The 139,795-nt window shown below is 42.3% G+C and overlaps 5 protein-coding genes across 6 annotated transcripts in view; 2 read left to right on the top strand and 3 right to left on the bottom strand.

Annotated features, from left to right (window-relative positions):
- Nucleotides 1–3,393, top strand: part of cabp4 (calcium binding protein 4) — a 10,052-nt gene extending 6,659 nt beyond the window's left edge. Inside the window, exons 4-5 of the mRNA XM_061094025.1 lie at nt 534–681; nt 3,346–3,393. Coding sequence (XP_060950008.1) covers nt 534–681; nt 3,346–3,374 — 177 coding nt within the window. The 3' untranslated portion in view covers nt 3,375–3,393. The remainder of the gene's footprint in view (nt 1–533; nt 682–3,345) is intronic.
- Nucleotides 3,394–6,937: 3,544 nt separating this feature from the next.
- lonrf1l (LON peptidase N-terminal domain and ring finger 1, like) lies at nt 6,938–18,052 on the bottom strand. Its single transcript, XM_061083578.1, has 12 exons — nt 17,329–18,052; nt 15,048–15,166; nt 12,771–12,893; nt 11,068–11,265; nt 10,743–10,947; nt 10,349–10,440; nt 10,148–10,264; nt 9,943–10,064; nt 9,653–9,811; nt 9,349–9,511; nt 9,060–9,212; nt 6,938–7,755 (listed from the first exon to the last, which is right to left on the bottom strand). Exons 1-12 carry the CDS (start codon nt 17,963–17,965, stop codon nt 7,597–7,599), a joined length of 2,247 nt encoding a protein of 748 aa, XP_060939561.1. The 5' UTR covers nt 17,966–18,052; the 3' UTR covers nt 6,938–7,596.
- An 8,194-nt stretch (nt 18,053–26,246) lies between these two features.
- On the bottom strand, nt 26,247–103,130 carry dlc1 (DLC1 Rho GTPase activating protein). Of its 2 annotated transcripts, XM_061083762.1 has the most exons (18): nt 102,576–103,130; nt 99,595–101,603; nt 94,717–94,851; nt 94,313–94,417; nt 79,560–79,593; nt 44,152–44,223; nt 42,535–42,616; nt 41,368–41,431; nt 36,833–38,502; nt 35,850–36,029; nt 34,009–34,168; nt 32,785–32,992; nt 31,988–32,204; nt 31,075–31,189; nt 29,548–29,763; nt 28,498–28,715; nt 28,203–28,376; nt 26,247–28,087 (listed from the first exon to the last, which is right to left on the bottom strand). In XM_061083762.1, the coding sequence occupies exons 2-18, from the start codon at nt 101,596–101,598 to the stop codon at nt 27,988–27,990; spliced, it is 5,754 nt and encodes a 1,917-aa protein (XP_060939745.1). In that variant the 5' UTR covers nt 101,599–101,603; nt 102,576–103,130; the 3' UTR covers nt 26,247–27,987. The 2 variants fall into 2 exon arrangements, with proteins under 2 accessions (XP_060939745.1, XP_060939754.1); XM_061083771.1 differs by lacking the exons at nt 79,560–79,593; nt 94,313–94,417; nt 94,717–94,851; nt 99,595–101,603; nt 102,576–103,130 and adding an exon at nt 50,599–50,852.
- Nucleotides 103,131–111,403: 8,273 nt separating this feature from the next.
- On the top strand, nt 111,404–120,072 carry LOC133020964 (choline transporter-like protein 1). Its single transcript, XM_061087739.1, has 16 exons — nt 111,404–111,673; nt 111,861–111,947; nt 112,824–112,966; nt 114,692–114,828; nt 115,026–115,119; nt 115,844–116,013; nt 116,438–116,527; nt 116,633–116,763; nt 116,879–117,065; nt 117,719–117,887; nt 118,001–118,157; nt 118,571–118,654; nt 118,749–118,886; nt 118,971–119,207; nt 119,290–119,364; nt 119,613–120,072. Exons 1-16 carry the CDS (start codon nt 111,650–111,652, stop codon nt 119,634–119,636), a joined length of 1,947 nt encoding a protein of 648 aa, XP_060943722.1. The 5' UTR covers nt 111,404–111,649; the 3' UTR covers nt 119,637–120,072.
- Nucleotides 120,073–124,628: 4,556 nt separating this feature from the next.
- The window catches only part of spock3 (SPARC (osteonectin), cwcv and kazal like domains proteoglycan 3), a 17,090-nt gene continuing 1,923 nt past the window's right edge, over nt 124,629–139,795 (bottom strand). Inside the window, exons 3-11 of the mRNA XM_061083567.1 lie at nt 131,653–131,692; nt 129,667–129,775; nt 128,838–128,946; nt 128,587–128,695; nt 127,985–128,098; nt 127,675–127,896; nt 126,538–126,600; nt 126,209–126,346; nt 124,629–126,029 (exon numbers count right to left, since the gene is read on the bottom strand). Of these exons, the coding sequence (XP_060939550.1) occupies nt 125,878–126,029; nt 126,209–126,346; nt 126,538–126,600; nt 127,675–127,896; nt 127,985–128,098; nt 128,587–128,695; nt 128,838–128,946; nt 129,667–129,775; nt 131,653–131,692 (1,056 nt within the window). The 3' untranslated portion in view covers nt 124,629–125,877. The remainder of the gene's footprint in view (nt 126,030–126,208; nt 126,347–126,537; nt 126,601–127,674; nt 127,897–127,984; nt 128,099–128,586; nt 128,696–128,837; nt 128,947–129,666; nt 129,776–131,652; nt 131,693–139,795) is intronic.

Here is a 139,795-nt window from a genome sequence, read left to right as displayed (position 1 = left end):
TCTCCTTCACACATGCGTCATCATCATTTCCTGAGTAATGCTGTCGAAGGCCAGAAATGTACCTATTCTGGTGTTTGGATTCTTTTGTGAGGAATAATGAATCACCCTTCAACTTCGCTACTTCTGAAAAGAAACTTCAGAGCTGAAAAAATACAAATATATTTCTCAACTCAGCCTCACAGCCACTTCAAGAGTCTTCCTCTTCAACCTGTGAGCCCCCATATGCAGACTCAGGCGGTTTCAGCCCTCCAGCTTCCTCATGCAACCATGTTAACTACACTGTATGAATGTGAAACTACCATGTGTTTGAAATGTTCTGTCTTCTTCCTTTCCCCCCCTTTTTTTATTCCATCTCCATCATTCTTTCTCCTCCATCATCCTGAATTCAGTGTGTCCGCTCCCTATTAACCCGGAGACGTGTATTGTGTCACGTATCATTTTCTTCACCTTTGATTCCGTTTATTTGAATCTGCCTTGCTCACCACATGTTCCTTGCCCCCCCCCCCCTTGCTCCCGAACCCGACACGTTGCAGTTCGACTGTGACGGCGATGGAAAGATCACGTGTGACGAGCTGAAGGAGGGCATGAAGACGCTGCTGGGGGAGAAGCTGAAGAAAGGTGAGCTGGAGGAGATCCTCGGCGACATTGACCTCAACAAAGACGGCAACATCGATTTTGACGGTGAGTAGTTTGGGACCTGGGGGAGGAAGCGTGTTGGGGGGGTCAACTTTTTCCCTCTGGTGTGTTATGTTTGTTTTTTATATGTGTAAGGTCTGCAAAAAAAAGGCTTTAGTCTGTGATGTCCCTGTTCCTGAAGCAACTCGTCAGTTGTCCAGACGATTCTTCCAGGGAAATATGCACATTTGGATATTATGTAACTTTGCATAATGCAGGTCCAGCGGCTAGTCTGGCCCGCCCCCTAAACAAAGTTAAAGTGACAGGCCGACATTTCTTACATATGCTGGAAGCGGTTGACCAATCACAAGAGAGTAGGCCAGCTGGCCAATCAGAGCAGACTGGGCTTTATAGGAAGGAGGGGCCTTAAAGAAACAGGAGCTAAAACCAAGCGTTTTCCTACAGAGGCTGAAAGGAGGAGCTGCAGCAATGGACAGTTTCAGGGGAGTGAGCATGAGAGCACGTAAACGTTTTCAAGTAATAACACAAATTAAAATCATAAACCTGAATGTGAGTATTATATTTCACCTTTAAACATACTTGTGGTGTTGGTGGTTCGGAACCAATGTTAACCAAAGTAATACCGAGTTAGGTCAGAGAGTAGGGGGAGCAGATCAATCAAGTTGTTGCCAAAGTGAAGACTTGATTTCAGTGTCAGTTCAAGTGTCAATAGGATTAACACAGAAACCATTGATCCTGCACATTTAGGTCTATTCAGCATTTGTGTTTCTGCTGCTGCTGTGTATAGTCATGTACCGATCGCTTCTTCAGTGAACTCACATAATTAACTTTCATTCAACATACGTTCTCTTAACAATATTACATGGCTTGAGTATTGTATAGAAACCCAATCATTTGCTTATGCAAGCAAAGTTACACAGGAACAAAAAGAAATGTAAGCCACCAAAATATGGGTCATTTAAATATTAAGAAAATAAAATTGAAGAAATACTAACCCAGTTTTACGTATTTAACCCTCAGTATAGCACATATACCTCAGCCAAGGCCCAACAATCCTACTTATAATCTAGTTCTTATAATAGAAATATAAAAGGAAAAAGGAAGAGGTATTATTACCTCAATCATTAAGTTGTCAGTTAAAAAATCCTTGTTCCCTTAATCTGCATGTAACAGATTCTTCCCAGACCCAGGTCCCTTCCCTCCACCAAGTTCAATGGAAATCAGTCAAGCCATTTTAACATAATCCAACTATCAAATAAACCAACAAATAATAAAGATGACTTCCTCCATGGACGTTGTTAACAGCATCCAGTACCATACAGTGACATCCAGTTTCCATTCGTATTAGGAACATGTAGAGTGTGGAGTCAAAGGTGACGATAAAGGTTTGTAACCAGCCGTGTAGGAGAGGAGAGAGCAGCCCAGAGGAGGCGAAGAGCAGAAGGGTCAGAGAAACCGTTGATGAGGGCGAGAGCAGGAGGAGCAAATGAGTCAAAATGAGTCAGGCAGAAAGAGAGAGGGTTGAGTCAAGGTGGGCAGGTCGAACGAGCCAATCCAATCTAATCAGCAGTGCATTAAGCCAATCAATGCATATGCCTGGACACCTGTCACGTTATATACACACACACACACATACACACACAGACGTGGCTCACAGACTCTGCAGAAATTATTTTGCCAGATGTACCTCACAATAAACAATACAACAGTGCACAATCAAACACACACTTTCCCCTTAGATGCGGGTGTGCACGTGCACCGTCAACACCACATGGATGTCCCAGAGATTACAGGCTTCCACACACACACACGGCTTAGAGGTGTTATCCTGTTTGTTTCGTCTCAGCAGCCCAATCAATTGCAATTATTGGAAACATATGAATCGGCGTGTCAGTCTCAGAGGGGATCAATAACCAAGTGCTCCTCATTCTCATCAATTATCCCCCAGGGCTGCGCTCGGTGTGTCCGTCCAGTTTCAGCTACACGTGCAGAATAACCTAGAAGGCACCTGGTGAACAAGCATCCATTGCAGGAACTAGAGCGGTGACAAAATATCCCAGTGGCAGGTCAGCCGACGAGGACAGGGCCGCTTCTTTTTATAGAAAAACGGTTAGAGGAGAACCTCCGGAGATAATGTTAGTGGGTTAATCTGGAATTAGGCCGCAGTGCTTTGTGAATCGATGGATTCACACCTACAACAAGAAGTCTTTCAGAGCCAAGTGCCCCAGGAAGACAACGAGAAAAGGGAAGACGTGATTGATTGGATGGATTTAGAGAAAACTACCCTCATCGACAGGACGCATCAATAGGCGTCCTGATTGACAAGTGAATCCATAACAATGCCATCATGAAGCTGAAACAAGCAGTCATCAAAGCGATTACAGATTAACAAGAGGAGTCAAATGGCTTCTGGAACCCGGCAGTTAGCTCGTTGCAGTTGTTGACCTCTGAAATCTCCAAATGGGTTGAATCCATGTCCAGGAAACAAGTCGAAACAAAACTGACACATTTACTTTTTCTACATAGTTAAAATGTTCTCCTTTTTATACCTCCACCATTGCATCACATCGCAAGCTGTGTTTGTTTCCACTTCTGCGTCATGAGGCCTGACAACAGTGGGGCTGCATCCTGTGCTGTCCTTTATGGTATTATTAGAGTGTCATTAGTGCTTATCAGTGTTTCTGCTGCTGTCTCCGATTCCCTCTGCAGAGTTTGTTATGATGCTTTCTGCACAATGAGCCCTGACGAAAGAAGACGGAGAGCACAGAACAGGATTCCCCAGCTGAACCGTCTCCACTGTCTCCTTCCTGCTGCTGCTCCAAAATGTCTGACTGTAAAATATATATATATTTATATGCGTCTGTATATATGTATTATATATGTGTTTATATTGCATCATAAAAGTTGTGGTTGAGTAAGTGCAGAGGGTAAAGGGTGAGTTATGAAACACATCACTGGGAGGAACACTCATGCTGCACTGTCGCCTCCTTGTGGCAGAGACATGTACAGACAGTGAAGATGGATTTTTGTTCCCCATCCACAGGTAGGGTCACGTCATGTCACACCTACATTAATATTGTATATGAATGGAGTTTAAAATCCTGAAAACATAATTTCTCACTCAGCGTGTTAGTGATTGGTGTGATTGACGTTTTCTGGAAGCTGGTGAAAGGAGAACTCTTTGCAGAACTTATGCAGAAGATTTAAATGTAGACTTGATGCATCAAGGAGACCAGAAGGTAAAACAAAAAACAGGGTTACATGAGCAATTGTTACCCCCAAGTCTGAAGATGCGTCACACAGCATCTGCATATATCTCCCTCTACTTGTGTCACCCATTCTAACAGCACATCCACTAAAGGCTAGAATAGCTGTCACTCTCTATGTTACATGTAGGTGTTCGCATCCTATTGGACAGCTGAGCCTAAAAGATGCATAACTAAATCACATTTTGTCCACACGTCTTGCTACTGATGAAATATGCAAAAGAGTTGGTACTTCTCTGTCTGCGGCATTTGAATTATATATGAAAAATCCATGAGCTACAATGTACTGCTGGTTGGTTCTTTATCTAAAACCTGACCTTGGCTATTGCTTGGAAAGAGAAGGTGTCGTCACACAGGTGTAATGTGTGACGATGGTCAAAGGTTCCTTCACAATAGGGTCCTAAATGGGACGCTATTTTCTGCCCCTAGTTACAACTGTTCGGGTTTATTTGAGCTGTAAACATATTATTTGTTTGCTTCTTGATTTATTTGGTGAGATTTTGCTGTGAGGTACAAAAGCTCCAGTGCTCCTCGTTCACACGGTGTAGGGTCCAGTTCTTAGAGTCATTAATTCCACAAGATGTCGGAACCTTTCCTCACGAGGCTCAAGGTTGGACAATGTGGGGGAGCCTCATGAATTTTAGCTTAAGATAAGAGGAAATAAAAAGGAAGTTTTAAAGTAGGAATAAAACACTGTGGCAGCCTCAAGTAAACTGGCTGAGTTCCAGCAGCTTATATCGTGCAGCCGGACCAGGTGAGGTGAGCCCGCTGTCAGAGAGGCTTGTCACAACAAGGCTGCATCACTTCACTTTGGAAGATTTGTCAGCTTCTCTGTGCTGTTGTGCTACAAAGGTTTTCTGCTGGAGGTTGTGTCCCTGGGGAGCAGTGAAGCAACTGACTACTGTCGTGTTTGTGAAACATGACCGGCTCCTTTTGCCTTGTGACATGGTGCATCACAGTGGTGGGATGTAACAGAGTACATTGCTAAATTTTTCAAGTATCAGTACTGAACTGAGGCTATAGGTAGATTCATATTTTCGACTTCATTACATATGTCAGGAAGTATCTTCACTCTCTACTCCACAACACCACACGTTGCATGTTATATGGACAGCTTTGTCTCAGGAGGCAGAGCGAGTCATCCGCTGCGAGAAGGCCGGTGGTTTGATTCTGTGTGCTAGAGTGTCCTTGAGCAAGACACTGAACCCAAATTGCCCCTCACTATCCATTAGATTAACTGTGTGCATTGAGGGATCCACTAAGTCAGCACCAACACTCTGACTGGCAGTGGTGTTCAAACAGTGACTTACCGCCAAGAAAACCTTGTACTCAAATTACCCCAACAGCAGCCTGGACTGTGGACTTGAGGTAATAGGTTCATGCTGTTGTTGCCAAATTCTGATCCAACCACCTGCATCCTCAGCAGAGATCGAGATTCATCAGATCAAGTTACGTTTTATTCCAAGTCTTTTAGCTGTCCAGAACTCGTGACTCTGTGCATTTGCAGCGTCAGATTTCCGATTGAGGGACAGGAGTGGAACCTGAAGTGGTTTTATGCATCCGGCACAATGTTCGGATGTGATGTGTGCTTTGAGATATGAATCCAGATTCACCACAGTTGAAAAGAGTGAAATCAGTTATCCCAGACATTTGTTTTCACAGAACTACTGGATGATTTTTCGCATCATTCTGATTAAAAACTCTGGAGACTGTTGGGCGATCAATTACCAGGAGATCCTGCAGTTTCAGAAATACTCAAACCAGCCTGCATGGAACCATCATTCCATTTTTTTTGCCCTCTCTGATTGTTTGATGTGTACATGAACTGAAACCCCTGACCTGAATCTGCAGGATCCTATGTGTTGCACTGCTGCTAAAAAGCTGATTGAATGAATAAGCAGGTGACCGGTGACTGTACATGGCTCAACAGCTGTAACGATAAAGCTGCACCAAATATTACGCACTCAAAAAAAACGTGTTCCCTAAATGTGCCTGATTGTTTTCGTCAACATCCATGAATCATACTCTGGGAAAACAGGGAAAATGTTGAAAAAAGTGAAAAACATCACAAACTCCAGAATTCACAGCAAGATTTTACAGGTTCTTCCCCCACACATACAGCATCCTTCCACTAAGTTATTTTTTTAGGTATTCTTTTTTACAAACAAAGTCAAGGGGGACGAAACTGCATACTCTTTGGCCAAGGGAACATTAAACACCGAGGCATGCGTTGAAAAAAGAGGTGCATTTATTCTTGAAAATCGATAACTTAAAAACATCGGAGCAAAATAGCAAGTTCTATTCAAAAAGCTGATATACATACAACAGCCTTCATTCTTTTTTCTTTATACACATTGTGAACACATAGTGTCTCAAACTTACGGAGAGGGGGATAAAAAGGAAATGCAATTTAAATATACCATGGCGAAAAGGAATGGTAACCAAGCCAACGGACTGTGTTATTAAAGTCACAATGCAGAATGTTGTAAGGCAAACGCAGTTCCCCCCCGACCGCAGCACTGCAGGTTCTCTGCTCCGGGTGGACAGAGCAGCTTTCAATGAAGAGAAATGTATAACTATTGGTGGTCTACATGCGGTTATTGTCTAATTTTTGTTTTGTTGTGATAGAACTTCTTAAAAACACATGGTACAGATATATTTAAACTTATAAATTAATTCAGTTTAAGTTAATTCAATGGGAAAATAATCTTTGTAATTTTGAGGAGACAAATTATACATGACAGAACGACTAAACTCTGTTAGACTTTCATTGCAATCTCACACACCAGCAGGATCTTTCTAAGGTCCGTGACACACACACATCGTTTGGATCGTGCTGGTTCCTCCAGAAATAACATCAGGAAAGGAGGCGCAAAATGGCCACTCTCCCCATGACAACCCAGAAGAAACTCTAAGTGGAATAACGATGGAGGAAACACAGACTGTGTGGTTCAGAAAGGTCCCCAACCGATTGGTAAAGGCAGCGGTGGATGAATGTGACAGAGGAGTACAAAGAAGAAAAATTGATGCTTGGAAGATTTTGAATAATACTTTTATCTTGTGTTGGGACACATACACCAGCCTGTAGTTTCACTTTGTGTTGTGTAAGTTCTCCCTGGTTCCTCCAAACTCGCTATCACTTTTTGGACTCTCAGCATTTAGGATTTTGTTCCACAGATTCACCTCATTCCTTCTCCATATGAACGTAAAAGACACAAAATAAAAAAAAACATCCTTTATACTGGTCTCACCAGAGATGAATCAACCTCAGTAATTTCCCTTACGGAGCTTCACTCAGGTGATTCTTAGATAAACTACTCTCCTTTATTTTTTATCAGAGCATTTCATTTTGTTCCTGGTTCCTCAAAGGAAAATAACTGAGTAGATAAGTTAAGTTGGTTTCATATACTTCTTTTTTTACTTCTTTTTGACAATTACAGACAAATGGTGTGGGTCCTTTCAAAGTGTCCCTGAGGTAGTTTGGCCATTTCTCTGATCAATGTTCCACAGTTCAAGGATGTCTCAGCTTTGCTCTTAATCTCGTGTGAGATTAATACAAATAAGAGTAAAATGAGGGGGTTACAGCCGCAAACAAAAAGTTTTGAGGGATCAGATGAGCTGTAGAAGTTCCGATTGCTTAAAAGGTTGTAAAATAGTCCAAAGGATGTTTTTCTGGTGGCGAGAAGGGGAAGCCCTAGTTGTTGGGGATGCTCTGTAGATATGTCAGGATGTGCTGGATCTTCACCAGGCGTTCTTTGAGGCTCGTCATGGAGAGGACAGAGAGTTGGTAGCGCGGGTCGATGGGCAGGACGGCCAGCAGCCACCAGCAGCAGGCTGGACCGTTGGGAGTTGCCTTGAAGGGAAGAGGAGAAGTATGAGATTTACGCTTTCACAATAAGGAACCCTTTTTAAGAACTTTTTAAATGTACTGGTGTCAGTTCAGTACTCAGTATCAGCTGATACGCAAAGTCCAGGTATTGTGAAGGGACTATTGAATAGGCATTGAAATATTCTACTTTGAAAGAGTGTTTCACGCTCTCACGACCCCCCAAAATACAAATAGAGCCAAAAACATTAGTATCGGGCAGCACAGGGCGTGCGTCAGTTCCCTGGACTTTTAACGTATTGATCGAATCTAAATGATACTAAGTGCAATCAATACGTGCACAGCTCCTGTGCGGATCTGCCCTATTCTGCTGGAATATTGGAGATTTAATGAAATTCATTTATTCCTGACATTGTTTAAAATTAAATGTACTTTGATCAGGTATCAGGTGAAATGTGACTTTCTTATAATTTCTGCAGTTATCAAAGACCAGGAACAGCTTGTGAGTTCCTTCTTTCAACTGGTATAAAACTAAAGCCCTTCGAGCCACATGATTGATGGTTAAATTAGGTTCTCATTTACTATTCATAGCATTTTTAATATTCAAGTATTACATATATTCTCAGCCCCGCGACACAGTTGAAAACACATCCAGAGCCTGAGCCACTTACAAAATGATCTTAACACTTATAAGGTCGGAAGTGAATAATGTTTATAAAGCTGAGCTACATTTTACTAAGGGAAACATGCACTAGAAGTTTATTTCAGAATTTCTCTCTGGAACAGAAATTACATAACGACACAAAAAATAACACTTGAGGTTCAGTGTTGTGCTTTCCTGTTGCATGTGCACGTGGGAGAGCTAGGGATTCTCCTCATGACACTCTTCTGACGCAATAGGGCCCCGGTGGGATTAGGTATGAAGCACCCATAAAGCTCTTTAGCCTATACTGTCAAAAGACTCTGCTTCGTGGTAGTCCTGGGAGCAGATCTGTAATCCCTTCAGCGCTACAAGCTCGGAGCTGAGTACAGACAACAACTGTACTTGGGTATTAAAATCACTGTGGAATGGGAATCCTTGGTATTAAAGGTTTATCTGAAGAAATCTAAAGAAGGAAAACTCATACAGTGCCTGGTATCAGGACAAAGTCCCTGAAACAGGCGTTCAAGATGTATTCTATTTGTTAAACTAAGCTCAAATATCAGCACAAATATTTGCTCCAGAGCTTCTCAAGACCTGTTACAGTAGAATTTAGAAGCTCCATTCAGCTAATCTTAACAGGGATTGGTTCAAAATCGACATGATTGAAATAGATAGCCACTGCTTTTACCTGGATATCAGCTTCTCGCTCTGGCATGGGTCCAAAGTGCTGCAGGATCTGGTTGTGGAAGTGGACCTTGAGGTTCTGGAACCAGACGCGGGCCTGCTCATACACTGCATCATGCAGCTCAACAAGCTTCCTAAGCACATCACTCTCCTCCACCTGACAGACCAAAGTAAGTATTCATTAATAAATACAGTTTGATGTGATAGGAGAACCGTAGGACTTGAGTGGATAAATATTTTTCAAACAACAATATAATATAGATAATACAAGAACAAGTCGCTGTGGTTCTTACCCTTATGTCTTCCAAATGTTCAATGTCCGCGGTGCTGTAGCCATCCTTCATTCCTCGGGACAGGACACGGAAGCGTTTTCCTCCGATTGTATCTACTACTGATCGCCCGTCAGGCAGGAAGTGGACGCTCCTGATCATCAGCATGCAACCATGATCTACAAAGCTACAGCAATGAACACAGTTTTGAGTTTTGGCAGTTCTTACATAAACCATGTGTACAATATTGATGTGGTGTCTAACTGTGATAAACAAGCAGTAGATTATTTATATGTTTTTAAAGGTTCGTGAATGCCTGCGTGCTTACCCTTTCTGGGGATCATTAATACACATCCCGAACTGCTGCGTGCCCGTTTCCATGCAGCGGCGAATCATGAGGCGGTAACGTGGCTCAAAGACATGCAGGGGACAAGGCACGGTGGGGTACGCCATGGTGCACACAAAGATAGGCACATTCTTGGTCAGGCTGCACAGAGTAAGAGAAGTAGATACACACACTGAGTTCCTTAGAATCTTCTCTACAGACACAAATGTAACACTGAACACTTCATCAGGTCTGAGTAGACAAATATGGAGGTGAATGGAAAAGCTGCTTACTCAGAAAGCTCTTTGGCTTCCTCCAGATGAGTCTTGGATCTCTCTGCATACTCCTGACTCAAATACTGTTTGATCGACTTGTCAAGGACCGTTGTCACAATGTACTTCCTACCTGCTAGATACTGGAGAGGACAGGATGCACGTTAATGATTTGCTACAGAGAACTGACATTTCCTCTAGTATTTAAAAAATGATGATCATTTACCTCTTTTAAACTCTCTTTGCAGAGAGGACACTGAGGTGTGTGGTCCAAGCAGCGTTCAACACAGTTTTTACAGAAGGTGTGGCCGCAGGGCGTCGTCACAGGCTCGTAAAACAACCTGTATACACACGGATACAATAATCAACTGAATGTTCGGTCATTGTAAGCTGGTATTAAAGTGTGATGGTGAATGTTTTCTTTCCTCATGCAGAGAGAACACTCTAAGTCATTGGGGTCCAGCAGATCCTCAGGAACACTTCTGCAGGTTTTAGATTTGGCAGAAAGTTGTTTGGAACCTAAAATCAAAGAGGAAAATGCATTTTACAGTTTATTTTATGGACAAAAGACATTGATGTGGTGATAACATCAGTATTTATTATTTTAATCAAAATTAATGATTTAGCGTAATGGAATATACACAGCTGAATGTGCATTAAACGCTTAAAAGTTTTCGTGCAAAAAGTTGAGATTTAAATGTTCAGTAAAGCTTAACGTACACCATTAAAAAAAAAGTCAAGCTCAGATGCGATTGATTTTTTGGGGAAATTGAGATATCCTCCACCAGGAAGACAGTGCAGTAAAAGGCTCAGCAACTGACCTTGTTTTTTATGCTTGCTACTTCCACTGTCCACAAAATGAGGTTCAATGTCTGACACTGAGAACTTCCTCTTCAGCAGGCTCCCCTTGTCCTGGTCCCCGAGCTGAGGAGCGGAACAAACTCTCTTCAGACCCTCTTCACCACAGCTGTCACCGTGCACTCGGAGTGATTGAGCTCGGCTCAGGCTCAGACTTTCCCAGCGTTTCTAGATGACACAAAACCCAAATTACGACGATGACGATGCTGTGTCAAACGATGTAGTTTGCAGTTGAATGAATCAATCCATCCATGCAATCTTTAGAATTATTATCCAGTGTTTCAATACCTCCTGGTGGGCCCTGTGGTGGTCTAGATGTGCAGAGGCAGCGCGGACCTGGTCTAGTCTTTGGACTGGGCTCTGTGGCTGAGCTTGAGCATCAGACATGAGGGTTTTACTTCGCAGATGAGGCAAAGTGTTGTGCGTGGTCTCCCTCAGACCAACCTTGACGTTCTCATCAGCCGGGGAGAGAAGATCACACAAGATCTGTAAGAACAAAAAACAAACAACACCTCAGTAAGTGAAAGCAGAGCTGCCGAACCATATTTACTTTAACACTCATAGAGCTCTGTGGTTATCTTATGGATACGGTGCAGAGCACATAGCTGCAACACTTTATGATGAAATGCTACTGCCTTGTACAAACACCTCCTGTTTTCACATATTCATGTTTGTTTTAGAGACACAACACATATTTTGTTTAATGAAAATATATAAAGGCTTTCACACAGGTCTCTCTTCACTCTTAAGTTTATTGTATGTTTTAATCTCTCAGTGCAGGCAACGAGAGTGGAGGCATTTCATCCTCATTAATTACCTGCTCTCATTGCATTTCATTTTCATGGGTACAGGGGAGTTCTTCAAGTGTGATTAGAGGCTGCACAAACTTGATTTGATGTTTGATTGATGAACGCCGTCTAGCTCCCACAGAGTAATGTCTGAGCTGTGTCACTCTCTAATAACTAATAACTACAATTATCACCTTGAGGTCGGATGCTTCTAATCACCGCTCTCCGTCTAGACTTGTATACGGTGCAGTGAAGACTTAGAGGAATTTACACTAAAAACATGTATATTTTGTTATTGTTAGCATATGAATGTTAGAGTTAGATTCAAGGCAGCGCTGAACTTGACCTTTGATCAACTAATTCCATTTCTCAGTTAATTTGAGCAAAGTGGACAATTGTGCTCAATGTAATGAAATTCCCACCAGGCATTTCTGATAGATCCCAATCACAAGATTGTGAATCTGATCAGTTCAACTAAACTTTTGTGCCAAATCTTGAGAAACTCCCTCCAGGCATTCCTGAGAAAATTATGTTTCTGTATTTGTGAGAATGAGAAAAGGGATTTTAGCTAGATTTTGATAATGTGACCTTAAAAATCGAAGGGAAATACCATCAATTTCAGACAGACAGACAATACTAAAAATGACTAATATAATTATGAAATATTCACAGTCACATTGGTCATCTCCTTAATCAATGATGTCTCAGAGATAAGCTGCATTGGAAATGGATACAAAACATTGTGTTTTTCTGAGAGAGTATTTAGTATGGCAGACCTGGGTCGACTGCAAATAACTGAAGTTGTTGTCACTGCGATGCTTCAGTCTGTCTTTCCAACGGTGCTAATGTCATTACAGGAAGTCACAGGACTGAACCAGCTGACAGCTTATGAAATTCCATGACAGATCTGATGGAAAGAACGGACATTATGTACCTTCTTAAATGTAGCAAAGAGCATGACTAATTTACAATAAATTAAAGGTCTTTGTAAAATTGTTAAATGCTCGTCCAATTTGATCAGAACCCAACACAATTCCCTGAGCTCCACTTTAGTCTTCGCCTCTCACTGTTTTTTAGTCTAGCTCCTCCGGGATGCGTACGGGAACACTGTGTACCACAGCTCAACTGACTGCCATTCTTGAGAACGACAACATATTTTGTCTGTTTCCCATCGCAAACTGATCACATCATCAGTTCTCTCACCTTCTCCACTTGTATTTTAGCACCGGGGAAGTCCTCGTCCACAGACAGGCAGTGGAGGAAGACTTGGAGAGACTCGTCCACTTGGCCCATCTCATGCAGCACCATGGCTTTTCTAAACAGAGCCTGTCAGGGCAGAAAACAGCAACAGCAAAAGATTAATTATACTTTTGTATTATATTATGCTCCTTTGAAACAGCAGCACAGAACCCATATTGGTAAATGGTAAATGTTTTTGTATGTATATAGTGCTTTTCTAGTCTTGATGACCACTCAAAGCGCTTTACAGTACAGTTTAACATTCACCCATTCACACACACATTCATACAGTGCATCTAATCACAGCAATTAGTTATTCTATGGGGGGCCAACTTCTTAAACATATGTGGAAGTTGCATCCTTTTCTGAATGCAACATCACTATGCTTGTTTATAAATAACAATGAAATGAAAAGTTATGAAAATGACTTCCATGAAATACTTTGCACAATAGACAAAAAAATATCCATGGCCTCAACCCAGACATTTGGTCATCTGTTACTGATGCAATAGTCATTAATAGTTTTGACCTAAATCATTGCCTTCTAAGTTGTTGTCAAGAAACCGTTCTTAAATCATGATACTCTCTCACAACGAGAAGTCAACTCTGTCAGCATAACATCCCACATATTATAGTAATAACAAAGAGAATAAGTTGACTAAATATTGCCAAATAACTTATCACTAATGCAATGAACTGCTGTGAAGCTGTTGGCACAGATTGCTGATGTAGGTTACTTTTTAATCTGATCTCTCAAAGTGTTGGTCCAGTCCAACTGGTTAATGTTCCCACACCCAACACTGACAAAACCAGAAATAAACTCCACCAGAACACAATCAAACAGGATCACCACAATAAATGAACCCTGTCCGAGGCTTTGAGGGAAGCGGTCCTTAAATACCACAGCTGGACCACAGTGGAGACAGAACAGGTAAAACAATTGTACACACTTTTAATCAAGAGAAACTACAGACGTCTGATGCGATTATACACTTTAATATAAAACGATGATTCAGAGATTATAACAAAAAACTTGAGCAATTGAATCCGACATGGTCTTCTCAGTGTTATTGCAGGCAGTCACAGGACAGTCTGCTGACAGCTTATGTAAATCGATGACGGGTCGCCCTGATGGAAAGAATGGACCATGTTCATGTCTGAGAAAGTGAATTTTTAAATTCTGATTTACTTACTTTATTTCTCCAATGTAATATATGTATTTGTAGCATAGTAGGGGTCTACTATTATTATTACTATCATAATATGTTTTAGGAATTTAATTATTATTGTTTTTATTACATAAAATTTGTTCAAATTCCACTTAGATTTGGTTTACAGTCTTGAGTCTGGCCCCTCTGGCCCTAACACTGTGACCTCAGCTCAACTGACTACCAGTCTTCAGGAACATATTTCTCCTAAATCTCACAATGCCATAGCACTTATCACAGCTCCTTCACTAAATCCCCCTGTCCGCTTGTCTTTTAGCAGAAGGAGGTCCTCATCCAGCGGATCCATACACCAGCACAGACAGACAAGATAAGACACACCCCAGACTCCAGCAGGTTTAGGCTTACTAACCTTGGATACTTTTGTGGCATCAACCAAAGTGCATAGAAAGTATTTAAAAAGGCCTTGTCATGCAGTATCACATTTTTTTTACTCAGCAGTTTAACAAATCAGGGTCAGTGAGCCAATAAGCATAGAGCATTGCTTATACCAAGATCTAATAACACAGATGAGTGGCTCTTTGGCATACATCACATTTACGAGCCTATCCGAACAACAGCCGGACATAAACTGGGCTCAAACTGCAGAAACTTGGGGCCAAAATAACCCTTATTCTGCCTCAAGTGGAGGAGAAATCTAGTCTGGAACCTTGTTCGGTACTGATGTTTGGACCCTATCCCCTGGTAGGGTGAGGGGTTATAGAGACATTCCCTAACTTCCCTCAGAATTATCAGGGTTAAATATGTAGGATTTAAAATCTCAGCTGCTGATGGTGCTGCCAAGCAACAATTTACATTCCGAGTCTAACGTCAGCTAGTGTGCTACTGTTGACAGATATCATAAACAACAGTTGAACTCCCACTGGAAAAGTAGATAACCATCGCTGACCGTGTCTCTCTGACCACTTTCTCATCCACTCTTTTAAACACATTAGAGTGAGTTTTCATTTACATTGTTCACATTTTTCCCTTTTTACAAATGGTGTATTTAATAACTGCAATATCAGTGACTTACTTCAGCAGAACAGCTGGTCTCCTGACAAAATTCTGTGTCCTCCAAAGCCAGACGATACTGTTTGAGAGCCATGTAAGCCTCCGCTCGAGACAATCGTGCCCCCACTGTTGAATCTGGATCTGCAAAAGCCAAGGGTAAGAAAAAAATCTATAATTTAACGTGATTTGTTGCAAAATACCTATGAGTGTGTGACTATAAACATGACCATATATTCCTGGAGTTGCAGGCTGCAGTACTGATATTAAGTATTCACCTAAATACCCAGCCTTCTGAAGCAGATTGTACTACAAACATCGCCGACTGATGACTTTTGTTTGTGCACGAGGTTTGTCTGCATTTCATCATAAGTTAGTCTTCTTCATAAACTGAGTTTCAATATTTCTGCACATAACAAGCCACCAATCCCAGTAATGCCTTTCTTTTCATTGAGACACATGGAATTCAGCTAACTTTTCTGATATATGGCAGATGTTAATATGCACGGGACCACAGGTAGCTGGTCTTGTCATTGTAACAAATCAATTAAGTGCCTCTCATCATCTGGTCATTTCTGTATAGATTCTTTAAAGATGACCTGCGCTGTGCTTCACTTCCACAGGGGAATCAGTCGAGTGACCCCTTCTCTGAAATTGACCAAACCAGTTATCTGCATATGTGTGTGTTGATGAAGGAAAACAGGATATTGTGTATACATATCGATATATATATATATTTGTATATATATAGTCACATTGACAACTAAGAGGTTGTAAGCATTACAACTTTGACGTTAACCCTGAAATAGATAACTTGTGATTTCATTATCAAAACTCTCGTAACACAGTGCTTACGTCTGTAAGTCTTTCACTTACTGTCCCAGGAGACTATGTTTGTGTACCAGAGTTCAGCATTATATCACTTGACCTAAATACAATGGGTGTTTCCATAAGCTCTCATAACCAGGTTGAAGGTCCACATCCTACTGTCACGCTTTGTGGCCAGATCCGGGTCTGACTTATGATTCTTTTTTTTTTTTTTAATAACCGTTTTACGAAGAGAATCTCACTCAACAGGATAAATTAAAAAGGCATTTAAAGATAAGGATAAGGAAAATCCTAATGGCTTTATCCTGTGTAGTAAAGTGCTATTTCGGATTTTATGGTTTTCAAATTCGATAAAAAAATGTATGACTTCTCTTGCAGGGCAGGGCTTTACCCATAATGTATCACACGTTTTAGTTTGTGTTAAGAATGGATTATTCCATGAGGGCTTTTTAAAAGAAAAAAAGTAAACACAACTGCCATTCCAAACTCCTCAGGATTTACAGATATCATGAGATTATTTACTTTATCTTGCAAAACATCAAAAATACAAAGAAATTAAGTTTAAACATAGAGGCAACTGACTTATAACTGCTTTCTTTATCATTAATGGATTATTACCATACAAGTATTTTTATTCCTGCCATAACATATGACAGATATACAACAAATATTCACAGCCGAGATGATAAGATCTCCTACTGTGTGACAAGTTGCCTTCGTAATTCAATAGAATTTCAAAAAATTTGACCTATGGTAGTTTTTCAACTGTGAAATCGACTGTCATGATAAACTATTTGATTTCTATCTGTCTTAATTCACTTCACCAATGCAAACTTTCTCAATGTTGTTATTGGAATGGAGTCAGTCGCCTCTTCCATGAAACTACATTCCTGAAAGCAAGATGATTATCAAACTATGTTCCTCCACAGTAGAGGTTCAGTGTTCTTCTTGCATAATATAAGGTCTGGTTTTGGGCCTGTAGCAGGTTCATGTAGACCACCATCACCCCTCTGGCCTCCCACTGACCCACGACCACTGCACCCACTCCCGGTTTCCATACTTATCAAAGTCATAGCTGCAATAACAATGACAACATACAGCCCCCCCACTTCAACTTGTTATAACACGGATAGAATTTGTGTCACGACCTGCCTTATGCAATTTGCATGGACCGCGCATGCGCAACCGATTAACTTTCGTAAACTGGAGTGTTATGCCACCGTCGGTGGGCGGAGCCTGACACCTGAGCAGCATGTGCTGTTTGTGAGACACTTTTCAAAATGTCTTGTTCGTGGAGCTCGAACTCCACCCACAAGAAAAAACACACAAGAAAACACACACACCCCCGTGATGAAGCGTGTTCACGTTGTTTAAACCATAGACTGTATATATAAACACAGAGGGGGAGGGGGTGTAACAGCCGGCTACCCTCCCGCTGCAGCAGCGCTAGTAAACACAACATGGATGTAAACACTCACCTCGCTGGATCACCTCGCTCGCTAACACCGCGGCCTCCTGGAAGCGCTTGCCCCGGCACAGCTCGTCCACCTCGGCCTGGGCCTTGGCCCTCCTCGCCTCGGAGGGGAACCACTTCTCCAGGAGTCCGCACAGGACCACGTTAGCTCGCTCCTCGCCGCTCACATCCTCGCTGCACAGCCGGCACCTGGAGAGCAGCCGCCGCTGGAGACACCTCTTGCAGTACGAGTGTCCGCAGGCCAGGGTGAGCGGCTCCCCCAGGAAGCCGAGGCAGCTCGGGCAGTCGAACGCCAGCACGTCGGGGTCGGGGTCGGGGACCGGACCGGAAGCAGCCTCCGGCCCGGCTCCTTTCCTCCTGAAGCTCCGGAGGATGCAGTCCACTAAGGTGCTCAGCGTCCCGGCTCGCACGGGCCCGCAGCGCAGGGCCGCGGAGAACCAGTCGATGGCTTCTTTCAGGTTGTTCTCCGCCGCCAGCAGGTTGGCTTTCTGGAGAATAAGTTGATGGTGGTCCTCCTCCTCATCCTCCTCCTCCTCCTCTTCTTCATCCTCCTCCGCCGCCGACACGGGGTCCGGCTCCGCGCCGATGAAGAAGGCGCTCCGCTCCTCCGCCGGCTCCTCCACCTGCGGCTGGATCGACATCACAAAAGCGTCGATATAAAATAAATAAACCTAAAGGCTCGTGTGTTCAGAGCCTTGGGGACGCATGTCTCCAGCCACCGGGTCCATCGCAGCGACGCGACCGAACAGGAGATTGCATAAAAAGCTCGGTCACATGAGCAGCAGAGTCGCGCTGTGATTGGTCAGAGCAGCTCGGTTACAAAACATCCTTTGCAAAGTTTCATAACTACGGAAAGGACGTAGTGAAGTTCACTCTGCAGAGAACCAGGCTCCTGCTGATTTAACCCTGAGTGGAGTGACTGGAATATAAAGCAATGCAATGAACCAAAACCACATTATACAACTCAATGTGGGATTTAATAATATATATATATGAATATCTTTGTACAAAAACCTACAAGGGAAACTCTCCCTCATAACAGGTTGTGTAATGGGATTTTATGTCACCTTCTACGTTGCTGTTGTACGTTCTTGACTTCAACCTGTCTGTGTGGAACATTGTGTACAATCTACTGCCAGAGCAATCTCAGACAACATACAGAGGCAGCGTATCTGTCCTTCCTGTGGCACGGAGCCTTAAAGGTCCAGTGTGTTAGACCTAGGTGAAAGGGATCTATTGGCAGAAACTGAATATAAAATATTCCTAGTGATGTTTTCACAAGTGTTTAATCATCTAAATTTATTTTTTTGTTTTTTTCTTTACCCTAGAATGGGCCCTTATATTTAAATTATTTATATTCACATCAGCAGCCATGTTTTTCACAGTAGCCCAAACTGGACAAACTAAAAACCTTTTTTTTTATGTTTTTATGACAACTGAAGGCCACCACAGGTTCTCTTCCATGTTTGGAAGGGGAGGGTGAGGTGAGGTGAAAGGTATTCAGCTGCAACATGCAGATTCTCCTCTAGGTGTCACTAAACTCTTCACACTGAACCTTTAAGTAGCCTCCTTCCCCAGACAAATGTGGGCATTTTTTAGGATGGTGTAATGTGAAGCTAAAGCGACCCATGAGGTACAAGTGGAAAATAGCACAAAATCAAAAGGTGTTTAGTTTGTCCAGTCTGGGCTACTGTAGTGAAATCATGACGGGCTCCGTAGAGAGGACCCGCTCCTGTAATATACAGTATTTAAATATAAAGGTCCCATTCTAGGGTAAAGTACAATTTTGATGAAACACACTAGTGCCAATGGATCATTTCCCCCTCAAAATCTTACACATTGGAATGGGTTAATAGCAAAACTGTATTGTGGAGCGCTTTGTGGTCAAGAACAGACAAACTTTATGTAATCACTCATTAAACAGCTGATAAATTGAGTGGATGAATCTGGAACTTTTCTTTCAAATCAAATTTGCTGTGGTGTGTTAAGTGCACATTTCTATTTCTTTATGCTCCTTCATCCAAGTACTGCATGCTACTCATGTTTTGTCATCTGCCGCTGTAACATTGCAAATTTCCCCATTGCGGGACTAATAAAGGAGTTCTTATCTTAAATTAAAAAATGGGTTAGGGTTGTATGGTTAAACATTTGAGACTTATAAATGTGTTTAAATGTGAAGTACTAGGAGGAGTCTTCATTTGTGTGCGTGTGATTTTGTTTCCTGATGAATAACCCTGTTTCCAATTGTACTGTTCAAGGTTGAATTCATCAGAAACCGATGAAATCATTCTCGTTCACTTGTTTAATCTCATAAATCAAGCTTCAATAAATGCCTCAAATACGTCTCGATTTCCCCCTGAGCTTCTTTCATCAGCTCACAAGATGCCCACTACATAACCAAGATGCCCTTTTCCTTCTCTCTGATGAATATCAGGTCAATGACATTTTAACAGAAATTATTTTTGCTTTTTAGATCAGGACAGAACCTTGTGTTCTCAATTATGATCAGCTGAGAGGCTCACGCAAGAGCTATTTATAAACTGAACCCTCCTCTTGCCTGTGTGGGAATATAAGTCCAGCACACTCACCTTTTCAAACCCACAACTCAATAGACACTTCCTGCACATGGGCTGTTACATGTTCCCCTGAGTGTCGCCTCCCGCCTCTATCATCTGTCATCTCCTGAGGCCAAGCTTTAGCTAACTTCTTCAAATGATCCACTAGCAGGTCGAGGACATAAATGCATTGAAAAAAATCAAATTTATAAAAGAAAATATGTTTATTTTAGCTGAATTGTGCTTGTATTAAACAAACTTGAATAAACAAACAGATCTTATGATCTAAATCGCACTATTACTTTTATATAACAATGAAATAGATGATTGTATTATCAGACCATAGGAGCCATCAAACTGTATTTACTCAATGCATCTTGAACATAGTGTGAAGTCTAAAAAGTGTTGTTGTGACATCACACAGGACAAAAGTCCGACCACACATCCTTTCTGTAAACAAATTGTAGATCTGATTTGTCAGGTTGGTTTGGGCCTTCGTGAATATCTGGACAGAGACTTTATGCTGAAGTTGTTTTTGTTGGAAACCTTTGAATCGGTCAAATAGACAATTATGTCATTTTGTGAAGTCAGACCGAAAAAAATTATCATTATTTGTCCATTCATCTTTTCATTGGTGCGTGGAGAGCAAGAAATATTAATAACCCATCAGCTTGAGGTTGTGTGAGGCCAAACGGGGCGTGGCCACGAAGGAGTGTTGTGGAGCGACGCCTCCCTCTAGTGGTCTATTAGAAGGATTACTCAAAGAATGCGAGGAAAAATACACGTTGGAATTGAAAAGTACAATTAATGAAAACACCTATTTTATGGCATTTAAATGAAATAACAGAAAAGAGAAGACATGAATATATATAAATAGACTATATAAATGTAGAATGTGCATATAGTGATGTTACGGTTATGTATTTCTGTGTTTTATACACAAAAACAAACAATAGACAAGGATAAACTTCAAAACGGGAATAAAATGATAAGTTATATAATTCTCAATCTAAAAAAATACTAAATCTGTCAAGACCCTAGCTTGGAAAATTCTTTATTACCAACATGTTAATGGCACAGGACTATTTAAAAAACACCTGACTGTGAATTTAAGGTAATGTTTTTGATAGCTTAGTAATATATATAGGGAAAGTCCAGTGTGGGCCAAGTGAAGGCCCTTAATGCTACCAGCCTCAGACACAGTGTGACTGTAAATAAGATAATCATCCCTTAGATTAGAACCCTCAGGCTCAGAGACCTCTGGTCGAGGACCTGAACCTGAAAAGGGGAAACATAAGAATATCTATACATATTTTTTTCAAAAGATTGAAGATCCATTGAACTAAGAGGCTCAGAATGCAGAGAAGTCTGATTTATAGAAGAGCAACTAATCGTTATCCATACAACCACTAGAGGGCAGTGCTGTACTGTGTCAGACTTTGTGACGTGCAGCAGGTTCCACGATCCCTCCAGTTTGTTCTGAGACATCTTCGTGAGGAATCAGCCGGAAGTGTTCAGCACCTTCAACATTTCAGAATGATGACGGATGAATATCTTCAACTTGACTCAGAGAAAAGTCTCATGATTCGACCGATGATGTAAAGCTTGCCCATTACAATCATATGAGAAAAACACACTGTTCTACTAAAAATTGTGTTTGGTCAAATGAGTTCCAGTTTTCATGTATTCAACTAACCCAGGCATGCATGTTTATATACTGGTTTATTTTCACCACTGCTTACCTGCTTGAGTTAGTGACCATGCTGATTGTGTCTATATTGTTATGTTGTGGCAGGACAAGGAAAGGCAGAGACGCAGGTACTGCTTACTGTTGTTTATTCAGTAGTCAGGAAGAACAGGCACATGTTCCCCATACGGGAAGTATATATAGCTACAGACTTTACATTTCCCATCGACCCACTGGGTGAGAGGACACACCCATGAGTGCACGCCACACAGCCCCCCCCCCTAACACCCAGAGGGAAAAATACAAAATGGGACAAAAGTCAGTACCTCTCAGGGGGTTTAACGAGGCGACCATAACGGCTACGCCGATCCCCGTCCGCAAACGCAGGGGTGAAACAAGCAGAACTGACATCATTTACAACAGACACAGGATCAGGAGGCACAACTGGAGACAACAACACAGGGGTCTTAGAAGTGGGGCGACCACGACGGGGAACCCGGGCCGGTAGCACCTCTTCGCCGGCCAACAGATGAGCTGGCTTAAGTCTGTCCAACGAAACACGCTACCTGCGCCCGCCCATGTCCAGAATGAAACTTTTAGAACCCGCCTCTAACACCCTAAACGGGCCGTCATACGGGGGCTGGAGGGGAAACCGGTGAGCATCGTGACGCACGAAAACAAACCGAGCGGTCGCGAGATCCGTTGGCACGAAAGACCGAGGAGAAAAATGATGCACGGGCACCGGTGCACAAGCGGACTGTGACGCAGGACGCGGAAAGGGGGCCGAGCTGTGAGGCAGAAACTCCCCTGGGATGCGGAGCGGCTGACCGAGCACCAACTCTGCAGGCGAGGCATCCAGGTCAGCCTTAGGAGCCGAGCGCAACCCGAGCATCACCCACGGCAACCGATCCAAACAGTTTGCAACTGAGAGCGCAGCCCGCAATGACGCCTTAAGCGACCGGTGAAAACGTTCACACAAACCGTTAGCCTGGGTTTGGTAGGCAGTGGTACGGTGAACCTGTGTGCCCAAAGACTTTGCTAGCGCCGACCAGAGCTCCGAGATGAACTGCGGGCCTCTGTCAGAGGTGATATCAGACAGTGCACCAAAACGTGAGACCCAAGCTGAAAGAAAAGCGCGTGCCACGTCCGCAGATGTCATGGAAGACAGAGGAACCGCCTCTGGCCACCTAGTGGTCCGATCTACCATGGTAAGGAGATGTGTAAAACCCTGGGAAGGGGGAAGAGGCCCCACAAGGTCGATATGCACATGATCAAAACGCCTGGCTGGAATCAAAAATGGCTCGAGGGGCGCCCTAGTGTGCTGGTGAACTTTAGCTCGCTGACACGCCACACATGTGGCCGCCCACTCCTTGACCTCTTTGCGAAGGCCAGGCCACACAAACTTCGAAGACACCAACTTCACCGACGCCCGTACACCCGGATGAGAAAGAGAGTGCACCATATCAAAGACCCGACGGCGCCAAGCAACCGGCACCACCGGGCGGGGGCGGCCCGTGGAGACGTCGCAAAGGAGGGCAGGCCCACCATTCTGCACAACTGCCTCCTCCAGCTCCAGACCGGTACTCGCAGCTCTCAGTGCAACGATACCCGGGTCCCCAGGTTGATCGGCAGCCAGTGCGGAAAAATCAACCCCAAGATGCACAGGGCACACCAGCACCCGCGACAGGCAGTCTGCAACCGGGTTCGCTTTACCCGCCACATGTTGGATGTCTGTTGTGAATTCGGAGATCGCCGCTAGATGGCGCTGCTGGCGAGCAGACCATGGCTCTGTCAACTTTGCCATAGCAAACGTCAATGGTTTGTGCTCAACATAGGCTGTGAAAGGGCGGCCTTCCAGCAGGAAACGGAAATGACGCGTAGCCAGGTACAACGCTAACAGTTCCGGGTCAAACACACTGTATTTTCGCTCACTGTCTCGCAAACCGCGGCTGACAAGCTGTAGCGTCGGAGGAGAAGCTGCCTGATGGCGGCGTACTTCCCTCGCAGCGGCGGGGCCCGCAGGAGCTGCATCACGCGCCGGGTGGATTGCTGGTCCAAAGCCGCGACCACCAAAAAATACCTGGAGTCGTCTGCCGTTACTCCCCGCAGATGGAAGAGAGCCTCGATGTGCTGAAACCACGGCGCGGGGTCGTTCTGCCAAAACTCCGGGAGCTTAACGTGCTCCGCGGAGCTGTTCGATCCTGGAAGCTGCTGCGCCATGGTCGTCGTGGAGACACGGTCCACGGGAGCCGGGGAAGAAAAAACGTCTTCCCCCGATGAGGAAGGGACACTATCCTCCTTCACCTCGAACATGTTCAAAAAACGGGGTCACCAATGTGGCAGGACAAGGAAAGGCAGAGACGCAGGTACTGCTTACTGTTGTTTATTCAGTAGTCAGGAAGAACAGGCACATGTTCCCCATACGGGAAGTATATATAGCTACAGACTTTACATTTCCCATCGACCCACTGGGTGAGAGGACACACCCATGAGTGCACGCCACAATGTATCCATTGATCTAATAAATCTAAAGCAAAGTAAATCTATTTCTCTTCCACATTCACAGTCCACATTAATCTACTGTGTCAGGACACCTGCTTTGTGGGATGTGATTTGAACCATGGGGGAAACATACAGTTTATTCACCTGCCTCGTGTTTTGGAGGACAGACCATAAACAACCTTCACTTTACTTAACCACTGAAATATGTACACATGCTCAGTAGTGATATGAAGTCAGTTGTAAATATCCTGTGACTAAATCCTCTTTCATCGTTTACGTTGACTGGTAAAATACGATGTTATCACGACGACATACCGCTTCTGTTGCCACAGCAGGGCCACGAGTGACCCATCAGAACACCCAGACATGTGACCCACGGTTCCCCTCAGATATTTGCCAGGCCTGTGGGATTTCTTTTGAGCAAACACGATGACTCACTGATCCTGCCGCTGCAGATGCTGGTTAGAAAGTCAGTTTAAATGATGTGATTCAATAAATATCTGTGGTGATTGGGTTGGTTTGTGACCTGTTCTCTGCATGCGGCAGGCTCCTCAGATTTGCAATGACCACCAATGGTCATGTGCAAGTAGAACATTTTATTTCTTGCATTGTTACACATGTATATATTATTTCATATATATATATGATATATATATATATTTCCATAGATCCACTGATTCTTTATCATGAACCTTCTGACTTCACGCTTTGCATGTTTATTGAGAACGAGAAAGCGCAGTACCAATTGTGATGCCATTTGAATATGAGACACCTTCAGTATTAATACAAATTTAATAATAGACTAAAAAAAGACCAGGTAGGATGAGCACGACGTTTTGTAACTTCATTCTGCACAATGGACTGTTTATCAATGTGGGAAACGTTGTGCGCTTGATTCTCAAACAACAGAGCAGGAATGCGGCGGTTGCTGACTCTTGGGCGGCCTTATCGGGCCCTGCTTAATCTCTCCGAGGTGTTTGCATTCCAAGCACAAACACATACACACGTACAGTACATACAAAAAAAACATAGCAGTGTTTGAAGTGATCTCACACAGACACACACAAACACACACGAGAGGAAAAACAGAAAGCAGGAGAGAAATAGAAACTTGTGACAGATCTATATAAGGTCAATGTCAAGTTTAAAGGCAGATACACACATACTGTATGTATATGGTCACTTGTGTGTGTGTGTGTGTGTGTGTGTGTGTGTGTGTGTGTGTGTGTGTGTGTGTGTGTTAGAGGCTCTGGTTAATCTCCAGCTCCTCACTCACACCCAGGAGCAGAGCACAGGAAGCGTCTCTGTACCACCAGGAGAAAGAGTGAGTGAATACTCCAGCACAGAATGTAAATGCGTGTGTCGTCTGATCTACGTCATGGCTTGCTCTCAAAGTCACAAGAGTCCTTGAGCTGCATAAACACGTTTATGGATCATAGTAATTCCTCTGTTTGGATAAAAGCAAAGCTGGAACACAACAAGTACGGCATGTGACACCTCGGTACAGTGCGTTCATGTGCAAGAGGTTTTTCCTGTAGGTACCCTCTCGCTTTGGGAGGCAATTACAACAATACAGGGGAACATCAGCCCCCCCACTCTGACCCTTATACCCCTCTAAATTTGCCCCCCCCTCGCTGACACCACCAGCTGTGGCACAACTCACTGCAATTTCTCCTGCTATATGAAACTGTTATGTAAGAAATTAGACAAGAAGTGAGATCACCCTCCACCAGGCCAGTTGATATCCGCCTGCGTGCAGCTCATGCCTTTCTGCCCCGATCACGGCTTTATCGGGGTGGAATGACGGCAGGAGTGAGGTGGAAGTAGGTGGCGAGGCGGGGGGGACGTTAGGGGGGGGAATCCAGAGTCAGTCTGAGCTCTGGATGTGACAAGGTGTAAGCGCTCGGAATAAACTGCAGTGTAAACAAACGACCAGTGAGATTACAGAGGGATTTAAAGAGCAGAACCAGAACGACTTTTCTTTTTTTTTGTTGTGTGGTCCCACGGTTACATAACTCTCAAGACACAGTTATTATTTTAATATATTTAATAGTGCACTTTGATTAACCTGTACAGAAATAATATTAATAAAAAAGATAAAACATTTGTTCATTTCTGTAACACGACAGCTTAACATTTACAATAAAATAAAATAAAATGATACAAAACAAACATATATCTGAGGTATAAATATATTTGTTTTAAATTAACTGTCATTGTCATGCGTTATTATTTGGCAGGGACACAGTTAGGAAACATTTACAACAGAACAATGGCTTAGTGAATTAATCAGACGACTCCACGAGAGGAAAAGCGAGCCCTCAGATTGAAGCGTGAATGTTAGGAGTGAAGGTCAACTTTGTTGTGAGGACCCCACATCTCTTACTTCCTTTTAAAAAAAAAAACACTGACAGTACAGAGAAAGAAGCATTAACACAGATATTTTTCCTTCCTTTGAAATCACACAAACATTCAATCTGCTCTCTTCTTTACAGTAAAACCTGTAAAATCTCCACCTTTATAAAAGGACCATTTTTCCCCCTGTTTGCTTCTCGTCTTCTCGCATTGGGCTAACCAGAGGTTCCTGTTGCAGTTCTCTGTCCTCGTGTACATCAAAAGTACTCGTGAAATGACTATTTGACAAGTGGTGTTCAGACGACAACATCGAAAACTGTGAAATGTGCTGTGCTTTTAAAAAAAGAAACATCTAACACTTAAATTTGGTCCATTAAGTCTGTTGATCCTAACTTTTAGTTGTGTGAGTGATCCTGCAAAAATGCAATGTGGGTTGGTTTGTAAATTTGTGAGAACAGTTATGCAAAAACGACTGTGTGTATTTCCAAGAAACTGCATTTTGTTTTGGATCCAGATCAGGAGCTGGATCCAGGAACGTTGCAAGTCATATTTACTGATAAACCATCATTTATGGATATTGATAAAATGAAGGGACTGATCTCTACGTGTGTGTAATTTTGTGCTTGTTGAATTTAAGTGGACTGTTTGGCCCTGGCAGAGGTTTGTGCTCTTCTTTTTGCGCCATGCAGCTTTCGCATCAAATTAACAACACCCTCAGCCTGACTGAGTTCAATTCCTTATTGAGGGAACAACTGTTTCCATATTAATAAATGAGCCTTTATTCTTTGATCGCGTCTTTCCTTTTGGTGAGCCAGCCACCGCCCTCATCTGTCCCTGCTGCGACATAAAACCTCTCTGTGCTATCGGCCACCTGTTACCTCACCATATCCTGCCTATTGTCTCCACTCACTCTGCATATTACCAGCACATTCGCATCTTTCTTCACCCATGGATTCATCAGTCAACTGACTATAATATTGTCTGCTATTCCCCCTGTGCTTTACTGTGACAGGGAACGTGAAAGAGGTAACACAAGACAAACACCGACTGTGGACACAATACTGTATGTACACATTATGCTGCGACTGGAAACCAGCGCAAGGAATATGTATTTTTGTAAATCACGTTAACTTGCACGCACACACACACTCGCACTGAATCCCCCCTTGCTTCTCAGAAGCAATAGCACCCTTTGGATAAACTTTTGAACCTCGCATCCTTTCATCAGCGGGATCAAGTCCTTTGGCCCGGCTAAATGTTTGTGTGACATGAGTCCTCTTGGCAGCTGAGCTCTCGGCTGACAGCGCCAATCAAACAGTCCAAAACTTTAGCATCGTCTGCTGTGACATGATCAGAGCAAAAAAAAAACAAAAAAAAACATCCTTCACTCAAAGATCCAGGGTTTGTCCTTTACATGTGAGTATAAAGAGGTTCGGACCCCATCTCCCTCTCTGCTAGAACGGCTGGAATGAGTCACGCCGAGTCCCAGTAGGATCCAAATTATGGTCCAACAGGCCAAGGTTAAAAAAAGGCTGTTGAGGCAGTAGTTGCCCGAACTGCTCTCTCATTTGTCCATGGGCGCCGTCAAAGAGTCACGTATCCGCGCCAATTCAGCAGCACACAAGTGTCCATACAGTTTATTGTACCACTCTGGAAAACGACCCCTGAAGAGAAAAGAAAAAGGGGAAAGTTAGATCAATGTGTCATCTACATAACCATAAAAATAGGGCTTAATAAATACCCAAATTTACTTTCTACTACTGTCAATCTTCCACTAACCTGCAGTCGATTCTGGAAATATGCGTGAGTCTGGATTTGTTGGTTCCGATGGGCTCGACGAAGTACCGTGAGGTGAGGACATTGGCCCGAACGCCAACAACAGGCGCCCCCTCATGGTCCACAGATGTACACACAAGTGCACACGCTCCCTTTGGTAGGTCTGTTACCCACGTTCTGGTAGAAAGAGGAGAGAACAGTTCATTTAAAAACAAGACATGAATCAGAGCAGAGATACGGCAAGGTGAGTATTGGGGACAGGCGGAGAGGAGGAGGAGGAGGAGGAGGAGGAACATACCTGAGCACCACGTGGTCTCTGGTGGGATGTGGAGCCATGGTGTTCTTGACGTACTGGAAAACCTCTGTCTTCTCGTCCAGGGTCTCCACCACTCGACTCTCGACCAGGTCCTCGTCCCAGTGGCCCTGTTCCCGCAGCAGCCGCGTGAGCACCTCCTCCGGACTTGCCGGCACCTCCACGGTCACCTTCCACAGCCGCAATGGAAACCCATCATGCACCTGGAAGAAGAGATTGAGGCTCGGTTAATTTACATAGACTGTGATTAATTTACAGGGAGAACGAAACAGAATGTAAGAGAGTGAAAACCTAACATTCAACAAAAAGTAATTTGACTCAATAGGACGAATGTAATGATTTTAAATTATAACAACGTACTTATTTGAATACAATGCTTTTAACCTATTGCAATTTTCAGTTTCAGTTCATGTGCTAAACTGTCTTGTGCAAGCGTTGGGAAAATTCCTGTTGGGCATCTAATCTCATCAGTCATATTCACAGAAATTAGATATCAGAATCATGCTATAATTTTAATGCAGAACAGTCAGACTGTGTTTCTTAACCTCTCTTTGCCCTTTGGCCAAGTCAGCTGCTTCATTCTTCTGTCAGATGATAAAGTACACAGTCACTCTCTTTGCCTTGTGACTCTCAAACTGGAGGGCAGATAACCTTCCAGACCAGACACAGGAAATGTAGGCCTGGGATAATAGTGAGGTTGCGTATGGATGTGTGTGTGTGTTTCTGTGTAAGTCTATGTCAGGCTGATGTCATTCTGGGATGGAGTCCAGTACAGGGATGGGAATGAGAGGCCAAGGGGCCAGGCCAGTTTCACACGGATGTGTTTCTGAACAGGAAACCCTAACTGCTGGTTTTCCACTGGATATTTAGAGAAACAGGAGAGAGAGAGAGAGAGGGAGAGGCAAACACGAAGGAGAGCGAAGGAGAGGACAGGAAACAGCCGGAAAGAGAGTGTGTGCTTCACGACAGCTTGTTTACACACTAACGACAGATTGATGATCGGATTTTCCACTGAAGACTAAAAGCTGTGCGTACCTTTCTGTAGGCCAGCTCGGCGTGTTCAGGCGTGGAGCAGCTGTCGTAACCTCTGAACTTGTCCTTGGCCTCTTTGAGGAGCGCGTCTAGGCCGTCTCGCAGGTAACCCCGGCAGCTGGCCTGCCCGGCCTCTCCGCTGGCAAGGTCCTCCAGGCGGCGAGGCAGCAGCGCCTGCTCCACGTAGGAGTTCCTGCAGCGATTCATCTCCTCTGGGATCTGTGGGAAGTAGGAGAGGGAGGAAGATGACGATCAGAAACATTTGTCATCATTACTTTGTCATTATGTGGAGGGAGGCCATTAGCAGATTAAGTACAAGATGGACAGTTTGATTTAGTTCTATTGTCTCATTTATGAGGCCGTAAGCAGCGGTGAGCTTTCAATATAAGTTGTTTTCAAATTTTACAATGTTAATTTCTTTCCACATAATATATCCGGGTGTGGGGCGCCAGCCAAATGGATGTGAATGGGGGTCCTGAAAGTTTTGGCAACAACCGGACCTGAAGCAGCTCTCTGCGCCCCGGACACTCCCACTTTTATTTACAGCCAATAGGGGCTAGGATTATCACATTTTAAATCTAATGTGATAGGTTGACGTAGTCTCAGGTGGTCAACAAGTTACACGTTCTTTTGAGGAAAACTGCATCAGATTAATATATAAATTACACAGATTGAGGCCTAAAGCAAAGGCTTCCTATTATAAAACATGTCTGTGGGCGATGAATACATTTTCTTTTCTAATAATGAAAAAGCGGAGGAAAACTATTTGAAAATGAAACGAACAACCTATTTTCATCTCCTCGTTTGACAAACTAATTTTCAATCCCTTCGTCTTATTTGTAGCTGGAAACCTTGGGGTTCAATTGAATCCTGACAATATTTACTGTCTGAGAAAATGATTCTATAATTACATAAGAAATAGATGGTTCACATTGAAGTTGATTACATTTCATCGGTCAGCTTCCATTTATTAAGCTCAACAAGCAAATCATAATCTAATCAGAGGGAATAAGTGAGTTTCCTTTTCGTCTGACTTGACAATAATAACAACAGGAAGCCAGGAAGCTCGCACAGGATCTAATAACGTTTTGAACAGTAATCACACAGTATGCAGCCTTTCAGAAATTACTATTGCATGTCAGAGAAAACGGAACTGAGCAGAGAGCACCTCAGGTTGAATGCCATTGATTGAATTAGTTATAGTGTAGTTAGCTGATTATTTCCTGTTTATCCCATCAAGTGCTCTCCTTGAGGACACAGTTAACCACTGGAAGAGGTGGATTCATGGGTTTGTGACTTCGGTGGGACTGTGCTGTATTTCTGTTTCTACACAACGTGAAGTTAAGTTCTGTTCTGTCTACGGAGGTGACGATTAATCTCTCAGCAATAACAAATTCATGTACTGAAATCTGTATCAATAAACCCACTGATCTCATTTGCTTTTACAGTTCAAGCTCACTTTAACCTTCGATGTGAGGACTTTGCTGCGTCAGAATACACATTCCATTACTTTGCTTTTTATCCACTTACCCGGAAGAGTTTCCTGCACTCCTGGATCATGTGTGCCAGACCGTGCGTGGCGGCCAGGTTCTCGTTTAGGTCTCTCTGGTCCGGCTTTCCCAGCATTTGCTTCCGGTTCATCACCCTTTGCCCAGAGAGGAGAGAAAGAAGATTAGCAGGCGGATCCATCATAGAGACAGTGGGTGGAAGAAAAAGCTGATTGGGGTTGAGGATGGAAAGTAAAGGTGTTTTGTGGTTTGAACCTGATGAACCCTGCTCCTGCTGCGCCAAATGTGGAACAATACACATTTCTTAATTAGCTTAAGATGTTGATGTAACCTCTCTATTTGTATTCTGTCTCTCCCCCTTCCTCTCTTCATGCACTTTGTTCTCTTCCTTTTCTTCTCTGTCCTTTATTTATAGAATCCTGCTCTTTTGTTTCTTTGGAGCGGCTCTTTCCTGTTTTCAGAATGTACAGTATATCACATGTTATGTAAGCTGCTAACACGGTAACTGTGTAAGGGAAGGTATTGAAAACAAAGTAACTCCAATGGCCCTCCCACCAAGGCCCAACAGTCTCCATAAATTCAATTAAATAAAAGCTGCACAAAATCTCACACACTCATAGATTTCTGATTTCAGTTCAGATTTCTTTCAGCTCCTGAATTTTTTTATCAAGATCCACGAATTATTTCCCTGCGCAATAAGTGGAAGTGTCAGAACACACCCTCATCTCCCAACATTAAAGAAGGTGAAAATAAATCCTGGATCTGCCACCAAAAAATCTTCCCTGACCCTCTCCCTACACTACGTTTTGTGGAAATCGTTTTTTTTGTGTGATCTTGCTTTGAAACAAATGGACAGGGATGGAAACACAACCTCATTGGCGGAGGTAATAATATAAAATTGAGCTGGTAACAGCGGCGCACAGTCCGACACTCACCTTGGCGAGGAGCTCTCCTTGCGGCGCAGGGTGTTGAGGTGGAAGAGGGACGGCGCCAGACAAACAGCCAGGTTGGTGGGAGTCATCTGGTTCTCGGACACGCTGGCTGTCACGTCGCTCAGCAGACAGAGCAGAGTCCGGAGCGCCTCGCGGTTCTCGTCAGGCAGCAACAGCACGGCGGCACGAGCTGCCTGCAGACGGAGCTCTTTGGGCATGTCTGCAGAGGAGAAGAGAGGATGTTAGAATATTTAATGCAGAAAAAGAGTAATTACAGCTGTCATGCTACATCACATCATCAGTTTTAAGGTCCGCTGGTTAAATCAGGAATGAGTTTGAGTATGGTCTCCCCTCACCTGCCAGGAATGAGTTATTATACGATCTGTGTCAAACTAAGAGCGTTATATAAGCCTACGTGTGTGTGTGTGTGTGTGTGTGTGTGTGTGTGTGTGTGTGTGTAATGCATGCTTCATACTTCATGCACAGGCCTGGTTTTTGTTTTACCTTATATAAACAGTTACGGCTGCAGCTATATTACAATCATCATATACCAGAACCTGTGAGTGTGCCTATGCAGGCAGTGACACAGAGCAATGAGCCAATAGTAGGGCTTATACATCCCATCATACCACAGGTATTTCCTGCACTCATCTTGTTTGTTTTCTTTCTACTGTTTCACAAATTCTTGCTCCATGACAGACAAGCATCTGCAGCTCGAAAACAATACACCCAGATTCATCCCTGAGCCCAGGCCTCTTAGAGATGTGGCTGTGTGTGCTTTTCTATGTCTGGATTCTTACACTGATAGATCTGGAGGAAGGTCTCTGATAGCTTGCTCGTGAGCAGGGGTTCTGGCAAATCTCTGAAGTACTGTTTCAGCATGTCTGCCACATCGTAAGCCGACTGGCCCTCGTAGCTGACTCCTCCCCCGTCCGCTCCACTCGCCTCGTTCATTTGGCGCAGAGCTTGGATTCGAGATTTGACCCCCGATTTCCTGAAAAGACCCACCTGGACAAAGAGAGACAAGGACAAAGAGTTACTTCACAAATACATAAAAAGATGCTCGATAAGTGGGCTATGAATTTTAATTTCCTTATCAGTCTCTGTTGTATCAAGAATCTCTGATCTCATCACTAAGGGATATCAAATTAGATTCATGTGCCTGTCTTCTAAAGCTGCAGGTTGTTATCGCCGAAAAATAATAGTCTGGTCTTATCCCCAAATCCTGTGCTTATAGTCAATATGGTTACATCACAGCAGATCGTGTTGACAGTTTTTATGAGAAGCTCCCATGACACCCAGTGAACAATATTGTGCTGAGCGTTGTGTGGGACCTCATCAGTGGCCTTTTAAGGCTCTATGAAAGGGCACTGTTGGGGAGGAAAAGAGAAAAAGGTCACTGGCTTGTTCCGCCTGAATATTTTCCATGAGCTTTCACCACTTCCAAACAGAGGCGCCTTGTCCTGCCCCGAAACGAACACCATCACTCTCTCTACTGTTTTGCCCTCCATTAATAGATATTTTCTGCCGGTTCCCCCTTTCGCTCCCTTGCGTATATACACACACGCCGTGAGATAAATCTTCCGCACAGTCTGTGGATTAAACAGACAGACACAGGTGACCTAACAGCTGCACACGTTGACTCTCCACAGGCCTCCATACTTCAGCTTATGTGTGACAGCGAGGAGAGAAAAGGGGGGAAAGAGAGAAACCGTATACACACACTGACTAAGTAGGTATCAGGCTTTTTCTAACCAGCTGCACCATCACATGTAATAAAAAAAATTCAATCGTGGATCAATATTTGGCTGATTGCAGATATCCTTAAATACAGATGTTATGCAACAGCGGCACCTTGAAGAAAAACATCTTTCTGTTGAACTTTGGAAATTGAAAACAGTGCTTTCAGCTAAATTACAGCCTGGCAGCCATTTTTTTTTTCATTATGTACACATGCAATTAGAGTATAAGCAGAGGTTTATGTGAACATGTGTCCAAATGGGTGCATCTGATTTGAGTCTTACCTGATCCAGACACTGGCTGCGCAAATAGCGCATGGCCTGCTGGATCCCCTGAGGGAGGGGCTGGCCTGTCCGCTGGACGATGACTTGCAGTGGTACACCAAACACATTCCTGTCTTTGTAGTCGCGCACCTTGATCCGCTTCATAAACTTTGGCACAGCCCTACAACAAACACACACACATACACAAGTATCTCATTAGTATATGCAATACAGGATATTGACATGAGTCTTGATGTGTCAATTGATTTGATTGAATACTGATTACTGATGTGGATCAATAAGACGAAGAAGTGATGGAAGCTTTGAATGGTACAAGGGAGAATTTGATTTGAGTCTGTAAACACTCATTTAAACTTTGGACTCACAACCTCAGACATGTTTCAAATACAGTAGTTGTTAGTTCAGATGTCAAAACGTCTGTGGCACAAATTAAATTACAACTAGTTAGACTGTGTGTGTTTGTGTAAGTGTGTGTTTTATGAAACCAGGCGGCTGCAGAAGACTGTCTCCGGGTTTATGAGAGGGGTTGGATAAACAGGGTGAGAGGAAAGGAGAGGAGGGGTGGGATGCATGTTTGGCTTCGAAAGGGGCGGATCCCACCGCTTTACACATCCGCACCAAGTATCTGCCTCACTATTTGTCACCCTGTGTGTGTGTGTGTGTGGGGATGCGCACGTCGGGTGCGAGTAAACAGCAAGTCTATTACCACAAACCCAGAGTTGAAACATGCAACTCGGACTGTTTCACAAGAATGCACCCACAGATTTATGGCTGTGGTTCTATGTGCATGGGTGCGAGTGTGTTTAGCAGAGAGACGCTATGTGCGACACCGGACAAGCTCGTCTTTGTGCGAGCCGTTCACAAGACTCACACAGCTCCTCAGAACCACAGTTTGGGAAAAATGGAACATATTATGATCCCGGAATTCTGATTATGTGTGGGCCTCCAGTGGCCAACAAGCGGCCTCTGTATTTCAATCAACCACCGCCTGTTATAAGTTAGGATAAATTCTATTCCTGTCTTGAGACGACCTCAGCTAGCAATGATCTGATTTTTGACTTTGACTTTGTCCCGTCTGACATTTTAAAACGGTGTACAAATTCAGATTCTGGGTCACTGTTTTTCACAAACTGTTTAACACTGACATTTTAAATGAAGAATGTCCTGTTATACGGTTGCAAGGATATTTGCTCTGCTTTTTGTTCTGTGGTTCTTCAATAAATGACCTATATAAGGGAATTTTAGCCAGTATTTGAGTTATAAATGCAGGAATCCAGATAAAAAGCGAAAGTAGAAATGTCTGGAGCAAATACAAAATCTCTAAAAGATACAGAAAAGAAGGATATTGTTGTTCATTACATAATGCCGAGCATCATATAAAATATGAGGCGAGACTAATACTAAATAAGTGGTAGAGAGACGATATTGGTGAAGTGATAATTGCCGAGAGCAGATCTTTGCAGCCTCCAGCTCTTGTAACGCAATGCGTGTGAACTGCCATTATTGCCCCGTTGAGAAAAAGACAATGTACGCCCCTTCCCAGCAATTACTGGGCTGGGAAAAGAATGTGAAACCCAACCTCTGTGGACAGCCTTCACCACACTATACAACAACCTGCAGATGGAAGGGATTGGTGGTATGGAGGGGTAGTAATTGGCTTACTGAATGGATCAATTCAAGGGCGTCAAGGGCATCAAGGGCATTACTTATGAGGAACAATTGCCGAAGTTCAAATGTATTAAAAAACAATCTTGGAAATCAGAGTATGTGCAAAGGAATCTCAGAATATGTAGTGTTTATTTCCCTTATATTAGCCTTCCATTTTCCTCCGGTCCACTCACCAGCTGAAGCCGTGTTTGTTTGTCGGGGTGTGTTTCTCCAGCAGAGCGGTGAGCTGCAGTAGGGAGAGCTTCTGGAGCAGGTTCATCTGTAACACAGACTGGCAGGTAATCTGGAGCTGGGCGGAGGCCAGACTGGGCCGATGGGAGTTCTGGAAGCTCGGCCAGCGGAGTTTCTGAGGCCTGGAGATCGAAGAAAGAGAAGGAGATCGCACAAATTGAGACTTAAAGAAGAGGAATGTTGATCGAAGAAGAGCAGTGTAACTCCTGGGATCTGCATCATCAGCTTAAGTGTACACATAAATTCAGAGAATAACACATGGCCAGACAAAGTATTTGTAGTTGTATGTGCCAAGAGATCAGTTTAGGGATTAGAGGGATTTATGTACACATCAATCAAGAGATTGTCTAAAAGACCAAAAACCCACACACCCCCCGTGAATGTAATTCGGTCTGTGGATTCCTGAAGGAACAGAAACAGTTCCCGTGGAGACGAAGCGGCATTCCAAAGTATTTCAGCAACATTACGTAAGGAAAGCCATCTCAGCGTGTCCCCCTGTTTATCTTTGGCTGTCACTTTCTATGGAAAACGCCTCTTGTTGGTATTTCTATTGTTTTGTTGAGCTTTTATTGCACTAAGGTGAAGTAACAGGAACAGTGGCAGGAACTTTAACAGACAGACGGAGAGCAGCTGTCTGGGTGACTCTCGTAAAGAATCAGTTAATCTAAATAACAGAGCTAGATACAAAAGTTTTTATTGGATCTACTTTCTACAAAATAAATAGTTCCTATGACACAAATGGATTATTATTTTGCAATGCTATGAGCACCATGATTAAAATTGTGTAATGCCCCAGGCAAAAGTTGCAGAGAGTAATACAATAAACCAGAACAGGCATTGGTGGATTCTATTAGATTTATGTGATAAAATATTATTTTGAGCAAACTGCCTTGATTACTAGAGAGTTTTAATTTTCTTCACTGACCTGCTGCTTCGAGTTAGAGATGCTCCAACACCAGAATCTCTTCTTTCTCTCAACCCTTCCTCTCCATCGCCCAGCGGGTTTCCTGTGCTGTCTTGGTCGCTTCCATTCTCCGTCTCTTCCAGTCGGTTTTGCAAAGGAGAAGACGGGCATGGGGAGGCAGAGTCTAGTGCTGAGTCTGAGTCTCCTTCCTCCTCTTCATCTTCCTCCTCTTCCTCCTCTTCCCCGGCCACAGCCTCTGACCAGGCGTTAAAGCGCTGCAGGCCGCTGGCATGTTGTAGCGCCTCCACCAGTTTCTGTTCATCCCCTTCTTCCTCCTCTCCCTCCTCTCTCTCAGTGTTGGGAACGTTGTCGTAAAAACTGAGCCGGCTGTCGACAGAGCCCAAAGAGCCACGATGATGGCGCCTACTTTGTCGTCCCCTGAGGACCACAGAGTTCCCATTATCATTCCCATTGTTATTGCGTGAACTCCCGTCTTGCAGGGCTTTGGGGAATGTCCCAGGCTTGTGACCTTCTGGTAAGTAGAAGAAGATCATGCTCTCTTCCTCCTCCTCCTCCTCTTCCTCCACTTGTCTGATATTTCCGCGAACACTGCAGTTGTTCCTGCGGTTCTGCTCATCAACTGTGATCCCATTGCTAGCTTGGCATTGGATGGGTGTGGTAGATTTGGATGGGGGTGTCGGCTGGTGATCTGAAGCTGGTTGGTGATTGCTGAAAGGATCGAACCCCTCCAAATACATCCCTCCTCTCTTACTGGAGCCTGCTGCTGTGCTGTGGCTGCGAGCGCGAGTCACAGGGCTCGGCGTGCTCACTGCACTGCCACTGCTGGCTTCTGATTGGCTGCTCCCTGTACTCCCAGTGCTGCCGTTGCTGGTCTGAGTGGAGTAGGAGACAGAGCGATTCCGGTTAAGTGTCATCGTCTGAGTGGGACTGCGGTGGTGATTGAGGTTCTGGTTGAGGTTGATACTGGAGATGTCCACACAGTTGAGCCTCCTCAACTTGTCATCATCTAGACCCTCTTTGATGACAGGGCCACTGATCTCAATCTTCCCTCCACCGGTGCTCGTCTTCTTCTTCCTCTTGGACGAGCTGCCGCTGCGCAGGCGTAGACTCTCCATCCTCTTTAGGAAGCTCTTAGCTCGTGAGCGTGTGCTTTTGTCACTTCCTCCTCCTCTGTCCAGACTCCCTCCGAGTCCTGCCATCCCCGTTTTCATATCAAACGTGAAATTTCCCAGTGTCTCCAGGGGCGATGGGGGCAACCCATCAGACAAAGAGTCTTCATTGACGCATCCTGACCCGCCTGTGCCTGAGGAAGAGCACATGCTGGCAACAGAGCTGGCACGAGTGGCACCAGCAGGTACAGCCTCATTCACCAAGGTGGGGCCCTGGCCTTTCTCTTCTCCTCTTCCTCCACTCCCGCTACTGTGGATGGAGCCCACTTCAGGCTGCTCACTGAGGTCGGTCAGCACACTCTCCGAACTGTTGCCTTCACGTAGGGCCAGCTTGCCCTTCTGGGATTCCTGGGCCATAGGGAATGATGGTGCCTGTGTGGCATCTGTGGACAGTGATGAGAAAACCTCCAGCTCCTCCATGCGGGACCAGCGCTTGCTGTCCCTCTGGAAGGTCCAGCGACCACTGATGGCACACGGTTCGTCCTCATCAGAGTCCTCACTCTGGAAAAGGGAAAAAGGAGGGGAGAAAGAGGACGGAGAAAAAGAAATAGCAAGAAGAAGAGGAAAAAAGAGAGGGGATGGGAGGGAAAGGAGAATATTATGCACTGCTATGTTTTCCATTTATTTTTCCACATTCCTCACCTTGATCCAGGAAACTTTCTGGAGTTATGGAATAGTTTTAATTGTAAAATCACTGAAATATGTTGATACGGAAATGGTTGTCAAATGCCGTCACATCTAAGGAACCGTTGCACAAGATAACTTGAATAAGGACTTTTGTTTTGCATGACATGATTTTAAACTGGGGTTAAGCATACGACTTGATCGTGGCCAGTTCGTAGACACGTCTCAGTCACTTCCTGACAACAGAGACAACACATACAAAAAACAAAAGAGAAAAGTAGCCACTACCGCGTCACACAAAGCACACATGCACCTTCCCAAAATGTACACACCTCCCCCCGTTTGGTTAATCTGTCTCAGGCCCTGGAGGGTGTTCAGGAAATTCCATTATGACCCCCATAGCTCTCAATGCAGCCGGCCAGACTGGGGTCACTCCCCCACCACCACCCTGCCACAGTCTTTAAACCCCATCTCTGTATGTATATATCCACACATTGAGTGTGATGCATTGTCACTGACAGAGAGCTACAGTCTAATCCATGATAGTGATATCCAACCTCTGTCTCACACAGACAGACACACACAGACACACATGTTTGTACTTCTATCTTAGTGAGGGCACTCGTTGCCATAATTAATTCACTAGCCCCTAACCTCAACCATCCAAACTAAATACTTAACCCTTTCCTAAACCTAATTCTAACCCTTATACTAAAACCAAGTCTTAACCCTCAAACAGCCCAAATGTGAGGACCGGTCAAAACCTCCTCACATTCCAAAAATGTCCTCACTGTGTAGGGTCTTAAAACGGTCCTCACAAAGATATAGGAACACACACACTGGGCTGTTAGCCTCCTGAAGAGGCTTCTTCACAGTTACTGATCACACTGGAGAACTGGAGCTCATAAAACCCGACCACAGGCCACATTTTAACCACCCCCTCTCTCCACCTTTCTAAATCTCTACCTACTACTCACAAAACTTTCTTCTATCTTTCAAAATACAAACTGAATTCAGAGAGGTTGTTGAGCAAGCATCATAGGACAGGAAATTAGCACTTTGAGCGAAGAGTTCCAATTGAAAATATGATCATCCACAAAATCCGTGTTCCTATCTTTGTGTGCCAAAGTTCCATTTCCACTGATATGTTTTGTGGTGGAAAATTATGTAATTTTTACAAAGAAGCAAACAGTGTGATCTAACCCTGCTACACACAGGGCTTTTGTTGAAGGCAACGATTTAATGAGGCCAATTGTATTTAGCTGACATTTTGGACACCAGTGGGGCTCTTTTCTCCAGTTATGCCAGTTGGAATGTGAGATAACTATCTTTTCTTGTTGTTCTGGGTTTGTACCCTCTGGGTTGAATGCACTTATTGTAAGTCGCTTTGGATAAAAGCGTCAGCTAAATGAAATGTAATGTAATGTAATAATGATACTTTGCTTTTTGTTGCTCATTGAGATGACCTACATTTATCAACTTATCTTATCCTCAAACCATCAAACCACCATTTAACATTCACTGCAACGGTTTGAACGTCACAAGGAGTCTGCAGAATGAAAACTATTTATAAACACAATAAGACAGATAGAACCGAAAGAATGACAGACAGGGAAATTGAGATCTGAGAGAGAGGGAATGTTAAGACACGAGGAGATCAATGCATTCCTGAGCTGTCTAAGGGTGAAGGGGAGGGGTGATAGTGGCAAAAAAAACTCTTCGACTGCTCTACTCTTCTGTTGACTCCTGAAATGAAAGGTGACACAGAGAGGGTCATCCTAATGAATACCACCACACAAGGAACAAGGATGTGACTATGTAGCGCTTCGGTCAATTAGACAATTAAGGTTATTTTGTGAGAAAAAGAGCATTTTTTGTACAAAGTGACAGTGTATTAACGATAGACAGATTAATCAGTTGATCGATTAATGGGCCAATATCTGGCATTGAGTGCAGATCTATTAAACCGAAAGAAACTATTCACAGTTTTTTCTACTATTTTGTTTTGCATTCAGATGACTAATACATCAGTGTTAAGCAAATGTTGAATTAGGTTTTGCAATTTAGGTAAAAGCAATATTTTTTTATCAGATGTAAAAATAAATACAACATAATATCTGCATTATACAATGGCATTTGGGGCGTCTGCTATTTAAATGTCGGCCACTGAAAAACCCAAATTGGTCGCTGACACAGGAGTATATGTTTCAGTTTACCAGAAACATGTGTAAAACTGGAATTTCCAAGAATTAACTGTTTTTCAAGATGATAAACAGCTGCTGTCCTTATGAGAGAAATCTAAGAGTGTAATTTTGGGGAGAGGCAACTGCACACACTCACAAACCATGACAAACCTGATCATAGATATAAGGTGGTTTATTCTGCAAAAGTGCTACAAACGCAGCTCACGGATTCCCTTTATGGTGAGCCACAAGTATGAGGGAGTATTTGAGAAAGAAGGGGAGCATGCAACGAGTAGGGGGAGGTCCTAGTGAATGCAAGCCCTTCATTTAGACATTAAAGCTATCCTCCTTCCCCCTAGGCTCTGCACAGCCCACTTGATACAGAAATAAACCCAACAGGTGCCTTCTCATTAAACTAGATGAGAGAAAACACAGGTTTGCCCTGTGGCCAAGTGTGAACTGACAGTTGAGGTGAGGCAATGCAATTGTGGTTAAGGAGAGGTGCAAAAAGGGGCTTCTCAGGAAGGAGTAGAGGTCATGTGTATGTATGTGCACTTACTCGTTTTCGTTGGGGCGATATCTCCAGTCTCATCAGAGCACACTTGTTGAGGGTGTTCAGCCTCCTGTGCAAACACATAAAAGAGGTTACATTTAAACCAGGCTTTAAAATAATCATGCTCCCTGTTTTTCCTTGAAAAACAATCCTCTCATCGACAAGAGGATGTGGAATCGAATAAAGGATGAAACAAGATGAGAATGAGGGGAGGAGAGAGACAGAGGGGGAGTTTGAGTGCAGCCAGGCTGGCTAATGAGCTGCTGAAGGATAATCCGCACATGAGCGGGAAGAGAATGAGAGGGACGCGGAAAAGGAGAGAGAGCACGGAGAATTAAATCTGCCGGAGTGGCAACGAAAGCTTTGGGAGGGGGCCAAAAAGCTTTTCCCCCCAGCCACCTGGAGAAGGGGCGCGAGGGTGGTGGGGTCCACCCTCTGGAGAGCTGTTAGAGCAGATCATGTAACAATGGAGAGATGAAGGGATGGGAGCCGATGGGAGTGTTGGGGAAGTGGGGAGGGGGTGAGAGGCTGCCAAGAGAGGAGACACTGAGATGATAGCTTCCAGATGTATGGAGGGACACCTGCTGTGGTTTATTACTCAGACTTGGAATTTGATGATGGAGCCAACTCCATTAAGACGCCATTAACATCCTCCTCACATGCTAATTATTATGCTGAAAGCACCAACTACAATGCAAATCTAGTCTTCTCCAGTGTTCCTTTACTTTTCTTGCCCTTAAACTCTTTTTCCTAAAACATCACACAAATAAACCTTGAGACAATTTACTCCCTAGTTGTGGTTATAGTTGAGCATTGCGTGACTGTAAGATCTCGCGGCGCAAAGTAGAACTGAGTTATTGCGCTTGCAGGGATGCGTGAGAAACCGTAGTGATTGAAGTAAACCCTATCAGCCACAGAGAAAGAACAAAATAAAGAGAGACGGTATGGTCACAGAAAAGGAACAGATACAGCGCATGGCTCCAGGGTTCTTATCGTGTCATTCTTTTATCTCATCGCCAACTTCTCAAAAGTATGTGTCCTTTTGAAGTCGGGCCCTCATGGCTTAATTTGGAGGAGAACGAGATAGTGAAGAAAGGAAGGAGGGGGGAAGAATCAGAATGAGGGTGCACGAGAAAGAGAAAGTTAATTGTGAAAAAGTTTGGTGGGTCTCACCTGCAGAGAGCCTCAATCGCATCCCGATCGAGGAAGTCATGGTCTTTCGTGACAGAGGAGATGTCAATGGGGAACAGGGCATCTGAAAAGAAGAGAGAGAGAGAGAGAGAGAGAGTCAGACTAGTGTCGGCAGCCAGGGTGCTCAGATAGAACTTAAGATACAACCCCTATAGCCTCAGAAAACACCCACCCACCCACTCGTACGCCCACCAGGACCTTCCGTCCCACCTATTGCCCCCCTCCATACAGCCGTGATGAAAAGCTAAAAGAGGAAGTAGCATCTTAGCTGACCAAACAAACACAGCTGCAGCTTTCAGAGCTGGCAGGCAGGGGGGATGTGGAGCACAGAGGGAAAGAACAGGGGATTGATTGAAGAATAACAATAGGTGCTCCACCACCGCTCAGCGGTCCCACTTCCTTTTCTACTTCTCCTTCTTTCTCTCTAGTCCACCTCATTAACAGGATCACCTATTGACTGGGTCGCATTATTACTGAAGTGTCGCTTATCCTGTTAAGAGCCGTATTCTGGTGGAGAGATGGACAGACAGATACTACAATATTGTCAGGAATGTGACGGCCCAACCCAAAGCAGGATTCTTCTTCATTTAAATCCTCAGGGGAACTTTGATGATAACGAAACACTGCTCAGGGGAGACCAGCAACTTTACTCTACTGTACTGATTCAGGCCTATCAGTCTGCTTATCTTTAGTGGGGCAATCACGTTGACAACAGAGACAATTGAGATTATCCCACGGATACAAGGGAAGGAAAAATGTGTCATGCAACGGGACAAGTTCCTTCTCGATTGGAGACTGCCGCAAGATGCTGTAAAATCTGCACAGTGATTGATCGTGGTTTGCACTTTTGTGTTACTGAAAAACAGCCTCATCACCTGTGCAGAGACACAATGGACTTCCTGTTCGAATAGGAAACCTTTCACAGTTAAGTGGCAACAAGCAATGAGCTGTTGACAATGGTAGCTTAGTCCTGCTGTCATCGTCCTGTAGTTATGTAAGGGCAGCTGGTATGCTCATGGTATGCCTAAGTATCTATATGGAGTGTAAAGAATGCTTGATGTTTTCTGGTGAGTGAGTATTTAAAACTCAAAGGTCGGGCAGAGCGTTCTTTCTCCACCATTTGCCATTGTAACTTGATTTATGTTTGTTTTAACAAGCTAGTTAAGACCTTTGGTCCCAATAGAGTTACTAAATAAGTTACATTATCGTTAATGTTTGGAATATACCAATGTGATATTCAGTTTGCTTTGGCTTTAGTTCAGAGTAGAGTAAAACGACAGTGTTGAGAAATAACACACCAATTACTCCTCTGGAATGTATGTGATGTGTGTGCATGCACAGGCACAAGTGTGAATTAAATACGTTGTGTGCCTGACAAAGGAGACAGTGTTTTTGTAAGCTAAACATTATCAGCTGTTGAATACAAAAGGGGTGTGGATTCACAATTAAGTTTTTTTTTAATTGCGAAAGTTGGTGCGGCAAAGTAGTAACCTGAAGTCACAGCATGTAAGCTGGAAAATCTGTCTGATTATGCCATGATTCTCCATCTAACTGGTTTTCCCATAGCGAATGAGCTCTGTTCCTAATAGGGGGTCTTACCTTCGTAAAGCTGGGCGTACTGTGGGAACCCTGCGGCCCGGAGCCAGGTACAAGCCTCTTTGGCTTCGATCTCTGCGGATGAGACAAAGTGGAGCATAACAAAGGTGTTTAGAAGCTGTGGGAAACACGTCAACCCTTCAGACATAGAATAAAGTACATGTTTACTACACACACATTGAAGCCTACAGAAAAAAAATCCCAACTATACACACATTAACCAAACCTAAGTAAGATTAATGACATACTCTGATGCAAAGGCCTCTTCTCACCTTTTAAAGACCCATCATTTGAGGTTGTTCTCTAAAACTCTGCCAGCAGCTTATCAAATGCAAACCCTTTGACCCTTTTAGCTATCTCACACTTGGTCACTCTCCCCTCACATGCTTCGAAAGCTTGAGCTCAAACCATCATTCGTGCAATTGTGTTAACCCCCTCACACACCCCGTGTGTGTGCCACTTAAGCTCTTTATCGATGTACGGCCCAGATTTTCGTTGTTCACACAGAGCTCTCCAGCAGAAAATGTCAGCTTTTTTCCATATGACACAACAGTTCCCATAAGAAATAATGTGTTACTGTTCAACTGATTGTAAACATATTTTTTTGTATTTGTCTTTTCCTCTCACATTTATTTAATAGATTTTCTTTTAGCTACATAGGATATTTTATGGTTTAGTGTTATCAAACAGCCTATATTCTTCATGAAGACAATTAAGATGAAAAGCTAATCCAATGTAATTACCTTCTCTTAGTGTTTGAATGCAGGGATGTGTTTCATGGGAAGGTCATCTCAGACTTTTTGTCCACAAGTGCTTTTGCCAAAGTCGAACATGTTCACAACGCTTCACCAACACAACAAAGTCTTCCATGTCCCTCTTTAAACACAGGGTGTGACATTTTGACTTGTTATGCTAAGTACTTCGCCTGAATGTTGGGGTCCGCTGTGTGTCCGAGGAGCCATGCGGATGTCGCCCAATTATCTGTGAAAGCCCTTTAGATGACATATGCCAAATGGTCACCCACACCCCAGCGTCCTCAATTGCTCCATCACCCCAAGAGCCAGCAGTCTGACGACAGAAGACAGACAGAAGCATGTCTCCAGGCCTGGGGGCGCTGACTTTACAATGTCTTCTTCAACAGAATGACACCAAGGACAAATGTTGCACAGGCTTGAGAAAAACTTGTAAACAAAACCAGTTGAACAAAGGCAGGAAAGGACACTGGTAAACCATGGACGGTAGTGACAACATGTAGGCCGACTGCAAAATACCAGCCGAGAGGTTTGTGAAGGCCTAAGTTTAGATAAGACAGTAAACTTTTCAAATACTACAATCCTTGCAATCAGACATTATGACTCTTACATTTGAATAAAGGTGCTATATTTGGTTAAATTATATATATATATATATATATAGTGTGTGTGATAGGCCAATAGTAACTACCAGTAAAGTGAAGCAGAGTAGTTTATATTGGAAGGCCCAGTTTTGCAGTTCCAACTCATTTCAAGGCTGAATTACATCAATGAATTGCTTCTTTGTATTTAAGCTGAAGCTCAAGAACACAAGCATGAAAGAAAAACAGAACTCAACTTAACTGGACAGCTGAAGGCTTTATAGTATTTCTATCCATGTGGAAGTAATACAGAGATAAATGGGTTATAAATAAATCTGACATTACCAACGTGAAATTGACTTCATATGGGCAAAAGATAAAGTACTGCCAGACAGGTCAGAAAAGACGACCGCAGAAAAGGTTGTGGGCTCAACACAGTATATGAGCATTTACATACTGACAACAAGCCTAGACGGCAGACAAACCCACTAACAACAAGGTGTGACACAACCAAGCAAGGGTCTCCCCTCTGCTACTTCAGGGGGATAAGGACCTGCTGAAAGAACTAGCGACAGCAGCGTGAACCCAAGTGTAAAATAACACATTAACGTGGATGTTTTAACACAAAAGTTGGTTCTATTTTTACACATGGATAAGAACTGACACGTCTCCGACACCAAGTCTGTGTATTGAGCCTTGTAGTTCTGGAGGGCACCCAGAGGAAAGTAGAAACAGAGGGCTTATTAAAACAACATTCGTGAAAGCATCCAGGCGCTGTGTGAGTCTTGTGTTTGCTTGTGTGTGTGCACAAGCAAGTCTGTGTGTACTTGCAACCAACCTCATGTTTAAAGACAAACCATTCAGAAGACAGTAAAGCTATTGAAATGCAAAGTAGACATACAAACACATGGTCAGCTTTCCACCCCCAACACCATCACGCAAAAAAGGGCAAGGCGATCCAATAAGTGCATTTAGGTGGAAGATATCCAGTGACACAGCCCACAGGTCAAAGCTACTTTAAAGTGACATAAAGTGGACACTGTGCCGAGGGAATCAAATGATGACGAAAGAATTCAACACAAAGGTGAATCAGATTAGAAAAAATGTCTATCTTTTGTTTGGCTGTAGGAAGTGGACAGAGGCAAGAGGGACAAACATCCCAACAACAGAGACACAACACATATACATCTGGAATCTAAAACAGTTGGCTCAACAATGCAATAAAATAATATCCCAGGCATTCCGGTCATAAAAATGTCCTCCGACAACACTCCGCCCAATCCTTAGTTTCTTTTTGTTTACTTCCATAACTTGAGATTCATGAGTGCCTTTAATTTTTTTCTCCTCTCCACTGTCCACCCTCATTCCTCAGCCCTCGCCAGGGAACTACCTCACTTCCTCTTCCTGCTTCCCTTGCAGGAAGAGAGCCGAGCGGTGGCTGCCGACCACCCTGCTGTAAGGCCCTGCCTTCGTTTGTTCCTGGCCAGATAATCGGCGGGGGAGGCAGCCAAGACAAACATTGGCTCTTGTGATTGTGTGTACTTACCAAAGGTCCTCAAAGCCACACCACACCGATGACTTACAGCAAACACTTATCACTTAAATATGACTTTTCTTTTTCTAACAGTTACCCTCGAGCAGAAAAGGGAAGTCGAACACCTTGATAAACGTCTACATGTGGCGGGTTCTCTGAAGTACAACAGATAACAACATGACTTCAAGGTCAACTACAGCACTGAAAATACTAAATGTCTCAGCAAACTAAATATACTGCATTTGACCACATATTCCCTTATGTGCAGGATAATTTCTGGAACAACACACTCTGGACACATTACTCTTCGTGTTTAGATTTCACGTAGAGGCAATATGATAATAATTACAATAAGTTCAGATATATGTAGGTAGTCTAAAACAAACAGTCTTAACTCAAGTCAGCCTTTTGTCATTTCAACCCCAGTGACAGGAAAACCATACGCTAACATTTCCATTACCTAACTGCAAATGGTGACCTTCTGTCGGGAAATCAACCAAACCTTTTTCCTACTCGGTCATCACAAGTTTCTGGCTAGGAGACGTCCAGATAGACAAACAAACAGGTGGGTAGATCATTAAGTGAATCAGACCAGACCATAATTCCTGGTCCTGCTTTGGGAGCCACACAGGATGTCTGAAACATGTCCGTCTGGCGGTATAAGGGTGAACCTCAGCAGCACAATTTAATCTTAATGTATTACTTTTAAATGGACATAAGTGCAGAGGAATCCACGGTTTGAGTGAAAAAGTTGTGTATAAGCTCTGGCTGGTATGAATGAAAAAAGTCAACACATTGAGACACACGGCTTCTCGTGGGAAGGAAAGATGAGAGCAACTATGTAGTTAACATGACTAATAAGAGCCAAGCTGATGCTAATAAACATTTCACATGGATCACGAGTGGCTTCTCTCCTAACCTCTGTCCAAAGATGAACTGGTGAGTCGCCAATCAGGGTTAGGCATCACCAACTTGCGGGCGGTTTTTGACTTCTCAAATTATCCATGATGGCTGTTCTTTGCTTTCCCTTCTCCTGCCCTCACCCTCGCCTCCTCTGATCTCTCTGCTTATTTCAACTGCTCGCCCCTTCTCCTCTCTCCTTTCCTGTGGCAGGAAATTCTCACAATTGCCTGCCAGAGTTTCCCTCCATCGCAGGAGGCAGCGGGGTCTAGCTTGGCTGAGTCTGAATGCTGAGCTCCACTGGGAGTTTGTCAGCAGCTATAGCAAACAAAGGACGCTGCAACCCACCTCAAAGGCTGTGCTCCCTACATGGCAAACTGGAGGTCAAGAGTCTGAATACAGTTATCACTGGAGCTGGGTCTTTGAAGTAGGCAGATTAAGAAGAATGCTTGACTAACAACTGTTGTGAATTGAGGTGGCTTATCTGGAATTACCCGATCGTCGCTGAGTCCCAAGAGTGCCGACTGCAAAACCTCCCAAAAGGCAGGCAGAGGATTCTTATCAACTCCAGGTCTGAGTGGGTCATTCTGAAGGAGCTGCAAAGTGGGTCTAGATAGGTGATGTGATAAACCAGGCCAGACGCCGCGGCTCAATTGTAATCTACAACAAGCAACGCTAGGAGTCTGGATGCTGCCAGTGTTTGTCCTTCACCTTGGATGTGACCGGGACAAGCTGTATGAGTTGCCCAACTTGAAGAACATGTTTACCAATTGGTTCATGATCTAATACTTTGGGAAACAATTTCACGAATGATCACGATGTCTTTAACAGCTTGTGTCTGTATGATAGCATCGAGAACAACTGGAGATAACAGTTTTTTTTAATGTGTCCAATGTAGAATCCCTCTCGTACTCTACTGGAATGCACAGACAGACGATAACAGATTTTTTTCCCTGATGGGTATCATATTTTGTGATTTCACGGCTGAGACAGCTGGCTGTTCGCTGAGAAGGCCTGGCTGTTGGCTAACTGAGACGCTGCCAGGAATATCACCATCTGGCTGGCCTCAAGCTATGCCCCCTTGACACACACACACACATAATGAGGTTACAACCGTGACCCATTCCAGCTATCTACCACCAGCCGGTGGAGGCACGCATGCACGGACACATATGCATGCAACCACACAGCTGGCCCAGATGGATCATCGAAGAGCTAACCCCAGAGTCCCCTCTGCTCCCTGATGTCATATTTATTCTCACACAGAAGGCCCTGGCTGAGGATCAGGTGACCAGGCCCATTCAAAGCCCCTGATAAGCTTTCCATGGCCAGACAACGGCATACCTGCCAGGACCTTCCCCCCCTCTTGATAGTTATCTTTTCTACAGCAGATCCCAGCACAGCTCGGTTCCTTCAACACAGGGAAGGTACATGTGAAAATGAACATATGTTTCTCCTCACAGGACATGAAGAAACTGTGTGCCACTGCCAGCTGGATGTAAACCTTTCAGATAAGGCAGCAGCTCACTTCCTGCCTCAAAAAAAAAAGCAGATGAATCACTCTTGTTTGTTCACCTCTGCCCCAGCTCTACAAATCAACTATATCTATCCTGGACCGAAAGATATAGAGAGAAGTCTAGGTAACCCCTGTATGGGACTTTGTGGAAGTATGGCCACAGTGGGATATCTCTACAATAGCACAATTGACCTTACAGCATGGTGGCTGGACATCTGAATGTCTTTGGGCCTGTTGTTAATGGTTATATGGCTCAACTGAACCCCACTGCAGCTCCTATCTGTGTCAGACCTCAGGCAGCTGATAAGGAACCATGTGTTGGTTTAAACAGTTGAAACAGTTAAGACAAAGAGCCAACAGCCACAAATCAACCTAAGTCTACCACTGCAGGACAAGTACTGACTTTTATACAGCCACAACACACATCCCCTAACACATTCCCTGTTGGCAAAAGGTCGGAAGTTAAGCAAAAGGCTCAGACAGTTAAAACAAACTGTCACTGAAATGGCCTGCAAAGGGTCACAGACTGGTACAATACCTCGTGTTAATCTTAAAAGACACTAAATACGACTTAGGGAGAACATTACGGTTCACGACCCTGTTTCCACACACCGACCAAAGTTTCATTTAATCCTGTTGAAACCTTCGAGGGGAATTGAGGTCCGCTGCAAGACTTTCCTGAGTCTGTGCGTAAAAGGATTTTCTCTACGCGAAGAATTGTCTTTAAATCAGGAAAACATTATACATAGGGTCGGTTGTAACTTGTGTAATAGACAATCAATATTTAAATAGGATAATCAGTGAGTTTGGATGAGGGCTGGGGACATCTGGAGACGAGGAGATCTGCGTAAAGCTGGGGAGATGTCTTATCTGACAGCCCGCAGCGTTGCGCGATAAAGACGATTTAAAGAATGTTTTACTCGAGGGTAAAATTCAAGCAAACCTCCATACTCTTAAACACGTAAAGTAACTTAGAATAAGCACACGGTAAAGTACATATTATCTCTAGGAGTAAGCTATGTTTTCCTGGACAAACAGGAAACCGCTTGATTATATGGTCACGATTTGGCTAGATTTTACGCAGGAAATCACCGTCCCATCACCAGCCACTGGTCATTTTCATTGATTTATTTTCTCGTGGTATTGATATTTTTGTATAGGACTTACGTGTTAATATCATTTTCAATGTGTCGGGTCTCCAGCCTCCTGCTGTCCAGGCAGCTCTACTCCGCTGCTGGGGACGGAGCGCGCATGATAAATCCAGAGCAAAAAGAAAAACTCAAAACTGTACAGTCGGCTGTGCGTGTCGTCTGATCGTTGCACGACACAGTAAATCCATGGTTAGAATGTGATTTGCAATAAAACAGGATTCCGGGACTTCCGACTGACTCCAGCTCGGTGCGCCTCTGAATGGAGCGCTCCTCCGCGGCAGCAGGAATGTGAATGGAGAGTTGTGTGATTCAGGCTTTAGGAATGGGCAGCTCTGCGCTGACTCCACCCCCCAGCCCCTACGCTGCTTCAACCCCCCTCCTCCTGATAAGGACCTGGAGACACCCAGGTCCACGCAGGGCAAACCTCAGCAGTCAATAATGTGCAGGAAAAAGTTTTTAAAGACTCAAAGACTCATATTTAGCCTTTGTTGATCATGACTCAAAGCTGCTGTATTTAAATGGTGGTCTGGTGCCTCCTGTTCCTCTCATTTGTCTTGTTTCACCCACATAAAATCGAAGGTTAACCTCTGGCTCCCTGCGATTCCCCCTTTATTCATTTCATCCCCTGGCTCGTCTTGAGCCTCAACCACCTCCCATATAATAGGCTGCGATCGACTCGGATCTTGGGGCCGCGTTTGCATATCATTAGAAAACAGTGGAGACAACTGAGAGACGCTCCTTTGTGGGCCTAGATTAAGTCTGAAAAGCGCAAGTGGCACGGTGAATAGAGAGCTGCTGCAGGTATGGTAATGCCTCTGGCTTTGGCTTTGCCAAATGCTCCTGACGCTCAGGTCGACTCTGCAATAACAACTCATTTTCAGAGGGGGTTGGGAGGGCAGGTTCTAGGAAGTCATGATGATAATCAATTCGTTGGAAAAACACTCTGATAACCTTGTTAAACATCTAGAAAAAAGTGTCAATGTAAGGATTTTAGGCAGCAATTACAATAACAAAAGGAGAAACCTATACCTCAAGGCTATGAATTTGTATTTTCTTCTTTTTAAAGCTTTTTCTTAAAATCCAAGCTGTGGTTTTGGATACATGATTCAAAATCTCATTAAAATAAAGGCTTGATGGTAAAAGACCTAATATAGTTTTCCTGTTCCCCCCTTTCCTCTTCTAGGAAATGTTTCATCCACAGTTTTTCCTTCTCAGTGACCGTCAGTAATTGGCATGAGTTGACTGTGTTATTGTCATGGCAACACACAGGTGGTAACAGTGAAAGAGAGAAGTCACCACGTGGCAGGGACACACATGCAATCCAAAGCTTGAAGTGGTGGAGTGGGGGAGAGGATGATGCAGAAAACCCTGGCTGATGTGCCGTCTGGCTTTTGGCTGTGGTGCACCCAGCTGACAGAGGAGTCACATGTGATTCACCCAGAAGAGATGCTGTACGCTGCCAACTTTCAAAGAGCGCAACATCACGAGTCTTTACAGAGCAGGCGTTCATAAGAGGAGCCACTTATCATTTCCTATTTTTGCATGCAATTCTGCTGTGTCATCAAACCGATTCTTCACTATTTAACCCAATTATCTGACCATTGATAACAAATATGGTTTGATTCTGATGCCATGTTTTAGAGGTCCAGAAAAGAGATACAAGACACAGGATTTTCATCTGTGTTCTGTATCTATAATTTATGTGGCAGTACTTAAACATATGGCATCACAAAACCCAAACCATGAATTTATTTTAGTTATTAGTGCAACATATGACACATTGTTTAATGGGTTTAACAGTAGGGTAAACATCATCGGCATCTGACCCAAACTTAACTCATGGCACTTTATACTTGTGTGTATAGCGTTTAGCAAATAAATACGTAGACATAGAGCCTAGCATATTTCTTTAGTTGTAAATTTTGTCTGTTTCATATTTTAAGTAAAGTTATTTGATTTCCCCAAGCCTCTTATTTTCACACATACTTCACATCTGGAGGGACACAGACCGAAAACAAAGCCAACGACAACAACAATTTCAACACAGCAGCTTGACAAATTTACAGTCAATTGTTGAGGTTAAGTAAAGCACACTGTAAGTACTATGTAAACAGATAAACACCAAGATCGGTGCATACACAGGTTAACAGAAAACGTAACCTTGTGCTCATGTGTGCTCATGAAATTGAGGAAAACATTTAAATCCTAACCTGACAGAAGAACCAGATTATGAAAGGCTGTCCGTGTGTGTGAGAAAGATATGGAGGACTCAGAGAGGAAAAAAAAGCAAAGACAAGGAGAGATGAAGAGAGATTACCAAACAAGACCAAATCCCTGAGCCACAATATCCGACCACCCAGAGGTTGCATCCAAAACCCCAACCTACCCTCGCCAGAGATGAGTCAGCCAGTCTCCGCACAGACAAGGTGGGGATGTCACGCTCTTAAGTTGTTTTGTGGAGATGAGTACAAAATGATGCCAGCGGTTGTTGCTAATGGTGTGTGGTAAAATGTGAGAGATCAGACTGCCTGAATGAATGTGCCTCTACAATTTTCCTTCATCAGATCTTGTCAAGAGTTGCTTGTTTGGCTCGTGATACGCATACGGATTAAATACCCACATATAATAAGGGCTTTGGACAAAAGAGAGGAAATGCAGAGATGCATCAGTGTTACCACAGACAGACACAAGGGATTAGAGCTGGTATTAAACATAAGGAAAATTTTGGAAGGGGAAGTTTTAGTGGATTATCGCATGATTCATATAGTCAGTTTTACTCATGTCTCAAGCTGTTCTAAATGATCACATATTACATATATTGAAATAAAAGTCCAGGTGTAAAAGCAAAACCAGCCACAAACATTTTTTGTCAATAAAACGGGCCTTGTTAAGGTGTTGCTGCTGGGTTTGTTGGGTGAAGCTACTGTTGTAGGTTGTAAACTTTACAGTGTCACCTCTGACCCCCAAACACAGAAGGAGGGACCAGAGGAGAGAAATGGAGAAAGTGAGAAAGATAAATAATTAAAATAATTTATAATTTCATGAAGACACAGATGAAATGAAGAGAAGACATTGAAAAAGACAAAAAAAAGGACAGAAAATAGAGAAGTAGGAGGATGAAGATGAAAGATTCGACCCCCTGCGACAGAGAGACCTCCTCTGGGTTCGCCTTGGGGTTTACGCTCCCCTCTCCAACCATTCCTAACCCCAAACAGCGGGGCCAGGTGAGGGTCAGCGGACGGACGTGTCAGTCCACCACACACACAGACACCCAAGGCAATGTCAACAGAGACTTGAGACAAAGGAGATAACCAAATTATGAGTCTGCAAAGGTCACAGTGGCCGTCCTATAAAACAGATGAACATGTTAGGTGTGGTTGTGTGTAAATGTCTGCAGATGCCTAGACTCTGATTTCTTTATGGTTGACATAGTTGGCACCACTGGCAGGTAATAAAAAACAAGGAGGAGAAGAACATTGATGTATTAATGACATACTTTTCATTGTTTACTACATTCCTTGGTGCATGTGCTTGTAGCTTATTCAGAGGCAGGGTATAGAGGGATAGCAACTTTTATTCTGCATCTAATTGTCAAAACTTGGATCTAAAGCCTCCCGTGATAAGCTTGTGTCCTCTCCACTGATGCAGTCTGAGATAACGACTTTAACTGCTGTGTGAGTGTGTGTGTGAGTGTGTGTAAGCAAAAGCAAGTGGGTGAGTGAGAGGGGGGACTTAATCTTTTCATAACAGGAATCTCTAGAAATAGCTCATCCATGGTCTTGGGGATCAGCCCAATAAGACACTGATTCTAGAGAAAGAAAAAGAATGAGAGAGAGCATGTGCCTCCACACACACAATGGTTAGGAGGAAAGGCAGGGTGACAGAGGCCTGGACCAGCACACACACAAACACACACACAAACAAAGGAAGTGTGAGGCAGACAGCGGGCCGAATGCCTCGCCGACACCCTCTCCGGGCTTTGATGGACTGGCCACGATCACAATAGGGACAGGAGCCTAATAACACACACACTTAAACAAACAATGAGTCACCGCTGTACCGCCATTTACTTTTCATCCATGATGCTGTAGTTCTTTATGTTGGATCTTCTGCTTATCATTGAAGTTTCTCTCGTCCAACACATGCAGCACTGATGGTCTTTTTAGACCGTGCACGAGTACAAAAACAAAAACAAACTCTAAAGCAAGAGAAATTAACCACTGGACGTCTGCTGTGTGCAGGGTTAATGGGTCCTTAAGAGTCTTGAGTGTGGTTTTGTCTGCTTGTCCACTAACATGTAGACTTCACAGCTGTTTTAAATTAATGGGACTTAACTGAATAACAAGGGCAACTTTTAATTTCAGTGACACTAAGTAGGTTTAAGCATACAGTTGTAACTTCGGCCCAGTTTTCACAACCATATGTGGCTCCTGCTTAACCTTGGTTCTAAGACAATGGAGTGGAGAATTACTGGCCAACACTAATGTGCAAATGCTAAAGCAAACAGTGTGTAAGTTAGCTCATACACCAACATCTGTACACTTACACACACAGTATGCACGTGTTTGCAGAAACAGTCACTGGTTGTAGACTTACAGAACACAGATTGTATAATTCTCTAGCAGATTATATTTGCACCTTAACAGCCATGCTGCATGCAAAGTAAATTAAGAGATACAAATCATAATATAGAATTCCTTCTCTTGCAAAGGAAATTCAGTGAGAAGGTGAAAGTTTGTGGATTTTCTTTACAAAAGAAGCTCTAGATCTCGAGGAAATTCACTCATCTCTTGACTTGAACAAGATAAAGGGGCACTTAAAAAGAACACTAACATTCACACCGCTCCAAATTAGTGCTCATATTTTTCTTATTAGACATGCTTGAGGGAAAGTAGCTTGGTGAAGGTTTCGCTTGAGGCAGCGGGAAGGATTGAAGAGGTATCGCAGAACCCGGGGGCAATTGTTAGAGATTTTTAAAAAGGAAAACAACCCTGACATTTTAAATTGTATTTATAGGATAAAAAGAGGGAAGAGTAAACAGGTTGCCCACTTAAGTTGGTGAGATGATTGTGGAGAATAGGATAATGCAAAGAAAAAAGGGGAAACATCTATTCCAACTTTAGAAAGTTGTAAAAACTAAAGTGTTTTTTCTTCTGGTTGACATTAATCTCACTGCTAAAAGTCTCAACAACATTAACAGTACAGTCGTTATTTAGTTAAAGTGAACGAAAGAAGTTGGTCTTATTTATTTTTACAGGATCCAACACCGAAGAGCGTTTCAGCACATAAAACGTCACTGTGTGTGTGTGTGTGTGTGTGTGTGTGTGTGTGTGTGTGTGTGTGTGTGTGTGTGTGTGTGTGTGTGTGTGTGTGTGTGTGTGTGTGTGTGTGTGTGTGTGTCCACATTTTTCTAAGAATTACAAGAGGCGGAGGTCTGGTTGGGAAACCAACATGGATACTAGGAAAGTGGCTAATGATGCCAACCACCTGGCTGTGAAATAAGAAACACAGCAACATTTTGAACTGTGCCGTACTGCCTGGAAAGTGAGGTGTAATAATTATAGTTTAGAATTAATCTGCGCTTCACGCTCCCTGACTGTCTATACTAAACACACTGGTTTGTTGACTACAATTCAAACACTTTAACGTCTTATTTGAACTATATGACTTTGAAGGTCACAAAACCACCAAGGAACCATTCCTTACTTTCATCACTCAAATACTAACCTTAGTTAGCAAATACAAAGAGGAAAATTCAATCCCGATCCCTTGAATAACCATTTAAAAACTGGATTAGCACCCAGCAGAGCACATACATTCACAGAGGCCCCTTAAACAGTCCCCTTAAATTCAATCAGGCTTTACTATGGCAAAAGTAAAAGCACCATCCCCTTTATAAAGCAAACATGGAGAACAAATTTGAACATCTACAAATCCTTCCACTGATACAGATCATGATACTTCCAAAGGCTTCAGAACAGTAACTAAATGGCTCTTCTGGTGAGACTATTTTGTCAATGACTTTGCTCTTCTGCTTTGATTGCTCCCGTCTGTGTACCTATACAAATAAATAGACTCAAAACAGACGATACGCATTTTGAAATAGTCTCAGGTCTAAATAAATAGGTTCATATAAAGTAAATAAGTGTGGAAATGGTGCATTTATCAGACAGGATTTGTTTTACCTATGGGTACAAATAAAGTAACCTTACCTAAGCCAACCTAACCCAGTAGGCTGTTGGGTAGATTAAACAGATGACTGGTTTAAAATAATTATACTTGAACACAAATGTAACGACATGAACCCATGACAATGTATGGTCTGTTGTTTTTAACTGACATAATGATGAACTGCTGTGGATTTGGACGGAGTTGGCATAGAGTCGGAGGAGCAGGCATGGGTGTCAAACGTATGCCAGCAACCTTTCAGCAGCAGTGACTGATGGGCCCTCGGGTGCGAGATTTAAGTTGCATCGAGATGACGAGCCCTGCAGGGTTACGGGTGCATGAATGAGGAACAAGGTGGGGATGGATAAATGTTCAATGTGCAGGGAGAATGAAGATATATGACATCAGGGTGAAATAAGTGGGTGGGTGCAGCAGATGCCTGTTTTATTCTGTTTGTGTGAGTGGTATGTTATTATCCTGTGCCGGTGTCCTGCTTGTGCATCACCATACGGAGGTGTCCAATAACAAGCTTGACAATTTAAAGTGCACAGTTCTCTTTCCCCTTTTGTACGTTCTTTCCTGTTTTTGACTTCTGTCACGGACTCCTGGACGTATGAAGACCAAATTCCAATGTCACACATGTCCATTCTATCCCTCTGTCTGCAGAATCAGCCAGTGAGTAATGCAGGAAGTTCACGCTTTAGTCTTCCCTGTCCTGACCCATGACCTCCTTTGAACCTCGACCCCTCGCAAGCCACATGACAAACCGTGCAGACATCTGGGCTGTCATGACAAACACAAACCAGGTTCATCCGGGGCGATTATCGCTGATCCAGAGGCTCCTTTGGCAGAAGAGCACGGAGCAGGTTTGAGTTTCAGAGTGATTTCTACCAGCTCCCAACTTCATACGGCGTCTGAGATCTTGTGCTATTTCTCAGCAGATAAGAGGAGAGAGAGCACAGCCGCAGATGAAAGAGAGATGGAATGAATGTCAGACACACCATCTCAAATCCTATTCCAGAACTGAAAGAAGAAAAGAGATCAATGCCTGAAATAAATTTCAAAATCCTTTTCATCATTGTTGAATATATTACTTTTATAAACCTGATATAGTGATTGAAATGTTTCTACTGTTTTGATACTAAACCAACAATCTACTTACAGTAACTTAAAATATATGATTTCTTATATTCTGATTCATCCTTTAGATTAAAGGGCTTTTTGCTTTGTGTGTTGGTAATTTTCTGCCCTTCACTTCTAGCCTGACCAATCCCAGCAGGAAGGCGAACATCAGGCCGTAAATATTAACTCATTCCTCATGTGACAACCCTGACCTACTAAACTGGAGATGGACATGAGACTCATGCACTCCCGTGCGAACCTACGTATTAAAGTAGCTTTTGTAAGCGCTGACCAACAAGGAAGGTTTTTGATTATTATTATGAAGAGCATTAGTTGAGTTGGAAAAATCGAAATGTTTGTCTTTGAGTAAAGCTGACCCATATCCAGCGAATAAGAATCTAAGGAATTTGACGTATTAAGCCAAATACAAATAAGCAGAAGGGAGTGTGTTTGTATGTTTAGGTGCGTTGGGAGAAAGTGGCATCTTTGGCAGTGGACACAAACTCACTGTGAACGCCCTGATATCCTGGTTTTCTTCGTAAAAAAGAGGGCATCCTAGAAAAGTAGGACACAGGGTCAAGCAGTTTATTAGCCAAATCAAAAAGATTAATTGATAATATTGAGGAACTAAATAGCTTGGGATTCAATTCAGATTTTGGATCATTTTTACTGGTCTCTTAAACACTTTATGTGATTAGCCCTGATGCCCTGAGTCCTGCTTCAGCGACTGACTGTCTCTCCGACACTGAGACATAGCTGGTTTATTTACTTTAGGGGCTAATTGACAACACTGATGGCCTTTGTGGATGGGGGTAGGGGTGGGGTGGCTGCTTAACAGGAGCTTCAGTCAGACCTGTGTCCCCCCCCCCTCCCTCCCTCCCTCCCTCCCTCCCTCCCTCCCTCCCTCCCTCCCTCATCCCACTGCTCCTCATCGGCCCCAGTGGGATGATAGCTAAGCTCCTGAGCAGGGAGGGGGACTAATACTCTCCAGCTGGAGGTTGGCCACAGTGACAGGACCTCCATATGCCAAACAGATTGAGCTGTGGCTCTCATCGCTGACCCCTCTCTTTCCAAGACTGATGGGAGTGGACAGGAAACTTGAAACTGCAATACAGGAGAGACAGGGGCAGAAAGGCAGGATAAGATTCTGAATGACGATGTCATTAAAGGTCTAATCGGCCAAATCCACACAGAAGATGAACGCGAATAAAATATAATTATAGTAGAAGTAGTAGTAGTAGTAGTCTAGTAGAAGGTGTGATGAAAAGGAGTAGGCCAGGGAATGAAAGTGTACTGGTAGTACCTGTGATAGTTTTAGGCTTAAGCTGGTTGAAAATGTTACCACTAAAAGGAATTAAGATACATCAGCAGGGATCCTTGAATGACGCAACACAATTTCGTACCAATCGATCCATATGGTGAGACGGGAATAACCCAAATCATTATAACTCATCTTTTTAATGGAAGCATAGATATGTGCACATAAGGGAGCATTAAAAAACACTCATGGTAGTGCTATACAATTTCAGCGGATCATTAATGTATATTCAGACCTTAATTGCAATTCATGAAATTGTTATTGGGGGTATTACAAACCAGGCTAAAGAAGACAAGCAACCATTCAATCAACCAATGCACCAACCAACCAACCAAACCAACCAACCAACCAACCAACCAACCAACCAACCAACCAACCATGGTATGAGCCACACCACTAGCATGGCTAAAAATGGACTTTGGAGAAGAAACTACTTAGTTCATGCTGGGATAGTTTCCAGTCTTCCCAATATATGGACTGGAAACTGACTTAAGGTATCTTTAATGAAGTAATTTGTTAATTCTCTTAATGACAATAAAGAAAAAACATCGTCATTCCTATGTTAATTGTTTTCTCAGAGGACAACAGAGTTCTTATTATACTTGTGTTGAGATGATGTGGCCAGAGAGAGATCAAACGACATCATTGTCTAAAGACAAAAAATAATGTCTACGGCCTTTAAGAACCATACAAACAAGACAAGCTTCCTCACATTAAGTGCTGCTGGCTTAAAGGCAATGAAGCCAGAAGAGGCTGCTGGGTTACTGAGTTCGGCCTTTATTCAGCCGCAGGTCGAGGTTTTGAACTCCATCCTTAAAACGGTCATGCTCACAAAGCTTCAGACAGCCGGGCTTTTCTAGCTCACATTTCAGTGCAAGCAAACTGTTGAGAGCCTCTCACATCTTAACAGGTGGTTAAGATGACAGCTATATTGACCCTGCAGAAAGACAGGCCAAGAGAATAAAGGACCCAACATGTTTACCACTCATTATGTTTCAACAGAAAGCTATTTGTGGAAGGGAGAGACACAAGAAAAAAGAAAGGTCTAATGTCAATCAAACAAACCCTCATTTTCAAAACATTTTCAGTATGCCTTGTTCATATTATTACAGACTTTCTGCTTTATTTAATAGCCAGCGAATGATCAGGGAATTCGTTCAGAGGGAATGTTTGTGACCAGTTACGGTTTTTAGCCCATGAAATGTTGGGCAGACATTAAGTTCACTGGCCCTGACCTAAACCACACACACACACACACACACACAAAAGACATTAAGTTGTCAAAGTGTCACTTAGCCAACATGCTAATGCTATGCGCTCCAGTGCTTGTATTATACCAGCTGTAAGGAGCTAAAGTGGAGGTTGGCCTGAGCACAGAGGGTGACAACACTCAGCATGTGGCCCTGTGTTCACCCATTCAGGGTGGCAAAGGGGTTACGATCCCCGAGTGACAATAAGGTGAAAGGTCACTGGCAACAACTCTCGATCAGAAGGAGAAAGGGACATTAAATGGCTACTCAGTCTCGAGAGAGATTATGTTGAGCATGTTGGGGATCTGTGTTGAAGCTGGAAACATAAGTTTTGGCCACATCTCTCTTTGAGGTACAGAGACAGATCTATTAAAGCTCACAAAACGCTGGATGAATATGATACTACTTGGTGATTGTCCAGAGAAGAACTTGTGATGTTGCCCTCAACAATCTTTTCCTTTGAGATTCTCAGAAAATATTTTTAAAAGCCCAACAGTGGCCTAAGGGCATCCATAACTCCTTCCCCAGATGCTCACAAGAACAGCTGATGTTTGGTGCTGTTCAGCTCCAGGCTTCTAATCCAAATCCTACTGACTGATAATCAGACGATTCTCAAAATGACTCAGACATGACATTTAGGTAAATATCCCGTGTAGTCGCCAGAGGTGTTTTGTCATGGCCTAGTCATAACATTTAAGACATGCTTTAACAGATCTAACAAACTGCTTCGAAGACAGTGCAGGTGAAGGGGATATTTTGAAAATGGTCATCTTGATGGTTCCGTTTTTGTCTGTGATATGTTCTCAGCTGTCAGGGTCTTGAAGTCCTTACTAACGGAATGATAAATGCAGAATGGAAAGCATGTGGGGATGGAAAAAAATAAAATACTAAACCCAATGATCCAAAGGGGCTCTTGACCTCCTCATAAATAAGAACACCAGCCTGTTTCCTGCCTAGAGAAAATTAAAGGTCACGGGACAGGTTGCACATGAGGTGGAGGTGGGATGTCAGCCAAGTTTCCTCAAATGCCATTCCGGAGACCAATGAGTTACCTTCACAATTTCCTTCAGCAGCTAATAATGTAATAAATATTTGGAATCTGCTAAGCAAATGGCTGATCATGAGGGCTGGGCTGTGTGGACACGTCGTAAGGTCGGTGGCTACACGCAATCAACACATGGACTCTTGTGTCTGATCATTTATAGGTAAACTGCATTTAATGGCACATATTTAGGTATGCATTTATTGTGTCCTGACCCCCCCCCCCCAAACACACACACACACACACACACACACACACACACACACAGGAATATCCGGCTGTGTTTATGAATGACGCTTCACTATGTTTAACTATATCAAATATCAAGGTTAATATTTCCTTACTGTCTGTTATCAAATCTGTGTTGGGTCATCCCTATATTTCTCATGAACTTTTTGTCTCTTTACAATATACACGCTAAATAATTAACTGTGACGAACTGCTTCAAATCCAATCTCAATTTGACGGGTCAAAAATACCAACAAGATTAACTTAAAATCTCCTGTGCATTGACTGAGTAAATACAAATGGCGAAACCACTGAAACCCAGAGGCAGACACTCAGGAAATGAAGGCCCTCTGGAGAGTAAACAAACAACATACCATGAGATCAGGGACCCCAAGAGGCAGTTAAATCTCCAGAGATGAGACCGTCTTAATGGGGCAACAAAACTTGTTCTAAGTACCCATCTGGGATAAATCCTCCTGGAATGTAGCTGTTTTACAACAAATGACCAGTGACATGTCATCATGCCATCTTCCTATATCGTCTCACATCTCAGGTACTAAAACTGACGACCTTGGGCACCAAGTATTAAAGACAGCTTTGTCCTTCCAAAAATTGTGGGAACATCTTCAACATCTCCATATGGACATAAACTTCAGTTCACTGTTATTCTGACCTCTGTTTACCATCTCCCCTCAGATGGTTGTGCCGTCTGTGTGTGCATTAAGAATGCCCATACCTCCACTGTGCACACACAGGTGGTCAAACTCTCAAAGTTATACTTCTTTTTTTAAACTAGAGATCTGCATTTACATTTATGATAGTGATATACATGAATTCACCCCCCAACCTTTATTCCATGTTTTTGGAGAACTTTAGTCAATTCAGTCTCAGGCATTGAGCAAACCACAAATCACCAAACCCCCAAAGCACACATGGTCACACACCTTTAAGACCTCAACTATGTACACTGACAATGTGCTGCTGATGAAGTTACTGTCCTCTATGGGACCCAATTGTGCAAAAATAATATATCATTATTTCCTCCTCAACTCTCTTCCCTCATCTGTTTTCTCTATCCCTTGCTTTTTTAATTTCAGCACTACCAATAAACACTGCTTACAGCAGCACTCACACCAGTTCTGCTGAGAGAGGGAGGAAAGGTGTAGGAGAGGACCGGCCTGAATGTCTGCAGTGTGAAATCAGACATTCTCGAAGGGCCGAGGCAGGAGTGAATTCCACAGTGTGTGCAAATATTTGTGCACACCACTTTGGGAATCCCAGGCTTTGCCAAATCAGGAGTTCTGTGAGTGGCGGCTCAGTAAGGATCTGCGCCCCATCGCTGTCTGATGTCAATGGACACTTGAAATAGCCAGCTCATTGTTCCAGCTCAGTTATACATGGATGTTTGGGTCTGTCAAGGAGCCAAATGTTTGCCCAGGTTCTGCTCTGCAACAATCACACTACCTTCCAGCTGCATGAGCGATACACGTGGGAACTGAAATGGACAATGAGAAGTCAAGAGCGTTCCTCGAGTGGGCTACTTGTGGTATTGCTGAGAAGTTCAAGATGTCTCACTTCAGTGATGATTAGGGGAAGAGAATCAGAAATCAAAGAATGAGCTGATCAGCATTCTGCTCACAAATCAGCAGACTGGGACTGCAGCTACACACTCATAGTGCTGATGGCTCCGGGTGTATGCTGTGTATTACTCTCTCTTCTCTCTTCTGATGGGTTTAGACATTGTCCAGAGTTAATAAAAAACAAACACTGAAATGAGATGATGCTGAATGGTCTGAATGGCATTTAAGTTGGAAGCTCAAGAGCTGCTCCCAGGATCAAACATCTGTTCATGGTTCAGACTTCTGCTAAAGACAGACAGACAGACAGGCAGACAAGACAGAAATTGCCAGATCAATAAGACAGAGAGGAGTCTTATGATGAGCGAGTCAAAAGAGGCATTGAGTGAGTTCATGTGTTAAAAGGAGAAAGTGAGAAAAGTCTGAAGGACAGGGAGCGCGGTAGAACAAGCAAAGTAAACAGGTTTGGCGTGAGCTTTCTGGAGTCACTGGGTTTAGCAAAACATTCCAGAGTCTTTGAAACAAGCGGCCTTGTGAGTGCACAGGGGCAGAAACAAGGGGGCTTTAAATCACTGAACAGGAACAGTGTTGAAGGACTCTAATTCAATCATAAATATCTCCCTCACACCCACATGTCAGGTTAAATGACTACCAGTCATGTAAATAACAGCAGGATGAACAGTCAGTATTACCTGGACAAAACAGGACAAGGACAATAAGGTTCACTTACATTAATGAACTGGAGCAGACATTATATAGTGTGTTAGTAGAGTGGTTTCTCCATTTGAGATAGGTTTTTGTAAATATAAAGTCTAGTTAAATTTTGGAATATTTGAAACTGAGAAAAACCATCATTACATAAACCCGCTTAAATCATACACTGACGCATCCAATACTGCAAATGAAAAACAAGTTGATTCTGAAATTTGACAAAACATAGCATGACTATCTAGAGAACCCTTTTGGTGATGTAAAGACATGTTCTATTTTCATTATTAACTCATGAATGTGCTAAAAATATATTTATATATGTTACACCAATTAAGACATCAAAGTCCACCAAAAATACAGCTACTGGGCTTGCTTGTCACTATATCAATTCGATGTTGCTTATGTGTGTGACACTGCTGAAATATTTGGAAAAAAGGTGGAAGTGTACGAGAGTTTTATTTCCAAGGTACGGAATTAACCCTCACACCTAGATACACTGGTTCCACATGAAGTAGTTATTGAAATTCTGACTTTTAATTTATAGAATATGTTATACATTTATAATTTCCATATCATCCTTCCTGATAAACAATATTTTTTACTAACAACTCAAGTGCTAGGTTAAAAAATGCTAAATATACAGTGAAAAAAAACACAGTTGGGAAAAGACGGATGACGAGACAGAGAAAATACAGTACTGTATGTCCCTGGCATGTGTCCCACAGTCATGTCTGGTCGAGCTTGACTGTAATCTTATAGTGCACACGCATGCTAACACAGTAAAAGAGTCTGTGCAAGCTTTTAGGTATGCCCTGAATAACACACACTTACACACCCACCACACACACAGGCGCTGTGTTTTTATGACTATTTTCAGTAGGGCCACACTTCACTCGGGAGACGCTCATGGACTTCAATAACATCTCAAGCACAAACAGAGATGAGAGGAAAACTGTTCTTGGCCTACTTTTTGATATCCTCATGACAGGATGGGATTTGGGCATGAAAGTAAGACAGTGGTGCAGTTCATCTGCCTTGATAAAATAATAAGGAGGTGGTATTTATAGACACACAAACTGAGCAGCATGACCTATATGTGAAGGCATACTGAAACGTGACGTGCCTAGAGGGAACATAGCAGGCACCTTAAGCTCAAGTGACAGAATAGGCTTAATTTGCCCAAATTACGCCAATGCCATGACTACATGATAAAGTATCATAAGCAGATCTGTTATACAAAATAAAAGACACCAAAAAAGATTCAGCCATTACTGTTGGGGTCTTAAAACACTTTGCCATTAAGATGTAGATGGAAAATATCTGTTTTTAAGAGATGGAAATGTGCTGTGAGAACTTACAAGATCTCACAGGAGCTAAACCACAGTATGTGCCACAACCCAGCAAACGGCTAAGGATAATGAGTTGAAAAACAGCAAAGAAAGCCAGCCAGAGTGTTAAAAAGGGGGTTACAATAAATGAGCACAAGTATAGTTTGATTCCCAGCAGTTAAAATGCTCTTTACCCAGACCTAAATCAATCATAGACACAGTCATTACCTTCTCCAAGGAGGTCCTGCTTTCATTGCTGTTTGTCTGCCTGTTAGCAGGGATATGCAAAAACTACTCAACCTATTTTATTTAAACTTGATCGAAGGATGGGGGTATTGGCCAAGGAAGAACCAATTACTTTTGGAGTGGATTCGATCAAGAGGACAGACTTTAACGTTGCGTGATAACCGACATGTGCAGTGTATTATTTTAATTTTTTAGAGAATTTCTCAAGAAATACCTGAGAGATCCCGATGAGAAAAAGAAGGCACACTTGGATGAGTGATATATGAGTATGTGCAGTTTGGTGCAGCTTGGCTGAATTTCAGGGGACTTGGCGGAGGTATGCACTCTACTGAGTTCCATCATGTTTGTGTACATCTGCAGTTAATTCTTTCACTTTCAGTCTTAATAACTGATTAAGCGTCGGACACACCTTCCCTTCTTTGTGTGAAAGTATCTTGTTGAAGCTAATTTGTTACATGGTTGCCTGCTGCATTTTTATTCAGAGATCTCTACTGATGTCACAGTGGTGCTCCCTTTCTGACTTCCTCTTTGGGCATCCCTGAGGCGTGAAATGGCCCCGCTGGGTCCCTGAAGAGTCCTATAGGGCCACAATAGGCCCAGGACATCTGTGTGGTTGAACAGTAGGCAGTGCCCTGAGTACACCGGAACATGTCTCTGGACCTCCCACTGGCCTACCCTTAAGCCCCAAACAAAGGCCTGGTCGCCACTTAACAATAACACATTCATGCACAAGCAGGGGAACAAAGAAACAAATACACACTTGAATGCTGCCATGTAGGGATACCAAATATGTTTTTGTAAATCCAAGCATTTTATGTATTGTACTCACATGTGTTTGGGCAACACAGTGTTATGACCTTCATGTTTGACCAAACCAATACATTGAGTCCTGTTTTAAAACTCCTCATTAGGAGCACACAGGCTCTATAGATGGAGGTCATCTGGTCCACACCAATTTAGCTAAGGTGGTTACCTGTTGCCAATTTCAATTGGTACAAGGCAGGTTGTTGTCTGCCTGTGCTTGGGTAGTCATTATGTGGTCTTAAAGGCCACACCTGTGCCAACCAAGATTGGTGGAGTGGCATAGTTGAGGGTGTGGTGATGCAGATTTGGTAGTACAGTGCAATGTTGGTATTCATTTTGGCATTGCATCGTGGAACCACTCAGACTTAGCACAATGCAGGCAGTGTGTGCGCTTTTAGACAAATTCTTAATAAAAATGAGTGCAGTGTGTATATATGTTAAACCATTGAGATCTTTCACAATGTAAGAAAATTTCTAATGCTGAAGGACACAACGAAAAACAGCATGGAAGAGAAAAGTGCAAATCCCGAACCCAACGAACATTTCTGTCCCTGCAAAACAATTAGCTTTGTTTACAGTTTTACCGACAGATGATTTACCCTGAGAGAAGTTTATTGAAACATTATAGACTGTATCAAATAAAAAAAAACATAAAGCAAAAGCTTGCACATATTACGCAACATCCCAATTTTTTCCCAAACATGCTGAGCAAAGATTAAATCGACCAACCGTTCCTATTACCTTCCTTCACAAGACTTTGGAAACCAGACTGATTGACAAAGCTCTGGCTGTTATGCAATAGCTTTAGCTCGGTAGCATGATGATTGGACTAATCAACTAATTAAGCCTCTAGGTAACCAGCCAAAAAGTGGTGTAAAATGAGAACAGAAATAACCACAGCTGGAGGCAATCAATTATTACATCACACTACAATCTCAAAGTGGCCCTTCATAATAAATGAAACTCGACACAAAATGATTTTTTTCTATAAACATGACATTTAGAAAGACTGTTACACAATATCCAGGTCATGCAAAGCAAGTAAGTGCAAGGCAAGAGGGTGAGCACGTATGCGAGTGTCAGCTGAAAAAAAAAAGAAAGAACATGTCGTGCAGAAGAAGAATAATTCATGTGCTGAGAGCAGTTGATACGATTTGCTGAGCAGCTCCTGTGCGCTCGCTGCTGAGCACCGGTGGGATACGTCTACTGAATTGTGAAGTATTATGACGGAAGATGGCATTGGGGGATGGGTAACTAAGCTCCAATCATAATAACCAGTAGCCAAACTCCTGCGTAGGGAAATTATGGGGATTCATTGTATCGGCTGTAAATGAATGATTTGACAAGAGGCTTAAATTAAAGTTTAAATAGTTTGTCAGAGAAAATCCATCACTCTGTAAATCAACATGAACAACTACAAGTAAACTGAGTGTTCATGCAGCTCCAAAAAATCCAACGGAGTGAGACGTCTCAGCGTTTTGTGTCATGATTGTGGCGTTTTCCAAACTGAACTTTCATTCTGGACAGCTCAAAAAACAAGGTGTATGAGGGGAACTTCCAAAAATTATATTAATTCAATATGTTTATGATTAATGTAAGTAAGTAAGGATCGGAATCATTCTTGGCAGATACCCAATATTAAAGACCCAGATCTGGGACACAAAAACTTGATCAGGACATGACTTGTAATGAATACAAAGTAATGAATATGTTTTTCTGTAATAGAAAATATGTGTTTTTCTAAAAAGAGAGACATTGGATTGCTGGTGTGTGTGTGTGTGTGTGTATGTGGCAGCTGCATTATACTAACCAATATTTTTTTTATTTACTTTATTTTGTGTACAGAACGTCCAAAAGAATAGCCTACAGGTAAAATAATGGTTATATTTTTGTGGCGCAAGTTACCTCATCATCATAGTGTAAGCTGATCCCAAATCCGTATATGACAAACTTGAGGACTTGATTGGAGTGATTAATGAATGAGTAAATATTTACCTGAAAGATAAGATGACAGATTATGTCGTTACTCTCTTGCTCTTGTTTTATCTGCACTGATTCCAGATAACCTTTGACCCTTTTGATCCTATAGCGCAAAGCGTTTAAAACAGAGCAGAAGACATGCCACTCATTCCAGGTTCTGCTCTGTTCTAATGAGTATTTGCTGACTCAAAATATCAGTATTAGAAATATACGTTCTATAAATCACTTGGCCAAATTGTGATTCTTGAAGCAACGAACCAAGCAGCATAAGAGGAATCAGGGGACAAGTCATCAAAAGGCGTTGATGTTTGCAGGAAGAGAGAATCCTTTACCTCTGGTAAACTGATTATTCTCCAAATTTTTAATCATGAGTTGATGAAAAGCCTGGACATCACTGCCTCAATGGTAAAGTATATGTTACTGTTGGAAATTCATAACTTTGGCCTAAAGCAGGAGATCAGGAAAAAAGGTTGTCTGCTGAAAGCTTGGGCCTCTTAACTTCCATTCATACACCTTCACTGGGTGTATGAATGGAAGTTAAGATCACTTCAAGAACAGCAAGAAACTCTGTGCTGAAATAGGGGAGTGGATTCAAGGGGGCTTCCAAGACAATAGCCGGACGATGTAGTGATCTATTTGATGACGTCTCCAGTGGACACTGAGCACAAAGACTGGGAGTGACATCTGTTTTTTGTCAGTGGATAATCTCAGTGTTAGGTGACCCATGTTTTCCCCTTCAGCTGTAAACATGCTTAAGTAAATATGTGATGTGCTCATAGGTACGACAAGGTACCTTCAGGTTGTGTGATGCTGCACTGAAGGGACGTGAAGTCTGAGAGCATGGTGTGTGACATTAGCCAATGTCATGTGCCCCGAAGGATCACATATACTCAAACTCTGTTTTCCTCACAAGTTAGCTCAAGACCATGACGTCATATTTAATTGCTGTCGTCTCCAATGACGTAAGGTGGAATCATATGTAAAATACAGCTTAAAATGTTGCTTAACAAGTCTGCATGGTGACAAACACCCTGACTGAGAACATCTTCAAGTATCTTGGTACAGTGCAATGTGTTCAAGCACTTCATGGCCAAGAACACGGATTGAATTTATGTACATTAACCGGAATGGCACTCAGTGGAGTGCATATCTCCCCAAAGTCCTGACGTCCCTTTATGAAACCACATTTAAACTCACTAGATTTGGATTTTTATTTGGATCTGCACCAAAACATGCAACCTCATAAATATCAGTCCTCTAAACATGCCTGTTTTTTCATCGAAACCCATGAATTATAGTAATTAGATCCTGTGATAATTCTTTGACCCACATTTCGACTCTTTCATGTGGGACAGTGAGCTATGTGGCAACAGCCTGAAACATCCTGGACAGTGTTTGTTGCTGGTTATTTATCACTTGGCTCTCTATACTTCAATAGAAGAGGTTAGGCCACAGGGCATTGACCTTTGGATTCAGTGAAATAACTGTGTTACCTCCTTTGAAACAAGCAACCAGCACCTGTACCGACTTGGAAGGTGTCAGGATTTCAAAGAGCCAAATGTCATCTCCATCTTAATCCTTCAAAATGATCATAACTCTTTAAAAATGGCTTGAGCCTGTAGATCTGTGAGCAACGTTCTTCAAGACCATGCAATCCATTTACTTTGCTACTGCTTTTATAAGATAGAGAACTATCTGTATTATTTAGAGACAAGCTGCTGGAGCAGTTATAGCCAGGGAGTTGGAAGTGTATTCTAATGGATTCAGTCCTGCGTGTGGACGACCAGCTCATTAGTAATACATGGGGCCAAACTAGTAAGCAACTGTGGTGGAGGCAGGTAAGAGGGACAACTGAATTTTCAAGATCTGATATACTTAGAGAAATGCATCTATGTAACCACAGATCCACTAAAAACAACTGAGGTCAGATGCAGACTATCCCTGCACCCATCAGCTGCGGCATCAACACATCCATTAAATCCTATCTATTGATCTGCCATGTCAGAGACACAGTTCACTTTACTAATGCCTTGCTGTGTGTTCTGTATTCTCTCTGAGGCCATGACGGTGCACTTTTATCCACCAGCTCTGCATCTTGCTCAGGAAATCTGAGAACTGACATGCTTGTCGCACATTGTAACTTCATGTTCTAGAAGGAAACATGGACACATGCACACATTGACAACATTGGCAAACACACATGCACACACTGCCATTGCTATGGTCACTCACCTGCCAGTCGACCCTCTTGAGTGGTCTTGCTGAGCATGTCTAGGGCTTTGGAGGTAGAGGACCTGATGTGGTCATTGAAGGACCTCTGCAGCAGCAGCAGCCTCATAGAACGAGACATGCCGATGAGCATCAACTATAACGTCCCTACGTCAGACTCCTACCTTCTCCCCACAATTGTTCAATTGTTCTGCTTTTGTGCCTTGTCAATCTAACCTCTTCCCCCTGCTCATATGTTCAGCAATTGAATCACAATCCGACTAGTTTCTGCATCTATCCGCTTCTGTTCAGTCCCCTGCACTGCTCTGGTTCCTGCCTCCCTCTCTTCCTCGCTCTGTTCTGCTCCTGTCGAGAGCGTACACTCCCGTGTGCTGCAGCAAGCATCAGTGCGGTAACTGCTGGGACACATCCAGCCAGTGCTGCAATGCTCTCATATTCTATCCCCCCAGTGTATGTGTGCGTATGTGTGTGTATGTTAGTGTGAGTAAGTGCTTTCTGACACAAGCTCGAGTGCTCTCTGTGTGAATATCTGAGTGGTTCAAAGTCACGACTCACTTCTCTCCCCTGCAACCTTTTTTTCTTATTATCACATATTGTTTACGCTTCTCTTCTCTGTCACCTTCTTCAACTCATCCACTCTATTTACACCTGCCCTTGTCTGTCTAGACACAGAGAGCATCAGTGCCAGTTATATAACCCAGTGCTCAGACAGCCTCCTTGTTATGAAGCTCCACCTGTCCTTGTGCACTGGCAGCTAAAGATAAACTCACACAGGAGGACTGAAACTGAAAGACAGGAAATTAGGTGATAAAGGGTCCAGGATGAAACCTGATTAATTCAAACAGTTGCAAGAAAATAAAATGATTCCCAGAAATGGTTGAAAGTGAAGGTTTAGTGAAATTTCCCAAAAGGACATGGAGATAACAGCCATGAAGAAATTATTGAAACAATGACACGACTTTACTGTGAATATATTATGGTAGGAGGAGAATGTGCAATACACACAAAATACAAACCCAAGACAAACAAGTAGCCATTGAGAAATACTGTACTGGAAACCTTATGTAACAATGTTCACGCTTCAGATGGACAAAAACAACACAATGGAATCCATTACTTAGACTGCTGTTGATCGGATAATGCCGATTTAGCCCCTATTAAGCAAACACACAACTCTCTGGGGTCTGTGAAGAAGCTTAGCATAACTGCTACACTCACATCTATAGCTGATGTGACTTCTAAACTGTTCGTTTTTCAGAGGATAAAATAATTATTACCCCTGAAATTCCAAAAAGAAGAGTCCAAGATTACTAATACTCCTTCAAATACTATATCCTATCTGGCCATGAGCAGGACCAACACAATCTTTTCTGTTTGAAACATTTTAAATAGCATTACCTAACCCTGTGTTTGGTCACAAACAAACCCACTACACAACACCTGCTCAACGCCCAGCAGCACACAGACAAGTAAGCTACTACCTGGTGAACATAGTGGAGTGATACGCAGCTAAAGAGCCTGACATTTTTCTCAAGGGTTTGTGGAAAGCAATGACAGAGAATGCTGAGCAGCACCACCTCCAAATTAAATGCAGAGGAGGGGCCATTCAGACTGGCCAATTATAGCACAGTCAGAAATCCAACCTGCATCTGTTAAACCCTTTGCACCAAAGTGAACCGAGTGCTGGTGCTGGTGAAGAACTGGTTCAACCTTTTAAGAACCAGTTTGATTTTCCATGGGCTAGAACCACGACTGTCGACGTCTCGACGCCTCAACTGAATAAATGAACCCACGAAATGTTACTTATTATATTTTACAATATACTATATATATCCATTTATTCTTCATAGCTGCACATTGATTCGATTATTGAAAATTCTAGATGCAAATTATTTTATGTTTATGTTTGTGCATTGGTTACTCCTTGAGTGTGTGTCTTTATTTGTAGAGTGTAGTTGTGAGCAACATGTGCGATTCAGGTTTCCTTTAACACATTCCACACTAAGCTTACACTTTAGAAAAATCAGCCAAACGCGCTGATTGCTCCAGCAAGTGAAGGTAATGTACTCAACATTGGCTTATTGCAGCCTGCTGATAGGATTGTTCTTATCGTGGTCAATTGACTTTATGGTCTCCTAAAGTTTGCTGAGACTGATAAGGCTGGATTCCCGTGTCTTTGCTTGTTTTTCACAACCCTTTCGCCTGTGCCTGTGTGATTGTGGACTGACCTCTTTAACATTGTTGTAAAGGAGGATGCTGAAAAACAAACATCCTAGAAAAATATCACATTTTTACGATCCTACATCACCTGGTTGACTCGCATAACATCTGAGTCAAATTAGAAATCAAAACACGCACAAATCTAGACCAGTATTAGCATAACAACAACATATCAGTGTACTTTCCCTTTCTGTGTATCTGGTACAATATACCTGTGATAAGGGGGCTATACACAGACTGTAACCTGGATATGAGTGAAAATGTCATGAAAGGGGGATGAGGGGGGGTTTCGACGAAGGAAAAGAATGGATATCTCATACCTCAGGAAGGGAAGTCTTGCCAAATGGCCCCTCAGTCAAACAAGAGTAGAGGGTGCCAGTAGAGTGTACCTACATCTGATGGAGGTACCTGCCAACACACTGACCCAGATATGGAGACAGGGGAGGTGAAATATGAGGGCAGGGGGGTTTCTGGGAGGACTTCAAACAGTGTATATAAACAGTATGCAAGAGTCTATCATCAAAACGTCTGTGAAAAACAATGCACTGTACTCCATTCTTTACAGAACGGCCAGAAATGTGTCGGTATGTCGAAGCATGTATGTGTGGGCGTGTCCGAGTGGGACTGTAATTGTGTGGGAGTCTCTTTGAAGTGACCATCTGCTTGAAGTCTTCTTCGAAGTGCTGTCCCAATTCATAGGGAAGATTTCAACCATGAACCCCTGTAAATCCGTTTCAAGGGGAAAGATAACACTTGAAAACAAGGGTTAGGGAGAAGAGGTGAAATGGGTTTGGGCCTCTGTCTGCTATCAAACTTACACTCCTTCACGCTTACCGTCTGCCCTACTTTCATACAACTCCAATCTGACTACATGATACCTTCAGGCTCTTGTGTCTCTGCAGCAGTTAATCAAAGTGATAAAAACATTATGCTCGCAGCAAGCTATAAGACGGCCAGACGACTTAAATTATAGAAACACAAAATATCCCATGTATAGAATTACAAAACAGGCTATATCATAGTCTCCTCTGTGTTCTAGACGATCCCTCCCCCTAACCTCCAGACAAGGGGTGTAAACCAGCCACGGAGTGACAGAGCCTGCTGAGCCGGGGCTGATTCATTAGCCTGGGGACTGCTTAGGCAGCTCACACCATCAACACTGAAAGATTTACAGTCCCCTGGTTATGAATGGGAGTTCTTGATGGGTCATTTCAGACGAAGCCTGGGCTTGGTGCAGAAATAAACTTTGGTTAAAATTATAATCACGAGAGAAGAGATGGACCGCTACAGAAAAACACTGCATATTGACCTAGTTGCCTCCCTCTTCTTTCTTTTTTGGGAGGATCTGAGGCTTAAAGTAGCTGTATGCATTTGAAAAATCATAAAAAGTTATAAAACATCATAGATGAAAAACAAACCAATCTGCCGCAAAATAAAGCTAAAGTAAGAATAATGGTATAATTGTTCTTAAGCCTTTTGTCTTGGGTTAAGGGACTTTTGTTGTTGTTCAGCACATTGACTTCCTGTTGTAAATTCCCCTCCATGCAGAGGTTTCCTGTTCAGAGTACCACAACTAGAGAGATAGATTCTCAAAGACAGAGCTCTCAAAATTTACACTGAATGGGGTTTTAAGCTTTAACAAATAAATTAGTTAACCTACAGTTAAGAAATGTGTCTGAAAATTACACATTCTCTACTTTTAGAAAATATATACATTGAATTTAAGATCTTTCAAGACAAAGCCTGAATATACCTCAGTCCGTCTTAAAATACTAAAATAATTATCCAATAATTCTATAAAAAATATGAAAGTCTAATTATTTGCTTGCAAGAGGAGGGTGTAAATGTGTTCACCACTGATGTGGAAGATTGAAATATAAATGGAAGAGTACAGTATGTTAAGTGCCAGCCTCACACAGGAAGCAAGGGAGCGAGTGTGTCAAAAGGGAGGAGAGAGGAGAAGCTGTTCGGAGGGGAGGTGTTGAGGCTGGCATATACTGACGGGGGAGGCCAGGAATGTGACCTTGCACAAACACAACAACTCCATTTACTGTGTACAGGGGGGTGGCAAAAAAGGAAAGAATAAGGAAAACTAAAATTACTGTCTCTACCAAGTTACAGTTTACACCTGAAAAGAGTCACTGACATATGTAGGACCATACGGACGGAGAACCTGCCTGTCGTCTGTGCGGAGGCACAAAGCTTGACTCAGTTAAGGAGCAGGAACAATCATCAGAAAAACCAACATCAGTCATGGGCTACTATTGACTTTGCTCCACGCTCAGGAAGCTTCATTACTTCTGTCAATGTACTTTGTCAGATGAGAGCAAAGGGCTTCATTCACCAACTGTTCTTAAGAAGAGTTTTCCACTGAGCAGGACCTGAACCCGAACATGATTCAAAACATTTGATCTGAACCTGTCCTGGTATGCCCGGTGGGTCCCATTAGGGTCAGGTGGAGTATCCACTGATGCTCAGCTGAGGGTTCACCTGCAGTGTTGTATTTACAATGATGCACAGCTCCATCTCAGATAACTCTGTCTTTCTTCTGAGTTTAACAATATTTATTTTTACATCAATCTGAGATCAAACCATTTCTTTAATTGAATTATCCAACTTTTTCCTGCTACAACTTTCACTGAACGGGGCGTTTACCAATGCTGATTAGGAAAAATTGGCACGCGCTCTCAACATACAATACCATGGCATTAGTCAATATAGGAACACAGATGCAACAATTCTGCAGTTTAAGAGCGCGTCATGAAAACTCTTAAGAAGATATTGATGAATGAGGCCCATTGTCCGCGAAGGGAAACCAGCTGCAGGGTACAAACAAGAGGAAAGCAGCACAGGTCACACATGAGGAAAGACACTGGAGCAGAACGAAAGATGACTTATTTCACTGTGACTTTCTCCAAATTAATTGGAAACTTGTATGGAAATTTTGAAGCCTAGAGATATTGTGCGTTGGAGCCAAGCAGCCAGTCACAAGATCTGCAGAAAAACAGACTCGATCTGTGTGTGACGGTTTTTTATAAAAGGAATAGTTCAACATTTTAGGGAAAATGCATATTGACATGACACTGGTCTTGTTTCTGTTTGCTTACTATAAAACTATAACCAGCGGGTTATTAGCTGTAAGCATTAATACTGGATCTGTTCAAAGTCAAATGAAAAACAAACTGTCTGAAACTGCAATATGTCAATGTTTCACTAATTTCTAATTTCTGGTATGAACCCACCCTGAGGCCCATCAGGCTCTGGTTGGGTATCCAAACTCTAATGTGTATGTGTCTATCCTCGAAGTATGAAGTTATGCTAAATCCGTCTTCCTGATAGTATGTATTCATGATTTAAAATAGGCTATGGAAATTAGTTATCCTTATTATTAAAAAAATATTGAGAGTGGCGTTTTCACAGCAAGAAAATGAATAAGCAAATTAGCCTTATAGCCTTAGCCAAATGTTCAACACACACATACATATGTAAATATACACATATAAATTACCACTGGTCATGGAGAAAAGCACAATGGTCAGATAGATGGACCAACAAAGGGGAGTTTTCAAATTGCGTAACAATATGATGAGTAAAAATGGGATCTCCAGAGATCAGTGTCCAGGTCTAATATCACTTTGTGAATCATAATGGAAAATAAAAAACAGCTGCATTTAAAATTAACTTACCAGTACCAGTAATATGAATTTGTCACTGGAATTCCAAGAATTGAAGAATAGTGACTATAAGGGAAACTACGGAAAAAGAAGAAAGGGAAACTAAAAGGGAGCCAGACAGACAGACAGACAGAAATGATGAGACACGTTATTCTCAGGAAGTACTGCATAATGCCAGAGGGTCCCTCCCATACCGGACCCTACTGAGGGTGCTAAACCATTTCCTCTTCCCTCAGGTTTCCTTTCCTCCACCTACAACCATAGAAAGTGTCTTAGACCATGCGGCTACGAGTCTAGGGGAAAGGTCAGGCTTTAACTCTGTTGTTGGTTGGATGCCCATCATTGTGTTCTGTATATATATATTCCCAGTGGTTTATATTTAGATTAGGAACTCCCAGCATGGTGCCTCCAAGCACAGCTACGATGGAGAAAAAAAGGGTGGATCATTCTTAGGAGGATTTGTTGCTGTTGTGAATGCGTCTGAGCAGAAAACCTCCTGCTGTGTTGTGCATGTGTGGAAGGTAAACTCTGGGTAAACTCCAGACTCAATTCTCCGCACTTTACCCCCAGGTCACGGCTGAAAACGGCTTGAGAGACACTGTTACACTTTGAGTTGTCTACAATCCTCTGTTGAATAAAAATGTTGGATACAAGGTTGAAAAGTTGATTAGTTGAAGAAGGTTGTGCAAAACCAGTGCCAAGTGCTAACATGATCACATTTGTACTCACAAGGTCAACAAGAACGGTTCATATTATAGCCCAATGCTTTGTGGTCTAGTTTCCATAATTCAATCAGGCTGCACAAAATTTTTCAAAATCAAGAGCCATTAATTATTTCCTGGGAAAACTGTGAAAGAATCATAAATGCCATAACTCACAATGTTAAAGAAAGTTAGAAAAAGTTCCTGGATCCGCCCCCCTAATCTCAGTTGTTTTTGGATATCCTGCTTTAAAACAGACAAACAAAAAAAGAAACAAGGGTGGCAGCAGTAATGAGGACTACTGTAGCTTATGTATATGAAATGTAAATGTCATAATAGAGAAAGAACGTTTTTTTTGAATTTCTCATATTACATCAATGCTGCAGATAGGGTTTTCCCTTAAATGTATTAATTGGGATGGCTGTTGCATGAAAATGAAGGTAATCAGTGGCTAGACGGTATTAAAAGTGATTTGTTTTATTCATTCTTTACCCTTTTAGTACATCTTGAGTTTTATTTGAGTGATATAACATCACAACTTACATCACATCACATGTGTCATCTCCTAGACCATTCAGTGATAAGGACATTCATGAAAACGTGATGCATGACGTCCTTATCATCTTCAAATGGTATGTTGTTCTTTCATGCCATCCCAGTGCATTAGCCATGTGAAGATCAGGCTTTAACCAGCGTCACAGGAGACTCATAAACAACGCATCTTAACGGCAGGTTGTCAGTAGTAATTCTGCAGCATATAGACACATCCTCTTTGTGCACAGGAAAGCCGTGACACTGGCCGCTCACAAGGTGCAGCCGGCGCCGCGGGGAGGCCATCAACTGTGCCATTACAGAGCGCGGGCTGTGGAAACTTTGTGTTGATCACTGGTGTGCTTCTGTTTGTCACAGAGATAGTAAAAATGAGCCCTCAATGAGCTGTCTTTCATTGGGGGGGCAGCGGGAGCCTTCGGGGCACGGTGTGTGATGTAACACTGTCACAAATGTGTCATTCCCAAGGGCTTGGTGGAGATACAGAGGGGGCTTTGAAGTGTCACAATGAACACTGGGCTTTGTGCTCCATCAAGTCCCCCCAAAACTCCTATCTTAACCCCACCCCCCTTCCAGAGTCATGGGTTCCATCACACAGACCCAGAGATGGAGGTTACATAACTTGCCTACAGCAAGTAAACCAGATTTAAATGAAGAAAAATTACCAAGAATGTTCCTTTAGAAGCTGGCACTGAGCATTTTTGCAAGTTTTTTGGCTCCTTGTAAAAAAAAAAGTTTTAAAGTGGGCCTTTCGCCAAAAGGTAGGGCTGACACACACACATACACACAAGCAAACATACTGACAGCTCCTGCACATTTCCCATGAAAGGTTTACAGCAAGTGGCGGTAATTAGAAGGAGAGACAGAGTGAGAGTGAGTAAGGACTCCCAGCAGGCTCTGGGACAGTGGGGGTCAATATGAAAGCCTCGTCCCCACGTCAAGCCACCTCTCTGGTATTGTTTACCAGCGGACTGACGACACAGGGGGGTGTTTAATGAACACTGCTCCCCTGCCGGCTGTCTGAAAGTGGGTCTGTCCATCTGTAGTTTCCTGATGACCCCGTGCACTGCTGGCAGACAGCTGACGGAGAGGTCAGAGCCAGAATGGAGGTACGAGTCACTACAGATTGAGTTTGTTGTTTTTTTCAGAGTCGAATAATAATAAAGCTTGCCAAGAAGATGACAGGAAGCAATAACATAACAAGTCAGTACTGAAAAGGTTGTGGCATCAGGAGGAAGTAATTATAACTGGGAACTCTGGGCCGAGCTGACAAGTACTAATAAAATCAGGTCACAAAAATGCTTGTGCCTGAGGGTGTGTGTAGGGATAGAGTTGCATATTTGGGGTATTTATCTGTTTATTCTACAGCTATTCTATCGCTGTTTATGTTTGATCACCGCAGTAATGTATGAAGTTGAGTAGGAAGTGAGAGAAAAGGCAAATAAACAAGCGTCCATTTTTTTTTTGCGCTTGAAATTCAGTCTAGCTCTTATCTAGGAGAGGCAACAGACTTGATGGTTGAGTAGATGCGTCGAGGATCTTATCTCGACTGGCATCGAGTGTCTCATCGAAGTGGAGTCTGTCTCCCTCCTCCTCCTCTTCTACTCCTTCCTGTCTTGCCCCATGTTGTGAACACCAGACAGGGCTATCAATCAGATATTGTGTTGCAGAACCACTTCACATTACAGCAGACAACGGACACACCCGATCAACTGCAGACAAACGCTTTAGCTATCACTTTGACCATCAACATCCTCATCTATCCAGCCACGATCTGTTACTGAACGGAGCATGTGAGACTGAAAAGGAAAAAATAGAGTCAAGACTCACCATCTTTTTCTTTCTCAGGAATGGCAGAGGTGCTCTGGGAAAGAGAGGAGAAACAAAGAGATACATTTGTTATAATGCATTTTCAAGATATTTAATGCCATTCAACTAGTCAAATTCAAAAGTGCTTCTTAACAAATGTTAACTTCCCTATAAACATACCAACATTAACCAGAGAGTTTCTGTGATGAAGTGTAACCAAGGAAAAACCGAAGCACCAAATAACAGAATGTATCCAGTGTCACGATGTTGTTGGAGCTACATATTTAAACCCTTTGCGTGTTCTCTGTCATTTCTCCTGCATTCTCTGATTTATGGTTCAGAATGTGCACAAGAAAAAAAAAGAGAATAAAGCAGGGTCTTTGTGTGTCCTGTTCAGTCGGCCTGTGTGTGTGACTACAGTGATCCTCGCATGTCATTGCACACAAAGATGCGTTTGTGCACAGTGATCAACAACATCACCACAATCTGTTCGGGCCTTTAAACAACACTGGGCTTAATTAGAGCCAGTATAGACATTTAGGGGCCGATGCTTATACTGATAATAAGGTTTCAAACATTACTGATACCAATATATAGTAAAGCAATTGAAATGATTACTAAGATGTTCTAATCAAAACCATGTGACAAAGAAATGGAATTTTGGCTTGATATTTTTCACTTGATCCATAGTTCAGGAATAACTATAAATATAAGGAAAACACAAATACAACCAAATGTGTAGAAGTTGAATCAAGAAAAAACATTTTTACATAACCTGTAAACATAAATGCACAAATCTTCTGCATCATTTATTCATAATGCTCATAAATAAAGAATTACCGATACTGATATGTTGTTGCAATTGTATCTGCCAACCGATAAATCAGCCATGCTTTAGTTTTAAATTGAGGAAAATAAAGTGCACAGCTACAACACCAATAAGACAATCAGACACACACGCATGCCTGCACTAAGAATGTTATTGCTAAGACAGCATATGAATAGTTTTCTGATGATTATTAGAAAACGTCACACCAGATAATAATCTCACCACAGACTTCTGAACAAATATCACATCACTCTCCTCTGATTCATTGTTGGTGTAGCCCATGTGTAGGTAGTCTGGAAATCCCGATAAAATCACACATTCTGTAGCTATAATAGATTCTCATCGTTCTGCTCACGTAATATTTCCTTCTTTGGCTTTGTTGTGGGTTTTAGATAAATATGACTGCGTCAACTCAGGCTTTCCTTAAAGAATAGAGCTGTGTGTGGGTATGTGTGTGTGCGCTTGTGTGTGGGCAGCAGTCAGTTGGAATGCAGAGGTCTCTCTTGCCTCTGACTTTTGACCTCAGGTTCCTCGGCTGACCTCTATACTCTGACCTGTTTTAATCCACACTCCCCTGGAACAGATCAGCCGGAGCGGGAGGGACATGGTACCTTCACAATACAGTTTATCTACTTAGTGCACATTGTGCTTAGTGTGGCTCAAATTGTAAATATCAACTTTTCCTTAATACTTTATACCAGCTTTATTTTGGAGTCCTTTAGCTGTATGGTGCTGTGTTTAATTTAAAGCCAGTTTACCCATTGACAGCTACTTAAACAGCAGTTTCAGCACAATAATAAGCATTTTGAATAGCATCATGGAATAATCATTTAACCTTTTTTTATTTGTCAAGTGTTAGATAATATAAATATCATTCTAAAATTATAAATGGTAATACAAGGCTACATCCTTGGAACACAAGAAACACAGGGCAACCTGGCTCTGTGCAAAAATAAAATCTGCTGTCATGTTTCTTTAATTAGTTCGGAGGGTTATGTGCCGCATTATTTTCTGTGTCTGAGAAGATCCTTAAGTCCCTTACAAGCTTTAGTTCTTTTTTTTATGCACTGGTCACCATTTTGAACCTGTACTTGGGCCAGGTTGTAGTTTGTACAGCATGTTGTCTGAGCAACTCAGATATCAGAATTGTTTATAAACTGTCCTGAACGTCCACAAAGGACGAAAGCTGGCCTAAATGGGGATAACCCCTCTAGTTTCTCAACAGTCTCCTAAGGAACACATTCATTGTGTTGGGCTCAGCTGTGTAACACATTTTAAAAGAGCATTTTTGCACTTTCAATTTAGCAAAGTTACAGAAAATATATTGTTATATCTTATAAGTTTATATTAAAGAAGCTCTAAAAATGATTTACCTGACACAAAATAACAAAACAGAAAAAAACCTTGATCAACACATTTCATTGTATTTCCTCAACAAACTTGCTTTAATTGTTGTTTTTAAATATGTTTGTTCTACATTCATTGGTTTCTTTGTTGGGATTATTCCATAAACTGATTCCTTTCACTGTAATGAAACGTTCCTCTGATTTAGCATCATGACTAAAATCAGTTTTACCCAAAAAGTGAAAACTTTTCTGTTCACCTTTGCATCGGAACATGATTTTGACAGCTAGTAATCCTCCAATGTGTTATAAACACACTACTGTGGCATTTCTTAATGACTCCCTAATAGTCCAATGGGACCACACACTAAATTTAACAAATCTGATTAACGCAAACTTCTGCATGGCCTCGAATTTTGATTAATTTTCTGTGGATGAGAACCGAGAGAGAATTTAAGATAAGAGCATGATTAGTATTTATTTTGACTACAGACTACAGAACATGCAAGAATCGAACATGACAAAGAAGAAGAATGAATAACTTTGCTATAATTAGTGTCACGGCTTCTTTTGCTTTTTGAAAGTCAATGGAGTTCTATATTTTATGATGAACCACTGCAGATGTGACACCGTCTGCTGAGAGTGAACACAATGCCTGCTCTCATAGGTGAGCTTGTTTTTGTTAACGTGTTGGCTGATTCACGCTGGATTAAGTGTTGTCTTGGTCTCCATCTGCCTTACTCAGACTTTTTGGAAGCCAGCGGGGGAGCAATCTGCGAATACGTTATCTGAGAGTCCAGCGATTATTCTGCGGTGTTCTTTTTGTCTGTGTGCATATATGTGTTTGAACGTGTCTCTGTGGTTATGCATGTGGTTCTACATGATGTGAGGGCAAAACCAGTATTAATCACTTCATGGGTCACGTTTCAGACCCATAGTGGGTGAAATTCCCTCTGTGGACAAATTGCTAAACAATTTATTGCTGATTAATGACCAAAAAGAAGACACAGGGAAGAAACCACAGCCTCCCACTCAGTCCACTGACTCTAAATCATCGGCACAAACAGAACAACAACAGTGAGGTGAAATCAGAGAGAGATTTATATTCGGTGTTGGTTCAGCTGTTGGACTCAACTTTTTTCAGTCGTACCAGTGAGTTATGTGCACAAAACACTGAGTGGTGTGAGACTCAGCTAAGACAACAGTGATAAACACTTGCTGTTTTGCTTTTATAATCAGTTGAATATAAAACATGGCCAACAAGCAAGATATGAGGTATTTTATCAACTTTCTCCCACAGTGCACATTAAACGTACAATGTGTAACTTGGGCTGATAGCGGTCTCTCAAACAACACAATAACAGTGAAGCAGCACGTGATTATGGGATATTGTTGATGAAAATCTATCAGATGTGACTCAGGTGCAAATCATGTTCATGTATCAGGTAATTGTATTAAATACAGTATTTAAGTGTTATTCACGTTACAAGCAAACAACGAATAAGCCTGATCATCTATAAGTGACAAACACAACCAACCTGTATCGTTGTTTTCAAGGCCAAAATACTGGAGGACACTAAGGCGCACAACTGAGGTTGTGTCCCTAACATCCGCTGGTGGCCGCTAACACCTGCTAACATCTAATGATAGTTAACTTATATTGTGCAAAAGACCTTCAAACGTAAAAGAGATAATCACCATCTTGTCCTACATTCTAAAATATCCTGATCCGGACTGAAATTGGGGGAATACTCTGGGTCTGAACATTGTTTGAAAACATTTTGGATAAAGTATATATATGTCTAGTAATTTTTCGAAATTTTAATTAAAGATTGTTACATATTATATATTTAAAAGACTTGGGTTTTAAGCATTGTTATTGTAAACAAATCATAAAGGACATAGAAACAATTAATGGATCTCGTTGACAAGTACAGATTATATTCCTGAGCTTATTTCTGTCCAATGCTGTTGTTGTTCCTTTAGTTTCCTTTGGTTAATACCATATACACAGCCTGTTGTATTATATTCAATAACTCACCAGACATATTTTTACTCACAGGTGAAAATAACCCCTGAACAAATGCACAATTTACTCCCACTGAGCAACATTTGTTTTTCCCTGGTTTCTCTCCAGGAGTGAGTGGTTGGGACGGCTGCTTGCCAAAAGCTTCAGCCATGGCTGGGTTTACACGACAAAAGGTTATAATGTGCCTTCTGGGCAGCTAGTCAGGTCAGACTGGACACTACAGTGATTTGCTATCGGGCCATCTGGGGATAGCTGGGTAGAAGGCTAACTTCTGTAGAAGCAAGCAAATTACAGAAATGGAAGCAATGACAAAGCCCACATTGGCTCAGTTTTCAGCTACTGTGGACAGCTCTTAGCAAGTAAAGGCAACATTTCCGCTAGATTGGTTGACTAACTACCTAGAGAGCCCAGCTGTTTTAGTGAATTACTCAGCCTATTAAAATGATTTAAAAACAAATCTTTATGTGACTAATTTTTAAAGATTTACAAATGGGTGTGGGGCTGAGAGCCAAACGAAGATTAGGAAAAGTATTACGATTTTTAATAGGATTAATCCAAAACATGAAAATAGACAAGGACACCAGCCTCATTATTTAATTGTGCTGTGATACATTAAAACATGGCATCACATGAAGGTTCCTTGCTTCATTCTGAACTACAGAGGTGTTTAAAAAAAGGAAAACCTTAAAATAACTTTCGGTATTTACTTGCAGAAAGAATGGCCTTGAATAATGGAGTCAGTATGGGAGGTCTGTGGGGCTCCTCTGCTCAGCACCAACAAGACATTTCAGGTCGCCCTTCCTATTGTGTAAACACCACACCACAGGTTCCTGTCAGTGACCCATGAAGTCACTTACACAGTGCAAGTCTCACCTTCACACAATGCGGTGTTTTCCTTCATAATAGCAAGTACAGTTGAATAAATGCGGGTGAGAGACCACAGAGCCGGACAAGAATGTGAATGAATGGGTACCAGTAAGTACCAGTGTTTTCATAGCACCATGACCACATATTTTCTCGATGTTTGCCTGTGCTCCCCCTTGCATGCCACAGTGCAGGTTGTCCCAGTGTGGGGTTGTCTGGCCGTGTCAGGTGTCCACTGGAGAGCTGTAAGCTGCAGAGCACACAAGCGTCAGCTGCCTCATTTACTGCCACTAATTTACTGGAAGTGGCTTGTGTGGGGGCACAGGGGGTATGGTATGTGTTTACTTTACACGTGTGTATGTGTGTGTGTGTGTGTGTGTGTGTGTGTTTACTTTACACGTGTGTACGTGTGTACGTGTGTGTGTGTGTGTGTGTGTGTGTGTGTGTGTGTGTGTGTGTGTGTGTGTGTGTGCCTACAAGCATGTGCGCCTGCCTGATTAACCACTGCAGGGTCATTATTGTGGCCAGAAGCTTAGTAAAGTCAGTTTTCCAACAAATCATTTCAGTTTAGTGAAATTTTTATTGTTACCAGAGTTAGTTGTCTGGTGAGAAATAGTTATTTCTGGGTGAAAATACTGCAGCTTACTAAAGCATATGGTGTTTTTTAACAAAGGACAATAATGACAGAACCTGGTAATTCAGTTCCCTTATTGGGATTACTGATTAGTGTTAAATAAACAAGTAGGGCCTGGGTATCTTTTTAAAGATTTACTACATCTGTCAAAATGGGCAACCGATTTCCTGCAATACAGTTTTTAGTATGTTATTTTTTACTGTTATTAGTTATTTCTAATACTTTTTATCGACTATAAATGTCTTAGTTCTGTCTCTTCCCTCGTTTCCTTGTAATTGCTACCTCTGCCAAAGAAGTTTTGTTTACACCCCGGTCCAAAAATCACTGGACAGATTACCAGGAAACTTGGAGAAAGGGCGAAGTTTGGGTCAGAGAAGAACTTTTGTTATGGATCTGGATCAGGAGTCGGATCCATGGATTTTTTTTCACTTACTTTAACAATGACAGATGAAGCATTTTTTTATATTTCCCCAAAAAAATCAGTACAATCTGGTGCATCTTAATTTAATTTAAGGGACGTAAGTTCTCTACTGAGTGCTAAAGCCATCTCTGTCTGACACCATCAAATACAGAGTAATTCCAGCTCCTCATTATTGATATATAGAGCGTAAACTGAGGGTAAGATCAAGACCAAGACCATGTTGTTTACATAGTCATCCTCTCAACACACGGAAATATTCATCAATTCGTAGACATAATTTTGCCCCAAAATCAGTTCAACATATTTGGTATCTGTGGATATTTTAGCTGGACAACCCACTAGTAGCCTACTGTTTTAATTTAGGAACTATTTGAGCATTTGGTCCAACTATGGATGTATTTGAACATTTTTGGGCAGTGAAACATTGACTCAGTAACAAATGACAGTTTGTTTTTTTACTAATGGACCCTGCTTGCATGTGGCTGTTTGCACAAGCTTTTCTGTGTGAGTGAATTAGTAAGAGATGTTAAGCAAGCCATTGGCATGTAGCTCTTGCACAACAAACCTGAGAAGTCCACCATGCGTCCCTCATCCCCACTACCACTCTCTCAGAGTCAGCCCCCCCTCCTGCACTGCAGCTGCACTATGTGAGTGTGTGACCACCCATGGTCTATGCTGGCCAAGGATTAGGGGGCTCAGACTAACCCAAACCTTTTTCTCCACCACTTAACGCAAATGGCTAAATTGGTGCAGATGGCTTATGGTCAGGTAAGGTGCCGGCTCCAGCGCTAGTAGGGAAGGTAACTGTGTGTGATGGAGGGGAGACAGACAGTGTGAGTGTTTGTGAGTGCACGCGGCCGCCTGTCCAAGACCTTTGGAGATGTTATCTGGAGCACATTTCTGTTCTTTGACTGGCATGAATGTGCTCTTTCTGCCCTGCACTTATAAAGGAATTTATTCTCCATGCTCCATCGACCCCTGGGCGCACGTGTGCAGGGAAACGTGGGAAACAATTTCATTTTTAGCCTTCTCCTTGAGTGTAACCCCCGCTTCCCCTCATATGTTCTCCCCCGCATCCCCCCTCCCCTCATTTTAATAGTTTCCATATGTCACACTTGGAGTGTGTCAACAGGAAGTGATGTGAGGACTTGGTGTAATGATGCGTTGGAACATTTCCTGCAGAGGCGGTACATTAGTGTCCAGATGTGGGATTTAAAAAGCTATTCGAAAAGATAACAGCTGAACAACTCAGAACAAAACTTGGTGACACATTGAAAACGTCTCAGAAAGACCCACAGACACTTGTATAACACTTAATGCTAAGGTGAGTGGGTAGGTATTTGGTCTTTGATTTTGTTAGGAAGTTAATGATTCATCCACACACACGGTTCACTCTCTCAGACACAAACCTGTATGCATTCACCGCTAGTTGTGGCCTTGTTCTCTCCTTCGGCCTTGAGCCGTGACTTATGCTCTGTTTGGAGTGATGTTGACTGAAAGAGAGTGAGAAAAGTGGATATGCACACACCGAGACAGAAATACACACATCTGCCTTTGTTTACACGAGTGAGTCAAAGCAACAGGCTTCTGGTTTCAGGCAGTGTCTTGTGGGATTTAGTGCTGGGCCCCTGGAGCATAAACTATGAACTGTCGACTGGACCTTGGAATCCATCAGCAGACGAGACAGTAACTCTTAACTTGTCTGACCATAAGGCTTCTTTCCAAATGGCAGACTAAATGCTCACCAAACTCCACTTCTTAGGTCTTTCTTACAAGTGAACAGTCCTGATACTTAATAGTTTGTATCTAGAAACCACGAGCCTCTATAAACCCAGTCCGGTACAGTTTTAAAAAGGAATTTTCCTACTTGTTAGTAGTGTTGGTTTGGTAATCTGTGCTCAAAGCCAAAAGGGATCCTCATATAAATAAATTAGGCAATCTGCAAACTTTCATGAAGGTGCCAGCATCTGGAGGTAACACTTATAATCTACACTCACACCTCACACATGCACCACAAGAGTGAGAATACCTGCAGCGAAATCTAATGTTAAAGATCAAAGTAATAGCTCTAACACCGGTGCTGTCATGAATATATCATCCTGTGGGAAATGTTCCCCACTGTGGCTTCCGGACTTGTTAGAAACATGACTCATCCCAATTTAACATTTTGTTTTGATAGTTCTAAATGTGCAGTACTTTGGTCAATCAATGACAAACCAATTACAGTAAGTCCCAGCAGACTGGTAAATTTAGCAAACAAGATAATAAAGTGTCAAACACGTGGTGTTTGTTGTTTTCATTTAGCATCAAAAGAAGAGGAAAATAACAGCAGAGGCACTGTCTCCTCTTTCTGTTTTCTTTGTACACAAACATAATAAGAAAGAAAAACATTAAACATCCTGATCTACTCATCAATACTTTATCCATTAAAGGCCAGGTTTTTCTTCATAAGGTCATCAAATACCTCCACAAGTGGCTTATTAATCATATGAAAGAAGTGAGAGAGAGTTTGACGTTTGGAAACAAATGACGAAAATACAGGAGGCTGTTTTATTCCCATTATTCTGCTGCCCACTTATTACACTTTAAGAAAATATGTTGCCTGTCCGCTCACTAGTTCAAATTTAAGTTAAAAGGGATAAGCACTAGGATCTCGACTGCATCAACAATGCCAGCCCAATAGGCGATGCCATTTTTGGTAGAGAGCAGAGGGATTAGACTGTCCTCTGCAGCAGTTCTGTGGCAGACATCAGGCTTGTTGACAGAAGGACCAGTGGGGGAACCAAGGCTGGGTCATATTTTGAATTTATGTTGCGCCCTTCAAGAGAAGCCGGGACGCTTTACATGTGTCAGTAGGGACAACAAGAAAAAAGATATGCTGAGGAATGCAAAGTCTTGACTATCTACTTTAGTGGGTATTGTTTTGCCTTAACCACAAATTCTATTTTTATCCTTCCTTATAAATTCAAACTGAGGGCAAATAATATTTATTGGCAAAGACACAAAGAGGTGTGTCTTGGCTGAGGAAATATAACTTCAAACATGGATGCAAACACATTCAAAACAAAAATGTGAACACATGCTCAAGCCCAATGTTCCAATTAAAACCCTGAACCCACAAGCCTCAATGTCTAAATCGCACCTGGTTTTTCAATGCATTCCTGTGTACATGTTTCAGCATCTGTGAATCTATGTGCGTGTGCGTTTCTGAGAGTGCATTCAGTTTGTTTGTTCATTCTGAGATTTATGGCGCTTCATTATCAGCGGGCTGCAGGGGTGTTTCCAGATGTCTGTATTTTCCAGTCATCCCCTAAGATTTACTGTCAACAAGGAGCGTCATCCTGCAACTATTCCCCCCGATGTGTGTCGTCTCCTTTACGTAATAGTTGTGTGTTTTACTTCATTGACTCAGAGGTTGTCTTCCACTACCAACCAGTACTCATCAGTTACAAACATGTTGGATTGATATTGTCAAGCTGAATGAAAAAGTGTGATGTGTTAAACTGCAAAAGCACCAAAAACCATATGTGAGTCACTAAATCACAAGGGTGATAAAGTTGATGTATTTTCGGCGGCGTGCCACAGAATGTCATAAAAACAAACAGGCTGCCATTGAGCACAGGCTGTCTGAAGAATGTATTCATTCAACATCAGATGCTAAAACAAAAAAAGTATGCACTATGCAACATCAGTCAGGCTGATACATGTGGACGATGTCAACTAATTCCATGATAGCATGTGTGCTTTGCTTTTCGATTTGGTTTTCTTGAGATATATTTTTACTCAACATATCCTCTCTCTCCTGTTCCTGGAGTGCTTCATGCTAAGACTGTAGCCTTGAATCGACAGGAAAAACAAGATTTCCTTGTGGGGGTGGAGGAGAGGTTCACCCTCCACATCCTGTTCCAAACACAAGTCTTTTCTTTTTTTCTCCTCACCCTCTTTTTTATAAATCACAGCGGGCCGGTGTTTGTCTCCGTGTTACAGCTGTGCTCAGCAGGCGAGTGACCTTGGGGACAATGACACCACACAAAGCAGCCAGCGTGGCCGTGACCAGAGCCACTACTGGCACCCCATGTCAGACGGAATGGGGGCTGGTTTCATTGCTCTCTGACTCATTGTGGCCGACTACAATCTTTAAGCCAAATATGTTGTTGGGACGTATTTGTAGGCAAACTTAATTACATATACTGCACATGGTGTTGACTATTGTCCAGTGATGGGAAATAGAGAGTGGGAGCAAATGGAGAAAGCAAAAAAAAAAGGCAGTGAAAGTAGCAAAAATATTGTGTCTTCTGTCTAAGTGGGACATTGAGAAGGTGTGGTTTGGATAGAGGATGTTTGGGGACTGTGAGGCTGCCAAAGCGGAAGACAGAGGAAGACCAGAGCAGAGATCTGCTAGTGACCTTAGCACGCAAACCACATCGCTTCTATTGTCCAGCTAAGCATAGACAGATAAAGAGCTATGCACATACATAACCAAGTGACAGCAAGTCCTCTTTCTGTACTTTTAAAAACTAAAAATATCTCTCAATCAATCATCGCCAGATAATTCCCTTGATTCCTGACATGGAAAATTGAGAGATGTATTTTCTGAAATCTGTGTCAAACAGCAGCATAACCACTGAAGGAGATGACAGGAGTTGTGTTTGGAGTGCTGTTGCCCTGGAGACAGAATACAGATCCAAACACAGGGTTAAAGGTTGCCCTGTTGTGGAATGTTTACCAAAGACGGAGGGGATAAGGGCAGCACCCTCCATGTCTCCATATGCAATGCCCCTATGCTAAATATAACAGACCGCCGTGCTCTGCGGCGGGTCCAGCACCTGAGGCCTCAAGGGGATTCTGAGTCTATGTCCTGCTGGTGGGAACACTAAGCACTGAAGGTGACTGATATGTTGTTTCCGACTGTAACATTCAGAGGAAGGTGGTCAGGGGTCAGCAGCCTCCACCCACCTCTGCGGCTTGGCACATCCTCTGCAGCCACAAAGCCCTAAGAATAGAGCCGCATAACAAATGCTTCTCGCGCCAAGCATAACCCAAGTATGTCACCACAGGTTGTGCTTATAAATCTGAATCAACAGTTGCAAACGTAAGACATAATGCAAATTAAATCACAATTTATGTGCCCAAAAATACCAAAAATGTATTGGTTTGATCCTCAGATGTGAATGTTTTCAACTGTTCTATGGTTTGACAAAACAACTCGTTTTTATTTTTATAGTCTGCATTTTTTAACAATTACCTGATAAATTAATTGCATAGCTACATATAATATAAACCCAAACAAAAGTTCATAACAACAAAATAAGACACACCTGTTGCAACACAACAATGCAAAGCCAAACAACATTGTAAGACACCTGTTTCACTAAGCAAATAATAGAAACCTGCCAACAACAACACTCTGGGCAAAGAATAGCAGTTGCACCATGAGAAAAAGCACCTGCTGTGGCACAACATCCGCGAGATGTTAGCCCCACATTCGATGCAAGAATAACAGCCACCTGCTGAAGGCTAACAATAGCCACCAGCTAAGTTATTGAGGAGTTAAAAAAAAAAAATCTGTTCACTTGAACCCAATGCCTTATCCACAGCTGTGGGTGAACGGTACTGTACATGCCAAGTGAATGGCCCTTTCATCACCAACGTACACGGCCACATACCATCGTTTATCATGGTTACATAAAAGGACGGTGCGAGTATGTGCTTGGAACTGTCACACCACAGTGTTACACTAAACCCCAGGAGGTGTCAGGAGGACAGTAACAACAGTGACTTCTTGCATAATCCAGCTTAAGATGGAAGGAATTCAAAGGCACGATGATAAACATGACAAACGCCCATGTACACACACACACAACCATCCAGAAGACATGAGATAAGACTTTCACACACCCCCCCCACCAAACTTTCCACACTGATTTAATTTTTACAGCTGATTGATGCCTGGATACACATCTGGCAGCCATTCCGATTTTATAGAGTTGCATATGTAACCTTTTAATCGAGGTTTCAGAAAGTACTCAGACCAATTTTTCTACACTTTATGGACAAATGCATTTTGCCCGTCAATCTACTCCCAATAAACAATACTCACTAAGTAAAAAAAGTGTCTAGAGATCTTGGCAAATAATATAAACTTGTACTTTACTTTGTAAATGCCTGGTTGACAGCTTTTACATTGTAAATTGACAAATGTGTCTCTGGTCTCTATTGGCTTTGTACTTCATGGCAAATCCTATCGAGCTTCCTCAGATTGGACAGCAAGTATCCGTGAACTGCCATCTTCAGGGCTCAAAGACAATCAGACACCATATACAGTATATCTTTGTATACAGTATCAAAGTTATATTGTTTTGCTTTACTGCAAGGCAACTAGTTAATAATGGGAGTGTTTACTGCAGCAATTTTTGTGTTGCTGCAACTTCAAAATAAAGCCACTTAAAATTTGTCTATAATATATAAACGTACATGTTATGTAGCAGAGTCTGTGATTTAGCTTCTTTTATTAATAACGTTGCTTGGATTTTGGCTGTGTTTATCATCTCAATATTTTCTTTTCCTATTTTATTTACTATTTTAATTATATTTTGTTCTTTACACCTTGAATTGACTGCTGCTGTAACACGTGTCCTTTCTGTCGGATTAATTAAGTCTTATCTCATTTTATTGTCTTATCTTAAAAATTTACACAGTACAAGATTTGTTTTAACTGTATGTATTGATCTAATCACTGTATATGAAGGGAAAAAATGTATATGATCCGACAGCAGTCAAAATAATCGTATTATTCTGAAGCTTGTCCTGTTACATCATTGTCGACACTAATCAAAAACAATCTGACACAAACGTGATAGTTATTTCGGAGGCTGAAGTTTGAAATTGGGGTTTTTGTTGCACTGTAATCAGTTCTGGTTATTCAGTCACTATGTAATCTATAATAATAAAGGACATGAACAATAAGGTGAACAGCATGATGACTAATGCCTGGAGAGAGGATGTGTTATTTCACATTACACTGTGAGATTACGTTCACGTCGAAGGTCACATATTCCCCTCCGGGAAGATTTTATAGTGAAATCCTGGCACGACACACAGCCTTCCCTGTTATTTAGAATTTAGTAGATATTTATTATAAATTATATAATCAAATTACAGTAATTATTCTGTGCTTGAATAACCTCTTACATCCAGGTTTAATTTTTATTATCAACTAAACACAACTGTGATTTCAGATTGAATTAAAGCCGTAACCTCCACCGTTCTTCCTCATGTTGACATCATTGAAAGAATTTGTATTGTGTGGCTAGAAAGATTAAGTGGGCGTCACAAAACTTAAACTCTGAAAGGACTCAAAAGACCCCTACAACTATTAACCAGTGAGAATCCCCTTCATGAAGTCATCATCTGTTTGGCCTCAATCAATCACCCCACAGGGCCTCCACTGTAAAAAAGCCTCCTATTAGGCGCAGTGAAAGCAGTGTTTACCCAAGCTTAGTGAGTTACCTTGGGTTACTGCAGGAATGGAGGCCGCGGAGACAGTTGGCCACAGACACAATACAGCTCACATTATAGAATATGTTGATACGCGCATCTTGAATAAATATTTCTCTTTTGTGTGACAGCAGAAAAGTTGTGACAAGACAAAGCAAAGTCGGGAAGGAATTGCAAGAGATATGAAGAATTTCTGACTTTTCCACGGGTTGCAGGTTTTTGTTCTGGGGGTATAAGAGGACTGTTTAGCAACAGAAACATCCTGCCCTACGTTTAACTCGTATGCAATTATGCATCGCTTCATCAGGAGATAAAGTGTCCTTTTTACATTTCCTTTCTAACAATCACTTGCTTGAGTGCCCAGTCCGCCGGCCCTGTTCACTTTACACTCGCTCTGAAAGCAATGCCAAAGCAAGGCTGACAAAGTCATTAAGTGAGCAAGCAAGGGGTTTGAAGACCAGCGTCTCACTTGAAGTGTTCCCCCCTTCCTCCCCCTTTCCTTGGCTTTTCACCTCCCTGAGCCCACCTTCTGACCCTTTTGTTGGGGCGAAGGGGTGTACATCTTTGGAAGCAGGCTAATTATAGAGTTTTAACGTCTGCTTGGCTAAGCCTTAAGTGCTGGGGGACATTCCTACAATTAGGAAAGTCAGTATGAGTGTGTGCGTGTGTTGACAAATTCTGGTTCAAAATCGTTCTTTTGAGGATATTTTAGCCAGTCGTCACAACTTCAATGGGCTGTTCCAGGTTGAAGACTTGTTTTCTAAGGTTAGAATTAGATTTGAGTACAGGACTAGGGAATCAGGCACTCCTCCCCAATATACAGAGAAAGAACAACATGTTAACGTTTGCCGTTTTAAATAATGTATCATATAAGACACACATAAAGCTGTGGCTTATCTAAAAGTCATGAAAACTATTTTAATTTTAAGGATAAGAAGACAAAAGTAAAGTAAAGACTGTAGGCAGAGTGTGTGTGTGTTTGTGTGTGTGTGTGTGTGTGTGTGTGTGTGTGTGTGTGTGTGTGTGTGTGTGTGTGTGTGTGTGGATGTGTAAGGGGTAGTCATTAAACAACTCACACCCAAGATATTTTTGAATGACCTCATGTCTTTTTCATTATGGTGCAGATTTTCTGATACAGCACGTAGCTCCTGACTTACCCCACTCTTGGGTTTCGCTCCGAGGGCAGGTACAGGTCCTGAGGAGGAGGCAGCAGGACTGTTTGCATGAGGAGGGTTTTGTGACGCACTTACAGACTCCGACTCCTGCACACGAAAAAGGAAAAAAAGATGGTAATGCAAAATTAACATTGTTGCACTAAATGTAAATATCTACTTGTAATGTTTCTGTTTTTCCTTATTTATAACAAAAATCCTTTTTACAAGGTAGATGAGTGATGATCCTTCAGTCTTATCCCATTGCTATGGCTACAGTGGCCACTATGGGACAAACAAGTGTATTACATCTGAAGGAAAATTAGTGAGTTTTTAATCATAAGATGCAGCTCATAAAATCCTGTGGCTCAGTGCAGGTTGATTTAACATGATACATAAAAGGTGTGTACCAGGAGTGGTCGCCTGTTGAGGGTGGGGGTGCTGTCCATGGAGGAAGTGGCACTGAGGGCGTTCTCAATCTCCTGATCCAACTGGTCCAGCTTCATCAGCAGCAGCACCATCGAATCCAGTCGAGCATGATCACGCTGAGCACGGAGACAAATAAGATAAAACAGTTTTAACCTGATCTGAACAAGGGACATTTAAAGTTCTTATCTTGATGATGTCATGTTTTGTTTGTTGCAGTCATCTGACCACTAATAAATTAGATAGATCAGGAATTAAGATTGCATCTATTTACAGTTATTCAAGATCAGGTTATGTTTGATTTAAACATTAGAAATAGCTGCTTTGCTAGTTTACTTTTCTCACATTTGTTTTTTGTGACTACTCAGTGATAAATACAGGAGGACTATAGCTGGCAGGTCATAGATCGATCAGCTTGTCTCCTGCTTGCACGAGCAATGCACAAGAATTATATCATTGGAATCTCATCCAAATCACAGTAAGATATACATTTTCACATCAGTCAATAACTATAATTGTCATGATAAAAGTCACTATTTTTATTATTTTAAGTTTAAAGAGTGACTCATGCTCCTGAGTGAAGGTTATGGTTTTAAACACGTCTTAGACAAATGAAAAGAATAATCAACAAAACATTTTACAAATGTGAACAATTATGTGTTATACCTCATCACTGTGTTAGCACAATGCTTAAGCAATATATTGATATGTATTGAACCTCGGTTATGAAAACTTTACTGCGATAATTATTGAAATGATCTTATTACCCATCCCCACTGTTGATCATATCAAATATACAACTACTTGTGATGTCTAAGCCAATAAATACCTGACTACATTCTGACAACTCAACATTGGCTTCTGTCCCTTCATGACAAAAAGAAAAGTTCAGGCTCCTTTCTTTTCTCCTCTTGCTTTCCAACCTCTGACAAGTCTCCTGACTCCTCCACCCCCTGCTCTTGCTGTAGCCTTCTCCACCATGTGCTTATCTTTTTATAACATCTCTGGTCCATTTCTTAATATCCTATGAGTTCAAGGTACCGAGTATTTCGCCCATAGTCCTCTAAAGCTCTATGCACTAATGCAATCCATCAACACACTGCGATTACAAGTCTCACACTGACCTCAGGTGGTGTGTCTCCAGTAAAACAAGCGAAATGAGACACACATACCACTCTGTCTTTTACTGCACCTCTTTCCTGTTTTATTTGAAGCACTATAAGCCCTTGTTAAAATATATAAAATCTCACTCTACTCGGCTCTAAACATTTTCATTTCCTTGTGTTCTCCATGTTCTTTATCCTGGCTCTGGGTGTGGCTCTCTGTCTGAGCTTCTCCACCGAGATGACCCCCCCTTCCCCAGAGAAATTACATCACACGGCTGGACTCATTAGTCCCAAACAAACCATGTTACAATATGGTCCAACAGACCCTGTAAAACACTTTATGAGGGTGAGCTCATGGGACAAAGCCACTGTGACTGCATGTTTGTGCAAAGGTACAGAATCACGTCAACATGTAATTGGAAGCCTTGTTTTCACGAGTTGCATCTGTTCCTAAATGTGAAACACTTCAGAGACATCTCATCCAAGTTGTGTAGGATGAATTCAATCCTTCATACATTTCAAGCATGTCCTCAGAAGTGGCTACTGTGGCTGGAAATTGTTTACAATGGGTGTGCACGCATGACAACATTCATATGAACCGAGTTGTGACTAATGCTAATGGGTGGGCTGTTGACAGGCTCATGGATCTGCATCACAACACAAGGCTCCTCGCTCCCTAATAGCGTCTTATGACTTTCGCTTACATTTATTGTCCAGTTAGTGCCTAATTAGCCCGTCAAGAGCAGTTCCTGTTGGGTTTGCTGAGAGAGAAAATAAGACATGAGGGGCCGTGTGTGTCATAGTCACAGGTTGATGCCGTCGCTGGCATTCCTCGCTAGCATGTTGTCCCATATTGTCTCCTTGGCAGACTTTACACAATGCAACATTGTATGGGGGTAAAACAATGACATCTGTACGAGGCCTCGCTGAATGAACAAAAGCATCTGGCTCGAGATGGCAACAACAACCACAAAAAGTACAAAACAAGTGCAGCGCCATGTCAGGCGCCTCCGAGAGGCAAGGTTTTTTCGGGGGCATTCTGGTGGTTTGGTTGTTCTCAGACGGTCTCTTTTCTCCCTTTCCTATCTTTTGAGGTTTGTGTTACATTCCTCCCCACTTCCTGTTTTTTCGAGATGGGAGACAGTTCCCACACTGTTTGAACTCACAGACCCCTCCTTCCCCATTTCCCTGCTCTCTTTTTTCAAACCCCCTCTTACATTTGGTGGCCAGCATCCCATTTCTCAGACCTGTCCATTAAACTGAGGGTCTCTTTTCTGCACTGTGCTAAACATAGAGTGCAGAGAATCTTGAATCAAAACACTACACGGACACTCATAATGTCGGTATTTTCATTCATAAACAGTGACCAGAAGTCAATAAATAAAGACAGTAAAACAGAAAATAAAAGAGCAAGCAGAGAGAGGGCGACGTTGCCAAGTTGTCTTTTGTTGGATAAATGACTGTTGAGCCAGTTTAGCCCTGAGGTCAGGATAAGGACTTGTTGCTAAAACAAATAAACACAGTAACAAAGCCCAATATCAGGCTAATCTCGAGCCATTATGCAAACCAGATGGGTTCATTTTACAAACTGAATCCTCAACAATAACATGGTTTACTGGAAACACTACCATTACTTCAATATGTTGTCAGGGACAATTCCTGCTGCAAATGTCAATTTATTAGAGGACATGACTTCAGTGATTTTCTTGATAATATTCAAGATCTTTTTCATTTTCTACATATTCCCTCCCTTGGTGATATAATCATGTTAAATTTTACTGTAATTTTTCTGTTTTGTCCTCATGATCTTGCCTTGAGCACGTTTAAAAGGTAAACTGCCTTAGTACAGAATGTAAATACAGCCTGTGGTGAAAGCCCTGTTGTCAAAGAGAAGACAAGCTATTACCATATGCTCGATGGATTGCACTGGCGCCTTCCACCTTTATGGCTGAAGGGGGGGCATTTATTCCAGGGACTTGAAGTCATCCTAAAACTGAAATTGGATCCAATGGAAATAAAATGTGGCACTGGTTTTCCATGTCCCTACACTGGACTGCTCTCCCATTTAAGGCAGCTGGGGGAGTGACATCAACAAGACAAGAAATGTGAAATAATGTATAATAATAATAATTATATTAAATTCTTTGGAATTACACAACTCATTTGCTTCTCAGGAACACAGATCATCATAGCTAATTTAAAGAAAAGCCTAAGAGAAATCTGTTTTATATTATTTTAGGGGGGGTTTTGAGTCTGCATTAGCCTTAGCAACAGAATGACAACACGCACATACACTATCTGTTTAGATCCAGATGTAGCAGACTGAAAATAGATTTGACCAAGTCAAAAATCATCTGAATATGACCAAACACTACCACAAAGCACCATAATGCAGCACAGTGAGCACACTGTCACTTAATAAAAACCATGGCCATGAAAATAACATATAATGCCATTATCCATCTCATAGCGCGCTTCTGTGTAACAGGCTGTTCAAGCTAAAAAAACACAGAAATTTCTGTTTGTTTTAAACTCATATAAAAGCAGTTGTTAATGATTAACAGACCTAATCCTATATGTGCACAGTCAGGCCTTTTTTGAGGTAGTACTTGTGTAGAAATACTCATTTCAATGTTCGTTGTAAAATTACTATTATTTGACAAACACATTTCAGCAACACTTTAATTCAACTATCATATTTAAATGCAGGATATTTAATTTAATAAATGATTTATTACACACTCATGTAGTTGTAAGTGTTGGTGTTTTTGTCAATAACTGTTATTAACATAAGAAGTCTGGTGTATAAAAGGATAATGAATTACATTGGAGTAAAGAACAATTGTCGTAAATTCTCCAAAAGAGTCACAACAGTTGGAAAATAAAACACGTTGATAAACACTTCAAATGTCCTTGAAGCTGTTAACAACTACACATTCATTAAATTATATTGAATAGAGCTATTTAAACGTTACCCCAATTTTTAGTCTTGGGATGACCCTGTTGTAATCCTGTACAAAGATACAACTCTGAAATCAACTCAGGCACATGACTTCACATTGAACTCAGTCAGATTTGCTGTTTACAAGAGGGCGGTCGTCTTCGACTAGAACATATCACAAGAATCTGACACTCCACAATATGGTACTTGTCTAAACAACATGCCTGTTTAATGCGTGATGAGTCGTAACTAAAGGATTTCTTGTTGTCATTCCAAAAGGCCCGACGCTGCAACTTCACATAGTTAATAAATACCATGTCAGTTTCCTGGCTTTTGCTTTTTGTTCCAATGAGCTCAAAATCATGAAGTGTTCATTGGGTTTGGCTCTTACAAGCTGACTGGCCAGCAGTGTGTAAATAGAACAACGTGCACAATCTGCTGGAGAAAGCCGTTTCAGCCTTTCTCCCCTGAAATGACTCGAGCCTCCGACTCCCTCTACATTCAAAGTCCTCATGCCCTTATAGGACCTTGTTTTGCAATGCGTGGTTGAGAGAGTAAAACATTTCACAGATCCCCCCACTCACAGATCTGTAAGCATGTGAGAGTGAAGTCATTGTTTTCCTTGATGCTTGCCAGAGTGTGGGACAAAAATGATTTGCAGGCCGTTTATGCCCAGTAAGTGTCAGCTCGTGTCAAGAAAGAACTTAATCCGAGCTGCTGAAAGGCCAGAGCCACAGTAACTAATCAGAAACAAACACAAAAGTAATATTTACAACAGTAATAAAGTCACACGTCTATATAATATAAATCCTTACCTTTCTCATGCGCACTTTGACCACGTTGTCCTCTGTCAGATCCACACACGCGTTTGTTCCATCTGAAAGTGGACTGGAAAGGTGTGTGTCGCTGTTAGTAACTGCATGATCGGTCTCATCTGCTTCCTCCATGCTAGACACTGTGGCTCCTGGCCTGTGGTGTTCCCTCTGACCATCTGCCACCTCAGAGGCAGGTGACTCACTGGAGTAACGTCCAGAGGCTTGGTTGCCATGGATTCCTTCTGGTGAATGCTCATCGTTGACCTCTGTGGAGCATGATGGCAGGTTTCGGGCAAGCTGCTCGGTAGCCGTATGTTCATCATTTATATGAGACGGTTGAACATCTGGATTTTGGGCCATATTCGAGTTAATGTTCTTTTGAAGATCCAGTGCCGGGGCGTCCTCTGGCTCAATGCAGCTAACTTCTAGGATAGTGTCCAGTTTTGAAGAACTATTTTCCAACAACTGATCAATGGTTTGATCCTCAGATAAAAACAACTCCTTGGACACTGAGCTCGCATCCACGTCTTCTGTTGGTTGACTTCTTGAGGTCATCGTTTCCACATACTGGTCAGCACATTGAGTAATGCTTGTCGGCCCGGGGTCTTTTTCTGAATCTCCAGTGTCCCCTTGTCCAGAGGGCATGTTGCTGGTAACTGTCACAGAGCAACACTGGCCTTTGAAACAAATATCAGATGACGTGATTGGCCCATACCTGACTTGTGCTGTTTTCTCTCCGCTTCCTGCTTGTGCCCACTCCTCTCCCTGAGGCCTATTCATCCCTGTTATTTTAATATTACTTTTTTCCAATGAAGTCTGGTAGGATATTTCACATCCACGAGCCTGATCCAATGCCCCAGTGCAGTCAAGATGATCTCGCTCTCCTCCTCCTCCTCCTCCAATGTCTCTTGAGTGACGTGCAAGTCCTGTTTTTTCATTTAAGGTTTCTAGGTCATTTAATTTATCCAGCTCGTCAGCAGAGTCTGCGCTCCAGCTTTCCCTTACCCCATGGTCCCTTTCTCCATCTACCACTGAAGTCACAACTTGGTCGGCAGCAACAATTTTGTTAGCCGGTGACCTGGCATCACTGCCCTCCATCTTATCATCTGAACTGCAAAACACAAAACTAGTTGAAATCACATTTGCACCAGCGTGCTCAGATGTCGAAAGAGTCTCTTCCTCAACATCTGGGAGGTCAGTTTGAGGTTCCAGTTCAGCAGCAATGGACCCGTTTCGCGTGGCCCCAGAGATTTCAGGAGGTCTGCTGTAACCCTCTGTGTGGCTCTCCTTTGTGTCCTGATGATTTGGATGTTTGCCAGACTGGTCACCAGCAGATTCAGACAGTGGAAGCCCATTGTTAGAAGGGATAGAGATGCTTTGTTGCGTTTCACGAGAGATATGTGGCCTTTTTAAGACACTATCGTCATTGCAGATGTTGAGTCTCTGGCTAATCTCTGTGCCTATTTCACCTTCACCGTTGATGGTTTTCTCAGTGTGACTGCTGCTGCTATCAGCTGCACAAGACAGATTTGCAGTCAACAACCCACTGTTACAATGACAGTCTCCAGAACTCCCCATGTTTGCGGTTTGTAGAAGCACGGATTCAGAGTCCCTTTGGGGAATATTGTCGACATCCACCAACTCAGGAGGTCCGTGAATTGACTCCTCCTGCAAACCCACTGGAATTTTGTCATTGTTTCCCATTAGCTTCAACTGCTCAATGTCAGTATCGTCATCCCCAATGGAAGCAGGCACTTCACGTGTCGGAGCCAGGTCCTCTGTGGGCAGTTGATGAGACCCCTCGGGCATAGAGGCACACCTCGTCCGGCGACCTTGTTTGGAGGCCCCTGCTCCCATCCGAGGCCCCTTGCTGTCCACTCCGTGACAGCAGACCAGATCCAGATCGTCATAGCTGTACTGTAATCCTGAAGGGTGGGTCACATGCTCCTCCCAACTTCGTTTCCGTATGGCTACTGGCATGGTGTTCAGCCTGCGCTGTCCCATAAGAGCTGCAAGAAAAGAGGGTAAAGAAACAGCCAAGCCGAGTTAACAGTAATTCAATGTGTAGATGATAATATGGTAAATAACATTACACTTCTAAAGAAAAGAGACAAGGAGAAGTGCGTGGTGGGTTAAGAGGGAGGTAATTACATTGCATTCAGTTTCTTGGAAAGTAGAAACTCAGCTGGTTCTGTATGAAATGAGACCAGCCCCCTGTTATTCTCATCTAACATGGGAAACTGATACGTTCACATGGCAGCGTGCCAGCGACTCTGAGTGAAAACAACAGAGCAGCCGGGATTCTACAACATGAAGAGAACTGTCCAGATAAATGCAGATGCAGTGGTTACTTTTTAACATCTTCACAAGGTGACACCCCATTGATCAACTTAACAGTGCAAACATTCAAACTGGCTGACTATCATTCCACACACGTCCATGCTCCCACAGATGAGAGTGATGCAACTAAAAGAAACTAAAAGTGAAACGTTACTCAGGGTCCCTGAAAAGCCGCTTCTCTGGAATCAAAAGTTAAATATCATGGGTTCGATCAGAGGATTAGAACCAAGCTCAGTGCCGTGTATTTTTTTATTATTATTCTAGGCCAGAATGTACAGAAGTGAGGGAACAAAAGGACTCAGCAGCACTAAATCAAACCTTAACATCTGCTATATAAAACAAAAAAGCTTTCATGATCGAAGCATAAGTACAAAGATGTACAATTGGCAATCCTGCTGCTCTTTTATAGTAAGTGAGTGGAAACTACAAAACCGTTTTTTTATATAAATATATAATAATAATATAATTTCAATACAATATAAACATTTCTTTTCATATATAATTACACTTAAGTTGTTGCAAATGAACATTTATAAAATAAAGCATTTTCTACATTGTCACAGTTCCTTCTTAAAAGTTTCCTAAAATTCAAAATTAAAGAAATGAAACATATTTAAAAGCAGGTGTTTCTGCCTTTTCACCTTTTGTTTCCTCAAAAGTGGAGCTGGATCACACCAACTGCCATCTGCGCCCCTTCTGGCATGAACCTGCACCTGGTTATTGGTGAAGTAAGGGAGGTCTCAAAAAACGTCCGAAAGCTGTTGCTCCTTCCACTTCCCCTCGTGCCAACAGCAGAACTGACAGCTCAATACAGTTGAGATATTTCATGCTAGTACCAACGGTTACTACTTGTAAATTATCCAGTGTTGACAGGTTATTTTGTTACGATCCAGTAGACGTGTATTTGGTAAATATGAGGTTTCAGTTGAAGGATTTGCTGTGAGCCCAGTTATCCAGAGGTGTTTTCCTTTTCATTCATCCGCTGAAAAAAAAATTGTCCACAATTGAGTGAAGTAAATCCATCGCTTTCCAAGTGACTTGACAAATGCTATATTTTGTCAGCAGTCCTTAGTCCAGGTTTCTGGAATCCATTCTGTGGACTGCAGTCTGTATCCTCACAGTAAAACTGCCGGACAGGCACTGAAGCCCCATAAGGCAGGCAGAGAGTCGAGGAGCAGCGAAAAGTCCATAGACAACTTCCATCTTGATCACATTAAGGTTTTTGCTGACGCTGAATGCCAAACAGTCGGGGTGGTGTAAGAGGGGCCGGGTTTTCTTTTCCCCCACTCCACCCCTCGGCTCTCTCCTGCTCTATCCCTTTTCTCATCATGTCCCCTCCCCGCTGGTTTTGACAGGGAGTCTGAGTCACATCCTTGGAGCCCCATCCCCCGTCTCACCCAACATATTATAGGCATTTATTCACCCCACCCTCCTTCAATATATTTTCTCTCCTCGCTCTGCTTTTGAAAAACATACTCTTGACTTCTTCTCTCAAAACTTGTGTCCTTCCTCTTTCACATAGGACTTCATTCTGCCTTAGATTGCTATTTCACTAAGCTGGGTAAGGCTCCCTCCACTTGGTTTTGATTAGGACCAGACACGCTGCCTCGTAAGACCGCTGGCTGTGAGCCAAGAGAGATTGCTCCTATGTTTTGGAAGTTATATCTGAGGCATGTTTTTTTAGCTTTTTTTAAAATGTCATGTTGTTACTCTACAAGCATTCTTAACCAAACACACAGGCTCTAATGAAATAAATACAAGATATCTTTAAAGATATGGTTTAAGAAACATTCTTTTCTTTCAACTATCCTTTAAAAAAAAATAGATATAAAACATTATATGACAATATCTTTCTTTTAAATGAAACCAAAGCAAAGAAATGCATTTAAGGACCCAAATGCCAGCAATACGTTTCCAAATATAGTCATTTGTCAGACGCACTTAGTAGAGCAAAAAAGCAAAGCCAGAGATATTTACACATGATGTCACTGAGACCATTTCAGATAAATGTTAATCAGTCAACTAAAATAAACTAAATATTTCCACAGATTTCCATGTGCCAGTGAAAGACCTCCAGACCCACCAATACAAAGTACACTTCATAAACGAACTAGAATGGCAGTCAGTAGAGCGCATAGCGCTGCCAAGCCCCAACAACAATCTCCTTAAAAACCTAATCAAATTGAACCAAATTGCACACACTCATAGAAATCTCTCCCCTGAACGTGCCTCAAGATCTGAGATGTTGCAAAACGCAATCATCTTGCAATGCTAAAAAGAGTGGGAAAGAAAATCTTGGCTCTGCATCAACATTTAATTGGATATTTCCCTGACACATAGAACATCCTTCTACCAACTTTGATGGAGGTTCCTTAGTTTTTTTGTAGTCCTGCTCACAAACAAACGCTGATGAAATAACAAAACCTCCTCGGTGGAGGTAACAGCACCCTGGCAATAACACCTCTTCCTGTTCCCTCTACTAAAAACAAATCAAGTTGTGACCATATCTATCATGAAACCTTTTAGTCAACAAAACCAGCTGCGCAAAAACAGCAATGCGTCAAAGCAATGGGGACAATCCAAACACAAGGGAAAACTGGAATGAATCCCCCTCCGACTGCTGCCGCATCCCTGGCCTCTAACCTCTGGGTCATCCAGATGTGAGGTGAGGCTCTGGATGAGTCTTTTCTTAGGGGCCTTGCTGGGAAAAACTGTGCACTGCCATCAGTGTTAGCTCACCAGGGACACAGATGGTCATACTCAAAGGGGGAAGGATCCAAGGACAACAAGACTCCTCTGTAACATGTCACATGATGCGCTCTGCGGTTATGCCAAGCGCAGTGTAAATGAAATACAGATTTCTTTCGGTCACAGCAGCTTGCATGTGGATATGGATGATGATTGAAGTGCAGAGGCCGACACAGAGCACGACTCGAGTTATCCACTCATTACCTCCTGTGGACATCCAACACAGGCATATAATTTAATAGACCAGGCCTCCCCCTGTCAATCACACCATCCTCTACGGCTACAGGGCAACTGGTCTACGTCACAATCTGATCCATCAGCGATGTTGTGCAAACACATTCAGTCAACGCAGGTGAGACTAGAACACCGGGCGTGTGTGGTTTCGTATGAACGACAATGTGCTGAAGCATTAAACTGAAGGATTTAAAAAGGGCAGTTTGAACAAGAGTTTACAGGAATGTTACGTGATGGATGCAATAGAGAAAAAATAAGGGGATCACCATACCATTAATCCTGAGGCGACCTCAATTTGTTTAAATGTCACTGCAATCCACGATTGCTACCTCCACCAAGGAGGTTACATTTCCACCCCTGTCGATTTGTATGTAAGGAAGATTAAGTCAAATCTTGGATTACTGCATAATGTGGTGGAACGATGTGGTATGGATCAGTAAAGAAACTGGCGGACCCAGGAATTTGTCATTACTCTCCTTACAATGTGATATTTAGGGGACACATTTCTCAGTGTGTCAAATTGGGTGCAGCTTGATTGAATTTAAGGAGACTGTTGGGCGTTGGTGGATGTATCCACACGACTGAGTGTCATACTGGTGGAGATATTGCATCCTGGTTCTTCTGACTGACAGACCAACCAATATGTTGTTCCCTGGATTCATCTGGATACAAATGATTAACTCTTATTATAACGTCCCTCTTATTACAGTCATATGACTAAACCTCATCTTTTTATGGTTATCTGTGTGGATATGTTGGCAGTGCAGTCTATTCTCGACTGTGTAAATCCTTTTGTATACAGATATTTTTTAGTATGCGAAACATTTATTTAGCCTTGAGAGTCATCATTACAGGCCACACTGTCACAGTCCCACATCACAGAGGAAGAGCATGAACATTCTCATCAGCGCCCAGCATCATAGGTCACATGTCTGGAGTGGTTACATACATGGTTAAGAAAGACCTATTCATGATTCACCCTATAATCCCCCACTGTTCGAGCTTCTTAAGTGGAGCAGTGAGGGCCCAAAGGAAACAGCCTCACATTCCTCACTGATATAGTTTATTATTGGAAAAATAAGCCAGTCTAAATCATGGGCATTGAAGAACACAGAGTGTTTGCCCATGTCGGAAAATGTAGGTGACGCTTTTGGAGAAAAAAAAAAAGAAAAAAACACTTTCCCTCCCATAACTGAGTCATTTTGAGACCTTGCATATACAAAGGCTGCTTTGAGAAAAAAAGTTGCTCCCTTTTTTAAGACTTCTTTAAATAACTTGTTTCTAATGTACTTGCAGTTATATGAAATTAGAAAAACGAATCTTGGGTTCATTTATACTAAAAGGAAAACTAAACAAAATGCAAGAATCTCATCTGAGGCTCCAAAAATAACATCAGCAGACCACACCAAGATCCTTGCAGTCCTTTCCTGTGACTTGCTTTGCCCTGTGGTTAACGACTGCTTCTCAAAAGGCCAGAGTCATGCCGGCCTAAATAACAGGGTTTGATGCCTGGGTGGGAACTTGAGCAATCGCAATATTCTTGAATGAAACATCCCAGTGTAGATGATGCAACTAAATTGCATGTGAAAAAAAATTGGTTCCGAGCTGCTTCGCTGTTTTAATTAAAAGCTCGTCCTCAATCATCTGTTGATTTTAACTTGTTTTTTCTTGTTAGAGGCTAAGCGAAGGAGTCGTCGTGGGAGACAACAAGGGGGTCCTTGGACACTGATCGTGGTTTATGATGTGACTGCTACCGTGGGAACAGGAAGTACAAGTTATTAAGGGGACAGACCATAACAGGCTAAAATAATCTATCTAATCTTCTTGTGAGTGGGTCTCTGTGTGCATGTTTGTGTATGATACAAGGGAGGATGTTATATTGGTGTGTGTGTGTGTGGGAGGTTGATGTGGAATTGGTTTCTCAAATCAGATGATACAGACCTTGTGTCATCTTAAATTTCTATGACGACAGTGGAAAACACTAGTCTCACACACAGACAGTCCAATCAGTGTTCAATGTGTAGCTACCATCTGTTCTCTGTTTTTGTCTCTGTGGAATGACCAATGGTGTCATATTGCCACATCAGATGACACTGTTCTTACTATGAAACAAACATCTTGAGACTATGACCATGAATATCCTATTTTTTTAATCAGAATACAAGAAAGCTATCACAACTTTTAAAAAACTCTTGCCTCTCACAGTCCTCGATCTTGTATAAGACAGGTACATACGTAAGTGTCATACTACCATGTCTTTGTAGTTGAGAGAAAGTGTTCTGGTCCAGGTCCCCAGTCTGCTTAGTCTAGAAAAGAGTAATCATTGTAGATCAAGTGGAGCTCGACGGCCGAACCAAATGAGATGGTCAAGTCTCCCATTTGCTTTAAGTTGGCCCAAGAAGGATCCACTCATCGGTTTCTTGAGAATAGAAGGATGTACTTGAAGGAGCCTTCGAAAGGGGACGGACTTGTCGCACCACTTTGACGCAATCAGTTTTCAACTGCAGAATAAAACTGATTTGACTTTCCTCACAAAACATTCAGCCTTTCCTCTCAAACAACATCATGATTGTTAGCTGTTTGTTGCAACCTGTCACATCAGGAATTACATCCTTGCAGTAACAAAAAATGTAATTTTACCACAGATTACAAGGATACACTGTGAAAGTGAACGCAGTTAAAGTCCTACTCACACCATCTACCTGCAGCTCATCCTGACGGTTCCATATGGATCAGGACATAGGTGGCAACAACAGCTGGCTTCCATTTGTTTTTCTCTGACTTAGACACGTGGCCGATAACCCCATAACCACCTGAGCACATTCCCACACTTCTGGAGCATTGAAACGTGTGCAGGAATGCAGGAGCCTTTTTTTAATATCAAATTGCTTTGTTTGAGCTGCTTTTTTAGCGAAGACAAAACTCCACTGCTGTCTCTTGAGCAACGCCGCATGAATGACAAAACAATGATTTCAACGGCTCACCCTGGAAGATGCCCTGTTTGATTTAACAAAGGTCAAGTGATTCACAACGAAAATACAGCAAGACTTAAAAGTGAGTCATTCATCACCACCCCTTCCCTTCATTTTGTGAAAAAGAAGAAGAGAAAAAATAGTCAGTGTTATGTGGAGATTCCAAAATATTCGCATTTTGGAATTCATCAAATCCTCCAAAGCTTGACATTTTCTGACAGCTTGAATCTTGAAAGTATCTGAAGACAAAGGCGAATAATATTTATCTTCTTGTCTTTTTGTTTATGAAGAATGACTCTTAAGCTTGGACCAGACCCTCTGAGGGGCCAGGATAGTGACGTACTCCAACCCCCACCTCTCTCCCCATCCACCCAGGTTTCTGCCGAACATATGCTGCGCTGGCATGGACTCGTCCAGCGGAGATCCAGGAAAACGTGTTGTCCTTGGACACCGTTGCCACAGCAGCATCGGCAGGAAATACTTGAGACCCAGAGTCAGGAGTATGTCGAGCCAGAGGCTGTTTCAACAATTGATGAGCAGGATCTCTGAACGGTTATGTTTCCGCTCCATGTTCGTTTGCATTCTGGCTCCAAATGTTCCCTCCCAACATCTGGGTTTGTTCCCTCACATGCGTGCGCTCATAATCAGCTGCTCGTCATATGTTCTGCTCCTGCATGGTCTACCTTTCCTTACTCACAGGTTTGCTTTCAATCTACACTGACACAACAAAAGCGTATATCAAGTATGTCACTGTCTGGAAAACAGTGCTTTTTAAAAATATCATGTATATGGCTGCAGACATTTTGCATTAGTCAAGAGAAGGACTGCACAGCTTTAAGTTCATAGAGTGACGAGTGGATAAGACGGCCAGAGATAAATATTTACCTTCCCTTCCGGTCTTCTATGCAAGGAAGGAGAAACATTTATAGTGCAATAAGAGCCCTGAGGGAAGTAAGACGCAAGTCACCTCTTCTGCAGGAAACTGCTTGACATTCCAGCTGACTCAGGAACTGTACAGGTCAGGATACCTTCACTAAGCGGAGCGGAAACCTCTTGAAAAACAGCAGGCGGGGCAGATATCTGCTTAAAAATGCTACTTCAGACATCTGAAACTAGTTAGGAGAAAAAATACAAATGGAAGGCTGCAAAGAACACAGATCCAAGCTATGAGGGGAAGAACTGTGAAATTGTAATGGTGTACAAGGTGGAAGCTCTTTGGAAATATAAATATACAACCCAGATATAGGATTAATAGGAATCTAAATATTTACAGTCTGCCTCTGGGATACTCCTACCTCATGTAGTTAGATTGCCGAGTGAGGGACGAGATGGTCCCTCAGCCTGAGGGGCAGCAGCAGTCAGGGTTTCATCAGCAGACTTCCCCTCACAAGGGGATCTGAGCAACATGAAGTCCTGTAGTTCCCCCCAGCAACATGAAACTGCCTGTGATTAATCAGTAGATTAGCATTTGATGGAAGAAACTGAATGTAATGACTCAAAATAGACTGCTGGGGGCGACACAATCATGTTTAACAATGTGGATGGCGTTTAGATTTAGTTCATGTACATTATAACATGCAGCTTCATTACATTATATTATATTAGTATTAAGAACACGCTGTCAGTCAATGTAAGAAAATGACTTGTGCAGAAATGGAAGGTAAACGTGAGCTGTGTGCTGTCATTGAAATGTATCGTGTGGCCATTCCTGTGCTATGATAAGAAGCTGATTTAGCTGCTAATACCGGGTGGACAGGGAGAAGCACGTTCATTATTACCTGAACCAAACCAGTCTATGAATCTTAAACTTACCTGTGTGGGTTAAACATGGCTGCAGTAATGTGGAAGCCATTTTGACATGAAGTAGAAGGTAAACAGAGGTGTTACTCATCATGTTAATTAAGGCTGTGCTCTGTTTAGATTTAGCTTTAATGATGTGATGAGTAACACCTGTGTTTACCTTCCATTTCCTGTCAACATGGCTGCCAAATGAGAAGCTTCTGTTCAGCTTTCAGGCTTTTCCGTAGATTAAAAAGTTCTGGCTGTAAAAAAATGAGTTTTCATCCAGCTTCAGTGACGTCGTTACTCCAGCGGGCGGCGCCAAATTATACACGACCACAGTGTTGTGTCTTTCTAAACTAAATCTTCTTCTTCTTCTTCTTCTTCTTCTTCTTCTTCTTCTTCTTCTTCTTCTTCTTCTTCTTCTAAAGAAACAATAATAATACATACATTTTGTCACAAAACACACATAACAGTACGAGGATCAGTATGAATTAAGTATTAATTAAAAAACCGACTCAATAAAGACAAAACGAAAGAGATTTTACTGTGGTTATTCTTTGTCCAATACAACCCCTATGATGTTTTTAAAGAAAAATATCAGACATTCAAAATCGAAATACTTTATATAACATATAGGAGGGACAGTCTCTAGGCCTTGGGGGTGTGAGGTCAGGACAGAAGTTAGTTAATAAGCAGAAAATAAACTAAATCAAATAAGGTCACCACCTTATAACTTGAGAACAACCCCAATTCTCACAGATAGAGTTGTGCAGTTTTCCCGAATATGGCAGGTACGTTGTTCCAAGCAGATCAGTGGTGGATTTAGTCTTTTAGTGTCCCCTCTCTCTCTTTCTCTCTCTGTGTTATTCACTCAAGGTGCTGAGGGGAACAGACCATTTGCTGCAGGACTTGTTCTTCTTGTCACTGAAGATAGATCTTTATCTCTGCCTGTATGTTTGGGGCTATTGTCTCACAAATTCGGCCACAACAGAAGTAGGCTGCTAATTGCACACATTATATAGCAACAAAGGCAAGTATTTTATATACTTGTTAAATAACACTTAATCAAGCAAGGGAATGAGCTTGGCTTTATGTGTTGTTGTACCAATCCACCAGCTAAATCAAAGAAGCAAACCAATCAGATGGTGCGGTGTAGGTCCAGTACAAACATGAATGAAAGGCTTGATAACAATTTTTATATTTATCACGATTCAACACTGTAGGTTTTTTTGTTCAGCTCATACATTTGCCTCCTAAATTCTATATAAAGATGGGCAACACTTCTCCACTTCCTCCTACTTTCCAGGATGTGAACGCCAGCTGCCATCTTTTGTACCCGACAATATTGTTTGCACTGAGATCTCCCCCCATTACCTGCGCTCGACCAATCAGGGGTCTGTCTCAGCTGTCAATCATTACGTTTCTCCCCAGTTTTATTACATCAAATAACTTAGACCGACAAAGAATCACAATCACAGTGGCCCTCACATTCAAGGAATTTGCTATAACGTGTCAAAGCGAGCATAAACAGAAAAACACAGATAAGATATGTTCAGTAAGAACAGTTGACATTTACAACTTGAAGGATGTTTACGCCACCAGGGGGCGTTGGTGACGCTTTGGCTGCACTCATGGGGCAGCGGTCGCCTCCTCCATCTTTCCTCCCACTCTCTGGTTTGTCCGAGCGCACTTGAAGGCACCAGGAGAAACTTGACTCCTTCCGCATTCACCTGCGCCTCCTCACTTCATGGGCGTTTGCTCCTAAAATGAAAGAGACGACCATTTAAAAAAAAGTGCTTTGTTGTAGTTGCTGCAGCGGCCACAAAGGAACGAAGAAGAAAGAGAAGAAGGAGAAGAAGAAGAAGTAGAAGAAAGGCGTCGCGAAATGAGAAGAGAGACATGAGCTGAAGAAGTTGGGGAGAAGAACAGAAGCAGAAAGTTTTGGGTTGTTGTGGTTGTTCCTCAAGTCGTCTCTCACGATGGGATGTGGCAGCAGCTCGGAGGTGAGTGTGTTCCCCTGAGACTTTTAAACAGCTTTCAATCTGCAGCTTCACGTGTCGTGTGTGCTTCCTCAGCTTGTTTTTACAACAACAACAACAAGGTCCCAGTATGTTGTCGGGGAGCTGGGGTTGTGTGTCTGCACCAGCCAGGCTAAGGTAACTTGTGTGTTGTTGTCCCATGTGTGCGCAGGGGAAGCGGGACTGGAAACCACTGGAGGAGCACAGCTGCACGGACATACCCTGGCTCATCGTGTACACACTCTTCTGTGTCGGCATGGTAAGTGTGTGTGTGTGAGTGTGAGTGTGAGTGTGAGTGTGAGTGTGTGAGATGAACGGGAGGATGCATGCAGGTGGACTTACATGCACTTCAATCACATCAGTCACATGTTAGATTGCCTCCGTCTGAATGTGCTTTCATTACATTTACATTACATTTCATTTAGCTGACGCTTTTCTCCAAAGCAACTTACAATAAGTGCATTCAACCCCGAGGGTACAAACCAAGAACAACAAGAATTAAGAAAGTACAATTTCTTCAAAAACAAAGCAAAACTACAAAGTGCTATAAGTAAGTGCTACTAAATTGTTAGTTTCAAAATTTGTATTCATCGGGTGATTCAACTTTCTGCTCATTCTGCAGCATTCCCATTGTTGCGCATGTGTTTCAACTGAATCCCATTACACCCAGGGAAACCTAGAACAATCATGATTTTACCAGGAATCTGCAGCATTCCAAAAAGTAGAATCAACCCAGTTCATTTGGTGTGACGAGTTTGAGTTAGGTGTACCTAATAAACTGCCCAATGTGTGTGTTTATGTATGAAGTCTTTTACGTGTTTATAGGTTATGCTGACCAGTCCCATGAGTGCAAGTAAATAAGGTTTGAGATCTTTGAATTGGCCCTTTAATCCAAACAGACACCCTTTGCCAAAAAGTTCTGGAATAAATTCTGGTTTGGTTGAAAGTGGTTCAGGGACGTGCTGGTTTAGGTAGGATTGTTGGACTAGACTTTCATTAGTTTTTGTGACTGTATTTGTACTGTAGGCTTAAAAATCTGGTTTTGAAACAAGATAGTTTAAACCTAAAACCTACTGAAGAAGAGTATTTATTACTCTTTGTATTTAATACTACTTGTAATCTGTCTCATCTACAGGCTTGTATCTGTGGCTACTCCATCGCCACCGGAGCTGCCTCCAGGCTGGTCTCAGGATATGACAGCTATGGCAACACCTGCGGTCGGAACAACACCAAGATCGAGGGAGTCCCTCTCAGTGGCCAGGACATGACCGAAAAAAAGTTAGTCTGATTAGTTACAAATGACTTAAAATGAGATTTAGGGTTTATTTATATCAGAATTTAGATTGGTAGACTAAAAAGCACTGATTGCAGTGCATCAAACTGCTTTCATTCATTCCTATCTCCTGTTTTGATTGATAACAGAGTTTGCCTTTCACACATGAATGACACAACAGGACTTCCTCTGCACAGACACGTTCACACGAACAACTGTGGAATATTCTGTGGAAATTCTGTGATTTTCTTTGTTGTCACCACAAACTCGTTATACATCTTCGTCAGTGTCTTCTACGTGTCTCCGTTTTTTCAGTTTGTTAAAATAACGTGTTGAGGCTGTTTTTGCCTCCTGTATTTGAGAGTTAAGGCCGGCGCATGCTTCTGCGTTTTCACGGGAACGGAGAAGCAAGAGCCCTTCCGGGCCCCTCACGGCCCTTCCTACGTCCTTACGTGCGTCGGCCAATTTTTCTAACTAGACGGCAAAGCCCCGCAAGCGTCACCCGGCCGCGAGGGCTGTGATTGGTCTGCTGACTACATCATTTCCGGAGTCGCATTTCCGGTTCATGCCCGGAAACCACGGAAGATTTAGAAGAACGAATATGGACCAGATAGAAGAGAACTTGGCAGAAGAGATCCGACACTATGTCCACTAGTATAACCCGTCACTAACCGGCGGATTTTTCCGCCAGAAAAAGGCTCTGCGGAGCCGCCGTGGCGATGTAAATAAATCGCTCTTCTTCGTGCAACACACGAAGAAGAGCCGACTTCGACAAAAAACATTACTGCGCCTAGTGTTCTGGCGGGGAATTGCATGGCACCACGCGCAGCGGTTGGAGAACCATGAATGACAACGAGTCCTGCGTTACAGCTGCGTGCCTGCGGGCCCCTGACGACGCAGAAGCATGCGCCGGCCTTTAGTGTCACAGACAAAGCGATTCAGCTTTACATGCCTGCATGCAAGGATTGCATCATGTAATCCTAATCTGTCAAACTGCTGCATTCGTAAACACATCGCTCTATCTCTTAGCTGTTCAGATCGTGACCCACTTACATTTACCTGAAAATCGTATATTACAAAAAGCAGTTGATTTCTCAAACCTACATTTTTTTATAAAGTGATGCAGCATATTAACCAAAGATCTGTGCGATCTCTCCATCAGTAACAATCTAGTCAAAGATGAGATGTTATCAGTCTTCATCACAAGGTTAATGCAGATTAATATCACCAATGCAAGGCTGCACATGACTCATAGTCGCATTTGTGTTCTGCTACTTAAGTTCTTCAAAAATCTGAATGAGTACCATACTTCAAGAGCTTATCTCTCTCTTTATAACCTCTCCCTAAACTCACTCTCTTCATGTAAGATACTTATCATCTATAGAGAAATGACACAAATTCTGTTTTGTCATTTATGTGAGGAGTGTTTGATTGTATGCCTGATTTTTGGGCAGTAGCTTTCCATCAGCATGCAGCCTGCGAGCCCAGTTTTACTGAAACAATGGGTCATGCTTTATCGGGCTGATTGCCCGATAAAGCATTTGAATAAAAGGCGTTTCTGCTACAAAGAAGGATCTGTGTGACAGGACAGCAAATGTCAACATCTTTCTGCCCAAACTGAACAGTCCCCACTGCCCAATAGCAAAATATACTGATATTAGTGGCAATAACAGTGGCTTTATACTGAATAGTCAATAATCCTGAAATTCCTAATTTTGTCTTCCTCTCAGGAACATTTTCTTTCTGGAACCTTGCAACCTCGATCTCGTAAACAGGAAGATTAAGTCCATCGCCCTGTGTGTCTCCAAATGCCCTGCGACCAACCTGACGACATATGACGAAGTGAAGAAGTTTGCTCTGACTAACGGTGAGAAGATGGCATGTTTTAGAGAAAATGGGAACATGTCCTGTTTATGAACTTAGAGTTTGAGTGTACTGGTATTTCCATCTATTTATAATAAACGTTAGGCATCAAAATTTAGTACCATTATAACTGCTTGCATAAAATTTTTAATGTGACAAGACTGAGCATGTATGATGATTTTTATTTCCCCCCCTTTTTAGGGTCCAATCTCTGTTCCTATGATATTTCTCCTACGAGATACACAAGCCATTCAGAAAGATTCACCAAATGTCCCAAACTCCCCGTTGCAAAAAGGTAATCAAGTGCTTTGGCTTTTAATGAAATGTTAAAAAAGAAAGTTAAGTTACCTTTTTTCTTCCCTGTCTGTTTTTAATGCCAGCATTCTCTAGTGGAAAAGGTCACATCCAGTTGGAGCTTGTCAGGAAGTTATTGAAGCTGATGTCATGATATGTGTAAACTGATACAGCCACTGACAGAGATGTTTATGTGTGTGTTGTTTAAAGGGGGAACCATCTTTCTTTTTTTTTTAAAGCTGTTAATGTATATATAAATAATTTTACTCACAAGTCTAGAAGTCCATTTGTTTGGTCATTGTTTATGCCCATCTCAGAAATAAAAGGGCCCACATAAAAACCACATTTTTAAGCTGTGTCCTAAGTCAGGGGCGGCATCCTTCAGAGGCTGCATTCGACGACTGATTACATCACAGCGAGGCCATGAGGCTGTCCTGTTTCAAAGTGTTTTCAAATGTGGACGAGAAAAGCAACCTTCCATTCCTGAACAATCAACGATTCAACAGGTGGATCCTCTGTTGGACTATGAAGGATCCAGCTAATCCTTCGTAGTCTGCCCTGTCTACTGAAGCTGTGTCTTCACAGACTGAGTCCTCCAAAGGAAGCTTCCCCAGGGAATTTGCACACAGCTATAGACAGTTTCCCATAGTCTGATGCTTTAAGGACTCTTTCAGGAAATTAAAAGATAAATTAACCCCTGTTCTTCATCTCTTTCTTGTTTGTAGTAAGGCTATCCTACTGTTACACCGCTGTATTCCAGTGGACATCGAATGCTTTGCCGAGTTTGTTCAGTCGTTCATCACATTTGTCAGTGACAACACTGTGCTGCGTCGTGTCATCGCCGGGGTGATGGCCAGCAAGGAGATCATCATGGGCCTCTGCATTCTGGCTTTGGGTAAAACACATTATTAAATCTGGCTTACCATGTGTATGTGGATTTACTGAATGATGAATTGCTTTCATCCTGTGAGAAACGTGTGCATTTTTCTGTCCTGCTGCTTCCTCAGTGCAGCCTTGATTGCTCTGGAGAATTCGGCTTGAAGGCAACTGTCGGAAGAGAAACAATTTTTGTCAAAATAATAACAGGAAATGTTATGACCCCATTGTTTTCAGTGTTGCCCACAGTCATTTATTAAAGGCAAAACTTATCCTACGACATTTTTAGACGTCATTCATTTAATCTTTCGATCAATCTTTCTGGGTTTCAATGCCCCTCACCCGTTCACCCTCATGTTTGAATACCACTCTACTTAAATTTACTCGGTGTGTGTGTGATGCCTTTGTATGATGCATTGTGTTTTTTTCTCTCTCTGATGCAGTTCTGTCCATCATCATGATGGTCGTGATTCGTTACATCACCAAAGTGCTAGTGTGGATTCTAACCATTCTGGTTATCATCGGCTCTATAGGTAACGAGCTTTATAAGATTTTAGCAACCGTTCTGTTATCCATCAATCCATTTAAACATTTATAAACATGTTAATGTTTTATTCGTCTGCTCTGGTCGTTTGCAGGTGGGACCGCGTACCTCTGGTGGCTGTACGCCGACCAAAGGAATAAGACCACAGCAGAGCCTGGGAGCGAAGTTGCCTGGGACAACACCAAAGCCCTGCTTGCATATGCAATTGGTGCCACCATTTTCACGGTATGTCTTCTTGCACAGGCACACAAGTCTTTCCTGGCGTGACGGATAAAAGCGACTCGTATGAATTTAATTATTTGACTCAACCGCATAATTGAAACTCTGTGTAAACCTTCAGGTAGTTCTGCTGCTGTTGATGTTCTTCATGAGGAAGCGTGTGGCCATCACCATCGCCCTGTTCCATGTTGCGGGCAAAGTGTTCCTCCACCTCCCCCTGCTCGTCCTGCAGCCATTCTGGACCTTCTTCTGCCTCATGCTCTTCTGGGTCTACTGGATCGCTGTGCTTCTCTTCCTCGGAACTGCAGGTTGGGACAGAGGCTGATGCAAAGATTCAGTGCTAGTGGTTCAATTACACAGATGTTTAGTCAGATTCACAACTGCATTCACAATCCAAAGTGGTTTTATTCGTGCAAACTTGATTTGATTTGTTTTGATTTGCTAATGCAGCACATGGGCTGCTTCTACTTCTCAAACAAGTAGAATATTTGGTTTGTTATTTGTCACATTTTGTCTCGGGGTTGTGTCCTGACCGAACTCCCACATCTGGAATCTTGTGCCAGTCTCGTGATGTGGGAGGACGTAGTCAAAGAGCCGCTTCTCTCTTCATCTCCCACTTCTCTTTTCTGAAGATTACTCTACCAAAGCAATATTTAAAACACGCTTTTGTTCCCTGTTTATATTGTACAATGTATTGGAAGAGGTAAAAGCTAATGATAACTCCAGTAAAATTTGGGGATCGAATAAAAGTAGTGAATTCATGAAATATGGTGTATTGTAATGTGCATCTCAAACAGTTTGCATTCAGTTGACGTTGGCAAGTGTTTGTGTTCACTTATTTTCGGGGTACGATTGCAATAACCGATTATTTTATTTGTTTTCATTCAGATATTGCAAAATTATAAAGGAAATTAGATGCAGAATATTCTACTTAAATCTCACACTCGTCCTTTCCTCACAGGGACGGCGGTGAAGAACAACTCGACTGGTGCGGTTGAATATCAAATGGAGGGGCCTTTTCAGTACTTGGTGTGGTATCACGCTGTGGGTCTCATCTGGATCAGCGAGTTCATTCTTGCGTTCCAGCAGATGACTATCGCTGGTGCTGTGGTCACCTACTATTTCACAAGGTACGGAAAAGTCCCTTTTACTCTAGTACATGAAAGACTTTGTGCCTTTACTGTCGTATTTATTAGATCTTTGGTCGTGTGGATGTCCATTCTCTGTATCTGTTTAACTGAAGGAATAAGTCCAAGATGCCAGCTACTCCCATCCTGTCTGCTATGGGACGTACCATCCGCTACCACCTGGGAACTCTGGCCAAAGGCTCGTTCATCATCACACTTGTTAAGATTCCTCGTCTCATCCTCACCTACGTTCACAGCCAGCTCAAAGGAAAGGTGAGTTGTGAAATCGTACTGCCGGACAGTTTATTGTTTGGCTAATAATATCGTCCGATATGAGCCTTTCACAGTCGTATCAATATTTGGTTGCCGTTATGAACATTTTAGAAAAGACATGCATTTATATTTACATTATGTTTATCTTCTTAATTCTTGAATCATTGCCTATATATATTTAAGCCAAATATATATGTTGGCTGATATATCAGTAAAAGAAATGTGTTAATTCCCTAATATCCTAAAATCCATATAGATCAGGCTTTAATTATTAGTCTTTAATATTGTAAGAAATGCAAATACTCTAAACTTGCATAAAACCAGTAAGGTACAATTCCCTGTATTTTCCATATATATATGTATATAAATTGTTGTTAAGATGTAAACCTGTGAATTTGTTGTATTCCTCGTAGGAAAACGCCTGTGCTCGCTGCATGCTGAAGGGTTGTATCTGCTGCTTGTGGTGTCTAGAGAAGTGTCTCAAATACCTGAATCAAGTGAGTAATTTTAGGTTGGTGAAGGAAGAAAATCTAGTTTACAATAGAAACAACATCCCAAACATCTCTGGTGAACTTGACCATATCATTTCAGAACGCTTACACAGCCACAGCCATCAACAGCACCAGTTTCTGCACCTCAGCCCGGGACTCTTTCATTATCCTGGTGGAGAACGCACTCCGAGTGGCCGCCATAAACACTGTGGGCGACTTTGTGCTCTTCCTGGGAAAGGTAATATGCAGACACATATTCTGCGGCTTTTTCCATTGAAACGACTGGAGTTGTTTCTAACCAGGCTTACATCTTCACCCTCAGGTGCTTATAGTCGCGTGTACAGGGTTTGCTGGCATCCTGGCTCTGAACTACCAGAGGGACTACACTGTGTGGGTGCTTCCTCTCTTCATCGTCTGTATGTTTGCCTTCCTGGTGGCCGACTGCTTCCTCTCTGTGTTTGAGAACGTGGTGGACGTCCTCTTCCTCTGCTTTGCTGTGGACACAAAGTATAATGATGGCAGCCATGGACGGGAATACTACATGGACAAGGCCTTAATGGTGAGAGGAATTCCTGAATTATTTCTTGACAATTTACAAGAGTAGAAAATAAAATGACCTGTAACTCTGTTTTCCCTGTCAGGAATTTGTGGAGAACAGTAAGAAAATGGGTTATTACAAGCCAGAGGATGGAGATGGACGGGAGCTGAAGCCCATGGTGAGTTAAAATATATCGATGTGGTCTTACCAGTATTCTGAATTCAAACAGTTTCAGTCCAATTGTAAAGAGCAAAGTTTCAAGATCAGAATTGTTAAATGCTGCGAGAATCCATAACTTGGTTTCGGGTCGTATGTGGCTCCACATTCAGAACAAATGAACAATCACAAGGTCGTGTTGGGTCTAATAATATTTAGTAAATGATGAAATGATAATAAAGTGAGTAAACTTCTCTTATTTTCTTGCAGACGCGTGGGGGAACTGTAGCTTGACCAGGTCTCACAAAGACCATCAAAACCACTAATATTTCTCTTACCAGCATTTCACTCCAGGGACACAAGTAATAAAACATGTAGAGGCTTAACAGAGCTTCATTGAAAGATGCTTTAAAATGTTTGTTTGCTGCGAAAGAGGGATTGCAATTTAATATTTGACACTAATAGCTGTAAAGCAGTTGGGTTTTGGGTTTTCTTATTTACAAGACAGGTTTGTTTTATGTTTTACACCTGAGTTTTCTCTTTTTATAACATTTTAAATAATGTCAAAGACCGATCTAACATGGTTTAACATGTTTGGTTTCCTGCTTTTAGTAACGTTACATGTTGTTTGAACTGTTTGGTGTACTTTTTGAAATGTAAGGCTTACTCTGTTCTGTCGAGGGCTTTTTAAGTTGTTTATTACTTATTAAATTTTGTACCTGAAACAGTATTGTATATTGTTCTCTCTGCATCTAAAATCTGTCAGCAATTCCACATAATGAAGAAATCTCTCCTGTCTTGTTATCTCCAACTTCTCGTCAGCAGGGGGAAGCAAAGGAACTCAAAACATCATGATAACTTAAAATTTGTTGTGTAGGAGAAAAACACAGTGAAGTCTTTGTTCATCGCTGCCTTTGGAGAACATGTTGTCGTTACTCTCATCATAACAAGGAGCAGCTGCCGTCATTGGAAATGTTTATTATGCAGCAGTATATCATTTTCTAATGATGGTCCAGAGGCTTAAACAATGAGTAAGAGCACAAAATAAAGTTAGAATATCATGTTTGATATGCAGAATCTACAGAAATAGATATAAAGATTCAATTTGATGTGAATAAGTAACAGCTAGCTGGATTGAAAGCTGGTCCCTGTGCTGACCGAACAGCCAGGTAAGGATTTTGTACATGTGTGTGAAAGGTGCAGATATTTGAGGCTGTGTTCCAAGTGTGGGCAAAGTGAATCATCATTCTTCAATCTGAGGTCATTAGTTTAACCTTAACACCAAATGTGACCTTCATTTTAGGTATTTCTCTCAGCTCCTAGTGCTCAATCTATCACTTGCCTTGACAACAAGAAGGCAACTCCTTTGTTCAACCACCAGAGGGCAGCAAATGCTCTACAATGAATGGCATTTCCACCGCGAACCCACTGGAGATCTATTCTAAATTATATTATCTCCTCATACCAGGGCTAATAGCGTTAGAGTTCTCTAAATCAACTTGTTGAAAGTAGATAACATTGTGATCGCTTATCACATCCCCCTATCATGGGACTTGATTTTGATTTAATTTTAAAAAAAAAATTGAAACCTAAATGAAGTAGGCCGCTTTTAAATCAATGTGAAGGTTTTTTAATCTTGAGTGTGTGTGTGCCAGTCAGCTGCTTTAGATCCCCCCCAGGAAAAACTAACAGAAAATGAAGGCAACCAAAAATGAAAAGTCATGTGAATGTGATAGAAAACCAATTTTAAAAGTGAATGAGTAGTACTACGTGGTACTGCGTGGTGAGAGAAGGGCAAGTAGCAAAGATTCATCCTACAGCAAGAACAAGAAAAAAGAAAAACACACACTGACTCGGCGTGATTGAAGAGCAGCACAGTCTTCAGATTCAAACCCCACCCAGCTGGCTATGTTCAGATGCTGTTGTTTTTTAAATCTGCAGCTGTTTATTTGTTCCATGCTTCAATTTGAGAGAAAAACCAAGAGATTAAAATATGAAACTGGAAAACTTTATCTGTATTTTTTACAACTGAACCAAATCTCTATGTGTATCCAGTGTACTATGCAGTGGCTAAGTTTGTTGTAGATGCTAATAAATAAAAGTTTTTATGGACAAGATGAGATAAAATACACTTTATGGCTACCACAACCGGGGATACAAAGCTATAATGAATGAATGAACTTAATTAAGATTCATAAAAATACAGATATATGCATAGTATAATCCTTTCACTGCATTATATTATATAGTATTTTGTTATATAGTATTATATTATAGGTAAACTAAATAGAAGTAAATGTAAAACGTAAGAGTTTTCCTTAAAAAAGAAATTGATTTCCAGGTAAAATGCTGACGATACCCTGTGGCTTTGAAATGTTTACAATGCAGACTGACCTGCCATAAATCTGTTCTCCCTCGAGTGAATCCTCAATCTACTAATGTACAGATTACTGCCTCACCGCCACCCACACACTCACGCACACACTCACACACTCACACACCACCCTTGTTTCTTTCCAATCCACCATTGACCAGGCAGAGAATCAAGCCACTAAGCAGTTAGAGGTTATTGATGGGGAAAGCGCTCTGTGCTCACTGCTGTCCGCCTCCATAAAACACAGAAATCAGGAGGAAAGCAGCTCGATTGTTGGTTGTGAGTCACACCTAAGTGATTTCTGTAGTACTTACTGGAAAGCCTTTGTCACTGGACTAAAACCCAGGGAAGCATGTTTTTTTCTTCTGGAGGCTGCCTCTTCAGCAAGCAGCAAAATTGAACTCGCTTTTTTGAAAATGCAGTAACTGTGTCACTCACTAATCGTGGCTCTCATAATGACAGTTATTACACTGAACAATGCAGGCAGACTGGGACACTCAAGGGCTGGAATTTATTGAGCCAAAACATTTGTTTTCTTACAAACGCCAAAGCATCTGCATGAAATAAAATACAAAAATGGAGAGTGCATTTTATTTATTTATTTGGATAATGCCTGTTATATATCATCCTATAGGTGAGTGTTCTGGGCACAGGAAGAGTATGAAATAATCATTTCCTTCTTGACAGAAGCCTTAAATCTCTGATTTAACTGATAAATACTTTACAACCATGTCCTGGATATATGGACGTCTATTGTTTGTGCTGACTTAGGCATGTAACATGAGCTCACTGTGTGTGTGTGTTTGTGTGTGTGTGTGTGCGTGTGTGTCTTGAACATTAAGGTGAACCACACTGCCTCCTCAGCAGTCTGCCCTGGAAGCTGCATTTAAGGCCTTTCCACTGGTGCTTACATTTAGCACATAAATAAGAATGAACTCACTATCACTAATATGTTAATACACTATTCATACCATCTCTTTACACACATTTAGTAGGTTGCACCTCACACAGTTTAAAAAAACTCATCATGCACCAAAGTGCGGAAGTAATAAAAGAACCTGCGTCACAGAGCGGTCGCTTATCCAAGAAACCTGATTTCCGAACATCAAAAGTGCTTCCTGCAGTTTGAGGCATTTCCCATCAGCTCTCAGTCGCTCTGTCTCCTCCACACACCGGCACATCCCTTTTTATTGTTGGGCCGTCTCCAACTCCAGGCTCCACAGTGTGGAAATTAGCCAATGAGATTGTATCTCGCTACATTTCTCACATGGTCAGCACATATAAGGGGAGGATTTGATATTTTCCCAGTAGCTTCCCTATCTGGTGCTGCTGCCGGCCCTTCTGCCAACACACACCCTTACATGATGTGTGAGTTCCTCTGGTCTGCTTACATTGTATTGGATGTAATAAAAAAAAAGGGAAGGGAAACAGAACTTTTCCAGGCCAGTGAATGGGGCTCTTTTGCTGCACTAATTCCTTCAGTGCACGTGTTTTTCTGTACATATATTCAGGTGTGCTCGTATGTGCTGTGTGTGTGAGCGTGCACGTGTGTTGTACAGGGTCGGTGTGACAGTGACTCATAAAATATTCACCTGTTCACCTCCTACATTATGCAGTAATGTTCCTGCTCACAGAAACCATTGGGTGCGAACAAGCAGAGTTTGTCACTCCTGACCGCTGTCGACTTCCTCTCCTTTCAAATCTACTTTCGACTTCCACTTACAGCAGATGATGTGAGACTTAATCTCAAGAACTAATAATACACCTCACAGATGTTCACCTTAAATAAAATGGACGACAAGAATGTGCCTTGACGTTGATTGCACAACATCTTCTGAATATTCGGTCTTTTCCTGATTATAAACATATCTGCAGCAATGGATATGAACCATCAAATATAGAAATAACAACACACTTGAAGACACAGCCAAGCAAACATTGGTCAATATAGCCTTTATTTCAGCAAATCATACATACACTGTAAAAAATGCATCTGTATCATAACCTTGGAACTCTATCAGAGCCGTGACGACAGTGTGTGATTGGTTGAGAGTGGCTACAGTGTCTGAGGTCATTAGGATGATTTGCATGTCATCACACTCATGTAACAGCAACACTTTAGGACTGCAGGTTTCTTCAGGTCCATAAAGCGAATTGAAATTCCAAGTTAAAAGGAACGAGGGGAGCAAAAGATGCATCAACAACAATAATAATGGTAATAATAATAATAGTGAGGATGCTAAAGGACAATTAAATGGCACTTTTCAGCTCTTAACATGGAATTTCAACAGGAATTTCGATTCAAAAGGAAGCGAGACAGCAGTTTGAGGAACTGAAAATATAGATACAGCAGGTCCCAGGTCGGCGTAGCCGGTCACTTTATCAAGAATACACAAATCCGGGATCGGTTCCTGTTTTCAACCCCAGGAGATATACACTACACGCAGTTAGAGCAGATCAGGTACAAATCAAGCTTTTTTTTGGGGGTGGGGGGGAACGGAGTCAAAGCAAAAACACTGTTAGGATGAATATTTTATTTTCATATAAAGCTGTCTTAACCAAAGCGTCCTCTAGCCGGTGTACTAATATATAAAACATGTTGAAATCCAGCAGAATCTAAGTGTTGACTTAACTGCTAGTTATCTCTGTGCTTCTTTACATTCTAGCTAAGAACTCAAAGGATCTGAAATATGGCCTGTATGTATGTGACCCACCGTAATAAAGAGAGAGACCCAAAACACGAGCCGTACCAAAAGTATCGGAGCTCAACAGTAAAGCCAATCCTATATGCAAGTGTAATGACGGAGCTTAAGTCGGTCCGGTAAGCATGCTTCTCCCAACTCTTACTGCCATCTGTCCTCCCCCAGTACAAGGCACACCTCACCCTTCACCCCCCCCCCCCCCAACCCCACGCCAGGCGCCATCAACAGGTCCGCACGGCTGTGCGGTTTTTTTGATTTCTGTGCAAAGAGATTTGTTCTGTCACCGCGTGCTCAATTCAAAGGAATTCTCTGAAAATGAGAAAGAAAAACAAACCACTGTGTCTTCTTGGGACACAGTTACTTCGAGGCGCCTCCTTCCACCAACGCATTGAAAGTCAGTCGACATGTTCATCACACAGATGTCTGGCTCAAGCAGTTTAGGACGATATGAATTATGAATGTAGCTTTATCTTTTTTCCGACCTCAAGCCTCGTTCTAATTTTTACAGTTGAGCCTCTGGGTTTCTACGACGTCGCGCAGTGTGAGACGCGCTACGACAAATCTGTTTCATCTTCTGTTTGCATCCAACGGTGGATTAGAAAAATAGATAATAATGACATTTCCCGCCTCCCCCCCCCCCACCCACAACACCACCGACCAAGCAGTGAATTTGTCTGTCCTCGTTGCTGAGAGCTTTGAGATGATTTGACTTGATTTGTGCCTCGGTGAAAACAGCTCGCATGTCGGTTCTGATCGTTATCCAGCTCACACTGTGTTTTTCTTTTTTTTTGTCTTGCCTTATTTCCCCTAATGAAGCATGTCTAACTCTTATCTTGTTTTTTTCACACAGTTACAGTCACAGTTACAAATCAAGATGGAAATAAACCTAGAGTGCAATATTCTCTTATCTACATCATGAACATCCCACCTATACACAGGAACATTTGATAAGGAGAAAACGGGTGGAGGAAGAGGATGAAGAGGATGAAGAAGGGGGGAAATCTCTTTAACATTGCGCCTCTGGTGTCAACACACTCAGGCGCCGGAGTGCTGCACAAAGACGGGACACAATAGAGTACATGGATCGTCCAATGATGGGACAAGTCTTTGCACAAGTGACCAAATCCAAAGCGCTGGAGTGGTTGTCGAAATAGTCCTCGTCTTTTTCTCTGGTCGGCTGGCAAACAAGTGAACAAGTGCCATAAGCCAATCAAATGTATACTTAAGACAAGAGGGAAAAAAAATCATTAACGTTTGCCATAAGTACTGTTTTTTCTTTTTTAACGTATGAACAAACGATACACAGAGAGTAGTCCATAGGCTGTTAGTACGATTAAGTATCTGCCTGGGGGAGTCACCTAGAAACGTGCAGTTTGACAAACAAACAAACAAACAAACAAACAAACAAAAAGAAACAGTAACAGTTTTTTTTTTTGTTTTCTGTTTTGTTCTTTTAAAATTACGACAGATATTCTTCGTCGTCATCGTCCTCGTCTTCATCGTCCTCATCGTCCATCCCGGCCTGGTCATTGAGGACAAACGAATCCTCATCGTCGTCTGTGAAGAGCGAGTCTCCACTGCCGGGGTCGCCAGAGGACTCCAGAATCACGCCTGGAGACAGATCAACACAAAAACTTACAACTGAAGGAAACTTTAACAGATTTCGTACAGAACAAAAAATCATTTTGCATCTATAAATTATTTTCACTCCAAAACCTGCTGCATCTCTCTGTTCCGCTGCACAAACGCATACATCTTGCTCTGTCTATCCTCCTCAGGGTTTTGCCTACCGCAGTCTGCAGGGCCATGGGTGCGTGAACCCGCCGCCTCGTTGCCATAGTGATCCACACACCAGCACTGTCCGCTGCTGCTGTGACACTGGTGGGACCTGTAGTAACCATCCTCATCACAGGAAGGCAGGTACTGACCTACACATGCAAAGCAAACCACACAGACACAAACATTCAAGATGAAGCCAGGTAGCACTCGTGTGTGTGTGTGTGTGTGTGTGTGTGTGTGTGTGTGTGTGTGTGTGTGTGTGTGTGTGCGTGCGTGCGTGCGTGCGTGCGTGTGTGTGTGTGTGTGTGTGTGTGTGTGTGTGTGTGTGTGTGCGTCTCACCGAGAAGCTTCTTCCCCGCTTGCTTTTTGTTGATGCTGGACAGCTCTGCTTTACAAGGAGAATCTGAAAAGAAGAGACAGGACACTCTGCAGAAGTCTGTTGTTCTGTGAACACCTCCGACCTTTGACCTTGTGTACTTTGTGCTGTCAATGGTGTTTTTTTTATCCTGCTGTCTCTGCTGTCCTAACTGCAGCGTCAGTGACTCATCGGTATATACTGCTTCTGTATGACCGAAAACTAAAATCCTGCATCCATGGTCCCAAACAATAGCATTTTAATGCAGTGTATTGTATTGAGTTATATAACATTGCTTTTTACAGATTTATATTATCAACAGTGCATTCTGTACACTGAGATCTGATTGGCTGAGAAATGTCTCCTCACTTCTATAGCTGTGTCCCAATTTGGAGGAAGTGGTCTACATGACCCACAAAGGAGGAATCGAAATTAGACAGACTGGTCTACACGGGATCTTCGTCGCCAGATTGTTCCGCCCTTACCGCTGTCTCCTAGCAACAGAGCTGCAGTTGAACATGACGGGAAAGTTTCAATGCCCCTTGAAATGAGACTAGTTAAAGTTGAAGTTCAAATGCAGCTTCTGAAGAATTGGGAACCAGTTTACGGTGGGGGAAGTTCTGGTGTATGCAGCTCTGACCTTGATACCACTGGGCTCAGAGTAAATGCTGAGATCAGGGAACACAGAGACATTAGTAAATTGAAGACTGACAGGTTGTTAACAGACCGGAACTCAAGCCAAATCATCCAAAGCACTTTACGTGGATGCAAAAGTGAAAGTGTTGATCCTAATTCTCCATGTCTGTGAAAAACGGTGAATGGCCATAATAGGTCAGTCTATAACCTGTGATTTTAAGATGTTTATAATGGACCAGTAAATAGTGGGTTATGATTTCTTTCTGTTGTTATTTCTTTTCTTTTCCAAATAAGGGTTGGCTAACTTTTTTAAATACCTATAACTGCCTGCCTTTCTTATTATTTAAAAGAGAACAATTAAACAACAATTTCCCTTTCAATGATGTTTATCACAATACAAAATCATGACATCTGTGTTTACATGTCCTGGCACAAATGCATTGTGAGTGTTTTCTATTTGCATGCGAGTGTGTGCACTTCCCGTACCTGTGAACCTCTGGAAGCACGTGCACCACTCGGAGCTGGTGATGACTTTGTCCGCATGTGTGTCGCAGGACCTAAAGAACGCATCGGAGCACGGCTCGTTCCGGTCCAGGTACAGGCTCTTGATCTCTGGCTGGTCGAGCTGGAGGTTGAAGTTTGTGTCCAAGCGCGAGAACATCCAGCCCAGAGGGTCTTTGCAAATAGGTGACGCCCCGACCTCAAACTCTGCAGAAAGAAAAGAGGACAAATGTACGTCGTGTGGCCGTGTTTATGCGTGAAGGTATTTGGACTCTGCTGGTGTCGTGTGACTCACTGTTCTTCTCCGGCTTCTGAATCTTGACTCTCTTGTGGTTGCCGTTATCGTGCAGAACTCTGAACCAGTCCCTCAGACGGCTCACCACCTCCTTTAGGTCCGACTCACTGCACACTGCGGAGTAACAGCACCAGTCATTAAGGATTCTTCACAGAGATGAGAACTCAGACCCTGATCAGACCTGCTGGTAACATCCGTCTTGAGAGATCCCATCACAGGTGGACAGCGATAAGTTGGCCTGTTCACACCTGGTATTAAAATGCCTCCTGAATGTGTCTCCTGTGACCACATGTGATCAGATCTCACTTCCCTGATGTATATGCAAATACACAAATACATAACTTTTGTTCGAAAAGACCAAATTATGTCCTTTTTACTCATTGTCCATGTGTGTACTCAACGCTGACCACTTGAGATCCGATCACTACGTATGGATGTTCAATGACCCTGAATCCTGTAGTGATTTTCAGTATCATGCTTCAGTAGAGCAGAAGAGCTTTGGCTTGTGGGGAAGGGGCTTGGACACCACTGATGGAAGAATTCACTGTTTATATTTGCAAAAACCCGCACTGTGCATGTGTCATGTGCGCAGAAACGCGTACCTTTCTTCTCCGCAGAGCTCAGTTCGGGCTGAGCGGGGCAGGGACACATGCCGGGGCACTTGACAGCGATCTTCTTTCCTGTGATGCACGCCTGGTAGTCCAACTTACACTGAGAGACCGAGGCAGAAGTGAAAATAAATTGAGGATGTGTGTCTCGGCAGGAGGAAATGAAATCGTGTCTCGGGTGTCCTCAGATGTTTCTAATGTGGTTGAGCGACGATGTGATTGAGTGTGCGTCTGAGTGCGGGCACCTTGGTGGAGTAGGAGTGGCCATCGGTTCCACAGACGGGTGAAGGATGGACCACGGGGCAGGGCGTGCACTTTGACCCCGGACTGTGGTACAAATTGGCATCTTTAACACTAGAGAGGAGAGAGAATGAAAAACGGATTTTTACACACATGCACACACACACACTAAACATCAAATGAAATGTCATTTGAATCCTTCATCATAATGGAACGCTTCTTCCTCCCGCTTCATTGAAAGCTTGTGTTTTGAGTTTGTGTTTCATCTTCGTGTTCTTACACCAGTTTCAGAAATGAGACAAGGATTTGGGATTTACATGTGATTACTTTGCGGTGTGTTTGCAGTCCGTAATCATAATTGTGTTGTTGCTAAGAATAGGGAAATGAGGTCACTGTGGCGTTGCTCTCCTCTGTCCAGTCTGCAGTATCCCAGACAGAAGCACACACGCATACAAAGCCCATTCACATCACTTGGCAGGACTTTGTGTCCGTTGCAAGTTGTTGTCAGTGCAGAGGGTAATTGGACTAAACAGTAATGTCACACAGCAGTCACAAGAGAGCTGGGCGACCAGTGGACCAGCTGAAAACATGGAGAAAAAAACAAGCAGAATAAAAGGGAGGAAAAAGAAACGAGTAGATTTGATTTCTCCTAATCCGATGTCATTCGTCTTTCATTTGAGGATTTGTCACAGAAGCATCTGAATGCAAATGTGACGCACAGCTTTGAAGCATCGGGCTGATCAAAAGAGCAAGTCTGAGTGTGTGTGTGTGTGTGTGTGTGTGTGTGTGTGTGTGTGTGTGTGTGTGTGTCTGAGTGAATGATCATGTTCTTACCTAACTCTCCTCTGGCTGACACAAGTGGCCGTCTTGTAATCCTCTGCAACACACACCTTGTGGCGACTGCATTTGATTTTCAGACAGGGGTCCTTGGCTGGATCAAGGCCTAAAGAACAGAGAGCATCCATATTGTACGAGACCTCATTTAACCGTATGCATGTGCACTGTGCATGTGCATGTGGGCACAGCCATTCTCTTTCAGCTTCCTAGAAAGATTAAGCCCACGAGCATTAACACAGAGAAAATGTCCCCAGGTTACGTTTTTCAGTTTTTCGAAATTCAAGATCAATGATTCCTAGTTAGACCACGTATTTCCTTCCATCTGTAGAGATCTAAGCTTTGTGGGTAGGTGTTAAGAGGTTTATGTGTGTGTGTGTGTGTGTGTATATATGTGTGTGTGTGTGTGTGTGTGTGAGGCTTCCAGCCACAGTTGCTTAGAGTATACAATGTCTCTCTCACGCCAAACTCAAAGCCGTAATACCGCTTAGTATCCTTACAGCTAAAAACAGATGGAACTGGTTAAAGAGGCGTCTTATGACCTCATATCAGCCTGCGCGAAGTGTCGATCTCATTTGTGCTCCTGCTGAGATCCCTCGAGCTGATCTGGCATCAGCCCCCGCAGCCGCGAGCCGTACATGGCTTTTGAGTTAAGAGCAGATTTTGGATCTGTATCTGAGGTGGAGGGGTGTGATCTTTGTTGTCCGAGGCCAGCCGGCTGTTTCTGACCCCAAATCAGCGTTTGGAGGGGGCACCTAGCAGCCAGATCTGAGACCCTCAGCTGATCCCAGAGCGGTTTGTGAACGACCTCTGCTCTAAAGAACCTTACTGTAATCCCTGAGCAGCTTTGCTAGATTATCCTGCCTCCATCCTCCAACATTTAATGCTATTGTTTCCCTGACATGTCTGTGTGTTTGTGTGTCTGTGTATGTGTATGTGTGTGTATGTGTATGTGTGTGTGTGTGTGTGTGTGCGTGCGTGTGTGTAGGTGGGTTGGGATGCATGTGAGTGTTTTTGAGGATACCGTGATAAGTGAGAGTGAATATGTTCATGTCCTGGTGTGCCTGGGTGTGTGTGTGTGCCTGGGCGTTTGTGTGTATGTGTGTGTATGAGCTTATAACTGTCAGCAATACAATGGTACATGAAGTTGATTGAAAAATATAAAACCTTCCTGTTTTCTTTTTTAGCTGCAAAGATCAACGGGTTAGAGTCGTAAAAAGAATAAGAGAACCTGTCATTCCTACAAAATATAAGACACTAATACACACATACACATTATTGTGGCTCATCTGTTCCTCCTGTGCTTCTATTCTCCAAAAGTCATTTTCGCCATATCGCCATTGTTTATCACAGTGTTGTCTTAAGAAACACAAGTTATTATCAACTTTTATATACAATTTTTTTAGATATGGCATGAAGCTAAACAACCGTGTCATCACGTGTAATCAATGCATTTGCTCTTATATGATTTAATTTGCTTCCATATTTGTGACTTTGTGTCGTTTCTTAGTTTTGCATTGTATTGTCCGTAATCATCTATTTTAATCATGTAAAACTGGCTTGAGAAAACCAATCAAAATCTGCCTATACTGATTACTCTGGCCCATTTTCAGTATTTTGCCTGTTAAATGAGCACTGTCACAAATAAATAGGCAAACAAATAAGTAAATAAATGCAGATTCAACATTTTAGCAAAAGGCAAAATATTAAATTTAACGATTTGTTCAGCTTTCAAATCGAATCAAATTAAATAGACTTTATTGTCCTCATGGGGACATTTTTCTTGGCCAAGTGCTACAGCAGCTGCAGAGCAGTACATTGTGTAACATACAAGGACATATCGTGTAAGACCCAGAATACTAATGCAGACTAAAAGTGAGCACCTGCCCTTAAAATACTTAAAAAGACGAAAAAAACTAAACAGCTTTAGTGTGTTTGTGTGTGTGTGCGTACGTGCGTGTCTCCAGCTCTCTCACTCACACCCACCTTGATCGAAGGACTTGGTTGGAGACCACGTTCCAGGCTCCTGAAACAGGGTTAACCGACACATAGAATCATGAAAAACACCATTCACATGACATTTACAATAAAAAATACATGACAGGTAGAAAACTAAGAAGCAGTCACACAAACCTCCACTTCCTTTAGGAGAAAGCATTGCAGAGACAGAGAAAATAATTTTCATTAGATTTGTATTTGTTCTTGGGTGGAAACTGCATAAAGGAAATAAACACATGGAATTCTAGACAAAACACACTATGAATTACAAACACATGAAGCGTGAATATATTTAGTCAAGATAATGGTGATGTGTTGACATCAGTTCTCTCCCGTCATGTTCAAAAACGTGCCTGTGTCTTTATGTATGAGTGCGTATGTGCTGCTTATCCCCTTATGCCACGAAATACAATTGTTTCTGGACCATAGATGATAAACACACATCAAAGGGACGTTATCTAAACAGTGGAATAAATTGATATTTTACTATGCTTTCAGCTTCAGGTTATAAAAAATAACAATTTAAAGTGGATTTCAATTATTGACGATGACAGGCTTTTAAAAAAGGAATTGATGTGTTGCGTCATTTACAGATAAGTGAGGGAATGAGGCTTTTAGTATGAGTGAGGTAGGATCTCATGTCAGGCTGACGTTGGACTTTTAGAGGATCGGACAGTAAAACCTGACTCTCTGGAAAGTACTTTACTGTGAGATTATCCGGTAGACCAGTTTCTTTATCAACACCAATAAGAAATAATTTATAGTTGACAACTTCTGTCCTCCAAAGTTATGAGAAGCTCAGAACAATAATTTTCATAATGAGGATAAGTGATTCAAACCATCAACCAGCCAATCAACTAACTAACCAGTCCAAATAATCAACTTATCAACCAACCAACCACTTTAGGAAGCATCTTTCGAACAAATCCAATAAATACAAATGCAATTGACACAACATAGGATAGAAACTGGCCCCTTTCCCTTTTGGTTTGAAAGTGAACTGTTAAACTGAAAAACCCTCACAAACACAATCACGTGATTCAGTCAATTGTGTGTAGATGTGTTGACAGAGGCTAAAATTTAGACGCTAAATAACTCTGAATAAACAAGGCATACATTAGAAGTGAGTGATTTGCCAAGAAAATGACAAGACAGAGACACACCCATCTTTTCCTTTCTGAGTTTGGTCTGATATCAGGGAGTGTCTAATGTCTCTACTCGTCCATTAAGACCCAGGAATGAAAACGCTGGGTAAACAGAACACTGGACCGTGGTTTAATTAACTCTGTCACATGGTATAACCTGTAGACCTACTTGTTAGTTCATCTGTTTTCACCTTTACTCACACACACATGCTCAGATACACTTTGTTTTTGCCACACATTGACATAGGGTCATTTTCTAGAAACCTAAGCTGACCATAACCACAACATGCTTACAGAAACCCCAGGTCCTACTGTAACCTTGGTTAACCTTGTGGACACTGTTTCTTTTGTCTTATAGAAAGATATATCTATATCTTTGATTAGATATAAATAAACACCCTGACACACGGACGTCCTGAATGGTTGACTCAACGTAAACATTTGACCTATATGGTCAAAAGCTTTAAAACACTAGCTGGAGCCATGATCGACCTATAAATGTAGGTTTTTTTTTAAATGAATCTAGAAATAAATGTGGTATTATAACCAATAGTAGTGTATTCATAAAAAAAATGGTCATATCATTTATTTTACAGCTGAAAACAAAACACCTTGAAGTGTTCAGGGTCTCTTTAAATATTAGATATGCTTAAACTGCATGTCCTGTATCTGCAGCAACTTCAGTAAAGTAACAGCGACTCTACCAAGTTAAACTTTTCAGCACAGGCAGGGCAGGAAGTGGGTATTTATATAGGTTAAAGTGTACAAGTGGTTGAGTGAGCGAACAGATGTAAGTATTATTATACAGATGCAGAACTACAAATATCTATTCTGTACAGCATTTATAAAGATTGTCTTTGGTGTAAGTATTTCAGTGATACAAATGTTCAGTGCTGGTTAAAATTAGGTTGAATGTTAATCTTAAACATTGCCTCATTGCACTTTTGCAATTTGTTATTTTTTATTCAGGAAGCTGATGTACATTTACACCTTAAGACCATCTGCACCTCTTGTTTGTGAGATTGTTTCCTGTGCTGTCAACGGCTGAGGAAATAGACACAATAAGAGACGGCATTTCCTGACTGATGCTTGTGGTTTTTCTTTGTTTGCAGATTCTGCAGTTTGACACAAACATTTCATATTAACTGTTGCTGAACCCAACGTATGTATCAGTGCAATGGAATCCTACAGATTTCAATAGAAGACTGCAGTGAGGAACTTTATCAATGCACATGCTGCCTCATGAGAAAGGTTTCACATTATCTTTTCACAGTAAAAACCCTCCACTCAGCAGCCTGAGCTGAATCTGCAGCTCTCAACGTGGAGCTTTAGATAAACATGAGTCGTTATGTGTGCAATTAGCATCCCGTCTCTCTCTGTGGCAATGTGCTCAAATGCTGAGCTGGCCCAGTTGATTCTGACTGAGGAGAGAATCTCAGAGACTTTGGAACAGGGTTCACTATCGGGGCACCGATGGCAGGAGCTTCAACTGCCCAGTGTTTTTTAGGAAAAGTAACATCTGCATTATTATTCATGTGAAAGACGTCAGTCACTAGAGTCGGAAATTGTGCTCAGCAGCCCACATTAGACGACTGTAATGCTCGTTCATTAGTGCTCGTTCATTAGAGCAGCTCATCCTCAGGTGCCTGAGGAGGTCGATACACGACGTGATTTTGTACAAGAGAAAACAAACGGTTTACAATCACATAAAGAGGGATATTAAAACATGGCTGCAGTACATAAACCCTTCAGTGTGCAAAGATGAATTCACATTGGAGAGTTCAGTGGTGCAAAAACCACAGGCACTGCTCTGCAGCGATGACAAAAGTGATACAGTCCGATGAGTCACCCTTTACCATATTCTCACCACGTGGGCAAGTGCATGTGTGTCATATAACAAGAGAAGAGTACAGGCCAGGATCTCTGACCTCTCCAGTGAGGGGATCCTTCGGCTCTGTTAGTCCGTTGGGGGCCTTTTCACTGGCAGGGTTCAGGTTCACTGGTCCCTTTAGAGTGAAGGATCACTGCAGATCAATATAAAGTTGTTGTGAGTAATCATCTTTGCACTCTGATGATATTTGTCAGTTCTGATGGGAGTGATCTCATCCGGGACAACAATGCCCCACACCATAGCACACAAGGGATCAGCGAATGTTAACAAAACCCTAAAGGAACCTTCACCACCATCATCACAACAACAAATTAGAGAAAAACTGAATGATGTTCTTCTCTTCGGTGGAATTCACTGATATTTCTATTCTTTTTGCAGGTTTTTCAAGTTTACGGTCCGGCACTTGTTAGAAACAATCTGCCGTTTTCTCACATGGGCTCACTCAGACTCATCCAGTGGTTTTACTGGAGACTGGCAGGAACAAATCCGGAGATTGTGTTGAGCAAATAACTCAGACTTTGGAGAATTATTGAAGTTGCTGGCTCGCGGTGGCCCAACAACTTACTGCAACGCTTTATGATGGTTTTCCCTCACATTATTACCTATCTATATGTCCCAAACCCTGAATACTATGCTAATGAATGATAGTGTTTACCACAAGTGCCGAGTTATTTTTTTAAAAGCTTTAAACTTTCAGTGTCAGGGTGTCTCTCTCTCTCTCCCTCTCTTCTCCTTGTGCTCTCTAAGGTGAAAGGGGTCAACTCGTGCTTTTCTCGGCTCTAATTAATTTCTCCATCTTGTCCTTCATTGATCGCCCTCTCTGACCCTCTGTACCTACTCTACAGACTCTTCATTACTCAATGTATCACTTCTTTATTTCTCCCATCCACTTAAATGAAGGCACATGTTAGAATAAGAGAAAATACCACCTTGGTTCTGCAACATTCAGAACTACACACTCATTAAATACTACGATATCTACGCATGGAAAGAGAATATTTTGTCACAACTTGTTTTCATATTTTGAAAGCCGGGGAAAGATAAAGTCAAATAGAGAGATACTTTAATGTCCTTTCAGACCTGCACTGAACTACAGACATTTTACTGAAATAATCTGGCGGAGCTGTATGTAAGAACAGAATGTATGTAAAACGTCTTTCAGTTGTTCTGGATGTTTTCGGAAACCCCTTCATAATATGTGGTTAAGTTGATGACGTTTCTAACGGATGCAAAAAGCAACAAAAAAAACCCTGAAGGAATACAAATATCTCAAGGTTATAAAGCGGTGCAACATGTAGAAGGCGCCAAAGAAGAACACTTGGAAAGACAAGATGATTCAACATCTCCTAACGTTAAGACCTGATGCTGATGTCGATGTACTGTGAACAAAGAATTTCTGCAGCAGAATCCGGCCTGAATGTGTTTGACCCTAACAGCTCCTTCTGCGTTCTTCATAAGAAAAACTACCGAAAATGTACCAGACCCAATTTTCCAGATGCTTTTTCAGATATCATGTCTGAAAACGGCTTCAGTTTCGCTTCAGGATGGTTCTGTAGTACTGCAGACTGTGGAGACCGAATAATGAGAGCACGGCATTAATGGGGCCAGGCCCTCCAGACCAGTCAAGACAACAAAAGTACTTGCGGTCTCATTCCTTAATGGATTCAACACACAGACACACACACACACACACACACACACACACACACACACACACACACACACACACACACACACACACACACACACACACACACACACACACACACACACACACACACACACACACACACACACAAACACAAACACACACACCCACACACACATGCATAGAGTTATCCAAACAAACAAAAACAAACTGAATCTGTCAGCACTACAAAACATCAAATAACTGGAAGTGCACTTCACTGCACATGCAACAATGCCACCCACTTTTGCCAAAAAACAACAGAAACCTAAATTCAACAATAGGTCTAATGGCCTCCTGAGTGCGTGCTAAAAATAGCAACTTTTCAATTTATCTCTCAATCTCTTTCCACCTCCATTCCTCTCCCTCCATCTCAGCTAGACTTTTCCCCTCTTGTGCACACAAAACACACACACACACACACACACACACACACACACACACACACACACACACACACAACCGTGCACGTATTCAGCTCTGTCGGCTAACATCCTAATTTGCTAGTGTGCATATTGATTTTGTGTGATTTCAGCTGCCTATTTGAAAAGAGTTCTCATGAATGTGCTGTTCCCCGACAAACCATTTTCTCACCTTTACTTCACATTTTCATAGATTCTCCTTCCTAATTGTGTCCTAATGACTCTCTTCCCTTCTCCTGGCTTCCTCGCTGCCTCCGCCTCGCTTAAGAAATATGTGCATGTTTTCACTGTACTGGCTCTGCTTGTCCTGCTCAAGCTTGTCGCATGCATGCATGCACAAACACACAGAAATCCACACAGAGGTGCTTTGAAGTGGAAAAGGCCTGAAGCTCTCTACCTTGCCTACATCATTCACCCTCCACAACACAAACAACACATGACAGGCATGCACGGTGAAAAACACACACACAAAGAGGAGAGGGGAGGATGAAATCTGCTCTAACGCTGATGATCTCTGAAGAAATGAATTTACTCATATACAATTAAGCACTATCTATGTCATCGCACATTATAACCCATCATTCATTGTGTTTTTCCTTTCATTGTGAAACCTGTCTTTCCATCCAAAGCATATCTCTTCACCCTGTGCCAGGGCTGTAAGCGAGCCAAGGTCCAGCCAGCAGAGTAGAATTTCTCAAAAAGGGAGATGGCAGCCGGACGGCACCAGCGCAGCAAAGACGGCCCCAGGTCGCTACAGCAATCCTAACACAACTTACAGCACGTCACTGGCCAAGATGCTATCTAGTGCACTTAGCAGGAGACCCACTTCTGGCTCGAGCTGAGAGATGAAAGCCACAGTGGCCTACATGCCTGAATTGGGAAATTAAAATCCCCCTTGAGCTCAGTTTGGCATAAAATAGCTTGAAATGAGCTTGAATAAGCAGGTGTGTTTGGTTCAGGAAAGTCAATGTGTAAATATGACTATACTTTCCTTATAGCAGGATCAAGATAACACTAACTGCTTGAGATTTGCAATTTTCTGTAGCTATAAATAAATAGCATGATAAATAATCACATTATGACTGCTCTTAAAGTCAAGAGTCATTAAAGTTATCTTGTTGCACTATGTATGCTTAAGCTAGTAGCTAACTAGCTTGTTTCAAACTAGTGATCTGCTACATCATGTTAAATAGCCTTAGCAATTGAAAGTCCATTTAAAAGCAATGAACTATGTAAACAGGAATTCAGAGTACACAATATGTAAGACAGTACTTCAAGCTTAATTGTTCATCTTTTGAATCTGTGTCAGAGTTAGCAGTGCTGGTCCATGTGACAGTTAAATATCTGATTATGCAAACCTATGTTATTGGTATTTTTTTCATTTAGATAACATTCCTATCAGGGTGTTAGCATTTTTTGTTGCTATAGCTGATTTAAAAAAGTTAAAAACTTACAAGTTTACATGAGTTGATGATGCTAACTAGTGTAGTAGGGAAATAGCAAGTTAGCTTGTGGCTTTGTGGGCTCAGTTAGCTACCAAGCTAGAAACCGTTTTTGCAGTGCACTGAAAGAAATTTGAAATCTTAATAGATCACATACAGTAATACTTAATACAGTAAACTCTTACATCAAAACCATGCTCTGTTTGAACTCTTGGCGATTCGTTAATGTGCCAAAGTTCAAACCAAGCAGGTCGATCTTCTCACTTTTTCTGCTTGAAAAACAAATGTATAGGACAAAGTATAATACGTTTCAATAAGGTTCACTTCACATGAAGGGTTCCCAGGCTGAGCAGCACATGTCATTTCGATCAATAGGAGCTTTTTTATAGAGCAGTGACCTCTATACAGTGCGTGACTATACTGTGACAGCATGTGTTCCGATATGCATGACTGTATGATACAGACCACTCCTAACTACAGCAGGTAATTGAAAGAGTGATTCATTCCTCAGTCCTGACATCGCTCCTGTGTTTATGTGAAAATATCAGCCATGGTGGAACTGTACCCAGGGCTGAATCTGGCTTTATATTCTTTGATTCTACAGCGCTTAGTGGATCTGGAGCAGTGCTGTAAACATACAATTTGCTGATTTGCTTTCTTCGTGAAGGAATGGAAAAACACACAGTTGCACTGGGACAGAGCTAAGACAGGAAGTGAAAGGTGCAAACACACACACACACACACACACACATAGATACAGAGAACATAACGCTTTTGTGCTGCACCTCAACCGCCTGAGCCTCAAGGTTAAAACACAGATGTGAAAAACCACAGCTCTCTGCCAATCTCTCTCTCTCTCTCTCTCTCTCTCTCTCTCTCTCTCTCTCTCTCTCTCTCTCTCTCTCTCTCAGTTATCTATCTATCTATCTATCTATCTATCTATCTATCCACCTATCCATCTATCCATCTATCTATCTATCTATCTATCCAATGTTCATTCTCTCTGTTTCTCTTTCTCAATATATCTGTGCGTTCAGCTCATCTTAAATAGCGCAGCACATTGCCAATCACATTTCCTCACTCACACTCGGCCCTGACAACCCATTTGAATAATCCAAAGGCAATAGTTGGACCTGAGGTGTATCACATGGGTTCACCTGAGCTGATGGGTTAATTCGCTTTAAGTGAGACCAGTAGAGAAAGTGACTCTCTCTCTCTCTCTCTGTCTCTCTCACACAAACATCAAATATATTGAGGTATCTGATTCAGAAATCAAATCCACACTGCATGTATGGAGCTAAAACCGCTCACCAAATCAACTCTTTTCTCTAGTGCATTATGTTAACCCTGTTGTTTTTGCCACACCTCTTGACTAAAAGCCTGTTTCTCATAATATATGTGCACGAGTGCATTTACATGCATACCGGATTTGTGTGCGTACGAATGACTCCCAAATCACTTCTGGTTGTGTGGCTAGAATTTCCTCAATCAGATACACACCACTTCAAACCTATTCGCTGTTCACCAAAAGAAATAAACCGAAT

The sequence above is a fragment of the Limanda limanda genome, chromosome 2 (genome assembly GCF_963576545.1).
Source record: "Limanda limanda chromosome 2, fLimLim1.1, whole genome shotgun sequence".
NCBI classification, from domain to species: Eukaryota; Metazoa; Chordata; class Actinopteri; order Pleuronectiformes; family Pleuronectidae; genus Limanda; species Limanda limanda.
This window is presented reverse-complemented; position numbering and strand designations above follow the sequence as displayed.

Coding starts and splice junctions, on each gene's coding strand:
- lonrf1l (XM_061083578.1), bottom strand. CDS start 17,965: ATGTCGATCCAGCCGCAGGTGGAGGAGCCGGCGGAGGAGCGGAGCGCC. Junction 9,812..9,942: donor GAAGCCAAAGAGCTTTCTGA/GTAAGCAGCTTT, acceptor TACTCTGTGCAG/CCTGACCAAGAATGTGCCTA. Junction 9,512..9,652: donor ATTAATGATCCCCAGAAAGG/GTAAGCACGCAG, acceptor TCATTGCTGTAG/CTTTGTAGATCATGGTTGCA.
- dlc1 (XM_061083762.1), bottom strand. CDS start 101,598: ATGGGACAGCGCAGGCTGAACACCATGCCAGTAGCCATACGGAAACGA. Junction 94,418..94,716: donor TCAACAGGCGACCACTCCTG/GTACACACCTTT, acceptor TTTCGTGTGCAG/GAGTCGGAGTCTGTAAGTGC. Junction 32,205..32,784: donor CTTCCTCCAGATCTATCAGT/GTAAGAATCCAG, acceptor TCTCCTCTGCAG/ACATGCCCAAAGAGCTCCGT.
- LOC133020964 (XM_061087739.1), top strand. CDS start 111,650: ATGGGATGTGGCAGCAGCTCGGAG. Junction 116,764..116,878: donor TTGGTGCCACCATTTTCACG/GTATGTCTTCTT, acceptor GTAAACCTTCAG/GTAGTTCTGCTGCTGTTGAT. Junction 118,655..118,748: donor GTCTCAAATACCTGAATCAA/GTGAGTAATTTT, acceptor ATATCATTTCAG/AACGCTTACACAGCCACAGC.